Genomic DNA, 144,179 nt, shown 5'->3' on the forward strand with positions numbered 1-144,179 from the left:
GACCACAATGGAAACAGGCCCTTATGTCTTTTTGTTTAGCACCATTGTATAATCGTAGCACTGTACTATTGTACTATCAAACTGTTGATAATGTATTCAATCAATCACAAAAGCTGACACCTAAGCAACTTGTAATGAAAGTTACATTTTCGACTGAATGATTCATTTTCAGCACCATGGCCAGCTCACGCTTTTGCTCCGTAGCAGACCAGTGACCAGCCAAATATCTTCAAACAATTTACCTGTTGACTTAAATGGTCGGAATGGTGTGTAGCAGTGGTTCTCAAAGTGGGGTCCGAGGACCCCCAGGGGTCTTTGAGGGGGTTCCAGGGGGTCCCCAGACAAATTAATAGTTAGGAATCAAATTGACCCTTATGTGTCCTCTGAGTGTACAAATGGAACCAAATGGACCCTATAGGTCCATTTGGTTCCATTTACACTCAGAGTTGTACACTCTCAGAGCTAAATTAACACTGATGATGATACTACAGTGTAGACTGGGGGTCCCCGAGATCAAAATGGTATCAAATGGGGGTCCATGGCCTAATGCAAATCAAACTTGGGGGGTCCTTGAAATTAAAATGGTTGAGTCCTGGCATAATCTTTTCAAATGGGGGTCCGTGGGCTAATGTGTGTCAATTTGGGATTCCTTGACAGGAAGAAGTTTGAGAACCACTGGTGTATTATAGTAGCCTACTGAATACAAACAAGAGTCCATCCCCCGGTCGTTTCCCTCGTTTCTCTCACTCTCCTCACGGAACCCTGTTGACTGAATTACCTCGGTGACGTCAGAGTCCACGTACATGGTGTAGGTGATGCCAGAGGCGGGGGTGATGATTCTCAATGAATGAGTGTCCCCTCCCCTCCCCTCCCCTCCCTCCCCATCACTAGTACTACGGGATGTCTATAAGAAGAACAGATTGCCGGGACAGCCCGCCGGATTTCACGGGGCAACCAAAGAGTCAAGAGGAATGAATGCATGGTCGCAGACGGCGGAAAAAATAAGAAGAGCTTTTTTTTTTAATGACCGTGATGACAATGATGTTTAGTTAGGGAACAGGACCAAGATGTGAACAATTCGGCTACCATTAACAACTACTTAAACCCCATATGGGTAACTGGAGTCCCCCACGGCTCTATACTAGTGTCTTTTCTGTTTTCTGTTATTGTGGGGAAAGCTTTCGCTGAAAACAGCCGATCGACAAGCTCACAACGCGTAGCGCTGCTACCCCTTGTGAGCTTGTCGATCTGCTATTTTCAGAGAAAGCTTTCCCCACAATACTGATGCTGGGGTTTAAGTGGTTAAAGTATGGTTCAGTGGGCAAACCGTAAAACCATACCGTATATATATATATTCCTATACATAGGTCTTGAGATGGAAGCATTATTTAGTTGAGATGGACCAGGTATGGACTGAGAGGTAAGTTTAAAAAAAAATTTATTTCTGCTTTATGGGGAGTTTCTATTTAAGTTAATAACTAAAGCAGGGCTGTTGCGGCTTCTTCTCATCCACGTGTATAACCATAAAAATCTAAAATATGACGAGCTGTTAAATCGGTGCGGATCGATTGTTTGTTTCTTGTATTAAATATACATTTATTTTGCGTGCCATTTCGTGAATGTACGGTAGCTTCCAGATGCTGGAAGTTACTGCAGTGTGAGTCACAGTGACAACAGTGGAAAGAGGAGAGTGTCTTATGGGTGTAGCTACGCTGACTGCATGTTAACCAGACTGCATCCATCCGCACACAGAGAGCACGACATATACTAGCCTACTACTTGACTTACAGGGACATAATGGCCAGTGTATGATATAGCCTAGGACAGTGGTTCTCAACCTTTTCAGGCCGTGACCCCCCAAAATAATCATATTTGGACTGGGACCCCCCACCCCGACAAGCAATTGGAATTGTAGGAGTTGAGGCATTACATTTCGTTTGACTCGGTTCCACAGATAAATATTAATATTAATAAAATAGCTGATCACCTCCCTTTGTGAGCTTGTAGATCAGCTATTTTCAAAATGTTTGTCTCTTTCTTATATTATTTGGCAATTTGGCCTAATGTTTGACCACTTTTTATAGTCTAGTTTGTTGATTACTTCTGATGCAGTAGTAGCCTATTTTTTTTCCTTTTCATTTCTCTCTCTGTTTATAGGTATTAAAAAGGTCTTATAAAAGTCCTTAAATTGTCACTGTCATCAATTCCTCTGGGGACCCCCCTAAAATCATGTGGGGACCCCCGAACCCACAGGTTGAGAACCACTGATATAGGCCTACCAATGCACTCACTGTCTTTGTTTGGGGGGGAGAATAGTCTGATCGAATCTACTTTTGAATAGGTAACACAAACCCTCTGTCATTTCATTTGCCGCCTCTTTATGGTAACCTAAAGTACATTTTAATCTATCAAAATGTCAACTGTCGGTTGTTAAAATTCCGTCAGGTCCTAGGCTACTATAACCTAGGCTACTATAACACTGTTTTATCAGTTTTTTTCATGTTGAAATGACGATCGTGACGCGTCCTATAGGGATGAAGTCAATTCTGCGTCATTCCTGCGCACATGCAGACGGCTTCCAATCAGCATCGGGGGGGGGGGGGGGGGGGGGGGGCTTTAAAGAGACACGCGTTCATAAACTGCATTGCGATGATAGTTTTGGTTGAGTAGAGAGCGGGAGAGTGGGTGGGAGGAACTCCTGGGGGTCTGAAGAAGACTCCCATAAGGTAACTCCTCGAGTGTGGTGGACCATGGACAGAATTACAATACCATGTGGTTCGATAAGCTCTTTCCTCTTGTGCAGGGGTCTTCAACAGGGGGTCCGTGACCCCTAGGGTCACCAAAATCTTTGTGATTTTTTTTTTAACCCTAGCAGCCCCTTTCTGAGGAGAACTTTAGCCAAAAATAGCAGATCATTGTGAGCTTGTAGATCGGCTATTTTTTTGGCAAAGAGGTATAGGTTTAGAGGGAACAAAAGAGCATGACCAAGACAAACAAATAAGTTTAATCTGAAACACAATTTTATGCAATATAGAGGGGGTCTTCATCTTTCTCTCAGCTAGCCTAGGGGGTCCTTGGCCTGAAAAACGTTGAAGACCCCTGCTCTTAGGTGACTCCTCGAGTGGACCATGAGCAGAATTACAATTAGTGTGGTTCGATAAGCTCTTCTCTCCAGTGCTTTGTGTCTTAAGCCCCACTGAGTGTAGGGTCTAGCTACCCATAGCCTCGTGTGTCTCAAGTGATTTGATCTCTACAGTTCAGATTGTCTCTTATGAAAGAGAAGAGCCAAACAGGAAGCATTTCTCTTCTTGAGCAGATCTCCTCCGAACGCAATCCACGTGCAAGGAAGCCTGTGACGCTGTCCGTGGTGCTGAACGTAGAATATAGGTTGAACACCAGATGAACCCCAGGCCTGCCCTGTTGGCTTCAGTTTAAAAACATGCCATTTTTTAAATTTGGTTTTTGACATATAGATAAATAGGCTGAGCCCAAAGAAAACCACAACAGCCTATATCCTTGATGATATTTATTTTTGTATTATCCGTTTAACCTTTTATCAGTGGCACTGTGGAAGAGCTGATTGATTGATTGATTGAACTTTATTAAAAGTTCGCAAAAAAAAGCACAGAAAGTAACAGTTCTATACAAGGTCTGCTAAAAGGATTAAAACCCAAGAAAGCACTATGGCTTGTTTCCATTGGGGTCCATGTGTATTCAATTCATCGAAACATTTAATGACAGACAAATATATAATGCTATGCAAAAACATCACATAAACGAGTAAAAACGAGTAGTAATCAGTAGCCTGTAATCAGCTCGTTTTCAAAGCCTAATAACAGGCTTCACTGAGGGTATAGAGTCACAATGGGTTTTGTGAAACCTATAGCCAACACGTGTGACTCTCAGAAATGGAGTGGAGCATTGTGGAGGTGTTTACGGTTTGCACACTCACAGCACTCGGCCAGCAGCACCGTCTCGTCTCGTTGGCCAGTGTTTTTCAGAACCATGGACAGTGACAAGAATCCCATATTGTTTCTGTCGCAAAAAGTAGGACCAAATGCAGGCCTCTAGTCCTGGCACATCGAACATTCTACAGTACTTCACTAGATGCGGATGATAAATCACCGAGCGTTTTAAACCACCCCTATATAAGGATCAGATCAAAGAGAACATTATCAGATATCCTGTGTGTTGACGTCAGTCCCAGGGTTACTCAACTGAACTCTCATAAGCCACCATGCAGCGTCTGGGCCGTGTCTGACTCAGAGATAATCTGCATGGCAATCGATTCTACAAACACAACAAGTGGGTCATGTTACCAGCAGTCTGACCACGTGGCCCAAGGGACGGCTACAACAGTGCTTGCTACTATAGTAATTACAGATGATCTGACCTGATGATTATGAATGTATTTAATGTAATTATATAATGCAGCTGGAGAGTAAGATAGCAAACTAGTAGGGTACACAATGAGTGTCAGGTCTTCTGCAATGAATGGGTGCACACACACACACACACACACACACACACACACACACACACACACACACACACACACACACAATCAGCACCACCTTCTTAAAGCTTGCACTCGCATGTTTTCTGTCTGCACATTCTAATAACATAATGACTTTATTTCTTATTTCTTATAGTGTTTTCTTGTCACTGTCAGTGCATCAATACCTTGGCTCTAGACTGCTTACTGCTGAAACTCCTCCAAAGTACAGTAACAGTCTACAGTCATGGCTACTGACGTCTGGCAACTCTCTACTTTCACTGAAATGCATTGTGATACCGCGGCTGAGAGCTAAAGATGAGTGGGAATACATTAAACGATGTATCCTTTAAAAAAAACTCTGACACTACTGAATGCTGTGTGAACTACATCATCATTCCAGTGCGAACGTCAGCAAGCTACCACAGCCAACCATATTTCTCCCAACTGTCTCCATGGTTACCGTGGCATTAGATTGTTACTGTAGCAACAGCACCACTGGTAACAGTCTACAGCCATGGTCGCTAGGGGACAAACACACATCTGAACCACATGGAACAGCTGACCTGAATGAATAGACAACATTGAATAGCTAAGTTAGTATTATACCTCCCAATTATTAGGAAATAGGTCTAATTAATACCAACTCGATTCATGAGACATTTTAAATGTATGTTTTTATTCATTAATTCAAAAGTGTATTCACTGAGTGAGCTGAGAATGCAATGGTGTTTTTATTTACATTATTTGTGAGTCATCATAAGAAATTCTGATATTGCCAGATACAGGCAATTAAATAATAACTGATGTAAACCTGACCATAGTCAGCAAAGTTGGCAATAAATAACACACAAATGAACAACACTGTCTCCATCTGTCTCCATCTCCAAGGGATGTGGCCTTGATGATGCAATGTTCAAGGCTAGCTCACGTAGCCTTCATTAAACACATACAGTACATTCGAGTGTGGAAGAATCCCCCATCTTAAGATCAAGCCGATGCAGTGAGTTAGAGAAGGTTATAACAACAGAGCCAGGAGCAGATTTCTGTTCATTCTCTGCGCTAATAGAGTCCCTGAAATGGGGACAAGCAGGTAATGAATAAGATGATCAGGTCCTCAAGCACAGTGGTTCTCAACCGGGGGGTCCCAAGATGACAGTGAAGTGTCAATTCAGGACTTTTAGTTTTTAGACTCTTTTAATACCTAAAAACATTAAAGAAAAAAGACCATTACTGGATCAAAAGTAATCAACAAACTATACTATAAAAACTGGTCAAACATTGGCTAAATTGTCAAATAATAAAGAAAGAGGCAACATTTTTGAAAATAGACGATCTACAAGCTCACAACGCCTTGTGTTGCGAGGTGTTGAGCTTGTAGCTTGTAGATCTGCTATTTTCACAATATTTATCTGTGGAACCGAGTCAAGCAAAAGGGAATGCCTTAACTCCTACAATTCCAAGTGCTTGTCAGGGTGGGGGATCCCCAGTTCAAATATAATTATTTTGGGGGGTCACAGCCTGAAAAGGTTGAGAACCACTGCTCTAGCCCACTGATTCCCAAACCATGGGTCGGGACCCATTTTTATGGGTCGCGACTCTCGCGAGTAAACATCCCTTTTTTCATTTCCTATAAGTTAACAACTTAAAAACAGCAGACAAGTGAGCTGGTAGATCGCCTATTTTCACTAGTTTGGGGGTCCCGGTGATACATCACATTTCTCTTTTGAGTCTCGAGCTAAAACGTTTGGGAACCACTGCTCTAGCCTGTATGAATCATCTCTAAGGCAAACAAAGTCTTTGAACAGCACTTGTCTCATTTCATTCCTTATTTTTGGATTTTTATCCCAAGGCAACCATACATATTCTTGATTTTAAGTTTATCCAAGAGAGGATTACAGAGAGGATATTCTTGGTCAAAGTTATGTTTCTCACAAAAAGATCATAATTGTTTAAATGTTTAAAAGCTTGTCTCGTTAAACAAGACAGCCAAAATATACATATTCATGATTATTTCATTTTGACAGCAGGAAAAAAAACAGTACAGTATACCTCCTTCATTATTGCTCCCTGTCACTAACATTATACCTCCTTCATTAGGGCTCCCTGTCAACTCGGATACGGTTTCTGCATAATCCAATTTTATCCATTGGCTTTTAATCAAAGTGAAACTGTCAGGGATTCACTTTAAAAACTGTTTAATTGGTCAGTGTGTATGTTCACACTGTGGAGCTCCATCAATGTCTTATTTCCCACCCATGCGTAACACACCCGCATGCGTGCGGGTGCTACATTGTTGTGACATCTCACTTGAGAGGAACATTCAAGAATAAATGAAGAAAAGCAGTGACTGAAAATCACACCGTATTGGAAAGAAGAATTGGAAGGTCACACAGCGAGAGAAAACCATTATGCGTGCAGGGTTAGAGACAGTGGATGTGAGTCAGACTGCGTGGTGACAGCATTGTGCTGGGGTGGCTCTTGGCTCAATGATCAAAGACAGGCTGACCTCCCACACAGAATTAGTCATCTCTTTACACCGGTTAAATTTATTAATTTGCGACCCTCTGACAACCTTCACTGCTATCTGACTGCCTGGTCTTCTTCTCTGTCACACAGACAGGAAAAAGTGGTTAAACCCTTTATCATTTAACCCAATGAACCCTACAGTCCCTATTCTGGGGGGCGAACATTCGGCAAAACAGCAGATCCACATGCACACAACGCATTGCGTTGCATTGTGAGCTTGTAGATTGACTATTCTTGGCAAAGGCATTTGGTGTGGAGGGAAAAATGATGGAAATATATAGGGTTTAAGTGATTATGTGTCTGGAGAGATATGGTGCATGAAAAGTAACAGTTAAAAATTGGGGTATTTGTATTTATTGGGGTACATTTGCACATAATGTGAAATTTGTTGAATGCATCTATCTCTCCAAATTATCTACTGGGAGTAATATAGACGCTATTAATCCAGGGACATAGAATGGGTGGGGGGTGAACCGAGGACCTTCCGGTTCCCAGACGGCCTCTCTACCCATTCAGCTTGACACAGGATTTTGTGTAGCACACCTAAACGCAATACAATACGAAGCAGTACAGCACAACAAAGCAAAACACAGCAACACACAAAGTGATCAAAGGCACGTTTTTTTTAGACTATGAAGTGATGCCTCGTAACACCACTCAGATTAAATAAGCTTTCTGTTTGTGATGCAATGTCTAGTCAACACCATATAACAACAGACACAGGGGGATGTCACTTGCACAGTCAAATGTCATAAATAAAACAAATGAAACAGTTTAGATCATTCATCTGAAATTAAAACAATACATGCACACACTTTGAACTTCATCATTGTAAAAGTAAATTACCAGCAAGTCTCTGCTGTTCCCTCAACAGTCTCTCACCCACTTACTTCTTGACTGGCACAGGCACAGGAAACATCACTCAAATCAATTGCTGCATTGCCATTGTGATAAGTTCTAATGTATAGTGCTGTAGTCCAGTTGAAGGAAGTAGATGAACAAACATAAGATGGGGGGGGGGAGAGAGAGAGAGAGAGAGAGAGAGAGAGAGAGAGAGAGAGAGAGAGAGAGAGAGACTAACAGCATGTAGAGACAACATCTGTAAACCCGTCTGACCTCCAAGCAGGAAGGCGCTGAACAGATAGAGGAAGAGAGGAGGTGTGTGTGTGTGTGTGTCACTACTGTGACTCAGCCTTTCCCATGTCAGACAAATAAACAACAGGAACATACATCACAGGGACAGACACGTTTTCTTCCCTCACAGGTACCAACAAAGGCACAGCTCTTCCCCAGTTGGGTAATCATTTCATATTCACCAAAACAGAGACTCAAAGCAAATGTTTAGGATGTTCAGTGGCGTGGTGAGTTTGCATTCTCTCTTATGACATTTGAGGCTACTGACTATTGTAATTTATGCAAACAAATGCTTTGCACCAATCACAATCGGCTTAGGTAAAGTGATGGCAAGCAGTAAGTATGATGAGGAGCAGTTGTGTTTTGCAATGTGTTTTTGACTGCCTCCTTTTCCCCTGAAAATAGCAGATCTACAAGCTCACAGCACATCACAAAGCGATGTGTTGTTAGCTTGTAGATCTGCTATTTTTGCAGAATGTTTGCCCCAGAATAGGGGTGCTAGGGTTCATGTGGATAATTATGCAATCATATCCGTTCCGTAAACTCAGGGAACTGGATTGCAGATGGTAGAGCATGATGGCAAATGCATTTGGAGAGAGGGGCTGGAGGTGGGATAGAGGGGATGCCAAGTGAAATTGAGGAGACTAGAGCACTCTTCCCGGGCAACATCTGGACACAATTACACTCGCCAGACTGGAGAGCACATTGGGTACTCACAAGGCAAGCAGCCAACTGCCACAAAAAGTGTGGATTCAACTGCATCACACAAGCAGCTGCATCGTCTCAGGTTATGTAAATAGTGCTACCTAGTGGCCAATTGAAGTATAGTATAGCCAATACATTAGTGTGCAGGAGTAAGACACGATGAGAGGGGGTTTGTGTGACTTTTTGCGCTTGTCTGATGCTGGCAGACCGGCAGAGCTTTCTGTCTGGTGCTTATTATAGACCAAATCATCATGACATCACAAACCACCCAAAAATTGTGGAGCAGTATTATTCATTAACCCCTGGTGTCTCACATTTTGTTTAATAATGCAATTTGAATGGGTCCACCATGGGGTGTCCTGGCCGACTTGGAAGGATTAACCTTATATCTGGAAGAAAATTATACGAATGATATTATTGAATATTTAGAAACATTTTGTTCTAAATAGCCACAGGTTGATAAACTAGACAAAGCTAATGTTCTGTAGACTTTATTTCATATTGTGTAAATATCCATAGATAGACAATCTGCCAAGAAATACCACTCTACATGTTTGTTTTCAATCATTCTGATCTGGTCTATAGTTAGTCTAATTTATGAGTCCAATGGAACAGCCACAATATGCTTCGAAAGGATTGATCCAAACATTTCTATGACAGTATTGCAGGTGTTCATCAAATCATAGAGCTGATGGTTGCAGTCGATCATCGATATGTAGATCTGCTATTTTCGGTGCATGACACTGGCACGAGCATCTAATAAATCAGGCTGTAGTGGTCAGTCAATCACAACTTTTACAAAGAGGTTGATTTATTCAATTGAGGGATAAAGTTAGGATAAACCCCCAAAAGTCCAAAACATGGACCATGCCTGTATCAAAACAACACTCTTTCACACACTGCAACTCAAGACTGCTGACAAATGAAAAAGTGATTAAAATAAATCTGATACTGTGAAAGAGGAACTCAATTATCTGACAAGTTATCCAGAATTTCTTCTGAAAGTGGCAAGAACATTGGATGAAATGAAAGTGGCTTAACATCTGGGGTGGGATACTGTCTACGGGACAGCTACGGTAATACTATTGTACATTTACTATTCTTTTAAATAAAAGTAAATACATAAATAAACTGCAAAAAGTGCTCCTCGGAGCACAGGTCTCCACCAGGTCAGGTACGTTATTGTGCAGCAATGTTCGGAATTCGCAAATCAGGATGGAATATGAAAATCGGACAGATCTGTCTTGATCACTTGACTATAGAGATAATGTGTACCGATTTGCGTGATGTTTGGACAAAATGTGTAGGAGTAATATATATATATATTTTGGCAAAAAACGGCCTCCTGGTGGCGCTGTAATAGGGCAATGTCAAAAGGGTGTAATTTGTTCCTCAACGTAGTGCAAAGTTTCAGCGCAATCGGGCGCTGCATTCATGATTTGCGGCATTTTGTTCAAAACAGGCCACTCCCGCAAGCTTTAGTTGTCCATCTTAGCCAATCAGGATGGAATATGAAAAATCAAACAGATCCGTCTTGATCACATGACTATAGAGATCCTATGTACCGATTTGCAAAATCTGAAAGAGTAATATTAAAAAAATAGTTTTACATAAGTCGGCCTACTGGTGGCGCTATAAACGGCAGATGTGAAAAATGAAGGGCAAAGGTTTTTCCTTGGCCTCTAGGGAGTGTGCATACAAAGTTTTACGCAGATCGATGCAGTTATAAGTAAAAATGTGAATCGGCCTGTTATAGCACCACTATGAGGCTGATTTGAAAAATGTCTTCCCCAGCCTAGTGGCAAAGTGTGTGCAAAATTTCATGGAAATTGCACACTGTGTTCATGATTTGAGACATTTTGTTCAAAACGGATCGGAGCACTGTAGGAGTACTGTCAAAAAAAATGTTTCGCAAAAAGCAGCCTCCTGGTGGCGCTATAACAGGCCGATCTGAAAAATTGTTGCTCTGGCATCCAGGGAGTGTGCGTGTACAGTTTTGATGCGATCGGCCCAACGGTGCGGGAGATTAGCTGCTCACAGACACATGGACACACTCACGGATGGACAGACAGACAGGGTGCAAAACATAGTCTCTGCCACGCCTTCGGCCACAATTAGACAACAATTAGTCTATTTCTCCCAGTTTTCTTTTAATCAGTCCTTATAGATAACTCACACACATAGGTTGGGTGGACATACAGTAATTAACATACTGTAGGTCCTATCATCGAAGAGTATGTCTTTGTAAATGAGCACTGTACTTTGAGAACATCATTGTACAATTACATAAGCAGGCTGAAATTTGAAGTTTCTCCTTAAATTATTAATTTGCCGTTGATCTATTTGGATTCACAAAACCTTAAAGCTCCTTTTCCAAAAGCTTTCTTCAGATCTTTAAGACTGAAAAGTTTGTGGGAACGGCAGACTTTTACTTCTAAAGCAACTTATCTTCTTCTCTCTCCAAATGCAGTTCACACAAAGTAGACAAAGCTCTGCTTGTTACTAATTTATTCTGAACCAGCCTGGCATCACTTAAAGCTGCTATCTACTGTAGCACCAAACTGTTAAGACAGCCAGCAGCAGGTCATGTGACTGAAAACACAAGCTGTATCACACTAGCTGCTGTTGCCAAGGAGATATGGAGCAGAGTAGATGGAGTATCTCAGTGGTTCGTAAATACAGCATCACAATCATTTTAACCACTTTATCCATTTATACGTTGGCTATAAAAAAAATAGCAGATATACAAGCTCACAGCGTGTCACTTTGTGGCACGCTGCGAGCTTGTACATCTATTTTTGAACATTTTTAATAAATCTTAAAAGTATTGGGAAATGTTGAATATAAAATGTATAAATATTATTTTTTTACACAAATATTCACTTCAGACTTTCCGATGCGGGTCCGCGAAAAAACCTAGAAAAGAAGGCCTCCCTGGCATGTTTCCTCCCCCAAACTCATAAGAGAGTAAGGGTACATTAGACAATGTACTGCATCACTCAAGAAGAGACAGGGCTTCCCAGGATCAACAGAAGCCATGGCACACTGCTGTCAATCTTTGGCTGCAGTAGCAGCCAGGTAGCAATAGAGTTTTTATTGACAGGCTCCTCCATCAATAAATAATGAAGATGGAGAGCAGTCGTGACTAACAGTGCACGCATCCAGGAACACATCCCCTCAGTCTAGTAAACTGCTCATCACTTCAGCAGCACCTGTTTATTTCATTTATTTTATTGTATCGAAATAGAAAGAGTAATACAGTACATCAACAACGAGCAAGATTCTGTAATCATTCTTAGGATACATTTATATTTTAAGAACATGGGAAATTATGCATTCGTGGCACTGATGAATGAGGAATTAAACATATTTAGGAAATTAATCGCTTATGAGATGCTTGCTTTGATCAGACAGAGAGACAGGCATTTAATGAATTGAAAATATACTGTAATTCCAGGCAGACCATAAGGCCAATACTCTGGGAGAGAAACCAAGCTACTGTAGGTAAAAGCCACGGCACAATTCTATTTTGGTGCAGCAAAAAAAAAAATGCTCACCAGTCCAAAAATATCTGGAAAGACATAAAAGACTTAGGTTCTCAAACCAAAGTAAAAGCTTGTAAAACTAAGGTATTGTGCTAGAATGAGATTGGACCCATGGAGTAAATTTTACACTCAATTGAATTAAGGACTAGGATTTTGCGGTGTAGTGCCGAGGCTACAGACAGACTAATTACTCCTATAGTATATTTATCAATCAAGCTTTGTCACACTCCACAAAAAGGGGAGCAATCAGAGGTGGGGAAATATAGTGTGACTCATGTCGGAATATCTCTGGACCAATCTCTTCCAGGGGACTTAATTGCAGAAAGGGTTCTCTCAAATAGTGCAATTAAACTAAAGTTCTATACCGCAAAACTAGGGAGTTGAACACTAAATTCAAAAGGCTTAATTGGGTCTGCCCTGATACATTGTCACATCAGCTACTGTATGTTCAGTCTGGTTTAGTGGTTAGTCAGCCAAGCTAATACATAATATGCAGGTAATCCAAAACATTATCCGTTATCTGTTGAATGCTCCCTCCAGAATCCATATAGAGGCCCATGATTCAGAGCGGTTGGCATGCTTCCAGTAGAGCAGCGTGTTGAACAAATCAAAATTAATCTTTTGTTCAGGGTTACAGGCAGGACTGGCCCATATAAGGATGGTACAAGGTACATCCCCAGTATGATGATAATAATGGTGTATGTATGCTCTTGTGCAGTGAATCGAGTGAAGAGCTCTTTCTTTTATACCGATGTATTATTATGTAATAGCTTCCCTTTAGCTATTATATTTTGTGCAAATGTTTTTAGAGGTCAGGTGAGAGTGCATCTCTGCCTTCTCAGGCACTAGCTGTTTTGGATACACAAACTCATATTTCCTATGCATCGCACACCACTCTTTCGTCACTATTATACTTACACATGCGCCTGCCCGCACACACACACTTTTTTGGATGGTGTGATTTAATCTATAAATGTCTAACTGTGTTGTTAATGTCATTTGCATGTTGTGTGGATAGTTCTTGTTCTTATTATTGTCTTCCATCCAAAATCACGTTGCACGCTTTTATGTATTATCTTCGGGGATGTACTATTTTTGCACAAGAACAAATCAATCAATCAATCCAAATAAATGTGCTATATTATTTTATTTAGCCCAGTGATACAAATAAAATACATACAATACATGTTTAATACCTATCTCTTAGTGGCATTAATTTGTGCATACACTAACATTCTTGTCAAAAGATGGTTGTGTCCTGGTTGTGTTTGAAATGTGGCATAAGGGGGTTCAACCTGAAGTGTCTGACAGCATACAGTATGGAGTTTATTCAGGGATTACATTTAATGCCACCCACATTCACAGACACGTCCCTTCATACGACCTGTTCAGGGTCATCTCGGCATCTAACTCTTGACAATATGCAAATCGAGCAGTAAGCCAGAGATATGAAAAGCCTAAACATGTCCCAGCTCTGAAAGAATTCCCCTATTAGTGCGATGGAAGATGGCAGTTCTTCTGCAGGGATATGACATGCTTGTGCGCACCCACACACACACACACAGACACAGGCATATACACTATATATATACAGTATGTGTGCGGATACACACACACACACAATTCTCACCCTCTCTCTTTTATCTGCTATGAGTTTAACATATATCCAGACACTGTAAAAATGAATAAGAACAATACGTTTGGTTTCGTATGCCATGCTACAAGGCTTTAATGACGGTAATCCATTTTGTATTGGAGGGGCTCCAGAGTGTCTCTGTCACTACCTGTGTTTCCTGGGGGGATGTGTGATAGCTACCTCCCTCCCTCAGGGCTGGCATTACTCCTGGTGGGTGCTGTCCATGAGAGGGACAGTGGAACAAGGCATCCGGGACAATGACAGTGGTGGTGCAAATATATACGCGCGCGCGCGCGCACACACACACACACACACACACACACACACACACACACACACACACACACACACACACACACACACACACACACACACACACACACACACACACACACACACACACACACACACACACACACACACACACACACACACACACACACACACACACACACACACACACACACACACACACACACACACACACACAATCATTTCCCTTGACAACCACAGGGGGCACACTGGTTCTGTTCACACTTCTTGGTGGAAGAGGCTGGCTCCGAGACATGCTTCTATAGGAAGACAGTGGGAAAGCTTTAGAATAATGCCAGTACCCACCCCATGCAGACGCATTTAACGTGTATGCTCACATTGACCATATTCACAGTTTGTTCTTAAGTCAAACTCGGGCGTGGCGGCGTCCCCCCCCCCCCCCAGTGAATATGATGCGAGAGCATGTGAATATGGTCAACTGTGAACAACTCCGAGTATTAATATGGCTGCAGTGACATGAACGAATTAAAGAAAAATCTTTTCATGACAAAAGAGCACACTGCATACTGCACTTCAAGGTCAAACTCACATTTCTACCAGTAAGAGAGCAGTCTATAATCCACTTCTGTTGTCACTATGCCACTGGGTGGCAGTGTGGTGATACTAAGCTCCAATGTAAACCACAGGGCACACATTGGCACTATGTGGATTCACCCCTTATCCTGCTATCGCTGCAACCTCTCCACCCCACCCTACTTGAACTGGCGTTCTTTTATCCCCTTACTCTCATCACCTGTGTCTGTCTGCGGGCAGGCCGAGCTGGTTGGTTGTCAGGGTGATTAGGTGCCCATGGCCCAAGGCTTTGATTGGAATAGAAGTCCATGGGATACACTTTCTGCCAGTCCACCTGCTGCAGAGCCACAGCCGCCTATGGAGAGAAGGATATAGGGAACAAGAAGAAAATGATTAACAAGAGGAGAGACAGAAAGATTTCCGATACATGCAGTACAGACGAGGTAGATACGTACAAGTCAAGTCACATTTAATTGTGTCGCACAGGATCCTTAATCACTGGTGCAGTCCCAAAGGACTTTTCAGGTCAACATTTAACAAACAAAACAACACCCCCTCTACTTGACCTGCAAGGGAAAACTCCCAAGAAAATTCCCTTCAGGGGAAAACAAGAGAAAGAAACCTAGAGAAGGGTCACAAAGAGCGGACACCCTTCCAGGGTGGACAGCCATGTGATAGGTGCTGAGTGGGTAGTAATATATCCATAATATCCAAATGCACAACAAACGAAACAACAAAACCATTACATGTCTATTACAGTAGAGCGTTAGCAACAGTAATAGTATACACAATGACAAACGTAGTTAAAAGTCAATGAGGAATATCAGAAAAGTTCCCAAGGCATAATAGTCAAACGACCATATACTTTGTTGTACAAAGCAAAAACTGCCGAGCTTGTATTGTAGATCTGCAATTTTCCCTATTTTTTTTTTTTTTTACAATGTTTCAGAATTAATGACATGCGCAAAATATGGACACCAGGTTCAAAGTGGTTAATAGTAGGAATACAAGCCCTGTTTACGGTACGTGTTTGACTGGCCCCAGTAGTACCGCACTGTGGAGAAGCCATGGGACAGACTCACACACCAGACAGGTGTCACAATTGAGTCTGCATAAATTTAGTCAGAGTTGTCACGGCTGTTGTCTCTGCAGTTACACTGCATGCCAAACCAGCTGCTGCAGGAGAATGGCAACTCTATGTGGAATAGAATTGTCTCTGAATGTTGATATATATTGAGTGAATAAATTAACTAATACATTCTATTCACATGCTTATCACGTCCTAATATAAAATGGCTCCTTATGGGATTATTGACCGATCTCAAAATGATTCATATGAAGTTAAGGGTGGTTAATGAATTTCATTCTCATAAAGCCATCTGTCCAAGAGCACTACAGCACTTGTTTTCGGCAAAGAGATTTTGTGCAAGGGGAAAATAAGGGGGGAAATAATAGACACCTGGGTGACCCAGATCAGCAAAGTATAGGGTTTAAAAATGGTTAGAAATCTGTTGTCAAGGTGTCAGGAACAATAGTTGGGGGTACTGCACTGGGACATAATAATACATTTTATTTATAACGCACTTTACATTCTCACAAATCTCAGAGTGCTACAACTAAAAGCAAGGCTGCACTGGGACATATGGGAATTACTACGCACTATGCAGATCAACAGAAGCAATTGAGGGTTACGTGCCTTGCTCAGGAGCGCCTTGACAGAAGCTGATGAGATGAAGCAGAATTGAGTTTTCCTCATTCAAGTTCCCTTTCCAGATTTCTCAGACAGAACATTACAACCTTGTAGTAGGCAAAAGCCTTCAGCCTCTTGCCATTCTCTATACTCCTGCCATTTCCAGAACCAGTAGTTTGCTAGCAACTGTGAGGACATTATGCAGGTGAGGCAGGGCTCTTCTAAAATCACATCCCCTAACCCCAACACAATATCTATTTTACAAACAGCACATAAATGGAAAAGTCTATTCTAAAACAAATAGCTATGTCAATATGCCGGCAGCTCTCACACCACAGGATTGGAAACAATGCTTTTTAAACTTTTGCTATATGTTTTGTTGCATACTATGCACTGATAATTATAATTCGTCTTTACAGTCGTGCAAATGTATCCTAATATAAATCGAAATCTTCGAAGCACATATAGCGTGCTGCTTAGCAGAAAATAAAATGTAAAGATATTTTTAAAGATATTTTTAAATATATTTTCGTGAACGGAAATGACGAACGGATGCCAGCTTCCTGTCTCGGATTTCGGGAGGTGTAGTTCCAGACTCTATAGCATTTCGGAGATTGTGGAATAGTTGTCTGGCTACGCGAGACTAAGTCTACTTCAATGTATCAGTTTCCTCGCTCTGTTCCCCATTCTCCTGCTTCGCCTCTATCCTCTACCCGCTCCTCTCACCACCACTGCATCTCCCTTTGGAGGATAGCTTCTCCTACTAATCCTTACACTGACAGGAGAGCCAAGTGTGTCTTATTGACTATAAATATAACATGAGACACTGAAAATAAGCGCCTCCCCCCGCCCACAGCCACTCCTCACTTGCTCCACCCTAACCCCCCTCCCCCTATGTTCTTTTTCATTCCCAATTCTAAATGCCAGAGAGAAGAGCTGGGTGCAGTACGATACAGTTTTATTAGGGCAAATGACTGGATGAATTAGCTTACAAGTATGCACACACACGTACACATAAATGTAGGTGCAGATCATTAACATGCGCAGGTATTGCTGCCAAATAGCTGTCAGGGTGAGTGGCACACGCTCTGCTCCAAAGGGCCTCATGAGAACAAATTGCCGTTTTATGCATCCTCATTTCCACAGGGGAATTTCTGGCCTTTTTTCCCCCCTGTATCATTCATCAATACTATCACCATCAGTACAGTGCATGTAGCCCCATTTCATAAAGGTCCGTTAATAACAACTGTGATGGCCATGGACCAGGACTGGTTGATAGGTTTTGTGTTATCATTATTTGAAATGATTTCCCTCTGAAATGTTGTAGTACACACCAAGGCAATGGCTGTGATAAGATGTACAAAAGATCTGCAGCCCGAGCAACAAACATCAAGCAACCCAAACAGCAAGATAACATTTCAAGCCCCCTTGGGGCCACAGCACTGCATCTTTGAGGGTAATGATTGATTGAATTAATAGTTGATATCAAACAAAATGGCAGCCAAGTCACATAATAGCCCATTACTGCCAAACCTATCACAAAGCACGCATGTCTTCAGAGACTCGCCCACCCCATCTGCAGTGGCACATAAACAAACATTTTACTTTGAAATGGATCTCTATGCGCTGCTATCCCATCCATCTCTTTCACGTTTTGAAAATAAATAAATAAACTACATAAAACAACAACAACACCATGCAGCTGGGGAAGCAGTGCACCACTGCAGCCATTAGGGGGAGCTAGTCTCCTGTGCTGCTCTTCTGTGTGAACAGTCTTGAGTGAGTGAGTGAGTGAGTGAGTGAGTGAGTGAGTGAGTGAGTGATAGCCTATATAATAATATCACTGCGTAGATATTAGTCTGGAATCTCTGTGTGGAACCTGCATTTCCAGGGGGCAAATTAAAAACAAATGCCTCTGGTGATAAACCCGCCCTATATTTGCATACTGGGCCCTGATTGGTCCCTCACAACTTCGGAGGGAGAGAAATACAATCTCTATTGAGAGGGGCCAGACCTAATCTGCCAAGGGCCATTTCTTTTTGCAATGGCAGATTCGTCTGGAACCAGGCTAAGTCAGTGAGTGAGTGAACGAGTGAGTGAACGAATGAGTGAGTGAGTGAGTGAGTGAGACCACTGCAGGGTGGAGCCTGCCCTGCTCTGGCTGCAACACATGCAAGCCTGGACAGTGTTATTGCGAACGCAGCGGAAGGAGGCGCGCCGAAGGCACGCCTCCGCGCAAGTGGCTCTATCCATGGTGCTGAAACCTCTCCTCACCTCAGTGGCTCTATCCATGGTGCTGAAACCTCTCCTCACCTCAGTGGCTCTATCCATGGTGCTGAAACCTCTCCTCACCTCAGTGGCTCTATCCATGGTGCTGAAACCTCTCCTCACCTCAGTGGCTCTATCCATGGTGCTGAAACCTCTCCTCAGCTCTCTGCTCACCTCAGTGGCTACGCCAGTCTGAACACTAATTTAACTGTACCACCCACTTCTCTACAATTGCTCATTCCTTTCTATTCTTCTTATTGTTATTTTCAAGGTGTGTTCGCTTCCCGCGTCTTACTTGTATGTAAATATACAACACATCCGAACACGAGTACAGGTTCCACTATCTATATCACGTGGTCCCTATCGTAAGTTAGCTTAGCAGCTACTGCAACAGGACATCTATGAAGGGCTTTAAGGGTGGGAAGTCATGCATGTCTGTGTGTGCTTCTTCGTGTGTGTGCGTGTGTGTGTGTGTGTGTGTGTGTGTGTGTGTGTGTGTGTGTGTGTGTGTGTGTGTGTGTGTGTGTGTGTGTGTGTGTGTGCGTGTAAGTTTGTTCTCCTTTGATAGTGAGCGATAACAGTTCCTGCTGTGTATAGATAGCAGGTGTGTGTTTACCTCGTATGGAGACAGCAGGGGCTTGGAGAAGGCTGTGCCCCAATCGATAGACAGACGTGGGCAAGCGATCTGGACCCACCTGCAGGGAGGGAGGCAGAGAGAGAGAGAGGGAGAGAGAGAGAGGAGGAGGAGGAGGAGGAGGAAGGGGGGGCTTGTTGGTTTAGTGCTTCAACACAGATATCAAAGGGATCAAGAACTTTAATATATACAGTGTGTATGTATATATGTATACATATACACAGTTGCGAGTTAATGTGTGCCAAGAGAGACAGGAGAGCACAGAGGATGGTATTAGAGAGGCAGGACACATCTCAAGACTGCAGGCTGCATGTGGATACGTGCACCACCGGCTTGGTGCACGAAGCCTCTCTCCTCCAACTGATCTCTGGCATCTGTTGCAGAGTTCCGTCCTGATTTGCACAACTCAAAAACACAGTCACTCTTCTACGCTATCTGAATGTATATCTAGCAAAGCCAGGGAGGGATGCTGAGACTGGGGGGGGGGGGGGGGGGGATTGTGGGGGAAGGGGGGGATACCTAACAATAACAACGAAAAAGAGAAAAATAAAAAATGTGGCGAGGGGAGAGAGGAGGGAGAGGTTAGGTGAACATGAATAAAAAAGCCGCACCAGCCCGGTCTCCACGGAGCTAGCCTACATAGCTGGCAGACAGGGGGGGGGGGTTGGTGTTGGTGAGTATTAGATCGAGAAAGTCATAGAGATAAGGGAGGGAGGAAAAGAAAGTGAAAGCGATAAGGATATTATAGATGTAAGTAGATATGGTAGAAGAGAGATGGAGGTGAAATAAGAGAGACAGAGGGAGAGAAGGGGGATGGGGCAAAGGGGAGAGAGAGAGAAGGGGGGGGGGGCAGAGAGCCAGCGTAGACTGAGTAGATTGGCAGAGAGAGGTGTTTATCTGGGTGAGCATGTGAAAGGAGGAACGAGAGAGTGTGGTAAAAAATTAACAACATGAAGATGGAGACCAAAGAGAAAGACGCAAGCTAGGAATAGCTCTCAATGCTATCCAGTGCTACATCTCCACGGTATCTTTGTCCCTAATCCTAATGGTGGCGCTCCATTAGAAATATCGACATCCATGATTTGAGCTGCGGCACACTGTACATAAAAGGTCGGGACATAATGGCAAAGATGCTAAAGATGGTAAACGTCAATACGTACGTATTGTATATGTTTTATACATCTACCCAAGTTATGTTGGATTGCTGAGTAGATGAAGGGAAAGGCAGATGAAATAATATGGTAAAGGTTCTTTGGGGGGAAATAAATACAATCTGCAAGAATAAACACACGCACACACAAAGTTTTAAAGTATGTTTAGTTCTTCACTTATCGTTTTCTTTCTTTGAACTGGCCAATTGATTGTCTCGTCCGTCCTGTAGGTGGAATATATCTGACGTTACTATATTATGTTTGATATTAACTCTTTAATAAAAAGGTAATACCCCCTAACTTTATTTACTCAGGCTATGTTCGCTGAGCATGAATGCTCTTTTTCAACAGCGCCCTGGTTCACATTCATATAGCTGGCACACATTCATACCTGGGAAATGGCCAGTACAACAACAGTCTTTAACAGTTGGCCAGTGACCTGCTCCCCTGGAGAGATGGAAATTGTGTGCCTTGCTCAAGGGCACTTCATGGGTACAACTGAGGGAGGAGAGCGTGCTGCTCATTCACTTCCCTGTGCAGACAAACTGAGCTAGAAAAGTGGTAGAATTCAATAAGACAACCTTTAGGTATTTCAGCTTCTATTCACACTGGAGCCATTTTAAAAAACACAGCACACATACATTAGTATGGCTTTAGCCAATACACACAGGCTCAGAACACCCAAATTACAGGAAGCATATGTAGAGAGAGAACAAAATATACAGAGAGCGAGCTTGTGTGTGTGCACGCGCCTTAGCATAAGAGCATGTAGGATAGTACCTGGTTATTATGTACACCTGAGCTGAACGGAGCATTGGGAGTACTAGCAAAGGGAGCATGCCCCAAAATAACTAGCCAAGAACGCTCCAAAGAATCTGTGAGGCAAGCACTCAGTGAGGGTATGAGTGAGAGGGAGAGAGAGAGAGAGGAGCCATGAAGGAGGGAGGGCAAGAGCATTCTTCCCGAGGAGATCCCTGATTGGTGCACAGTGCCAGAAGGGACTTGGCTAATATTAGCGCAGTGGCTGGTCCAGCTCACTAAAATGCCTGGTGACACGGCAGGTAAGCCCGCAGCATGGGGTCCAAATTCAATTTCCAGCCAATATATGGCCTTGAGTCTACCAAAAGCTAGCTGTGGATGGGACAAACAAAGAGAGGGGGCAAGGGAGGGAGGGAGGGAGGGGGAGAGAGAGACTTTGGCCTCTAGTTTGAGGGTTGTAAACTGGCACATTCTGCCAACAACTACTCTGCATTGTCTTCTACTTCCATGCAGGTGCCAATGAAATGTCCAATCAGCTGTGACTGGTGTACTTTTGATGTGACAAGACAGAAACATATATTCAGACACACTTACAGACGCTCCTCAGAGCGCAGATCCCCACAAGGGTTGACTACCCAGGGCTCTGTTGTGACCTGCTTTAGTGTCATGAGACCGATTTGAAACATTTGGGGTAGCGGTTCTTCCTTGGCCTACTGGAGTGTGCGTGCAACATTTTACGCCAATCAGACATTGTCAGTTTGTGCAAAACGGCCCCCTCCCACAAACTTTGAAATCCAATCGTAGCCAATCGGAATGGAATCTGAAAGATCTGACAGATACATCTTGATCACATACAGAGATTGATACAATGTGGGTGAATTTTGGACAAAATCTGTAGGAGCAAAAAGTGTTTCTCAAAAAAGAACAAAAAGGCGGAAAATGGGCATGGCCTATATGGGGAGTTATGTCATGATCCAAGGAATCCTCCTAGGCCTGGGAGTGTGCGTGCAAAGTTTCTCGCCGATCGGTCCAGCAGTGCCCGAGATTAGCTGATGGCAGACGGACGGACAAACAGAGACAGACAGACAGACAGACGGGCCGACGGACCGACGGACGGACGGACGGACGGACGGGACGGAAAACATAATCCCTTGCCTTCGGCGGTTCGGCCTGGCGGGGATAACAAACCCTAAAAAGAGTGTTTGTGAGTATAAGCATATTGTTGGTGTTGGTGTTCTTCCCCCCCCAGTGGTGGTTGGTATTGCACTCATTGGCTTAAGTGTGTGAAGTTGTTGCTTATGTAGTGAATTCGGCTTATAATAAAGCCTGATGATCAATAAATGTTTAATGACTGACATTAACATCTGGTCAGAAGATAGACTCCACAAGAGACAGTCACTGGTGGTGCTCACTTTGTACAGTGAAATAAGATCTCACCCTTTGTGACCCCAGGGAGCCCTTCACAGCTCTGTGTGTCTAAAACAGCACACACTCCCACGTGCACTAACATGCACATACACACACACACCAGCACATCCGATGGATCCCAGCATACCACCAGATGCGTCCTTTGTCGGTAAGCGACATCTCAGCTTGATGGATGTGACAAAGAGAGACTCAAGTCTGACTGTTAGTCACAAGATAACCCAAAAACATCATGTGACTCAAACCACGCAATAACATGAACCTTTGCAAAACTGTCGACCTCGCAATAAAGCGAATTCCTCCATTCCCTGGACAATGAATCAAGGAGTGAAACATCACTCCCCTCTCCCTCTCTGTCTTATCTACCAGGTGGTTTAAACCTGTTATAATTGTGTGGTTGTGTTTTTAGCAAATTGTGTTATAATCAAATAACTATATTTCTATTTGATTGAAGTTTTACTTATTCTACAGTGGTTTATTACGCTGAATGTTTTGACATAAGACTTGGTAAATAAATAATTGTAGAATAATCAAAATGTGGTTATTGAGTGCATTTATAGATATTGAAAGTGTGTGGGCATCTTTAATAATTGATCTAATATAACTAAGGAAAGCTCAGCTTGTTCTTTCTCTCCCACTTTCTCTAACTTTCTTTCTCTCTCATTCTCTGTATCCTTTAAAGGATCCCTTTTGAAACAGTTAACACATGACGTAAAGTGTGCAGTGAGGTTAAAAACAGACCTACTGGGAATATGCAAATGAGGTCAGATATACACTCATTGCCCATCCAACTGCTAGTTCAGTTGTCGTTCGTCTACCCCCAGTCTATACTATCCTCCTGTCACACGTTTGAGTGTTTTAAATGTTTTAAGTGTTTTTAATTCATACAAGTATTGAAGTTTAACTTGAATCAAATGATTAGTAACTTTCTCTAACTAATCAACTTTTAACAGGCCAAATAATACCATAATGCTAAAGATCTAATAAGCTGGACTTTTAGTTTCATAAGCATTAATGCCTTATCACAGTAAACTGTGAGCCTCCCTGCAGCCGTTTCAAGTCAAGGCTGTAGGAACCGTTCATCAAAAAGTGACAATCTTCACTCCCGTAAAGATTAGCACACTCCTGGGAAAAAGTCATTCTGAACCAGGAAAACAGTGCATCGAGGATCAAAGTCGGGAGAGAGAGAGAGAGGAAAACAGAAATCTACCATTGGACATCCAGTCCCCACCACTGTCTCTCTTTCTCTCGCAAAGAAGACTGCGGCCTCTACATCTGGCCGCTGGAAAAGGAGTCAACAGACTTTGCTGAGCCTAGCCCTGGAAGAGGTTCGAAGACCATCATCAAACTACTACGGCTGATCAGATTGCCCAAACAAAGAGGTCTGTTTCATTGATTATGATGTCATGGCAACAGATGCAATTGCAATAACTTTTGTTTGATCAACTGATGCAAAGAACTTCTGGTTGAATCTGTTTTCTTCTATTTCTATCTATTTTCCTTCTTTTCACTCTCTCTTTCTTCACCACAAAGAGCTCAGAAAGTTATAAAGTGCCCAATATATTTACTCTCTTTTAAATGATTTAATCAACAATTCCAACAGAATTTACATCTTGTAACACGGCTGTGTTTCAACTGTTGTTTTATTAATTGCCACTATGCTGTGGACTGTGTCATACTGTCTCCACTGTGCAATTGAGTAATAAACTTGTTTGATTAGAAAAAGACTTTCTAATGTCATATTTATACGTTGGTGAATGATATATTGACCCTGCTTCAAAAAGAATTCAAATCCTTCAGAGTATATGAGACTGATCTGTATAATTATTAATTAATGAGGTAAACTGGTGATAAATCGTCATTACATTCATTTAATGGATATTTATCATAATAACAAAATTTATCATAGTACGTAGTCATTCACACTACACTTACAATAAATACAGCTGCACAAGGTGAGCTCCATCTCATGGATCCTTTTTTCTTTGACACTAGTTTGTACCCCCAGTGTCAGGTTTTCATCCATCCATCCATCCATCCATCCATCTTCAACCGCTTATCCGGAATCGGGTCGCGGGGGTAACAGCTCCAACAGAGATTTCCAGTCTTCCCTTTCCAGAGCAACATTAGCAACTTCCTCCAGGGGTATCCCGAGGCATTTCCAGGCCAGTGTGGAGATATAATCCCCCTAGCTGGTCCTTGGTCGCCACGGGGTCTCTTCCCAGTGGGACTTGCAGCGAGGATCTCCCTAGGGAGACGCTCGGGAGGCATCCGTACTAGATGCATAAACCACCTAAGCTGTCTCCTGTCCAAGTCAAGGAGCAACGGTTTTACTCAGAGTCTCCCACGGATGACTGAACTTCTCACCCTATCTCTAAGGGAGAGGCCGGCCACCCGTCTGAGAAAACTAATTTCGGCCACTTGTATCCGCGATCTTATTCTTGACCCACACGACCCACACTTCATGACCACATGACCGTGAGAGTAGGAACGAAGATTGCTCGGTATATCGAGAGCTTTGCCTTCTGCCTTCAGGTACAGCGACTGCAATGCCGCTCCTGCTGCCTTGATTCTCCGGCTGATCTCCTGCTCCGTCCTCCCCTCACTCATCAGCTTTTCAACCTGTTGTAATTATTTACAAAGTGCCCAACTCCATGTCTCTCTTCATCTACATGCTCTCCTTCAATTCTAACAAACAGTCAGAGGTTGTTTTTCCCCTGTTTGTTTTACTTTAGTTTTCTCACTGTTGTTTCCACCATTGTTCCTTCCTAATAGCTATCATACTGAGAAAGGAATTCCGGGGAATTCACATCTCCCCGCTTTTGGTGCCTTGTTTTGCTCACTAGTGCAGCAATGTTAAAGGCAGTGTAAGTGATATATATTATTCTAAATAAGTGTTAAATAGCTCTATATTCCAATAGCAAACGTTGCTATAGAGTATTTGTTCAGTTAACAGGTTGCCCCCTTCTCTCCAGCTCCAATAAACAGGAAAAGAAAACCCGGTTGCGATACATCTTTTACCCAATCAGGAGATTTCATACAGGCTACAGGAAGTGAAATTGGAAGTGATGAGAAAAAAGACACCATACAAAATTGGAACTGGAAACATCATCCAAGCATCAAACCATTGTTTACAACCACGCTGGAGGAGTCAAGTGGGTGTTGACACGTTTCAGAGATTGGTTCCATTTTTTTGGAGTGTCGACAAGCAGCACAGACCATCCAACAATGCGTGGAGCCACGCAGAAAGGCAACCTCTATTTATTTCAAACTTGTACTGCAGTGTATGCATGTTTGTTTTCACTTTGGCAATTGTAGAAACACAAGTACGTTGTTAAAAAACAAAATCGACAATGTGAGAAGGCGAACTTGTGTAATGTGCCTCAATGGCGCTTTCAGTGTGTAAGGGCCTTTACCGTATTGTCAAGTATAACATTTTTCTTCATAAAAGAAAAACAGATGTAGTCTTCAAAAAGTCATTTTCCAAAAACAGATCTTGGAAAGGGGAGTCATCTTCTAATCATCTTCTAATATTTGGGCCGATATGGTAGCTTGCCAGGAGCCTAGGGCTGGGCAAGACAAAGGTAAGACTTTGAGGCTTGTTTGCACAACATGAGCTTGAGCTCATGCCTCGCTACATTACCCTCTGTGGCCCATTACACACTGACACCGTTATTGGGACTTCCACCTGCATGACTGTGCTTCAATTACATTACACTCAGTCCTGACCCGAGGAAGGCAAAAACAATTAACCTTTCAACGTGTAGGGAAACACAAGGCAATCACCTCGAAAAACAGAAAACCTAATTTAATTAAGACAAAAATATATAAATCAAGTGGAGGTTTGGAAGGGGAAATTCACACAGTAAAAAAGTTCAAAAAGCATTGCGGGCTATTTGCGGTCTAGTTGAAGTAAGTGTACATTATCTGTGTGTGGTACGCAGATATCTCTACAGTGGTTTAAAACAAGCCTGGGGACAGCCTAATTACACACTTAAGAGCGTCTGCTAATGGTTTCTCTCTCTCTCTATCTCTGCGTGTGCGTGTGTGTGTGTGTGTGTGTGTGTGTGTGTGTGTGTGTGTGTGTGTGTGTGTGTGTGTGTGTGTGTGTGTGTGTGTGTGTGTGTGTGTATGACAGTAAAAGGTTGGGGGGTGGTCTCTGACTGTACAATGTGCTGCATAGGCTAGAGCTGGCAAACAGCTGTTCCTCTCTTGCTAGTTGTGGACAGTAACTTAGTTGAGTACTGTACTTAACTAAAGGTTTCCAGTATCTGTACTTTACTTGAGTATTTGCATTTTTGGATATATTTCTAGGTAGGGGAAAAGTACATTATGAATTAATCACTTAAGCCCCATTCCAAATATAGTGAAAATAGCATAGTCATGACTAAGTATATCTAATGAAGGACCAGGGTCTTGCCAGGTCATACCTGGCTGTCTGCCATCCTTGTACCTCCCCCTTTGACTAATTTTGACATAACAGAACCCTGCCAAACACAGACAAAGTCCTCATAATATAGAATCACAACAACCCCCACATTCCATGAGTCAGCGGGATGTATACCCTTTTGCAAATTAAAATCCACACCTACAGCTACAGCCTAAAACGTTCAATATGAAAATTGCTTAATCGGGCAAAAAGAACAATATATAACTGTGACTAAGCCGTGAAATCAGTCATATATGACGCCAATTGTCTATGACACATCTATGAAGTATGACTCTAGATTTGGACATGGTTTCAGCACGACCAGCATGACCAGTAATCGTGGATCTAGGGATCCACATGGGAACAGCGTGGTTCCATAGACCATATTCACACGGCGGCCATGTTGCCATTAAGTCAATGAAATGCCACCCCAGTTGCCACCCCAGTTGCCACAGCAACGCAATGTTAAATTCCAAAATGCCCGCCGTGTGAATATGGACTATAGTGGATCTTGGACTTCATGTGGCCAGCCTATAATGTCAGTCATCTACAGTACGACAGTCGTCTATGACGAAAGACTCCAAATTTGGGCAAGGTTTCAGCCCCTTGACTTCCATTTCTAAAATTAAAGTTAAATATTTCAAAAAGTATAAAACATATGTGGAAGAGGATTAGTGGAGGTACTTCTTTCAGAGAATGTATTATACAAATAAACGAGAGCTCTCGGCCCCATGTGAATACAGCCTCCCAATTGTCAAACATGTGTCTCCTTTATACAAAACAAGAAGAGAACTCAAATAGCTGGAGGTGTGTTTAGTGGTCATAGTCATACATGGCTCTATTTAGGAAAAGTTATTTTAACAGGCTACCAACAGGTGAGAACATGGGCTTGCCTACTACTGTGAGTTGTAAATAGACCTGCAGAGTGAGCAAATGTCCTTTTTGTAGAACGCATACGAGTTATAACTATTATCACAGGGAAAACAGTGTAGTATTCTCATAAATGCTATTACAACACTTACCCCCCCATCCCAAATCTGTACCGATCAGCGTGAAACTTTGCACGCACACAGTAGGCCAAGGAAGAGCTTCCACCCAATTTTTCAAATAGGCCTCGGGGTGGTGCTATAACAGGCTGCTTCATTTTTGGGCCTATATCTCTTGAACCGTAGGTCGGATATCAACATTTCTCCCCAGGATTCCTTGGATCATGACGCAATTCTCCATATAGGATATCTATTCTCGCCATTTTCCGTTTTCTGCAAAACACGTACCGTCTGCTGCTACTCCTACAGCTTTGGTCCAAAAGTCAAGCAAATTGGTACACAGTGGCCGTCGTTTATCAATGGAATGTAGAAACAAGCCCAGATCCGAGCCCAGCAATCATTTCAAGACAGTGCTCACGTGTGATTTAATGGTCATATCCTGCCAATCATACCATAATAATGGACAGGTGTGGCTATTCTGGGAAACATACCTATGAATAATGTGAGTCCATTGTTTTAAGTTCCCACATCACTTCAGCCGATATCTGCATGATGGTCAATGGACTGTTTGACCGTCGGATGAAGTTGTCTTGCCGTACTTGTAGAAGTGGCAGTGGCCCAATGTTATCTGGTCTAACGTATATGAGGCGTGAAATATGTGCAGACGTTGGCAGTCTGTTCAGCAGCCTTTTGGTTGTCTTTATGCTTTTTGCCTTAGGCATTGGCTGACCAGAGTTTCTTCCCCCATGTTGCCAATAACGCTTTGGTGCATAGCCTGCATCCAGCGTGGCTCCGGTCTGCCTCTCTCTTGAGCCAGTTATTATACTTGACATTTGTAAGTCCTACATTATTGAAAACACAATTCCCATGCATTTCTGCGGATAAACAAACTGCAAACTGGAATACTGCTGCAGCAACGTGTGTCACAGGATTTATACTCCATGTCATGTGGCAAAAAGAACAGATCTACAAGCTAACAACACATCATGGTCCAACGCATTGTTAGGTTGTAGGTCTGTTCATTTTGTCATGTGATGTCCGACATACTACACAGTATAAATTAGGCCACACTCAGCGCAGAACTGCATTTTATTAGCAACGCAAGTTACGTATTTTGTATAATGTTTTTTATGAACAATTGAACATAATCAATAGTCAAATAAAATGTGTGTGTATATTCAAACCTTTCCCAAAACATTCTGTTAATTCTAAAGCCTTTCCAGGCCCGGAAAACTATTCTTCAAGAGAACCCTGCTGTTTGGCCTACTGGCAGTGATTATAAGAAATTTGGCGATGATCGGTCCAGCAGTTTTCAAGATTAGCTCCACACGCATGCACACATGTACATACTCTTATAGACAACACAGCTAGCCTCCTGCAAATACACGCCTTAAAAGAAAAACATGTTCCGGGGCACCATGAGACAGCATTGGTGAAAATACTATTATACAGTATACATAATTTTCCTAATGAATTTATATAACTGCAGAATATTAAAAACACAGGGGCTAGTAAGTAACGCAGCTTCAGCTAATACCATTAATAACGTTTTTGCTTGCACATTGGCACACCTAAATCGAACATACTGTATAGACCAATTATTTGTTTACTAACATTGAGACTGGACGCACAGGTGATTGTTTCACGCAAATCAATTCCCAACATGTTGTTTTGGGGTGCGCTGGTTGCAGCACACAACCCCCTCTTGTGTGTTGGCTAGTGAGGCGCGTCTTAGCGAGACCTGACAGAATGGGTTTCATTGCGCGCATACTGGTTGCGCGCATACTGGTTCTTATCAGTGTGACGTCGTCTGTTAAGGGGTCTATATTATAAGTTCCACCTTATGCCTTCACCAAAAAAGTATTTATGCTGCTGGCTTAGCGGTATGCTTGATCTGCGGTGAGAAATGAGCAAACAACAAAAAAACATTTAACCTGGGATCCAGACTGCTTCGCTACGTTCGGCGGATTTTGTTTCTGACTCGCTATACGGTCTGGAAAGCCTCCCATCTCCGTGCACAAACGAGTGAAAAACACTCGCGGCTTCTGATTGGTCTGTGGGGGGGCGGCGGGACCAGTGTTGTCCAATGTAAAACTCAAGTCACTTCCTGACTTGCCTACGTCATTAAAATACGACTCAAATAGGAGGCTGGGCAGACTGATAAGCGAAGTGAGAAAAAAAATGTAATCACATCTCCAAACACCACTAGTGCTGCTCGTTTTGTGGAAACTCCAGGAGATAGTAAGGTGTGGAAAGCTGTACATGGACTGGGAATACATGTACATACAAAACGAATTATTAAATTACTACATATTAATGAATGCTCAAGTAGAGTAGTAGTAATGTTGATACAGTATGTAAAATTTTGACTTAACTCATTCAGTGCCTGACTTATTTCTGGCAGTTCAGAGTGCTAGAGCCAAAATTCATTGTAAAAAAAAAGTGCTTAGGAGCCGAGATACAGCCTTTTTCAGTAAGAAGTAAAACATGAAGTAAATGGAGCAGAACATTTTCAAATCATCATATCTTGGGTTATTTTATTTATTTACTTAGACGTCCAGTGGCACAGGGCTTATGATACAACGGACGTCTTAGACGTCCAGTGGCACTGAATGAGTTAATAGGCTGTACTTCACTTCACAAGGCTCAACTTTGTTAAATATTTTATTTATTTATTTCTCTTGATAGTAACGGTTGCCTACCTGAGTTATACCAAAAGAAAAGGAAAAACGGGTGAAGACAATGTTTTTATTTTTCACCAATGCTATGTCTCCTGTATTCTGATGCCCAAAAATGTTTTAAACTGAAAATTATTATTATTTTCTTCTCGCTTGATTAAGCAATTTCTGTACAAGTAACAAACAAGCTATGGAGTACCTTTATGCATCAGACTCGGATGAAGATGCAGTAACTTTTAAAGTGTTGACTTTGGTACCAAAAAAAAATAAGTTTGTTAGTCTTTTGTAATGGATTTTCCTACATCTGAGACGCACCAGATACTTTTTCCTCCCTGGCTGATGCTCTGTGATCTAGTAAATACATATAATAATACAGTATGTAATTATAATACATACATCTGAAGGGAGCCCCGCAAAAAACATTACATTTTCTACACTACCATGATCACTTTACTTTAACTCATTCACTGCCAGGCTTATTTCAGCTTGTTGATCCATATGCCAAAGGCATTATGGATCAAACGGAGAAAAAAAATTATCCGTTTATATTTTAACATTGAAGTGGATGGAGAATTAACTTTTTGAAAATCGTTTTCTCCTAGTTCCTTTGAGATTAAAAAGAAAAAAAAATAACCAAAAAAAAAAAAAAAAAATTAAAATTTTATTTTGAAAATATTTTATTTTTTTAGGAGACGTCAAAAGACGTCATTGGCACTAATGGCGCACTGAAAACGGCCGTCAAAAGACGTCATTGGCACTATATGAGTTAATAACTCACCAAAACAGCCCCCTCAAGTAACACTGCTTTAATCTAGCCCACTCTCCAAATCTGACAGACCTTCTGTCTGTCCTTCTCTCACCCACTGGTTCACTCACACATCGCACCACGCACTACCCCCACAGGGAGGGAGTGCAAGGACTTCATGTGCCTGTGCGTGTGTGTGAGAGAGAGAGAGAAAGTATACTTATGACAGCAAAATGTCCCTACAAGTATAGTAGAATTTGAGAAAGACATTGGGCCTCATTCACGAAACGTGCTTACGATCATAAATGGTTTCCATGGCCTGGGCCGTAGCGTGACGGTCCAGGCACCCTAGGCTGCAATGCCAGCCTGACAAGCGTGTCGCGGGTTCGACTCCCGATCCCGACGACCTTTTCTGCGTGTCACCCCCCCCCCCATCTCTCTCCCCATTTCCTGTCAGCCTACTTTCCCTATCCCTCTCTAAATAAAGGCATAAAAACCCCAAAACATCTTTAAAAATAAAAAATAAAAAAAGATTCCATGAGCATAGTCTGATTCACCATTCTCCGTCTTAGCTGAATTCATTCGTTAGGTACAGTACACACACACACACACACACACACACACACTCACATATCTGCTCTGAGACTTTCATATGTGCCAGAAAACATGCATCATGACAGCACTTATAATGCCTTATTCTTCATGCAAAATCAATTACAATATTGCCAAACCTCAAACAAAATGTTTGTGCCCAACATTTGTCATAACATATGAAAGGATCTATTGTTTGTTTTTCAAGTAAGGATTAACTGGGCTCATATACATTAGACCGGTGCCCATTGGGCGCCGGCCTACTTGGGAACGATGCAAGTTGGAAATGCATGCCCCAACCCGGTTATGCAATACCCATTGTACCGTTTGTCTGTGTCCCTTTATTGCCCATATATGGAGATCTCTCTGTCTGTCCATGTCCCTGTTTGCCTTTCTTCTGGCTGGCAGTCAGATACCTCGGATTGACTGAAGTATGAGGCTTCTGCAACGGACATTCACTTTAGAAACATTGGAAGTTTGCTTAAGATGCTAATAAAAGCTTCTGGCTAGAAAACAGCATTGGCTTGGCAAACAGTGTTTCAGCTTCCACAACTATAAACGTATGGGTAAAGTGAAGATCTACATGCCTCTCTGAGATAATGGAACTCAGTGTGTGATTGATTTGTGAGTAATGTAGAGGTAAAATCCATGGATTGAACGAGCTCATGTTCAGTAAATGTATCTTTTGGATAATAAAGAAAATAAAGAAAGGTCCATTATTATTGTATTTTGTAAAATAGTCCTATTGGGAGTAAAGTAATGACCAGTAAACATCCCTTCGCCACGCAACATCAGTGAAATCCAGTTTGTCATAAGCACCTTACAGTATTAGTATTGAATATTAGTATTGATTAGGCAAAGTTTTTTATTCCTGCTACTGTGGCAAGAATTATAGAATCTCATGAGACATGAATGCCAATTTTATTTATGAAGCTATTCTTTGGCAGCTCCCAGTTCTAAATGGTGTACTCGCTGACTCTCCAATTAAATGTGCAATGTTGCACAAAGAATTAGTTCCATGTGTTGTTGATTGCAGTGTTAAAGTTGTTGATCAAGATAGATACTCTGGTTTAGGTGTGGGCTGGATTAAAACACCAGGAGTAGGACATTTAGGACACTACGTCCTGAATGTGTGGGCATACTAAGTTGGGAGAAAAATGGGAGAATAATGATAGCTTGATGGACATGTGACAGACACAACAGAAGCTGCTTAACCATGCTGATTTGTGCATATACATATTTGGGCATGTTTGCATGCCCATATTTGCCGGTATTTCTGCGCTGACAATGTGTCACGATTGTCTAGTTCATATATAGGCATATCTGCGTGCCAGCCACAGAAAGACACCAACTGCCTGCCACAACTTGATCTTTATACAATAGTAGATGACCTTGACATTTAACCTTGAGTGCACATTGCTGAAACGGAAATCTGATTAATAATACAAAATCAATTCAAATCAGACCCAACATGAGGCAGTAAAGTGATGACAAGAAAATGTTAACAGACAGACAAAGAGCAGACATATTACCATTAATGACCCAACGCTGACAGGAGTTTAAAAATGTAATACGGTCCAATGTGGGGGACTACAACACTGACCAGTGCATTTTGTGTGTGTGTGTGTGTGTGTGTGTGTGTGTGTGTGTGTGTGTGTGTGTGTGTGTGTGTGTGTGTGTGTGTGTGTGTGTGTGTGTGTGTGTGTGTGTGTGTGTGTGTGTGTGTGTGTGTGTGTGTCTTTATACTTACGCATCCACATCGGTCATCAAGTCCAGCTTGCTGGGGAAGATTTCAGACAGCAGCACTCGCGTGAAGGACCTGCCTGATGACTCAAGCTTGGACTCTAAGTGCTGATAAGAGAAAACAAATAATGAACAAGTGAGACCAAGGGGCCAGCAGGGAGTCCATTCCCCCAGGCCTCAAACATTATTCTGCTTGGACGTGGAAGTGAAGGTGAAACTCAACAAACCTGTGTCGTATATCGCACATTTGCACACATACATATACAGTACATACATGTGTACACTTACACAAGCTTTCCAGTAGGGGGTCCTTAATTAGGTCATTCAATGCTCTCTGCTCTAGCATGGTTTAGTTAACAATCTCATTAACATGGCTAATTCCAGTAGCTTCCAAGAGACAGGGAATTTGCAAAAGGGGATAAGAATTGCTAGTCCATCACCCGTGCCTAATAAGGTCAATAGATCCAATCGCTGAGCCAATTCAAGGCTCAATTATGCTCCATGTTTTGCTGGCTCCGTCTTTGAGGTTGCGGGGAAGGTATGACTGAGGTGATACCTGGGATACAAGAGGAAACCACTGAGTCAGGGTATGTACTGTAGGTAGGTAGGTAGATAGGTATGTACTGTAGGTAGGTAGGTAGGTACTGTATGTAGGTAGGTAGGTAGGTAGGTAGGTACTGTAGGTAGGTAGGTAGGTAGGTAGGTAGGTACTGTATGTAGGTAGGTAGGTAGGTAGGTAGGTAGGTAGGTACTGTATGTAGATAGGTACTGTATGTAGGTAGGTAGGTAGACCTTTACTGATCTCCTTAGGGAAATTCAATAGCCTGAAATCAGACTGAAGTGTGTGGGTAGAGTCCATGGTCTGGACCCAGGCAAGATGAAAAACAGTATACAGTAGGTAGGGTACAGGTAAGAGTAGAGAGAGAGATAAGACTAAGAATACATTAAAAAATTTAAAAAAAATAGACTTAAGAGTTAATGACCCTAGCCATCTGCACTTGGTCTGATGGAAAGGGGGCAGAACAGTACATGATCACACACATCCACCCCTCTGGACTTCAACTTAAAACGCTCTATACTAGCGATACTGGGACTATCCTCGAAAGGCTCCTTTGGTGAGATAAAGGCGAGAGCCTTTGCTGATAGCCAGTGTACTCAGGGACATCAGGAGGACATTTCTACAACCATGCTCTTTGACAGAGATAGCGCTGTCCCCTCTGCTGGAGAGGTTATCTGTAAAACTCCACTCCTTAATCTGACCACGTCACCATGGGAAATCTGGTGGTACAATACGCTCAAACCTACCTCCTCCAACCCCTTCCCTCGAAATCGATTGGAATATTTTGGGTATTCCATCTCTGGATGATATTTTAACTTCCAGAACTAACTTCACATTCAAGTGTGTGTGTGTGTGTGTGTGTGTGTGTGTGTGTGTGTGTGTGTGTGTGTGTGTGTGTGTGTGTGTGTGTGTGTGTGTTATTTAATCTTTCAGGAAACCACAAGGGGTGGTAAACAAATTTTTCCCATAGAAAGGAGGTGGCATTCACTGCCAACATTTTTTATTTTTTCCCTTTTTCTCCTTCGTGCATTATAGTGTTTTATATTTGTTGATGACATGTATTTTTGTGTTATCTTTATGCTATGTTGATGAATTGAATACATAGACCACAATGGAAACAAGTCCCCTGGACTTTTTTGTGTTATCCTTTAAGCCTAAATGTCTGTTTGCATTTCTGTCAATAAAGTATTCAATCAATCAATAAAAAGAATTGCACGAGCATATATGTGTGTGTGTGTGTGTGTGTGTGTGTGTGTGTGTGTGTGTGTGTGTGTGTGTGTGTGTGTGTGTGTGTGTGTGTGTGAGAGAGAGAGAGAGAGAGAGAGACTGTGTGCATCTGTGTTTAACAGAAGGAGCACTGCCACAGTACAGGTTTGGAGATGGATACTGACAGCACCAAACCTGGTTATATTGTCTCTAAAGCTCACTCTTCTGTCAGGGCACGCTGAGGTGCCGCACAGATGTTGGTGAGTACCCCCTCCCCCAAGTAATTAAACAAAGGATGAGGCCAGCATGAGAAGAAGCTCCCAACTAAACTCAAAATGGAAAAAGGGCATGAGAGGAAAACACAAAGAGGGCAGATCAAATGGAGGAGAGAGAACAAAGAGAGGGCTAGAGGGGAGAGCATGTACTGTAGGAGCACAGCTGCAGGACAGGGCTCAGGTGGCTAACTAGAAAAATGATTCTTAGCCAATCGATCGAGACAGATGTGTGCATGGTGTGTGTACTAGCCCCTAGTTATGCAAAGTCTTGCAGTATGTGAGCACTGGACCACGCATGCATGCAGGAATACGTACGCATACACACTAGGGGTTATTTAAAGCATAAAAACACTGTTTTACCAAGTAACTGTTTAGCTGCAAGAAAAACTGCTTTCCCAGTATACTTTCAAAGAAAGGCAGGTTGGAATGAGTGAAGTTTGCTGAATACTGTATATGGGTGGAGGCCGGGCCATTTCACAATATGTATGCCAAACGACAACCATACTATTTAATTTATGTTTCCCTGTATCTATTTTAAAACTGTCAACAAATTAATCAATCATGATAGCCACATATTTTATCGCACACACACACACACACACACACACACACACACACACACACACACACACACACACACACATCTATACAGTAAATTCTCTCACAACCCACATCAAAAGGTAGACAGCTAGATCAAAGGTACAACGTTCTATCAATTTCTTGGCCTCAAGATTCAAATAGTGCAATCACAAGGTCACACAGCCGGGTAGATTGCTTGTCATATAAAAAGAACATTTCACCATACCCATACAGCTTGTCAGTGAAGCTGACAGGGAGAGACAAATATTACAAATGATTGCATAAGTGGCCTGAGGACATGTAGATGGTTTGAATGTGGATAGGCTTGTTGTCTGGTTTCCAGACATGCGTTTCATGCACATGTAAGCAAAAATAATAGTGAGTCATAATAGTGTGATCCATGGGTTATTTCTGTCTATTCTAAACGTGATCACTTCAATAAACAAAGACAGAAAATTAGGCTACTGTGTTCATTGTCACCGTGCAGTTGCATAGCCTACATTTACAATTTGTTTTGTTAGTGTCTGCCAATATTCAATTAGAATATTCTTCTACACTGTGGCAATGTAGGGGCTGAGCAATCTAGAAGAGGGTCTCTGTGTGTCTATAGCCCCGTTTTCACATAACCAAAGTGCTGGAAGTATAGAGGAAATTCTGAAATTAATGTGAAAACGGCCACTGAACTTGTGTGACAGACCGTCAGTCTGTCACTTTGGATAGAGCCAGCTGCCAGGCAGCATGCTTAGATTAATGTGGTGCTAATCTCTCAAGAACAGATTCTGCTCTGCGTTGGAATCTGTCGTGAAGGTTCGTCATAACGTGTACACACTGGGCTACAAGTGGGCGTGCCTTCAGATCAGGAAGCAGGCCGCGCTTTACCCAATCAAAAGTAGTGGGCGGGATTTACGTGTCCGCCGATCATTCCCCACTCGAAACCAACCGAAACTCATTTAACAATAGCGTCCGCGGAACAGACAAAACCACGAAAAGATATTCACATTTTAACTTGCTCTTTTATCATATAAACAAGTGGGCTTATAAACAAAACGATCCATGTTCTCTGGGAGAAGTGGTGTTAGTGTTCCGTGTAGACATATTGTTAGTGGGAATGAAAACATAGTCGCACCACCGGAAGTGAAAGGCTGAAGGCAGACCAAAACCCCGGTTTCCTTGCGCACGGGTGCTACGTCGTCATTGTCCCAGAGCCAAGTGAGATAGTACAAACAGCAGAGGGCGCTGTTTTTCCTTCTCATTTGGTTCTGGGTTCCCAGATTGATGTGGTGCTTAATAGCGAGAGGAGAGAGAGTGTGTGAAAAACTGCTTCAGAGCAATGTTGACAATGCTCTGAGAAAGGTGAAACTCACATTATGTGTTGCATGAAGAATATGGCTTGTAACTTGTCCTAAGAAGTAAGTTAAAGCTCTGTTTCGGGGTGCGGGGGTGAGAGAGAGAAAAGAGAAAGGCAGGCACACTGAATGAAATGAAGGAATGTGTGTTGCGTTGTGACCAGGGTTGCCATGTCTGCTTATTATAAGCGTCTTTGGGCTTGTTTTTCTGTAAAGTTGCTTGTAAATATTGGTAGTTCGGGTTACTTTTTATTTGTTGTGAGCTTGTAGATCAGCTATTTTCAAATAGCCGATAGGCTATTTGAAAATAGCCGATGCATATAGGTTTAAAGTGCTCATGTGGCCTATAATAATAATTTATTTTGGGCTTGTTTTCATAGACCTGGTTCCTTATTTCTCTCGCAAAAACTGGCTCTTGTATGATGAATTAATGTGGCCGTTAATGTTCAATGGATTAAAGTTACAATCTTGCGCGCTTACAGTCACCTCTCGCGCGAGTATAAAGTCCTACACTGTTAGAACATAAACAAATGAAAAGGGTGGCTTATCACGTAATACCAGAACTTTTGCTGCCAAGGAGGGCATGTGAAAACGGCCTCTCCCATTGCCACTCCAGCAAGTTATGCTAATCATTTTGCTGGAAGAATTCTGGCACTGTAGCGAAAACGTGGCTAATGTGTCTGCCCGTGGCTAATCTTGCAAACCAATGGACAGATCAGAGCTAAATGTGCACACTGCCTTCAGAAGGCCAAGGAAGTAATTCCATTCAAATTATTTTTCACGTTTTATGCACAACTTTCATTTTACTAGGGGCCCTCACACCTACGTTATGCCGATCTGACCAATATGTCTGAGTCATAGTGTCGGGGGTTTTGTCAGAGAACCCGTTGTACCCGTCTGTCTGTGTCCCTTTTGTGCCCATACATGGAGATCTCTGTATCTGTCTGTCTACATGTGTCCCTTTTATGCCCATCTATGGAGATCCCTGATGTCATTAGCATATGCCCATACCCTGTATATTGGCATGCCCATATATGGGCCTATTGGGTGGATCAGAGGTTCTGGAGAACTGGATAACCATATATGGCCATATATTATGGACATACTGTACCGGTCGGATCGACGGTTCTGGACAACTGCATATCCGAACAACTCGGCGGCGGGCAGCGCACTCCCTTGTGTCCTTGCCAATGTGCACACAGAGTTTGACGTTGGTCGGTCCCATATATGTACATGACCATGACCATATTATGTGCAATAGCTCCATGTATGCCTATATATGGGCATATCAGCTTTGTTTATGGTTATGTCTGAGTCATAGTGACATGCCTATATATGGGTGTATGGGGTTTGTTTAAGGTTATGTCTGGGTCAGAGTGACGTGGGCGTGGTCCTGCCTATATGGGAGTATGGGGTTTGTTTATGGCTATGTCTGAGTCAGAGTGACTTGGGCGTGGTCCTGCCTATATATGGGCGTATGGGGTTTGTTTATTGTTATGTCTGAGTCAGAGTGACGTCAGAGGTCCGCTGGCCAGCCGGCCGGGCCTCCCTTAAGCCAATATTAATATAGGATATTGTAAGTCAACTAAGGTCGGATTGGGCTGAAACTTTGCCCAAATATGGAGATGACGGACGTCATAGACTTTCTACGTGAAGTTCAGATCCACATGATGGAGGTCACACCGTAATTAGATCAGATCATTTAATCTCTCCTCACAATTTTCTTGTAACCTATGACTGTAAAGGTAATACCGATTAAGTAATGCTTAGGCAATCTTCCTTATAAAAACAAAATTCACTTTGTAGTTATAGCAGAGACTGACACATACTGTATGGGAGCACAAAGGCAATGAAAGTAGTGGGGGCACGTGTGCATGCACAACTGATCAGGTATGCGTGAAGTCATATTTTGCCTAGTCAGGCCTGTGACCTAAAATGAGTTTGATACCCCTTAGAGTACGATAGGCTCTTACCTCCAAGACTTTGGGGCTGCCCTGCCGGCCCAGCGTACCCATGATGAGGCCCCATTTCTGGGCTGAGCGTGCCTTGTCGATAGCCTGGAACCTCAAGGCCCGCATGGCCTCGTGATCATAATACTCCCTGGTGAACACCTTACTGTATGGGTCATATCTACGCACGCACACACACACACACACACACACACACACACACACACACACACAGATGTAATGTGCATAGTCAAAGATGTGAAAACAGTATTATTCACATTAGAATGCATTGTTAACAAAGATACCTTTATCTATCAATCTTGAGGACAGAATCACAAGAAAGGATGAGAAAATCCAATCATGAAAGTCCATCAAGTATGACAGCAGCTACTGTATCTCAGAGAAAATAGATGTATCTTTGACCATCTAATCTTATTTTCTTCACTACAAGAGGCTCACTTGAGATTAGCATCTTGTTTATGAGGGGCCTGTGATGATATGCATGGCAGTGTGCAGGTCTATTAAAAAAATTATAATAATCCTTTTGGGTACCAAAAAGTCTAAAGAAAAACTAATCCTCAACAAAAGAAAACTGTGCATTCATATATACTTCTAGAGACTTTTTCCTCAATAACTGTATTGACTTAAGTTTCCAATTCTGTGTGTAATTCTCATGAAATGCTAATTACATTATGTCTTGTCTGTCATTTCCTAATTCCGTGAGTCTGGAATGATCAAATTCAATTCTCACACTGCTGATAACTGTTAACTTGCACAGCTACTGACCCAAGACCACTGTAAAAAACTAAACACAAGAGATAATGTATTACATTTTAGAGCACAGAGACTGTTTCTCAACAGTGATCATTGTTGTTACATTTACCTGTAAGCAGGTATATCTGGGTTGGCAATCATGATTGACTCTAGGTGAAACCGTCCATCTCCCAGGTAACTGTAGAGAAACACAAATGAAATGCAAACGCCCACAGACGAATGAAGATAAGCAAGAGAAAAAAGTATGTGAGAGGGAGAGCAGCAACTTCCTCCAGGCAAACATACTTGCCGTGTAACCACAATAGCCATCAGTCTATATCCTCCTACACATCCTCCCTTCCCTTTTATCTCCATCCCTCTCCCTCTCTTAGCAGAAGAATAAAGGGGGGCCAGGTACAGGGTACTAAGGCAGAGGTTGAGACTCTGACCACTTTCTACTGTCCAGGAACATAACCCTAACGATCGCAGCATGCTGTTTACACAGGAGCCAAGCCCTTACAATTAACCCCAGGGGCTGGTACTTGGACCGCACTGGGGCTGGTGCGGGGGGGAAGAGTACACTAAACCGCAAGCATAGGGAGGCAAGTAATATAGGTCTGATTACACACAAAACAAAATGCATAGCCCTCCCAGGTATTGGCTGGGGAACATCTTGCTATTGGCTGTGTCAGAGCCAAAAGGGAGAGGACAGACAATTACACCCACTAATTGGCCAGTATTTAGCCAAGCCACTGAAGCAGGCTGTAGGTGGGATTTCATATGAGCTCCCAAGGAGACTCAGCTCACCTAAGTCACCCCTTTCAAGGGTGTTTGTGCAAGCATGCATGCATAACACTCTAGGTGTGTGTGTGTGTGTGTGTGGGGGTGTGGGCGTTTGTGTGGGTGTGTGTGTCTGTGCGTGCGTGCGTGCGTATGTTTGTATGCACGTCTGTGCAGTGCAGGATAATAACATTGAGCAGCGGTGCAAATTAAAGCTGAGCGAAGCCCCCTTTGTGCTGTCCCACTTTGCTTTGCAACATCCAAGGCCCTCACATAATCACATTCCCTACAATAATCCTTATGCTCGTCAGCTTCATCCTTCCTCTAGTGTACTGCAGCTTCTACAGGATGGTGCTCTCCCATCACAGTCTTTCGTATTTCATCCATATTCTATTATCCTTAGTAAAAGTGTTGAGTGCTTTAGCTATAATGGCAAACGCTATATGGGTCTGCGACTCTGCGTTATGCAACGCCCCAACCTTGTATTCTTCTCTTTATTGTTGCGGTACCAGAGAGGTTTCGTAGGAGCTGCAGTGGGTAGAAAAGAGTAGACCGAGCTTTTCTTAAAGCTGCTTTCACTTTGAGCCTTTTAGAGACACTTCTCTTCATTATACTAATGAGATAGATCAGCCCATTTCACAAAATATCAGAACATTAGAGGGGGCTCAAAGGCTAATATACCATTCCTCACCCCCCATAATGTCTTTGCTGCTCAAAGCCACCGCGAGTGAGTCATTATGACTTGTGCATATTACATTTTTGCAGCGTGGTGTTACCCTTAATTTAAGTTATGTAAGACAGCCCACTGTTAAATAAGAATTTAAAGTGCTATTAAAGACAGAGGGATATCTCGCAATAAAAGCTTTAACTACTGCAAGATAGAATTGAAATTTCATTCAAGTACAGTAAAACATCCCTGTATAGAACTCTTTACCACTGCTAATTTTGCACAGAAATAATGGTAAGCTCATGTCCAGGTGCTCAGGTTAATCACTTAAGCTCTATATTGTATATTCTGTTGAAGGACAAATAGCAAAAATAACTGATCTACAAGTTAGATGTCAGATCTAGCTTGTAGATCTGACATTTTCTTGATTCAAAGAAAAGGAAAAACTTTTGAAAGATTTCGAAAAATCCTCTAAAATAGGGACGCTAGGGTTAATGTGGTTAAGACTGGCTGTTTGGTAGAGGAACAGTTTTGCATTGTGTTCATACCAGGAGGCTTCACAGCAAGTTGTCCAGAAAGCGAAAAGATTGACGCTATTGCATTTCCTTGTATACTTTTTGAGCTGGCTCGTAAGGAAATACAAAACAAATTGGGGACGGGGTCTCAGGCAGAGTACTCAATTCTCTCCCCCTAATATAAACTCACACATCAGATTGGAAACACAACCCCACTGAACCTGCATTATGTACTGTATGACCGAGCTTTGTCATAGTATGTAGCCCTTCCAACCTCCCACGCTAGGGCTGGGGTACTAGGATGAGGGCAATAAGCACAGGAATAACTATACCTGGGATGTTATTTATACTCCTCTATACCCTGAAACAGAGCAGTTCCATGCTGACACTAACAGATGGAGACACTAAAGAGCAGCTCTAAATGTGTACACTTACATTTACTCAAGTCCTCTTCCCTGCCGACACAGTGAATACGCATTTGACATGAAGCTGTGCTTTCACAGATCAATATTGATGTGAAACATCACATTATGAAAATAGAATTACTGCAACATAACATGCCTACCGTGGGTGACATGATTATCGCACAATGTCATTACTGTGAATTTCATGTTGTGAGCAGGTGAATGTGTTGTGTGGATGGTTTGGAGCTGCTCAAATCAGTAGGGGCTGTCTATTTGAAAGGTGTGCACCATAAGAATGTATTTTTAGCAGTATAGTCTTCCTGAGCAGTATGTGTTTGTTTCTGGCTGGATATTATAGAGTGGAGAGACAGCCTCTGATCATGTTTGGTCCGTCACATTGAATATTTTTGGTGGCACATAGGGGACCAGGGCAGCGGGAAGGAAGGATGCATAATTACGGCACATGTCTTGTTGACTCAGACAGTGTCTATTGGTTGGGCAGCCAAGTGACGAGCTGGGGACAGGGATCAGGGTCGTGTCTGTGAGACATGGAGGAAAGAGGAAGCAACGTGTCTCACATAATGGCGTCGACATTGCGGTCCAAGCGAGGGGAGGTGCAGCCCAAGATCTCTCCTGGTGACAGAGGCCGACATTGGGGCACCAGCACTTCATACTCCGATTTCAGTGCTGTACTCACCGCCTGCATCAGGGAGAGAAATGACAGCAACAGAGAGTGACTGCAAAGGTGAGGAAGGCAGGAGTGAACATAAGATGGAGATGGGCTACACTCAGTACACTGTATGAATGGCTACAGGACAGACTGGGCTACAAGACAAAGAAACAAAGAGGGAGGGAACAATTTTCAAAGTACAAGCTATTTTATTGTAACATGCGCATATTGTACAGCTGGTAGCAACAATGCAGGCAGTAAAATTATTGTTCTCCGAGCTTCCTCAACAGTTTGAATAAAATGTACAAAGACAACAAGTTAGAACAGAAATATGAAAAAAGCAATATACACAAGACAAGCTGCAACAGAAATAGGTAGCCGATTACTCTGAAACAAAAACTGGAAATAATTCTTAAATTCAGTGCTAATGAAATAAAAAAATAATTGCGAACTGTGCCAGCAATTTATATAATAAATTATTTTAATGAGTGTCAACTGTTGCAAACACCTACACTACATCATTTTAAAACAAAGTGAGAGGAGATTGAGAGCAAAGGGCAATAATGACAGGGAGGATAGCAGTAGTAGTGTAGTTTTAGTTCCTAGCAGAAGTGGAGAGATAAATCGACCGCTTTAAAGTTCAAAGGTAATCCAGGAACATTGTGGGTGAGCCATGCTACGACCGACCTCCTGCCCATACTGAGCAACCTACACAAGCCTACACACCATGAGGCATGAGAGTGAGGGGGAGGCAGGCACAAACACTGTGTGCACAAACACTCATATATAGGCACCGATACATTACACACTTGAACACAGACACATATGCAACTAACTCTCCCATACAGAACATGACACACACGCAGGTGTAAAAATAAACTGGTTACATTAGTGAGGCTAGTGTTGTTGGTCCTACATGAGTGGATAAGGAACAGAGGGGCAGAAAGCAGGACGGATCTGTGGCGCCGGCAGGGTTACAGCGAGGGAAGCAGCCTGCATGCACCCGCCTGTATCGCTACTGCTTATGTAAAGAGCTGAGATGAGCACCACGTGAACCGAGAGGCTTCACCAGTTCACGCCTCCTTTCAAATCCAAAATAGCTGCATTTCCCGAGCCCACACTTGAACTGCACCTCAAAGAAGTGTGCGCTTGCTCATGAAGGAAGCAAAGACACCTGGGGAAGAGCATGTATGACAGAAAGAAAGTGACTATGCCTACCTTTGTATGTACGGCATATATGTGCAATGAAAATCTTTCCCTCTCTCTCTCTCACACTCACTCACTCACACACACATACACACAAACAAATAAACAACCTTCGTTCCTGTTCACCTGCAGTGCAGCCACAAACTGAATCGTGCTGACAAGCGCCAGAGAGCGTCCGGAGGGGAAGTTGAACTTGACCGTGTCCAGGAAGTGTGCATTGTCCATCTGGATATCCACAAACACGTAGAGCATCTTAATGCCTGCTGTGGCGTCTATGGGGACTGCATGGAGACAAAGACACGAGAGAGGAGACACATGAATAATTCACACTGTTATGTCAGGTAGGCCTCTGGCACATACCAAAATATATGCACTATTTATGGCACCTCCAGCCTGTCACTTACACACGTGGCATGTATTCTATGTTACATTTAGGTCCATACCAGTGCAGTAGTAAGACATGATCTGGTATGCAGTAGGCACCCATGCCGCCACCCTCATTCCATTTAAGTCTCCCCCACACATGGAAACTAATGTAAAGGCATACAATTATTTAGGGAAGGAGACGGACACATACGATTACTATTAATGTCATAAAGTTCACAGCCCATTTACTATACACTTGGGCATTGTAGATGTACAGTAGCCACAAGTGGGAGAGAATCCAAGATTGGGAAAGGGCACAGATTGGGGGTGGGGGGGTGGGCGCATTATCAGTACCGTTGATCACCATAATTATGGCTCCTCTTGTGTTACATTCAATTTACAGCTCATAAGCGAGAGACATTTTGTGCTAGGATTAAACAAATGGCCCATTATCATGTAAATGTTTTTGAACAAGCATAGCCCACTTGAACGCCCAGATCAATGGGAGAGAGAGATAACGGGAGAAAGGCATGATGACTGGGTGGGAAATGGTGTTGGAGGTTGTGTGAGTGTGTGTGTGTGTGTGTGTGTGCGCGCGTGACCGCGTGTGTTACTTTATGTGTGAGGTGGAACGGGGAAGTGAGAATGAGAGTAGCAAGGGGTGATGTAGAGGAAAGAGAGGAGCACTGGAAGATATTTCCCACTGTTGGTCCAAAAGCTCTAATACATTTCATTGGTTAAATATTTATATAACCCAGAGACAGACTTAACCACTTTCAACCTGGTGTCAATGTTTTGGGCATGCTATTATAGGCATACATACATTTATTTTCATCGCATCATTACACTTTGTGAGCTTGTAGTTCGGCTATTTTCACACGACACGTATGACAGTGCGACACCGTCATACGAAATATAGAGATACATGTTTTCTGCCCGTCAACAACGATATCCACCTGAACAGAGGATCTGCAGGAGATGGACTAGAGGGAGAGGGAGAGAGGGAGAGAGAGAGAGAGAGAGGGAGAGGGAGAGAGGGAGAGAGGGAGAGAGGGAGAGAGGGAGAGAGAGAGAGAGAGAGAGAGAGAGAAATGGAAAAGACCTATAAATGTAGGCCCGAAAATACTTTGGAATTCAATTTTGAAGGGGTTGGGAGGTGGAGGCGGCTAGATAATGTAACTGTATATATTCAGAAAGGTTGGGAATGGGACCGAAGAACCGAAAAAGAGAAAGGGGCAGAGGCGGGGTCGGATTGTCAATTAGCCGCTACCAGAGTGATGAATGGATTAGGATCTGAGCAGAGATGGGAGAGGAACAGAGAGGGATGGATAAAAAGGACGGTTGCTGCATGGAGAGAGGGAGAGGAGTTAAATATAAAGTAACACAGCGGGGGGGGGGGGGGGGGGGGGGGTATGGATGTTTAGTAAAAAGTCCAGACTGAGACAAATCTGCGTTGCTGTCTGTGGATTTGTTTACAGCGCTCCCCCCAAAAAAACATAAAGGGCAAAGTAAAGTGGCATTGATCTGCCCTGTCATCACATTAGTATGGCAGCCTGAGAGCACTTAGTCACTGCAATTAGAGAGACAGTCAATGAGACAGACAGGACTTGCACGCTCCGTCAGTGTTTTTATTTGTCTCATTTCCAAGCTAACTCCGTTTCTCCATATGGGTCATACATCAACTCACTCAGCACCGCTCATTAACACAGACACACAGAGTGAATAGACATTCATGGATAGTAGGTGCAGCCGAGGAAGGTCTGGATGTTGCATTGTATTTTAAAGTTTCTACATCACCTCACTCATGCACACTTACCTCTGACTCTCTGTGGCAACTCATATTAAAATTAAAACCTGGGACTTGGTTAGCCTTGTATCGGTACTTCCGAACAACAATATCTGTGCAGAGCAGATAATGGTCACTCAGAAGTAGTGCTGCACGATTCTTGCTCAAATGTGAATCACGATTTTCCTCCATAAGAATTGAGATCACGATTCTCACACGATTCTCACACAATTATCTTGTAAGTATAAAAATATTAAGCAAAAAAAAAATCGTTATAATTTAAAATCGAGATTGCATAGGTGTCTGAATCGAGATCACAATCTTTTTTCGATTACTTGTGCAGCACTACTCAGAAGTACCTATATGGGGATACTACAATGGCATAGCACCGGCTGTTAAGTCATTGAGTGCCATTGACGTGTTTCACGTGTTTTACCGCAATGGCGCAACGTGCCAATGACGCGTTTGACATGTTTTTTTTTTTTTTTCTAAATTTTTATCCCACGATTTTGTAACCCTATTTTTTACACCCAGTCTATGTAATCCTGGGCACTACCTTCCCTCTGCCAACCTAGGGAGGCCAGGGCCGAGCTCATGCCTCCTTCAATGCATGAGAGCCAACTGACCTTCTTGTCACCTGACAGGGGAGAGTTTCCCTGGTTGGACGTAGCGCGTGGAAGGAACACGTTATTCCAACCAGTTCCCTTCCCCTCCATCAGGCGCCCCGGCTGGCCAGGGGGAGGCAGTATAGTGACCAGGATTACTGCATGTTTTTGTGAGGGTACCTACCCTAGGAGACAAGGGGAGGAGAGAACACACCCCCAGCGCCCACAACGTTCCCTGCGGGAATCGAACCCAGGACCTTCTAGCTGTGAGGCGACAGCACTACCGACTGTGTTTGACGTGTTTTTGAAAAAAAAGAATCAGAACCCAAGATATCATAATTTGAAGATTTGCTGCTCCATTCACTTCTTGTTTAACTTATTACTGAAAAAGGCTGTATCTCGGCTCCTGAGCACTTTTTTTTGTACGTATTTTTCAATGTTATTTTCAAAAGGCAGACAATTAATGTCAACAAGGTCCAATGACCTCGTTGACATTTGTGAAACCACACAGTGCAACCCTCAGTGATTAGCACCCATCAGGGGATCGATTATACTGGAGATAAATATTCTGTGACTACTTGAAAAAGGTATAAGAAAATAAAAAAATTGCTGGCACAGTTCACAATTTTTTTATTTATTTCATTAGCACTGAATTTAAGAAATATATTAAATATTTAATATCATATTGTTTATGTCCCTCAAACGTTTTTTAAAAGGTTTGAGCCTAAATCAAGCCTCAGATATACTCATTCCAACTAACTTCTCTCTGGCTTATAAAGCACTTTCACCTGCAATACCACATTGTCCTGTTTGGCACGTGGCGCTATTGAGCCAGTTTGTATGCATGTTATCTCCTGGTTCTGTGTGGAAAAAGTTAAAAAAAAGAAGGAAAAAAAATCTGTTTGGCCTGTTTTGAGACCAATTTACAGAAAACCCCAGATATGCTGTGAAAGCCTGAGTGTTCAAACAGGGGTATTCTTTGGGATAGAAGAGAGGTAGGTAGTCGATCTTTAGCAACCTCTGCTGGTCACTACCATCATTGCAGGTCTTTAGCTGAGTCCTGCATTACCCAGAATTTCACCGGAAGGGGGAAGCGTTTCAAAAAGCGTTCTTATTGTTGTTTTATAGTATCTGCGGATCGTTTCTCTTAGCCAGTGGAGCTTTAGTTACCGTGAGCTGTGTTTTATTTTGCTGACGTTTTTCCATCTTCAAATCCTATAAAGCCATAAAAACAGCGTGATATTCCTTTTTGTTACTAGTGCGGTAGTTCCGGGCCAAACAGGAAACCGGTGCAAAGAATCACACTGTGACGTGTTGTAGATTCGCTCTTTTTGATAGGTTGTGTGATACTGTCATGCGATGAAGTATAAAATAGGGCATTAATTCATGAAACGTAAAATGATGAAATATGGTAGAGATGCGTGGTTTCTGCCCGACAGTGACGATGTTCTGCTTCTTCAGCAGGTGGGTATTCAGGTTTTTATTTTGTGTTGTTTCTGTCCGAATTCTGGTACTGGCACTATTCCTCTACTGCTCCTGTCTGCTGGTAGATTGTAGAGAAATGTAAAACAAAAATGTGGATATTAAATCTATATCTAATCTAATATCTAATATCTATCTAATCTTTAAATCTAATAGAAGAGACAGTATAGGTTTCATTCCCTCGTACATTCAACAATATGAAAAACATTAGATTATATGTTGGTGTTGGCCAAACTGTACAAAGGGAAAGGTGAAAATGAAAGATGATAGATATAAAAGCCAACTATAGAGAGGGGACGGAAGAAACATAAAAGCATAGAGTCTATCTCTCTCTCTCTCTCTGTGTCGAATGACACGGAGTTCCTTTAATCTCCTGCAGGTGTCTGACATATAGCATTCACCATGATGCTCCACACATCTGAAGTGGGGCTGCCTCATGTCAGTCAGCCTTTACCCAGTACAGCACAGTCAGAAGTGATGGAGGGAATACTAAACATTAATTGATATGATGCGACGACGTGTTAGCTTGTAAGCAGTAAATTATGCATAAAAGCACAGATTTGCACTGGGCAAAGTGCTCAATCTATTCTCTACTGATATGATGTGCATGTTGAGCTGCGCTACAGTTTCTCAGGCCTTCTCCACCCTCACTTAACTCAACGTAAAAGGCCCATGCCTCTGTGATGTTGTGAGGAGAAATGTGAGGCGTTACACTGATCAAGGTTCAGTGTAGAAGAACATGCTTTTCTTAAGGATGGTATTGATCTCATTGTACAAGACTTTTGTCTACTTCCCCTGAGTATACAAGCAAATGTGTAGTATGTTTGTGAGTTAGCAACAACGCATATGTCACACAAGTACAACCCCCCGCAAACACACACACACACACACACAGATTTGTACACACATGCACAAGCACAAAGACATGTGTACTACATGTGTAGCTCTGTGTCTACGTGTGCGTACCGCACACGTAGACACAGAGCTGTCCAATGTATTAATATTCTGTAGGCCATTTCTGGTATTTGGGAGAAGTGGGGCTGTTTTGGCAGCGATATTTCAGAACTATTGATTTAACATTTTCTCCCATGTTCAGGAACGGGCAGACAGCGGGCGTGAGGGTGAAAGGTCCTCAAGATCTGCTTGGGGTTTTTCAAAGGACAGCCCTAATGCATGCACCCTATTGATCGTCCCAGGTGACATGCTGCCCAGGCACCAAAAGCCAGACAGGAGTTCTTCACTAAAACTTGCTAAGCTGTAGTTCATCCATTGTTCCATCTGTGTCTAAGCTTTGCTTTCCTTTGCACACACACCTATCTATGGGCTCCAGTCCTTCATCTATATATACAATTGGGATGCAGGCGCATGCGTGAGGTAATAGGTAACAGGGTAAAAAAAAAAACTGCGCATGCGTATGCGTGGACTCGCACTTTCCCTGTGCCACCGTCTCTCACCGGTGTCGTCTTTCACCGGTGTTGCCAGATTGTGCGCGAGCAACAAGCAACCAGCTTCATGAAAAAACATGAACACAAGGTCCCACGAAGTGCGCCCTACACCCACCTGCACTTCCACAACCAACGCCAACACACTACCACCAAAGTTGCCCCTAAACCGCTTACAATCGAAGAACATGGCAACACAAACTTGCCACATTCCATTCCCTACGTCCCCTTCACCAGACACACAGCTCCCTGCAGACATCACAGACACGCTAAACTGGACAGCACAATCACCGTCATTTCTCTAATAAATCGCCCTGTCATTCCTATTGTCACGACTTTTAGGTCACTGCAGCCTGCTACTAATGTAACAAATGTTTATGTCCACTATTGTGAAAGCGTTCGTTGTATTTGAATGATTAGTGGCCAGGGGTGCTTAACATGAGCCGTTAGCATGCGGCTAATGCTAACGCACTTTCACCGTAGCATGTAGCTAACGTGGTTGTCGTGGCTGACGCAGCTGTGAAATCACGTTGTCAACAATGACAGTTAGTGTGGTGAATGTTACTATTCCTGCTCAGTTAGACCATTGTAGATGGTGCGCCCACATAAGCCCAAAATCGCTTATATGACAAACAGACCTGCGAACCCTCATCGTACACACACACCGCTGTTGTCGTTGTTCAACCTGTATGAACGTTAGTCTGGTAAATGTCATCAATGCTACCTAATTACCCCGTTAAAGCAGGGGTCTTCAACAGGGGTCCGGGACCCCTAGGGGGTCCTCAGAGTTGCTACAGGGGGTCCGCCAAATCTCTTTAGGATCATTGTTTTTTACATTAAAAACTTGAACCCTAGCATCCCTATTCTAAGGACAACTTTAGCCGAAAATAGCCAATCTACATGCTTAACATTTTTATTGCAATAAACTGTTAGATATCATAATATAATATAGGATGAACTACAGCTGTACTAGCAAGTTTTAGTGAAGAACTCCTGTCTGGCTTTTGGTGCCTGGGCAGCATGTCACCTGGGACGATCAATAGGTGGTATAGTTGTTAATCTGCATGCATGTGCAAATACACATGCAAGTTAAACACAGGTAGAGGGGAGAAACAAAGTGAGAGCCTTCAGGTGAGCAATTGAGGGGGATGGAGAAGAGGAAATAAGAGAAACGTATAGAGAAAGTGACTCACTCAGACAGCTATGGCCATAGTGCACCATGAAATCAGCTCCCAGGGCACGGGCAGTGAAGTCGTCCACACAGCAGGCCCCATACGTCACATCCCCCATCACAATAGTGTCTGCTTCTGTGAATCTAGGAAGGACACACACACAAACACACACAGGTACACTAATCAGTGCAGTCGCAACCCGTACGCACCTCTCCCCCAATCGTTACCACAGCGATCAATACACACAGCATAGCGAGCTGTGTTGGGGCGATTATGATAGAGCTGAATGCGATCAATCTACCCCCCACTCATCGGAGACAGAGCACACTACACAGTGCCTGCTGGGATGGCACTCAATGACTGACACAAACGCTTCACAGCCAACGACTAGCCAATGGGACCTTGAACGGTTCCAAAGCTGACTGCGAGTTCAAGTCCACCCTAACGGGAGTCAACGGGTCTGAAATCAATAGCGGGAATGGAGGTAGACTACACAAGCAGGAGAAAGAGCCAGGGCTGGTACTGTAGATATAGAAGCAGATTTGATGATAGGGGTCTGTGTCAGCCAATCCCTGGCTTGGATTTGAAAGCACATCTGGCTGTGTGAAGAGGATGACTGGTCTCAGCAACAGATGATGAGAACGGATTGAACAGACTGTGGGGGCCTTGCTCTCTACCAAACAAAACAAAAAGTTGAAAAACAACAAAAAAAACAGGCAAGTATGGATTTAGATCTGATGGAAAGAACAGTCAATGTAGCTGTCCAAAAGGGAGGAGAAAGAAAAAATGGAGATATGTCTTTTATCGTTTCAAGAAGAAACTTAAATTTAAGGTGAAATCCACAAAGGCTAAGTTAAATGTTAGGACACAAAGCAACTGGGGATGGGATGGCACAGAGACACTGCAGGGTAGGGAGGCTGGGTATTAAATGGTGTTTTTTTTGCCTGGTGTTTGTGGCTCTGTGTTGACAGATTTAGGCTAGATAGGTAGTGTTGAAAGTATAGTGAGAGGGGGGCTTGGGGAGAACACAAGTAGCAGTACAGAGACTGCGGCAGAACTGCGGCTATATAAACCAAAAAAAGACTCATTATTATCTCTTCTGTTGCCCAGTCTCTGAACTCAAATCCACCAGCTGTCTGTCTGTCCGTTTCTTCTCAACACTCTGTTTGGGAGCCTGCAGGACTTTTCTTTTTTATATGAAGTATTGAGATGTTGAAGAGGATGACTAAAACTATATAGAACCAGGGATATAAAACATATTTATATATATATAAACATATGGTCAATTTTGCGTTCATACGGTCGACGCACCATCTGGCCAGCAACTCAGTGCACACGCTATTGTGTGAATGTTTTTAAGCTCATCCACCTGCATCCTGTGGTTTTCTCGTTGTCTTTCTCTTTGGCTGTTTTCCTCCAATGGCTGCTGCTCTCAGTGTGAAGGACAGCTTGGGCCAGCTGAGCCCAGGAAAACATAGCGGGCAGATAGAGCAACTCATCTCGTAAATAAATATTTGCTTTAGAAGATTTCATTTGCTTATCCTCCTCTCTCGTCAAGGTCTTGATTTTGTTCGTGGGTGTGTGCGTGTGTGTGTGTGCGTGTGTGTCCGTGCGTGTTGCAGTGCCCCTGCTGCTCATTATGCAAATGCGATCGAGAGCAGCACGGTGATAATGGGTTACTGAGAATCATGTAATCCCTCCGTGTAGAGATCTGTGAACTTAGCGCTCCAGTTGGCTCGCTTGCCAGTTTAACTTCCGTCCTAGAATTTGACAGTCTACCCACTTTGTTTGGAGACACATAAATGTGTGCATCCTCCAAAAAGCTGAAGGTTACCCCACTCGTTACTCATTGATATTTGCCTGATGAAGACCTACAGTATAAGGTTGAAATATTTTTCTATCCCACGATTTTTGTAACCCATTTTTTCACCCAGTGCCAATTGCCTAAGCTTGTAATCCTGGGCACTACTCTCCCTCTGCCAGACTGGGGAGAGCCCTGAACTGAGCTCATGCTTCCTTTGATGCATGAGGAGTGAGCAGGCCGCTACTCATCACCTGACAGGGGGGAGTTTCCCCGGTAGAACGTAGCGTGTGGAAGGAACACGTTATTCCCACCAGTTCATTTCCCCATCAGGTGCCCCGGCTGACCAGGGGGAGGCAGTATAGAGATTATATTACTGTCCTAGGGGACACGGGGAGAACATGCAAACTCCACACAGAGTAGGCCCTTTCACCATCCCCACCTAGGGTGTGGGCACTGATGACGCGGAGGAGAGATCACACCCCCAGCGCCCACAGCGTCCCCGGCGGGAATCGAACCCAGGACCTTCTAGCTGTGAGGCGACAGTGCTACCGACTGTGCCACTGTGCCCCCGAAATGTTGCACCATTAAAGAGAATAAAATAATGTTGGGAGCTTTAAACCAGTTTGCGGATGTTTTTACCTTCTTCTCCTTGATATTTGCCTTGATGTCCAGCACATGGCCTAAATACAGGTACAAGATGTGCACACAATCTCCTCTGTGATGTACACCACTCGTTACACCAGAACACGGAGGAGACCCACAGCATATCACGCAGCTCCACCATCATCATCTACAATCCAAACTACAGCATAGCCGAACCGTTGGATCGAATCTAACCGCCTCGCAGTCAGAAATACCATTATCACACTCATCTCATTGAAAATGCACATGTCATTATTCCAGTGAGTGTATACTGAAGAAAGATACTGGCAATAAATTAGACATATAGGACGCCCCAATGAGACGTGTTCTCCAGAGTAATTACTGGTCAAAGAACAGTACCAGGGGGGGGGGGGGGGGGGGGGGGGGGGGGTAGCGCCAGGGTAAAGTTCCTGCTCACCACCACCATGGAGACTGGGGTTCAAACAATACCCTACGGTGCCACTGGCTTGGTTGAGCACTCCAATATACACATTTGGCATGCATAGAAAGAGAGGTAAGGCAGAGACAGAGGTAGAAACTAAAATCAGAGAGCCACACATCCCTCTCTTGCGCCCTCTTTCCACTTTCAACCCTAACCCCTCCTCTCACCATTTATTCTAATGAATATAAGTCACATCTCCATTTCGCCATCTCCTCTTTTCCATTGCCTTCCCTCCTTTTTCCATTCCCTGCCTGCCCTCCTTTTTCCATTCCCTTCCTCTATCATTCTCTCATTCCCTCCTTGATAGGCCGCAATCCATTTCCACTTTCCTCAGGGTATGTCAGCTGTGATTTTGCCCCACAACCCCCCGCCCCCCATTCTCAGGCTCTAGAGCTCAACCATTTTAACTGAAATGTCATTAAGATGTAATTAAGATGTTGGAGAAGTCTGTGAACTCAATAAAAGTCCTTGTTAATTAGGGAGCCTCTTTAGCACATAGCTCAGTATGTGTGATGTACTGCTCACTGACTGCTTGTCAAAACAACCATCGCGGAGTGCAAATGCAAGTCTATGAGCAACAGTAGGTGCGAAGGGAACAGGCTAACAGTCAATGAATGCATCACTGCATATTAGCAAAGACGGTATTGATGTGCTGGATTCGTAGAGAATGGCAGAGCGGCCATGAGAGCCGATCTATCCTGTCCAGCTGTCCGCGGGAGATGAAATCCTCGTCTCACAATGACAGGAATGTCATCTCCACAGTTAAGTGCCACACCAGACACATGGCACGACCAACGTCCACTGTCCCCGAAACACTAAACACAAAGCCATCATGACAATGAACAGGCTGCATTTTAACCAGCGATGCGCTGCCTCCGTGTGTTCGATAATCAGGTGCCTCTGCGTATGTGTGTCTGTGTACATGTATCCTGTCATGTTTTACATCTGGGTTTGATGCTTTTACTTTTTGAAAAATACAGTCATGCCCCCAAGACATCTAACAGTCACATCATTCCATTGCAATGCCTGAAATGCAAGTCATGTGTAATGTAAATAAAGTGAGTAAGACAAGCACAGATGCGGATGAAATATAAAAGCCAACTGTATCTCTCTCACACACACACTCACTCTCTGCCTCTCTCTGCTGTCCAGAGGAAAAGCACAATTACTATCCAAACCGATGACAATAATTGTTTTGGTATTGCTTGTGATTATGAAAAGGCATTGTGCCGGGGGGGGTGGAGCAGAGATGTAATATTGGATTGTGATTACAAAAAGATTTGCATTACTTAAAACAAATTCTCTTTTACTTTGGACTGAAAATATTATGTTACGTTGTAAACTTTACTGGCACACTGTGCTTGTAAATTGCTTTTTCCAGTTTAAGTTTTAAGGTTTTGAAAAGGGACACTGCATGTTAATAAACAAGAGAACAAGATGGACCATATAAATGTGGCAGATTTATCCATACAAGCTCTTTAATAATTTCATCTGTAGTCTCTGGAAAGATTGAAGGTTTAACAACCATAAAAGAACATACAGTACATAACACAAATGCACCGAAAAATGGGCAAAACGATGCAAACATTGCCAAGATGCATTATGAGCAGCATGAGAATAATCCAGTATTCCAGCACAGGAAAGCTCACACAGCAGGAAACATAAAGCATAGCACAGGCATCTACAGTATATGACAGTAACATAAAGCAAGACAAAACATCACAATGAACACATCATAATTATGACATTGTAACATTATTTCTCAGTGCAATAAATAGGCTAACGTTCTCGTTCTTGAGAGCCATCTTCAGAGCACGGTTCATTTGTTTCATGAATCATGAATATTTTTTTTCATTTAAGCAGGGTAGATTATCTCTTTGAGTTGGTTTGCGTTTCACTTTCTTCATTAAGTTGTGTATGGTTGTTTGAAGTCCAGCCATCATGAAAGAATTACAGTTACCATCCATAATGTCCATTCCAATTCAATTCTTTAGTTGGCTTTAGGGAATTATACTGGTCTAGATTTTTTTTAACCTAAATCCCTTTTAACACATTGAGTGACAAAAACGGTCCGGACCGTTTTTGAGAATCCAAACGAGATGTGCCAAAAGAAAGAAAAAAAATGTTTTACAATTATTATTATTTTTTTCCTTCACAGCACCAGGAGATATCATTTTTCGAAGATTTAGACTTTAATCCACTTCCTGGTTAACTTATGACTTCAAAAGCCTGTATCTCGGCTCCTTTTTTTTTTTACTATGTATTTTTGACTATTTTTGACTATTTTCAACTGGCTGCAACTATGGAACGGATTACCGAATGTTTAAAAAAAAAATCCCCGGATTGTACGAGACCTCTATGTGTGTAATGAGGGGATCACCGTGAGGACGGTGATCACTGAAAATATTTTGTGACTACTTGAAAAAGGTTAAAAAATGGTTAAAAATCCAGGCACTGACTGTACCCTGTTTTAAAAAAAAACTGGCACTCAATGTGTTAATGATCATTCTCTCAATCATATTGTGGTCAGACAGCCCTGTAATATTGGTGAAAGCGAAATCAATACGTGTTTTTGAGGAACTAGTCATCCCGGTTGAAATTTCAACAACTTTTCAAAACTGTTTATAACACATTTTAGCCTTTTCCTTTATCGTTCCAGTTTACATTATTATTATTTATTTTTTTTCCTAAATTCTTATCCCACGATTTTGTAACCCAATTTTTTACACCCAGTGCCAATTGTCTATGTAATCCTGGGCACTACTGTACCTTCCCTCGGCCAACCTAGGGAGGCTAGGGCCGAGCTCATGCCTCCTTCAATGCATAAGAGCCAACTGACCTTCTTGTCAACTGACAGGGGGGAGTTTCCCTGGTTGGACGTAGTGCGTGGAAGGAAAACGTTATTCCAACCAGTTCCTTTCCCCTCCATCAGGCGCCCCGGCTGGCCAGGTTGAGGCAGTATAGTGACTAGGATTACTGCATGTTTTTGTGACGGTACCTACCCTAGGGAAAACGGGGAGAACATGCAAACTCCACACAGAGAAAGAAATCTCCTGAAAAATCCCATCATTGTTGGTATCATACTCTTTGAGAAGGGTAATTAGTGTGGTTGCCCGAAAGGGCAACACACTATAGTACTTGGGCGACTTTCTTATCTACCTTTCTAGAGCAACCCAAATTTTTATGAACTACTCCTCCCATAGTTTTCGCGGCACACACTCGAGCCATCTGTCAAATAATAATAATAATAATAATAAAACATTTCCCCCATTGACTTGGCCTACAAACGAAAAACTAATTACACCAGTCGGCCTCATGGTGGCGCTATAACAGCCCACTTTACGTTTCGGCTCTTGAACCGTAGGTCGTAGAATCAAAATGTATTTTTCCCTGGATTCCTTGGGTCATGACGCAACTCCCCATAATACGTCTGTATAGATTTTCTGCCATTTCTAATTTTCTTCAAAACACACTTTTTGCTCCTCCTCCAACAGATTTGATCCAAATCCCCCAAAAATCGGTACACATGATTTCTGGACCTATGCGATAAACATAATTACCCATTTTGATAGTCCTTACCGTTCGTCCGTAATAGGCTTCCAAAGTTTTTTTCTCAACTTTGTCACTTGAGTTTTTGCTAACAACCTAAACATAAACAGCAACATGTTTTGGCTACTTGGTCTAAAATATATTTTGTCTGACTGTTGGAATGATTGTTTCACCTCAATTAACTGCCAGAGGTATTTTCAAATTATTTTAGCCAGTGCCAGAGATTCTTAATTGAAAAAAAAAAAGTACTCAGGAGCCGAGATACAGAATTTTTAAGTTTTAAGTTAACAAGGAAGTGGATAGGAGTCTAGATCAAAAATCATATCTCCTTGGTCTTTGGGTCAAATTGGAAAAAAAATTAAGTAAAAAAAAAAAAAATCACGTAGATCTACGCGACTGGCACGTGGCGGCTTTAAATAGGTTCGCGTAGATCTACGTGATTGGCAGTGAATCAGTTAAAGCTCTCAGAAAGCATGGCCTTCTGGCTGGCTTCTGGCCTTAATTTCATTCTAGTGGTTGGAAACTAGTGACAAAAGACAGAGATTTTAAAACCACAGACAGAAGAAAAAGGAGTTCAAGCCACTTGAAACAAAACATTTTACCACAAATTAGCCCTCAAAGAAACCTAATAAGCATACACTGCTTGATCTATGTGTGCTAAGCTTTTACACAGCCCCTTTGCTGTCACGGTGATTTATGTACAGCAAAAATATTACAATCTCCCAGCTGTGTGCCACGACACAGCCCTGAGACAAGCCTGGGGGCCGAGACACTGCCTACACGCGAGTGCGCCCGTGTGCGTGTAGCTGAACACCACAGAAGAGAGGGGAGAGGACCACAAAAATGATAAAAGAAAATGTCCCAGACCATGAAATGCCGATACTATTGTTATTGAGAAATTTCCACTGGAAACTTAATTTCTACTGGAAACTTAATTTCCACTGGAAACTTAATTTCCACTGGAAACTTAATTTCCACTGGAAACTTGTTAGAATTTTGTTAATTCCATTTGCAAATGGTTACGAATGGAATTAGCTAGCTAGCAACTGTTTTTTTTGTTTTGTTTATTGGCTAGCTCCTATTCCCTTTGTTTACCATTAGAACTTCCCCACAGGGATTAAAAACGGTTACATTGCTACAAAATGCTGACAATCTCCCAATGGACATTTTTCAGTAACCGTAGTGCTGATTTAAAAACGATGTTCAACTATTTGCTATACAATACGTGTCAGAAACTGGTGAGAAAATACTGAAAGGATGTGACAGATGTGTTCAGAGATTCAAGTGTGCCACATAAGAACATCTACAATGCGACTATTCACAAGAATCTGTGTCCTTTGGGACTACACACAGAGAAATACAGTACACAGATTAAAGTATGGAGACCTGTCTCGTGCATCCTCCTGCGGATCATCCTCACTATACACAACACTAAAGAAGGCTTGATGCCGAAACACATACGTTGTTTGGTCTACAGTGTACCATGCCAACTTATAAATGAAAGTGCCTTAAGGACAGTTCTGTGAGTGCTGGTATTCTCTATTATTGTTAAGTAACTCTTCTAGACCGCGCACCCGGCAAGAAAACTCTGTAAAATATTGAAACAAGTTGGAGACGCGCTCGCACACTTTGTGTAAAAATCGTCCTCACTGACGGCCATGGCTGGAGGTGAGCACACGTTGAGCAAAACGAAACTCATTAAAAACGATACAGTGCACATCACAAGTTATAGATACAGCAAGTATCTGTAGCTACAATATAATTTCAGTTGACAATCATACTCTACATTATTTCAGTACTGCACATAATTTGATCAATACTTTGTTCACTCAGTTATCATTTAATGCCTTGATGTAATTTATTCAATGATTGTTTTATCTTTTATCTGATCAGTCATTCATCATAGGGCATTTTTTTCTCTCCTTGGTTTGTTTTATGGTAAAAGGAGGATTATAACTGTCAGTTTAAGCTGAAATAAGGTTTTGAAATAAGTAACTTGACCTTCTGTACTTTATTTTGAGTATATACAGTATATATATACTGTATGCAAAACAGAGCAATTGCCTGGATTGATAATAACAGTCATTATTTTGGTGAACTACTCTATAAACATTCTGAGCTAGGTATAAATTCCAAAAGGTTATTCAAGATATTGTTCAAAAACACTGTATGTTCTCTGTTTGTGAGCGGGTATTTACAGGTTAAAGACATTTGACAACTAGCACCCGATTGGCTAGTCCCATCCCATAGAATTGTGGTCACGTATCCCATAGCCTGGGGGGACGGTGGGTCTGAGGACAGAAATAACACAGTTGTCTTTGACCAAAGTGCAAAATATTCGGCAATTGAGTTCCTTGGGGTTAGTTGCGCACAGACAGATAACACACACAGGGGTTAAAAGAGTCCTTAGCCTGCAAAGCGGAGATAAATACTGAAGTATGAGGGGAGTTCAATGTTGACCAGACATAGCGGTATATTGTTCTGTCTTATACATAGCCTGCACACTCTATGTTAATGTACAGCAGGTTATCCAGCCATTCCACAGTCGCCACCAGCAGTCAGCACTAATAATAGCAGGGGTAGCAGAGTGGTCTCACAGGAGAGAGAGGGTGACGGGGAAGGTCAGCGAGGGTATAGACAACGGAGAGGCAATAATACACCTCCATGTGTGACACAGGTACATTGCAGACAGACGGCTCCACTCAGCACACATGGCATGTTTGCCTATTTTCTAGGAACATCAACACACACAGAAGCACCAACATGTGTGTGCCATACTCTCACGAAGCCTTTCCTTGTACATACAAAGATGTGAGCAACGTGTGGGTAAAATATTTCCTGATTCCACCTGATTTTGGCTAATTTCATTACATCTCAGACACGAGCAACACCCCCCCTTCCCCCCACCCTCCAACGCTCAATCTCAGCTGCACATCGGAACAGGTCTGTGTGTGAGAGAGAGAGAGAGACAGAGAGAAAGAGAGAGAGAGAGAGCGAGAGAGCGAGAGAGAGAGAACATATTGGCATAGGGAAAGACTCCTCTCCCTAGGTAGGAGAGTAATTCAGGAGAGACCAACCCTCATTATTTTCTTTTTACAAAGAATCAAGTTAGTGGAAGCAAGGGACAGAAATTGTGGTAGAGGAGTAAAATGAAAGTCTCAGAGAAGTGTTGGTTTCAGGAAGGGGAAAAAGCAAAGTGACAGAGGAGGATGTCGGGGGATAAGAGATGGGAGTGGGTTAAAGAGAGAGAGAAAGAAAGAGAGAGAGAGGGAGATGTGAGGACGGGGGTTAAGTATGTGAGGCCGATGATCGCCTTTGCTGCAGGGTTTCGTAATATTAATAAATCGAATAAATAATCTGCTTTGCATCACACAAAACATGCAAACCATCCTGACAAATTACAACCTTCCAAAAAGAAATTTGGCAAATGTCACTGTACAGGTGGATTAAATGCCCTTTACTCTACAGTACTTCTCTCTTTCTGTCCATCCATAACATGTCTCTCCCCCGCCCCCTCTCTTTCTCTCTCTCTCTCTCTCTCTCTCTCTCACTTCCCATGGAGTTCTCCCATTTTGTTTTTATGGGATCTCCCCCCCACAGAGAGAGTGTGAGTATTGCATAGACTAAGTGCAGCCACTAAATATCCCAGGAGTAGGAAGCAGGGCAAAGAGAGACACTGAGGCATGGAGGATGGGACGATGCTCGCACAGATGTTTACAGTAAGGTAAGCATGGTCCTTGAACCGCCCTGCAACAGAAGATCATTTACTGCTATTTCTGTGAGTGTATCTCATCCATTTGTGTGCAATCAAAAGCCCCGCGCACAGGGTCACTATGAAGAGGACCTGCAGCTTCATCAAGAACTGCACAGAGGAGGAACCCATGAAAGTGCCACGATCCAATTTACTACAGTACACTGTAGTAAATTTAGAGAGAACTAGAAAATATTCCTTTAACACATCGACCGCCAGAGGTTAATCTCATAATGTACTCACCAGTGCCAAGGTGTTATTGTTGTTTTTTTGTTTTTTTCATGTCGCCATAGATCTTGTTAAAATCCTTAAGATTGAGCCGTACACGGTCTGTTTACTTCGGCGACATCTCACTGTATCTCCCAGTGAAAACCACGTGTCAAACGGGGCATCCATGTTGTAGTTAGAGCGGATTACGTTAAACAGTGATATGCGAGGAGAAAAAACTACAGGAAGAGAATTGAGTTTCAGTTTCGTCTGTAGAACGAGGGCGGACGTGATCGTCAAAACCGGATCCCAAATAATAATAAGTGCACCCGGAAATTTTTAGCGCGAAAAGACCGTGGACCTTAGGGCTACGGTCTCGGCGCTTAACAGTTGGATTTAACGGACCGTAGGACTACGTTCTTGGCGGTTAATGTGTTAAAGTCCATTTTGTTTTTTTTGTACACTCAGAGTTACAAATAGATACATTACAGTAATAGTTATTACAAGTTAACTCTCACATTTAACTCTGGAGGGTAGAAACTAAAAGCTGGTCCTATAAAGATCATAATGTCCTGTCTGAAACCGTGGTTATCAGATCTGTAAGAGCATAAAGAGATGAATGAATGATAATGGGAGGTATTAAAAGCTACTGTGCCGTTAACTCAGGAACAGAGCGAAACACCAAAGCTTTCTCAGAACAGGTGAAGCTGGAGCCTCTGGCTCAAAATGCTCATTCAAAACATTCAATTTCCGCTTAGCCTTCTGAAAATGTATTACTCCAACAGGGCATATCAAATGCCCATTTATGAATAGCATTTTCATAGGGCACTTTAAAATCCATCAGTTAACAGTCACAAATGAGCCAGAAAGGTAGATGTAAAACTAAGAACAGAGGGACCATTTGGCCACAATCTAACGTGCATTCAAACGCTCAAATTGGGAGAAGATTATATATTTTACAAAATAACAGAACATTACTGCCTTCCCTAGTATATAATTCCCCAGATAGAAGAAGGTAGTCACAATTTTGAGATGAAAATTATTACAAAGAGCTTTTACTGTGGGGATTGATGAAGTTAAAGGTCTGACAAATGCCCCCCCATCGCCACTAAAGTGTCCTTACATCATCTGTCACTTTATCCCCTGAAGTCATTTGATGGTCCCTCGCCCCCTCTGTTCATTTTCACAACCAGTCTCAGCTCCTCTAGTCTGTACATCACACCAGCTCTCCTTTCAACCATTCGCACGTTCGAATATTTCCCTCAGCTCAAGACGGCTCTCAAGAGCTTTGGGCATTTCTTCTGCTCACCTCATAAACATGATATTATCCCCTCATGGCAACTCTTTACTTTCTCCATTTCAGGAGTACAAGTAAGATGCGTTGACCTTTTTCCATTGAGAAGCCCAGGTACAATGAGACGCCAAGTGAAAGCCTTTTTCAGGGTATATCTACTGTGTTCTGGTTTTACATCCTCAATGTTGCTTCAGAAGGGGAGCATCGAACACTCTGCACCAATATTGCAGTATGCCAATGTTTATGTAAAACAGGATTGCAATTAATGTTTTCACACTCAATACTTTTCTATTATTCACAATTTGCAGTTCCCGACTCATTCTATTCACTTCCAGAAGAATATCAATGTCAGTGCAATTACTGGGAGAGGACATTTTAAAAGCCCCGAGCTCATTTCCATGAACATGAGCGTATGTCCATATTCTTCCCATACATTTTTCCCTCGTGTGCATAATATTATGCATGTCTCTACGAGTGCAATTATGTGGCTGGGAATGCGCCATCCGAAACGAGCGTGATTATGGCTGGTCTGAGTGGTGTTGGGTAGGAAGAGAGAAAGGTGAGAAAGAAAGTGGTAACCTTGAGCGCTGTGCATCGGTTTCTGTAGCAAACATACCCAAGAATAAGGGGAATATGTTTATGTGATTATTTCATACGAGTATTGAGTCAGACATTACACTGGTGGCCCTTCCGCTGGGCCGCCCACTTGCCGTAAAGTAGAATTACAGACTAGTCAGTTCCCCGCTGTGGTTTCTTCACCAACTAGTCCGATTTCATTTGGGAGTTAAAGGGTAGACCTTTGGACTCCTAAACCAGATCAGACCGTCTGACTGATTCATTCACTCTTGTCCGAGATATGAAGAGTCAAGGAGGATATAACCTTTTTTTCTTATATCTCAGAAGAGCCTGAATTGCATTTACGCGACAGCTCGGGCAATTTTCAAGGTGTTCCCCGCCAACCCAGTATACTACACACAGTATCACCACCAATTACTTTTCCCACTCTGTCCAGGTGGAGAAATTTGATATAGATTTAGCAAATACAGAGGTATGTCGGTCTCTTGGTGGTCCTCCAGGGAGACAGGTGTGGCTGATTCACATTACACTCTTCAACACCACTGCCTCTACATCAGTGGGAAAAAGCACTGGTGTCGCTCCACCACAGAGACATGGAGCAGTCCCTATACGCTACCTGGGGCAGTCATAGTAAGAGCCTGAATGTTCATTCCCGAGCACTCGCCCCGCACGTTGTGACTATGAAGTATACTTCATATGAAAGCTGTGGGTTGTGAGCGAGGCAGTGATATGGAACAATGGGAGGTCTGGCTGGGTAGTGACAGGTTTCTGAAGAGGTTGTGGGTGACTGTTGATGATGAGAGGCTCTTATGAGTTCAACATGGACTTTGGCTGGGCAGCGAGGGGTATTGCCTGGAAGGAAAGCTCATTAGTCAGAACATGCTCTGTGAGTGGAGCGGCGGGCCCCGGTTCTATCCAAGCCCAGTGTGAGGTCCTTATCAAAAGGAGCCAGAGACAGACGGTGGTATTATATGCACATAAACACACACACACACGCATGCACACACAGCTTGTTACCTACAGCTCAGTTGTGCTGTGGGTGTGAAGAGAAAAGAGGAGGTGAGGAGAGGGCAAGGAGGTGCTATACAGGCTCCATCCTAATTGTAGCACTGACATTTACCCTGGGAGGCCGTGGGCCATGGCTGCAGCCACCACAGAATTGATTCCACCTGCTTGGAATTGAACGAGCCCATTCTGATGAGTGGACGGATGCTGGGTAGTGGAGGAGTCTGGGTAAAGTGCATGGTCTTCAAACTAAAAACCTTTCTAGTTTCTATTCATGTTGTGTGATGGTATGATTATATTACTATATTACTCATTACTCTTTTCAAAAGTAATATAATTTTAAATATTACTCCCTGCCAAGAGTAACTAGTTACACTACTCGTAAATCAGTGATCACAGTACATCTTCACCCGCAATTCCACCAATGCTTGTGAAAATAAATAAATAAATCACGTGATCCCAACAAACAAAAAGCTAGGCACCTTTCATGTTAAAGGATTCACAAAGTCATTTTTTATTGGCTTTCTGTTGTTTTTCTACTGTTTTTCAAAAACAAACTTATAAGTACAGATACAAAATAAGTATTCTGTATATTAAACTTCAATATATGAAAATATCTTTGAACTACAATGAACAAGCAAACAAGTAAATAAAAAATACACATAAACTGAAATCTTATTTTACCACTTAAGAATTGCCTATATCTACAAGCTCATAGCTTGGAGCCTGTAGAGTTTTTGAAAACATTTGAAGAATTTAGCTTATGCCCAAAATAGGAATGTCAGGTTGACCAAAGTGTTTAAAAATTGGGGACACATCGGCTGCATAATTGGCCATACCGATGTCATCAAAATAGTCAAATTATGGCCAATATATCAGCCAGGCCGAAATATTGGTCGGGCTATATACCCATGATTATGAAGCTGTGAAAGGCCAACGTCTCCAAGTACAGCCGCACAGTTTTAATGCCAGGAACACAGTGGCAGAGGACATAAAATGCTTGCGCAGTGGCCAGGATTGGGCCATGAATGAATGGGGTGATGGTGATGGACCTACACACCCCTTCTCTCTGGGAACTTCACTATCTCTGTCCTTCCTTTGTGGAAAAAGCAGCAACGGCAGTAAATGTTAAAGGTAGTTCATAAAAGTACCATTCAAAGTTAGATGGAGACAGCTGGCACACTATCAAAGCCAATAAAACATATGGTGGGATGACAACACACGCATCATCACCTGCCTGCCCAAGTTACCCGTTCTTTCTGATGTGAAAGCTTTCTTTCCTTCTGTTTACTTGAGTTCACGTCCCTTTGAGTTCCCCGCATATCATCAACAGCGGGTGTGTGAAGGAGTGAATCACAGAGAAAGAGGGCACTGGCACTGCAAAGAACACTGCTAACCCTGCCTGCAGGGTGAGGAAACTGATTACATATACTCAGTGGTATAAAGTAACTAAGTGCATTTACTCAAGTACTGTACTTAAGTAAATATTTGAGGTATTTTGACTTTACTGGAGTATTTCCAATTTTCAGTACTTTTACTTCTACTCCACTACATCTCAGAGACAAATATTGTACTTTTTACCCACTACAATTATTTGAAAACTTTAGTTACTAGTTACTTTTTAGATTTGGATTATTATTACAAAACATACATTACCCACTTACACTTCAACCCTACATTTTGGCCAACGCATTGTGATTGTGTGTGTGTGTGTGTGTGTGTGTGTGTGTGTGTGTGTGTGTGTGTGTGTGTGTGTGTGTGTGTGTGTGTGTGTGCGTGCGTGCGTGCGTGCGTGCGTGCGTGCGTGCGTGCGTGCGTGCGTGCGTGCGTGCGTGCGTGCGTGCGTGCGTGCGTGCGTGCGTGCGTGCGTGTGTGCGTTCGTGTGGTTGTGTCAGGCATGTATTTTGGCCATGCATGTATTAACTGCAAGCAGGGCTATAATGTCGAGAAGCCTGCCATCGTTAGGACTTAGTATGCCATCCCACCCAAGCTCCTTACTGAGTGGACAGCTTAGCCCTTTGATCCGCATTTTGATATGGATCCAAGCCCCGTCTCCTGAGTGATAATTGGTGGTGGGAGTGGTAGTAGCTGGCACAGCCCCACAACCCCTCTGGTCATTCTGGATTTAAGCAGGGTGACATAAGGTCACCTGCATGCAGCCCTGAGACCCTGATACCAGACATGGCATCATCGCACTTGGATGCTATATTGATCATTCTCATCACCAAATGCGTAGTCTGCGTGCTTACTGTCATATCTCACGTGAGTAGCTAGTACTGTACTCAACCAATCTGCCAAAAATGAGAACGGTACATACCGCAAACTGTACAGGAAAATAGGGCATGTGAGAACTCCTCTCCTACTGCCTATGCCGGCAACTTATGTTAATTTGTTTCCCGAAAATGTAACGGTATCCATATCTGAACATGGCTTATGAGACCAATGCTTTTTATTCATTCAAAAGCTGCTTTAGTTCTTTCAACAATAAACTGCTCTGAAATATGCATATAAATATGCGTATACAGGATCTGTTATTATCTGCATAAATGCCTTTCTTTGCCTCACTTCTGTGATAATGTTTAGACAGAATCAATCTTTATTGTCACATCACATTACAAGTAAGGTGGGTGAAATTCTTAATTGTGCAGGTTCATCATTGCAGTTTAAAACTGCAAATACTAAAACGTACACAGCTGCAGCCTTGCTTCGGCGCCGCCTTAAGTTTCCCTCCTTGCTCGAAGTGCGAGTTGGGCGGGGGGGGGGGGGGAGGAGGAGGTTGGATGGGCAAAAAAACACTACTTCCATGCCATGCCTCCAGAGGGAGACAGTGCATGGGCGGAGGGAAAAAAAGGAGCCCCGGGGGGTCTTTCTTTATCAACAATATATATGATCTAAAGATCTTGATCATTGCTAAGCAGTATGATTCAGAATCTAGTTGAAAAAAATATATACGATTCCAATCTGATATTTTTGTGGGCAGTAGCCTTAATTGTAGGAGGTGAACAGAAAGGCATTTTCTGTTTATAAAAAGATCTAGGTATACTTAAACAGATAACAATGTAGCCATCAACTGAACTGCATACATAAATTATATTAAATAAATAGCTGGTCATAACTGACAGGTTACAACTTATTGTATTTATTATATCCACCAGGCCGGAATGGCCGGGTTCTATAATCATACAATTTTAAGCTAATAGCCAAAACGTTTTAGTATAAACTGTAATTAGTAATGAACCCGTCCTACAATATAACCAGTAGACATTTTGTTTTCTCCAAGAATATTACGAGTTGGGTTGTTGGACACAGAACCTAGAGTTCAACAATAAGTTGCTTTGAATTTAAATGTAATGCACTTTACATTACAGTACATTAATTACTATTTAATAAGAAGTGCTGTGTGTACTTGGGTAAAATAACACGTATATGTTAATACAATATTAATAGTTATTATTCAATTCAATCCTTTATCGTATCAGGAAATATACAAATTAATATATCGGATCGGATCGGGTGCATTGAATCAGTGCATCTGTAGTTTGCAAAGTTGTAATTGCGCATTGTGTGTAGAGCCCGACCGATGCCAGATTTTTGGGTCCGATGCCGATACCGATTTTGAGAGTCCTGGACCACCGATTGACGATGTTTTTGACCGATATTTTGTAATGAAATAAAATAATAAAAAATAAATGTCAAAAGCGTATAAACTTCAAAACTTAGTTTTTTCATTAAAGTTAAGAATACAAGATTGATAACATTTAAATAAAATCCAATCACATTAATACAAATAAACATAAATACAATTATATGAAAACTTTAGTTACTAGTCACTTTGTAGATTTGAATTATTATTACTAAACGTACATTAACCACAAGTCTTCAGCCCTTCAGGCTATTTGCAGTGGTGGAAAGTAACTAAGTACATTTACTTAAGTACTGTACTTAGTACAATTTTGAGGAATTTGATCTTCACTTGAGTATTTCCAATTTCCAATACTTTTACTTCTACTCAACTACATCTCAGATGGAAATATTATACTTTTACTCCACTACAATTATTTGAAAACTTTAGTTACTAGTTACTTTGAATATTTTGATTATTATTACAAAACATACATTAACCACTTCAGCCCATTTGAAAATAGCCGATCTACAAGCTCACAATTGTGAGCTTGTAGATCTGCTATTTTCAAAAGATTTGTATACATTTGAGAACTTGAAATTGGACATTCTTCATAATGAGTACTTTTACTTTTGGTACCTTATGTACATTTTGATGCCAATACTTTTGTACTTTACTCAAGTACATTTTGAATTCCAGACTTTTACTCATAACAGAGTATTTCTATATTGCAGTATTGATACTTTAACTTTTTCCACCACTGGCTATTTGAAAATAGCAGATCTACAAGCTCACAACATGTTGCTATGCGGTGCGTTGTGAGCTTGTAGATCTGATATTTTCAAAATGTTTCATTCATAATGATAAGGGGTGTAGTGCAATTCTAAAAATAGGATTTGGGTTTTGGTCAATTGATTTACTTTGTTTTCATATTACATTGACACAACGCTATCACCGCATCCTGCAACAGACGAGGCCAGGCAGAGCCCGTCCATCGATTGGTTGTGAAATCGCCCTGGCAACCAACAACAACCAATAACACCCACAACTGTCCCTTCGGACTATGGGATCTATTATAAACTACAGGCTCCTGGAGATGGGGTCCTAAAACTTGAGTGTCGAGTAACTCAGGCTTTGAGCACAACCAAACTGTATTTTCGTAATGAAAAAAGTCTCGCTAAGAGCTAAATGAACGGCCCACGGTAAGGGTAATGCTTTACAAAGTTGTCAGAGGAAGACAAATCTGCTATATATATATACCTAACCGTTGCATGATCCATAAATTAACGAGCCTTGCGTCGAGTCATTCATATCATTTATTAATTAATTGAGCTCATAGGTCTCTCTGGAAGGCATTGTAGTGGTAGATAACTTTAATCTCACTCAGTATTATTGAGAGATTGTTGAGGAAAACTAGCAATCTTTGTGGATTTCACATAAATAAATATAAACACCTTTACCACAGCTGCGCAGCAATTGCAGAATCAGTGAAAATATTAATGACAAAAACATCGGAACATCGGGGGAAATAATGACCGATATTGACATCGGGGTCCAAAATGACCAATACATCGGGCTCACCGATGTATCGGTCGGGCTCTAAATGTGTGTGTGTGTGCGAGAGAGAGAAAGAGATCTGAAATGCTTGAATGAAATGGCAGCATGGCAGTCAAGCCAAATTTTGCCCCTTTCCGTGCCTTTGTGATGTCAACGGGACACACCAGGGGGGAAAAAGGCATACTTAACTATTTTTAGCGACTTTTCCCACATTTAAACGACCCAATACATGCTCATATTGGTGTAAAGAGGGTAATAGTGAGAGAAGAGAGACAGAATGAAGAGGTGTGAAGACAGTGAGAAAAGCAATTAGCTGCCAGTAATTGCTCTCATTAGAAAAGATTGGGCGGATTTAGCTAACTCCAGGACCAATGGTCTCTGAACTGCACTGCTTAATGTCGATGGTGGGGAGGTTAAAGCCATGGTAGCAAGTGGCAGCCCTCAGACTGATAGCAGTGGTGTTACTGATAAGACTGGGGCCTATCAACAGGCATTTGTCTCATTCCCACATCCCACACTTTTAACTGCTTGCTGTGGGTTGTGTGAGTATGACAAATGCCCCTTTCACACAGACGTTAATGCTCTGTGTGAAAACCACAGGTTTATTCACTGCAGGTCACAATAGAGCCCACCGATATATTGGTCTAACCGATACATCAGGGCATCCCGCCAGAATTCTGTTAGTGCAAATGAATTACTAAACAAACGTGTGAAAATACCAGAATGCACAAAGTGGCTTATACGCCTTCCGAATGTAAAAGCCTCCGACTTTGGAACCGACATGGATATTATCTCTATTTATACAATTGGCTTGTGGTTCGACACTTCCTGTTTATCCGTATTCTTTGTCGAGATTCGTTCTAGTAGACCAATTTCCTACACTTTTTGCCGAAAAATCAATCATGCCTGTAGCCATTGCATAGTCTACTTTTAATTGTTCAGCATACATTTGTATTTGTTTTCTGGCCCATATTTGAAGCACTAAATGACCACGCAATATTTCTACATCCTTACGCAACATCTTAAACCGGAAACGGTATAACACGCACAGCGCATGTGTGCGTGCAGACACACGCTGGACGCACTGACTACATGATTACGGCAGCAGCAATTCAACACACCAAGTAGCAGGACGACACTTTAGCTTTAGCTGCACACACACACACACACACACACACCCACCAGAGGGGGGGGATGGTAGCTACTGAGACTTTTTTTGGAAGTGGAGACGTTAAATGGTTGTAGCCTAAATCAGTTCAAACTCACAGCAGCAGATGCGGGGAATGTCCGGTAGATGTTTGTTTTAGGGGGAGAAAAAAAAACGTGAGTCCCTCTTGCTGAGCATAGAAAACAGTTGGACGAAGGGATCAGGCATCCTTATAAAGAAGTAGCCAACTATTATAACACGCCCGGGACAGGACGCAGGCATTCTAATGAATAAAAGAGTCACATCTCCGCCCGGACAGCACATCACTTGCGATTCCCTTCCCCCCACTGTTTTCTCTTTATATGTCCTCCCCGTTGTGCTGTGTGTGTGTGTGTGCGCGTCCATCTGCGTGCCATGTTGTGCCAAATATGCATAGTGTAGCGTTTGTCATTTTATATGTAGCTATGTGCAACATTAATGCATGCAGAGGTAAACCACACCTGAAAAGACTTGAGGTAGCCGCTTCATTAGTGAGCTTATTTCAAGCGCTCGTGTCTTCATATACAGTAGATACCCTAGCATGTTGAGAACAGGAATAGCATGGACAAACCAACGTGATCCAAGTTTCCTGTGAATAATCAAATATCCGGCCTGCCCAAAACTCTTATGGAAACCTCTACCACTCACTATTCCTCACTCTCTCCATCTGGTAATCCGGTTAGCATTGACCTGACACCTATGAAAGGAATCCACTCTGGATGTTGAATGATATGGCCATTTTCTTTGAGAAAACACTTAGCACTCACTGTTCCTGGGAGAGAGGGGCCAACTGAAGGTTGAAATGAGACGATGGAAACAACAACAGAGAAGAAAAATGGAAACGGAGGGCAAATATTTGTCTTGGTCATCAAGAGACCCACACACAAGAATACCTTTTGTGGCCGAATGCATCATTCTACTGATCGATCCCTGATGCACAAATTCTGGTCGCCACAGTATAGACCGAAACTGTATACAAGACAAATGATTAGGCAGCATAATATGTGCGTAAGTGTGCGTGCGTGCGTGCGTGCGTTTTAGTGCCTATGCAGACTGAAACAAGATGTAATTAAGAAGAAGAATGTCTCTGCCCTCCTCCAACTGTGAGTGAGTGAAGCAGTGATATCTGGTCGGTCCTCATGCAGTGCAATCATGTCTAATATTCTGTGCAGTCCCTGATAGGGGTGAGGGCGGGGAATTATGATAACACTCTGGCTCTTCTAATGAGTACCGAGTGGCCATGCCAGTTCAAGTTCACATGGTGGCGACTTGAGTTCAGCAAGGACGACTGCTGCTGCTACTCACTCACAAACTCCAGCAAACTTTAAACAAACAGACTGAACCATATTTCTCTATTTCTTCATCTTGACTGCTGAGGAACAGTGCTATACTTACCTCTCAATGATGTCAGCAATGACACAGGCAAACATCTGCAGGCCCTCCGGAAGCTGCAAAGCCACTGGAGAGTAGAAGCCAGTCAGGGAGACAGGTAGAAGTAGAGAACGGATAAAAGGTTACACACTTGAGCTGTGAGTGACAGCAACATGTTATTTAATACATCCTAGACAGCAGAGCTATACACAGTTTCTGCCATTAGCTCAGAGTGTTTCACTGACAGCCCAGAGTGATATTTCAGGGCAATTTCCCCCTCTGCCACTGCATTACTGCTGGGTTATCTTTCTGACTGATAGGACTGTAGGAAATATGACCTAAAACAATCAGCTCAATTGTGTTATTACACCTCTTGTCTTCTACAGATCCATTAAAGTCACCCTTTATTTCACCTGTCTCTCTCCATGAATGCCACTGGCTTTACGAGTCACACTATTATGGCTTCCTGTTGTGCAATGCATTTTTGTCTCTCAACTCTCAACTTTGTCTCTCGTGCAGCATTAAGATGATGTGGATAAATGTATCAAATCACTATGAAATGGGAATCAAGCATCCATGTTAAGAGGGTGTTTCTGTTAGAACGTATCGAAGTGTGACACCGACTGGAGTGAACAAATGTAAACAACCTTGTGAATAAACTGGCTCATTTGTCAAATAAAAATGACTTGTTGGTATGAGAAACTACCCCTCAACTGTATTCCTCAATTAACCTAGGACTAATTGCTTAAAAGCTGCAGGTGATAGAATAATTAAGGGGGAAGAAATTCTGTTTTTGAGAACACTTTTTTTTTTTTACATATATCCCATGAATATAACAGATTACTTGAAATCCATGGGGTCCTATATAGAGGCTTGGTTACACCACATCAAACTACTGTCTCATCACAGCTTGATCGGATATCCTGAGCTGTTGTCTTGGAAACAGAGCAATGTCGTTATGTTGGTACGGTGATACAACATATTGTGCTAAAGGAAAGCACTCGCCAATAATATTGTGCTAAAGCAGGGGTCTTCAACGTTTTTCAGCCCAAGGACCCCTTAGCTGAGAGAGGGATGAAGCAGGGACCCCCTACTACTTATTGTATAGAATTGTATTGCAGATTAAACTGGTTCATATTGATTTCATAGATTATAGGCTTCATGGACTTGTTTGATAGCACTATCATCAGTGTATGTTAATGTGTATTTTCAGACATTTAACCACTTAAACCATCAATACTTAGTAAACCTGAACTTTCACTCTGTACTTAGTCTGCTTTTTTCCCTCCTCTACACCAAACCTCTTTGCCTAAAATAGCAGATCTACAAGCTCACAACGCCTTGAGCTTGTATATCTGCTATTTTTGGCTAAAGTTCAAGGGATGCTAGGGTTCAAGTAATACAAAAAAAAAAGTTATCATAATCACAAAGATTTGGTGGCCCCCCTGCAATATCTCTGAGGACCCCCTAGGGGTCCCGGACCGCCTGTTGAAGACCCCTGTGCTAAAGGAAAGCACTCGCCATGAATATTGTGCAAAAGGAACGTAATCGTCATGGATGAAAATGTACTCTTATGCATTCCTTTATTCTTAGAAAAGGGATTATAAACATTATAGTACTGATGTACTGTATGGTCCAAGTCTCTCATCAACAGTCCATTGTTTTTACAAATCCTCTTTGATTCTATGCCATTAATGCCATAATTGAAGGAATAATTTGTTTGTTTCATTCAACAGGAGCCCACACAAGCATGCAATACAGTAAACGGTCAGCATTCAGGCTTCACCACACAATGAAGTCCATGGAGCTGAGCCCGGTATCTGAGGACAGGGGCTTTGTTTCAATCACCCATGACCATTCAATGCTTCAATGGACACTTAACAATTCAGGGACATTAGATGCAGCACACAAACAACACCGCCACACAGCCATAATTGATAGAATTTCCAAACTCCAATGCCAGGCAGCATTAAACAATAAAGGCTGGGGCAAACTAAACAGCCAAGGCGAGAGGGGAGGAGGCATGGACGTGAGACGGAGTGATGGATGGAGTAGCGAGGAGAGGAGAAGAGAAGAGAGAGCATGTCTTTCTGATGAAAGGTTAAGGGATCACAAAGGGCCCATGTAGACAGACAGAGACAGATCATTACCTGGGAAAGGGCGAGTTTATTAACGGAGAAAGGTTTCGGAGCACGCCACAACCACAGCTGACAGCAGCAAAGAGCTTTTGCCGTCTGTTCTCCACAGCTAAAGGTGAGTCAAATGCTGAGGGGACTTTGTATTAGGGATGAGTTCAGATTTTCGAATATTCAAATGGTTGTACCAGTCTCCAAATCTGATTTTTATATTTCACATTCAATTTAATCTATTTAATCTATTTACATATATATCAATATTTAAAGATTATGTAAGGGATGATTGTCGCCGTGACGGTAGTTGTTGAGAAATAACACCCGACTCTCCGGCTTGGCCAGATGATTAAACACTGAGGCTAAGCCGAGGTGTTTAATCATCCTAAAGGACTACCGGTGCGGCGACAATTATCCCGCTTATTACACGGCTACTTACTAAATAAATTAAAATATTGACCCAAAAGTAACAACAAAACTAAGTATTTCCTTGCTTACGGTAATGACAGTATTCCTAAAGTGTTGCGCTGGGCGTCTGCCCAGTGCAACACAGTCGCCTTGGAAAACAAGGAAGTGTTGATCAAATAGAATAGTTTTGGTTATTGAATCGTCTATTTCTCGCTTCAAATGTTTTCAGAAACATTCTTGAGAGCAATGTTTAGTTGTAAATGAAATGTGTTTGTTTACATAGCTGTCATGTTGGATACAGCATAAAATTCAAGCAACACAGATTGATAAGAAAGAGCAGGTGCTCTGAGGCTTTCATTAGACAGCAGTCTGTTATTGAGCCCATCCCGCTGAATTCAGCGATTGACCAATCAGAATCAAGCATTCAACCAAGCCGTGTAATAAATGTATATATTTAATGAATGGTTTAGTAACATCTGATCTAACAGATGCACATGTTTATGTTGCTGAAAACCAGTTGATAGACCAATGCAATGCTGTTATTTTCATTTATAGTATGGTCTGTCAGCTGGGCCGATTAACATTAGTGAGGATTATCTTAACTTAAACTACCTATTTATGTGCAATATCCTTTGATTTCAATGTTCCAGTCTATTAAAAAGAGTAACTGAATTTCATGGATTTTATAAAACACATACACACACGCGCATGGACACACACACACGCACGGACACACACACACACACACACACGCACGCACGCACGGACACACACACACACACACAGAGTCATAGATAGTTGAGCCATGAAAAGTATTACAATCATTTGTTTAACACACACACACACACACACACACACACACACACACACACACACACACACACAGATAGTTGAGCCATGCCATGAAAAGTATTACAATCATTTGTTTAATTTGTCTGGGAGGACATATTAACCAATATTTGTTATAAAAGCTAAATTACATAGGTAGAAGTTTGGGTTGCGTAGAGTCACCATAAGCTGGGCTCACACACTACAAGATAATCGGGGACATTTTCTGTTGGAAACGCCCCTCCCGACAATCGCTGGCGCGTTTGAGATTATCTGCCCAGATGATTCTGTAGTGTGAGCGGTTCATACAGTAGATCAAATCTTAAACCTCCCGATCTGCTCACAGATACATCGTATATATATATAGTTTATCCCACGATTTTGTAACCCATTTTTTCACCCAGTGCCAATTGCCTATGTAATCCTGGGCGCTACTCTCCCTCTGCCAGCCTGGGGAGAGCCCCGAACTGAGCTCATGCCTCCTTCAATGCATGAGGAGCTAGCAAGCCGCTTCTTATCACCTGACGGGGGGGGGAGTTTCCCCGGTTGGACGTAGTGCGTGGAAGGAACACGTTATTCCAACCAGTTCCTTTTCCCTCCATCAGGCGCCCCCGCTGACCAGGGGGAGGCAGTATAGAGACCAGGATTACTGCATGTTTTTGTGAGGGTACCTACCCTAGGGGACACGGGGAGAACATGCAAACGCCACACAGAAAGGCCCTTTCGCCAACCCCACCTAGGGTGTGGGCACTGATGACGCAGAGGAGAGGACACGCCCCCAGCGCCCCCGCCGGGAATTGAACCCAGGACCTTCTAGCTGTGAGGCGACAGCGCTACCGACTGTGCCACCGTGCCCCGGTAAATTCATTATTGTTGAAATCGATTAGTTAAGTTTCTCTACACAGTCCTGTCTGAAATAAAGCATAAAAACGAGAAAAAAAAAACATCTTCCCAAGTTCCCCACACACACTGACCTCCACTGGCTGGTCTGCAGACTGGTTGATCCTAGAGATGGTATTTAAAACCACATGCCTCCTCCATTAATGCCGGAGGAATGAGCAATCTGAATAGGCTTGTCAGGAAAGCTGGCTCAATCGTTGGGGCTACCCTGGATGGGGTGGGGGAGCTGATAAAGGTGTATATAGCGAGGAAGCTGGGCGTTATCATGGACAACCACTCACTCACCCTCCACAGCGAGATTGTGGGGCAATTGAGCAGGAGGGGAAATGGTAGATTCATCTATCCCTAGAGGAAATACAACAGACTTGTGCTGGACTGTCGGTAGCCATGAAGATTTATGAGGCACACGATGGTCTCTCTGCTCGTTCAACAGTCTAATTAGCTCTGAAGTAACAATAGTTCATTACAGTAAGGACACTATATGACAGGGCCAAATTCGGCCCGTGGGAGTTTTCTTGTAGCCTGGTAAACCCCCCTCCCACCGGAAATCTAATTTGCATTTGATTTCAGGAAGGAGTCTGGGATTGCTCAGGGAGTAAAGCTGCCCGGTCGGCTGCGTGTTAGAACCAATCAGCGGCTGCTAGAGGCGGGATCATCCAATCACCTGCCAAGTAGCTTGAAAAAAAGAAAACGCTGTCTGTCATCGAGTCTCAGATGGAAGTAGCCTGTGAAACAAAATGTGTGTCGCAAGCTTCTTCCATTTGACGGAGTGAGGTTAGTTTTCTTGTGGCCCTGGAACACATTCCATATTAAAAAATAATAATAATCTTGGATGGTTGTACAGGATGACCATTTTGAATGTTTTTCATAACCGTTAACCAAAACTCGTTAACTCTTTGCCTGGATTCTGCTAAGGCTCAGCCTACCATCGACGAGAAAGACGAGATATTGTGTTTTCAGTGGTTTTCCACCAGATGACGACAGACTCTGAATTGACGTCATTAAAAAAAATTAAAGCTCATTTACTTCCCGTTTATTTTCTATGGGGAAATCGCTATATCTCCTTTCCTCTTGCTTTACGGCAAAAACAAGCTGCATTCAAACGGCCACAGCTGTGCAATGGATTATCCCATGTGCAGGGGTTGACACTAACGCCTCCCCGACTGCCCGGGGCAGGTAAATAAAACTTGCAGGCAGGTGGAGTTAGCTTTCAGCCAATACCAGCGCATCTGTGCAGATCAGACGGTAGGCTAAACAACCCGACGTTACCTCACCGCTCTGACGGACAAGAAATAAATATAATCCTTTAAAAACAGCCATGTTCTGTTCCTTTTTTAAACAACAATCCAAAGAGGAAGGTTTCAGCAGCTAGAATCATGACAGTTTGACATTGTTTGAGCAGTTTTTGGTGCGCAAAACTAGTCGCAAGCTCCCTCGTTAAGTTAATTGTGTGCACCCGCTGTGCTGCTGTGCTTGGTGCGCAGATCCCCGCCAGGCCAGGTTGTCTACCCAGGCCTGTGAAATTCATAGGCAGACAATTGGAATGAAATCTGCTAAAACTGACTGATATACTGATACAGAACCATATATAGGCTATATAACGTAGCTGTCGGGTGGAAACCTTGTATGTCCTTAAAAAAAGAACAAAAATTAAAATAGTGAAAATAGCTGATCTACAAGTTCACAATGCATTGTATCTCGACACGTTGGGAGCTTGTAGATCTGCTATTTTACTCTTATAGTGCTACACTCTTGAATGATTTAGTAGGGCATTTATGAACAAACATATTTTCCCATTACAAAACCATTGAAATATGGAACTACAAGGTTTTTGCCCGACAACGACAAACAGAGCACTGTTGGCCTATAATGTGCCGTTTTCACTGTTGCTACACTTAAAAACATAAAATAACAAGTGTTAACCCATAGTTATATTCATAGCTATTTAGATATTTGGCATCAATATTGAGGTATGAAACTTTTTATCGTGCAGCCCCATAATTCACAAGTAGAAAGTAAAAAATGTGTTGAATTGAACGGTAATTCTAATTTTACCATCATTTTATAAAGGACGATTTACTTTTCGGGCAAGTGGGCAAGACCTGTGGGCAAGTAGAACATGACCTGCACTTGCCCGACGGGCAAGTGCAGGTCATGCCTCTGAGACCTTAGTGTCAACCCCTGCCATGTGGGGGGGAAAAAATCCCTCAACTACGACAACCGTGTGCGTGTAATGAGGCGATCTCCGTAAGGACGGAGGTCACAGAGAATATTCCATGATTGTTCAAAGGTACAGTAAAATCGCTCTTTTTCGCTGGCAGCAGTGCAGCAGTGGCACACTTTTACAGTATCACTCTGGCAGTCAAAGGGTTAATGGTTAATAATGAAGGGGCCGTTGTGTGCTATAGTACAGCATGGTGTCCATTGTTATGTGCTATAGATTTGGATTTGAGAAAATAGGAAGTAGGCATTTCAATTTCAGGTGGCGTGTTAAAGGACCACTTTTCATATAATTGGTCCTCACTATGCTTATTGTAAGATTGGACCATTTCTTTCTACTTTCGTCTTAGAATGAGAGCTGTGGGCAGTTCAGAAAGAGAGCGAGAGAGAGAGAGAGAGGGTGATTGGAGTCCACTCAAAACTCAAAAATTGGTAGCTACAAATTGAGGGAGAAGTCATGTAATGGACGAACTGCACTCAAATCTCTTGCTGTACTCTTCCCTGTTGATGTGCCACTGAAAATGTAGGAATGTAGCTTTTGTCAAGCTACCCAACTACATGGTGAAAAAAGTAGCTGAACTACTTGAAAGCTACATAATTCTGAAAGTATCTAGCCACAAGCTACTTGGAAATGTAGGCTAGACACACTGATGGGTGAGATCATTCACCTGAAATAACGGTACCAGTCTCTTTATTGCTTTAACATTTTCAAAAAGTTACAATCAATTAATTATAAAGCGAGGAGAGTTTTGTTTCTTTGAACTATGAAAACCATTTTTTTTTATTTAGATTATTGTACCTTTTTTTTTATACTTAACTACATTTCAACACCAGATACTTTTTTCAAAGTACATTTAGTGTGAGCTAATTTAACACTTTGACCCAAGTGATTTTCTTAACCCATTTAGACCTGAGGCCGATTCTAAAAACGCCTTCTAAACCTAAGTTTTCTGAAAAACTTGTTTTTTTTTTGCAATATGGAAAAAACGAAAATATCTCAATAAAGAATATATTTCATAGAATAACCGAATATCATTTTTAAAATGGTTATAGGGGCAGTATATATATTTATATAGCCCTATTTGCTCCAAGCTGTTTTTTTAATAAAATATAGACCACACCTATGCATAATGTAACGGGTAGCGCAGGTGTTTAGTGGGTAAGGGAGGTGTCCCAGAATAGCAACTTTCGCGGGGGAACGCCCCTTGTCTAGTCCTAAATCCGATATTAGTGGCTTTAGCAACTTGAACCTGGAATAGGGCCCCTTAGTGTCCATAGTGGTCAGCAGGAACTTCACCTGCGTCACCTGAGGGTCTGTATTTAAAGAGTTTTTAATCAATTAAATGCTGTCCCTTTTTCTAAGAATGTCAAGACCAGGTCTCTTCAGTACATCTTAATTGGATGTAATGCATGTTTAGCTTGTTAGGTGGACTGTCAATCAGAATACTCAAGCACAGTGTGAGATATGTGCTTCATTTCTGGATGGCATTGCACTCCAGTCCAGTAATGAGCTTTCATAGATAGAAAGCAATTACAGTGAGTTTTCGCTGTCCAATTTTACAGTTTCAGAATCAGAATTACTGTCATTGCCAGGTATGTTAGCTCATACAAGGAATTTTGCCATTTTCTCCACAAAAAGATAACCATAAAGATGCTACAAACTACTGTATATATAATATGCAATATACAGTACAGTTTGTGTCATGCTGAGGCGAGGCAGTGTACATGTGTATTTGTATTGTGATTCACCTTTAAAGAAACTTGGAAACTAGCAACAAATACAGACAGTATATAATATATCCACATGTTCTCTCTCTCACGCGCACGCACGCACGCACACGCACACACACACACACACACACACACACACACACACACACACACACACACACACACACACACTATTGGCCCATGATCACCTTGAATGTCAGCCTGGCAGTCGGTGTACTGACTGCTGTCATGTTTTGTACGAAGAAACATCCTGTAGAGACAGAGGTGAAAAGGGGCTGCCTGAGATTGCTTGCTGGAGAGCCTTTCAGGACTTGAGCACGGGAGAAGTAAAACCTAGCTATTGGGGGAGGTTTAAGGAGACTGTCTCAAGCTGTCTCTGATATGAGAAAAGGTGAGTTTAAGACTCAAAGCAACCAGCACTTACAAAATATTCCGGACCCCCCAATCAATGTAAAGCTCTTTGGATAAAAGCGCTATACAAATGCACCATTTACCCTACTCTACTCCGTTTAGTGTGGAGGGAACATCTAAGGCTCAGAAGGAGCAGTGTCTGACACTCTTACTGTCATCACTAAAAAACACTAAAAAGTGATTGACAATCACTACAAAGTGATTGATAGAAAAAGGTCCAATTCACATTGCAAATAGCTTGTGGCTTTGTGCAATAACAAAAACAACCTCTATCAAACTAGTGACAAGCATACAATTGTAAAGCCTGAACTGCTCAAACATTTATGCAAATGATTTGTTTGTTTGCACAAATATAACTGTGACTGTGCAGCACTTTCCTCCTAAAACCCCATCCACCTTCCTGAACAGTTGAAAGGTAGCTTTACCATGGGGCACGGAAGCTAAATGGAAGGAATTTGGAGATGTCTAGAAAGGAAATAGTAGCTGTGCTATAACCTTTTGATTATTTACAGTGCAGTCATTGGAAGACCTTCAGAAACACAAACAGTTCCCTTGAAGCGTGTCAAAGCCTCTCCAGGGAAACACTTTCATGGTTCCTAGAGGTACCCACACAGCAAAATACTGAGTGTTCATTTTACTCTGAAAGTAGACTTTCACAGTTAAATTAAGACTCAAGATTTTGTTCACTGTCCACCTATGCTTTTTTTAATTAAATTTTTGTATGTGGAGTCCAGTAACTGCGTTCAAAATGCTACAAATCTGTTAAAAGAAAGCAACCATTGAAAATGGTAATAATGAGGTGAGATACAAATATAAAAGTAAGGTCAATTTGAGCATGATTTCAAGTAGTGGGCAGCTGCCAGGCCCTTTTTTGTCTGTTAAAAATAGAGAAACTCACTCACTGCCAAAAAAAGCATAAAGTATTTTAGGCAGCCAACTGAGCCACCTCCTCCCCACCAGAGTTTCGGTATTTTAAGTTATACTTATTCACAAATAGTTCCACTAAAAGGTGCAGTAAGTGATTTTCTTTTGTCAAAGTAAGTGTTAAATAACTATATTCTGATAGTAATCATTGCTATAGCATGTTTGTTTAGTAAGAGGGGTCTCCCGTCTTCACAGCTCTTTAGCAAACAGAAAATTCATTTTCAGTTCGGGATTCCAATTTTATCCGATCAGGAGAGATAACTCGTACAGGATACAGGATAAACAAGTCAAATTGGAAGTGATGACCTAAAGAAATGACCAGACAAAATTAGAACTGGAACACAAGCTATCAGCTTGAAGCTGACAAATGGGTACTCTCTCCTGATTGGATGAAATTTAAAACCCACATGACATTTTCAAGAGCTGGAGAAATGGTGAAACCCCTGTTACTGAACAAACACTCTATAGCAAAGATTACTATCACAATATAGAGCTTTAACTTGAACATACAAACGTTTTCATATCACTTACCCTACCTTTAATACAAGTATGCATATGAACTTATGAAGGTGCACACAACCTTAACCAAAAACATTATGTACTGTATCAAAACAACCCAAAATATTGTTGTTAACGTAGCCACTTACAACAAAATCTAGACTACTACTGTACCACTGCTGAGATTCTAAGAGTTCAAAGCCTGACAAAGGAACAGATGGACACAAAGGATGGAAAGAGAAGAGGACAGGCAGCAGCACACTCTCCGAGTCTCAAGAGAGATTACGTGGTTTAATGAAAACATCACAGCAAAAAAACAAAGTCAGACAGGCTGTCGTAAACCTAACACCACCCATGGGGACGTGAACATGGACAACAACAACAAAAAGAAAGAAAGAAAAAATAAAGAAGAAGAAGATTCAATTGTCCAGGCATGCCACCTGCAAACTCCCCCACAGCATGAGACTCTATGCATTTCATTGGACATTAGCATTAGTAGTCACTCAGGAACAATTTTGCCTTTCCTCAGCCTGGAGGGAGCCCTTGAAACACTAGTCATGCTCAGCTTCACAGGACATAGCCAAAAAGGAATTATGCACTGACCAATTATTAGTCTTCAAAGAAAATTGCATAAATCCTCATGTGTGAAGCAGGGTCTTTAATTGTGTGCAGTAGGCTAAGATTCCGAAAATGGTTCAAGGAATATTTAAACTTGCTGTTATTTGTGTGGCTGGCTTGGTGTACTAATCATGCTGTTATTGTCTATTAGAGATCCTAAGGGTTTTGATTAAACTGATATTTATGGACATGATAGTGTTTCTGATGGTAAATAGGCTACTGTTTTAGTCTCAATAACATAGCATCTTATGAATATCACTAACAGACATTCCGTTATCTTTCTTAACCAGAAACTTGATGGGAAAGGTTTCTACCCATTCCCTTGGCTGGAAGTGCACTTCTGTAAAATGAATATGTCTGTACACAGTAAATACAGAGTGTTACTTTTAGAGTGTAAACATTTACCCGTAAGGGAGTGTTACTATAATACTCCAGAATTTGCTGTGTAATAAAGATCTGTTCACTACCCCTTTTAGTGTAATGTAATGGTCAGGTCACACTCTGTAGAACATGGTCGCCCTGAGGGAGGGGGGAGCTGTTGAAACTCGGTACCTAGTCTTGTTTTTGGCCATTTAATCAATACTGGCATTTACGTTTTCACTTAAAAACTGAGAAAAATCCACTGTCATCAACACTGAGCAGCAGCACTGGATTCTACTGTATAGTTTTCAGATATTGTATTGATCCCTGTAGGGAAATTCTCTTTTCGGTGTTCACTCCCTCTATGTAGGTCCAAGCAGAGGGTCATTCACAGAACCCCCCTTGGAGCTTGTTAGGGATTCAGTGGTTGTGCAGAAACACTTCATCAGTGCAGAGTACAACTTACTTTAGGGCCTTTCAGTTGGAGAGAAAATGTGCTCCTCACTAGGGATGGGACAATACGAAAATTACATGATACGATTATTGTGGCAAAAATAATTGCGATTACGATATTATTGCGATAATCAAAATATGCTTAAAAGTTAAAATGGCACTTTTGTTAACCACACCCTGCATCCCTATTCTGGGGGTAACGTTCGCCAAAAATGTATCTACAATCTGAACCTTCAATCTAGTTTTGGCGAATCGATTTGTGTAGAGTGAAATAAGAGCGTAACAAATGCGCTCTTTACAGGGGGTATAGAGGGTTTTAAGTGGTACTGAATTTGCAGCTCAACAAAAGCTAATGTATGACGGAGGACAATTTCACGATAAATTAAAATCTCCACGATACAATTATTGTGAGTGTTTTTTAACACGATAAACGATAATAATTATTATCGTCCCATCCCTAATCCTCACTGTACCACCACAAATCTTGTGTTTTTCATATATAAAATTATATAAATATAATTTATAATAATTAATTAATATTAATAAGCAATATTTATATATTTGCTGCACCTCAACTAATGGTTTAATGAATGATATTTTTTACAGCTAATTAATTCTACTGTGTATAGTTTCTCCTCAGTGTGGCTCTTTGGTATCCAAGTTTATTTTGTTCAAGATCTTATTCATATTTCAAATATTAGGCTTAATTCAGTTTTGTGGCCTTCGCCTCTATCTTATTAAAAACAGCTATTGTGATTACGCTAATAAACGCCATGGCGTAAGGTCTTAACTTGCGCTGTGGGGGTCCAGCGCAATGGTCCAATCTACTAAATGCTAAAATGCCCCTAACGTCAGGCGCAACACCTAGCGCTGAGGGCCCTGGAATATTCATGGGTGTTCATGGGAGCGTTAGTTACATAAAACCAATCACAGTGTGTGGTGATACCAAGAACTAGGTAGCGCCTGGCGTGAGGCGCATACCTTAGTGGTGGAAATCAGAAGAGTTGACTTTTCATACTTTTACTGAGGCCCCGTTTAGACGACAACGGCCTCTAGAGAAAACGGCTAAATAAAGTATCAGATGTGCCTTCTGTTTAGACGGCAACAGCGTTATCGGGGGTTGAAAACGCACGCACACACACACACACACACACACACACACACACACACACACACACACACACACACACACACACACACACACACACACACACACACACACACACACACACACACACACACACACACACACACACACACACACACACACACACACCTCTTTCTCTCTCTCTGTCCGCCGACCCCCGCGAGTCCCTGGACCCCCGCGATGCATTCGCTGGGGGTCAGAGAGAGAGAGAGAGGTAGAGAGAGAGGTTGAGGTAGAGAGAGAGAGGAGAGAGAGAGAAAGAAAGAAAGAGAGATAGAGAGAGAGCTGTGATAGGAAGTAGAACGGAGGTGGTTCTACACATGTGTGACTGGTCTATCTGGCAGTGCGTCACACCGCCACCTAGCCACCTGGCATGCACACTACAGCGTTCATTCACTGTTGCGTCTCTGTGTAAACGCAGAATAAAAAGTGAGAACACAACGCCACGTTGCCGTTTTCTGTTCTGATCACCGACTCCTCATGCCCAAGAGACATCTGTGATATATTATCTTGACATACAGTATCAGTTTAATATAGGGATACAAATTATCGATTCATTCATTAATTGATAACCGTATCGATCGATTAATCGATTAATTGAAAAGCAGCGTTTTTTAGGATCAAAAGGAAAATTCATGTCGGAAAACCGAAAATGAGTGCAGAAACATAATTGCCTTGATGTATATAACAGACACACACACCTCCCCTCTGCAGTGCTCTGTGGAGTCTGACTCATTTCTCTCCAAAAGCCCTTGAATATGATTAAGGATTACTGTGATTATGGTAAGCTCATATTTGATATCACACACACCTTACCTGTAACTTACACTAGCCCCCCCCCAAAGAATTAAAGTTTTCCAAACAAATAATATTTATTTATTTGTATTAATTGAAAATAGATAAGTTTAATCGACTAAATTCTTAACAGCATGTGCATGAGACGTTAAGTCTGTACCATGCGCAGAGCGCACCATAAGGAATGCCAGAAGGACGGACTGACAAAATTCTTACTGTACATGACGAGAGGCAGGGAAGCTGTTTGAACACATTAATAAATAAAATAAAAACAGGCGCAATTCCTGTGCGTCTTGGGGACGATATCATAGCACTGGCGCTAATATTAGTTTTGTGCTGGCACAATGGCCACGGAAGATAAGGCCCACTGTCTAAAAATGAAATGACTAACATTGTCAATACCTTTTGACCAGTGCAGAATATGATCGGAAAATTACCAAAGTCTGGCAAACTACTAAAATAATTTGTATTCATTGTTGAAAACCGTGATCCAAGAGGCACAATTAGACGTGCTGCCTCCAGCTGCTAAATGAAACTGTCCAACTTTCATTCCAAGGAATTGGCTGAACAACAGAGCCAATCAATCTAACCACTTTATCAATCTGCCAAATGAAATGTGTATTGGGGGGGAGTGTCCTCACCTCTCTTAGCGTTGGCTTGTCTGACCCTCCACACCGTCTTGTGGATCTCAAAGTTATAATTTGCAGGCAAGGCTCGGATGGCATCCTGTAATTCTGGGTCTTGCAGAATCTCATCTGGAATTTGATTGGCGATCCGTCGTGGTCCTCTCACTAAAATAAAAGTAACTTGCTTTAGCTGCATTGCCCTCTTAAACCCTATTTCAAAGATAGCTGATCTACAAGTTCACAATGTGTCACATTGCAAAGTGTAGTGACACATTGCAAGCTTAGCTTGTAGATCCGCTATTTTTGAAAAAAAGAAAAGAAACAAAGACAGACACTTAATGACATAACAGGTAAATGTGCATTTTAATTGTATTTTCTGTTTTGAGGCTGTAAAGGTTTGTTTACATTGGCAATGTTTGTAAACACTGAGCTAAAACAGAGTTGTATAGAGCACAGAAGTCTGACGTAATTTACTCATCCTACCTCATTCCCCCATTCAGAAGTCCCATAGACTTGTTTAATATCGCGTCAAATAAGAACTGTGTTCCAAAAATAAACAAATGACCCCGGCGGTTTGACTCATATGGATATGAAGCATCAACTGACGGTGAGAAAACGCTAATGTTACTGCGGCCAAATTAGTTACATTTTCGCCAGAAATAGACTTTATCAAATATGAGTGACTGACTATCATAAACGATACAACGACACCTCCCTGACAATATCGGCGGGACAGTTTGTTTATTTTTGGACAACAATTCTTATATGAGACGATTCTAAGATCTCCATAGAGAAATTACTTCCGCAACCCAGAGGATGAACGAGTGACGTCAGGACTTCAGTACTCTATTCCAGAAAGCAGGATTAGCGAGTTTACCGAGGAACTGAGGACTAGTCAGTCCTTAATGATCTATTCCAAAAATAGGAATCACAAAAGCTCCGTCATGTCCTGAAACAAACCTGCTAAAAGTCGGCTTACCTTGATCAACACTTTGACCTCACAGTGGTGTTTGGTCATAGTATATTAAAGGAAGCAGTAAAACTTCTTGCACTTTTGTGTGAACGTTCTTGGAGAACCCAGTGGAATGCTAAAACTATTCACTAGGCTTGACAATGCAAACACGTCATGATTAGATATTCTAGCCAAGAGGAGTACAACCTTGAGCACTATGGTTTTTCAAGGCAATCTGTCATTTATCTCAATAATCTTTAAAACATACACTGTAGTGTCACTCATGGTAGTTTTGTGCTCACTCCAGTACAACCCCTCTGTATTATATATGCAAACAAACAAAAAATAATAATATGCACATCCAATACTTATTTTGCAAGTGTATCTGAAAGAAACTGAATAATATCAAAAAGATATCTGTACTGCAGCTGCAGTACAGACATTTTATTTAATATACTGTATATAACATTTCGTTCCTTCATCAAAGTATGAATTATTTCTTGAGAATGACCATGAGACCCATATAAGTAGGCAACCTCCCTCGCTCAGGACAAAGGACAAGCCATGTTCTCAACAATTAAAATGTACAAATGTATAAAACAATATTTACATAAATTATGTATATTTATTGACATTTACATCATTAACAATTGCTCAAGGTTTGGGCTAATAAATATTACTTTAAAGGAGAATTCCGGACTTTTTTTACCTTTATATGATATTATATTATATCCTAGGACGAGTGGTACAGTAGAAAAAATGCATAACTCCAGCCCGAGCGGACGGTCGCTAAATCGTATTTTAATTGCTCGACGTTCATAATGACAGAAAACTCTCCACAGTGGAGACAAAAACACTGTGGCGAGGTTTCTGTGATTATGAACGCCAGATATAAAAAAAACTAGGGACTCGGGATGAGTAATTTTTCTACTGTACCACTTGTCCTAGCATATAATAATATCATAAAAAATGAATTCTCCTTTAACAACAACATATCAAAGCATCAGCCAGATGCAAATTTATTGTAAAATATATCTATATTTATCCAAAATGTTACATCTTTACAAAACTATACTTCATTTCAGTGCATCTGATGATTATTTGCAAGAGTGGCACTGCACTAGCCTGCTGCAACCCTCCTGATTTCGTGTATAAAGGGGCGTGTGTATAGAGCCGGCGAGAGACGGCGCCTGATCCCATTGGTTCACCGATCTGTCCGTCAACCCCCGCCCCGTTAACACAACATTACGAGCGACACCCACTGCACTCTGGTTGGTTGGGAAATGAAACACTTCCTCATACCCAGTACAGGCTATAGTTGGGCCAGGCTTTTATTTTTTAGCAAAACTAAGCAATAAAAGCCTGGAGATCGAGGCTAGCACTGCACTGACGTACTAGTCTATACTGTTTGTTGTTGAATTAAAAGTAAGTCGAGATAAGACAGGGTGTGCTCTTTAATTAATTGATGTAAGTTCCTCAGATAATTCCATTACTGTGTCATGGTAATTTGTAACACGTTTAGAAATATGGGAATAATGAGATAAACCTATTGTAGATAATATATCTGGACCCCCCCCCCCACCCCCACCTCACTCAAGTTCCTCAGATAATTCCATTACTGTGTCATGGTAATTTCAAAAACTTTTAGAAATATAGGAATAATGAGATAAACCTATTGTAGATAATATATCTGGATCCCCCCCACCAAGTCATGTCCTTTCCCTTTATTGCAGATGAGGTAAGTCTATTGGTATTTTAAATTAATAGTTAAGGGTTCTTAACTGGCCACTGTAAAAAGTCCCCCCCCCCCCCCAACTGTTTACTGTACATATTGTTATGTTTTATTACTACTCGTCTATATGATGTTTTTGCATAGTATTGTATATTTGTCTGTCATTAAATGTTTCGATGAATTGAATACACATGGACCCCAATGGAAACCTAATCCTTAATCCTTTTAGCAGACCTTGTATTGAACAATTCTTTCTGTGCTTTTTTGCAAATTGTTAATAAAGTATTCAATCAATCAAAATCAAAGTGCAATGCCGTTGAATTTTCTCGTTTCCATCGAGTGTAATACAAATTGTAAGCTTGTAGATCTGCTATTTTCAAAGCATTTTTATTAATTTGGAATCTTGTGAAATGGGACATTCTGCATGAGTGCTTTTACTTTCAGTACTTGAGTATATTTTAATGTGGATACTTTTTTACTTTTACTCAAATACGTTTTGAGTACCGGCCTTTTATTTGTAACAGAGTATTTCTACAGTGTGCTATTGGTACCTTTACTTAAGTACAAAATGTGAGTACTTCTTCCACCACTATTTATTTCCAGTGACTATTTGGGGAAAGTGCCAAAGACTGTCATAGATATGCAAATGTCAGACTTGATCAAATAAATCTATGACAGCCTGTCTACGGCTACTAAATTATATATGCTGGTGCAACACCTACAGTATATGGACAATTAGGCACACCAGTGCATCCAACTAAAAGGTAGTCTGAAGTCCAGCATCTATTCTAGACATATAGGCTAATGTAGTGGTGTAAAGTAACTAAGTACAATTACTCAAGTACTGTACTTAAGTACACTTTAGAGGATTTTTTTACTTTACTGGAGTCTTTCCCATTTTCTGTACTTTTACTTCTACTCCACTACATCTCAGAGGCAAATATTGTACATTTTACTTCACTACAATTCTTTGACAACTTTAGTTACTAGTTACTTTGTAGATTCTGATTATTATTACAAACATACATTACCCACTTCAACCCTGTACACATTTTGGCCGATCTACAAGCTCACAATGAGCAACGTTTTTATACAATGTAATGTATACATTTGAAAACATTCTACATAAGGAATACTTTCTACTTTTGGTACTTTAAGTACATTTTAATACCATTACTTTTGTACTTTTACTCAAGTAAATTTAGAATTCCACGATTCCCATATTCCGGAGTATTTCTATTCATTCTATATTGCATTATTGATACTTTCACTTAAGTAAAAAAAATTGAATAATTTTCCCACCACTGCATACTATATACCACCTATAGCTGTAGAATACAACTCTCGTAGACGTATTTATGATTCTGACGTTTTCGATCTACGAGAGTTGTAGGGTTCACGCCCCATGGGAGACAGGGACTTTCTGCACTATGCCCCGTAGACACTCCAAACATGTACAAATTGAAAATAAAGGTGCTTACCCCCAAGCCCCAAATGTTAACTGTCTCTACGCGGTAGTAGTTTAATGTAATAATCCATATCTTTCAATAAAGAAGTGTTTTAATGCCGTCTGTGGCCGATTCTGTCGGAAGTTCCCAATGGGCGGTAGTGACGGGTAGTGACGGGGCGCATCTGGTGAAACCCGGAATTACACTAAATGTAAACAAGAAGTAAACGAGGGTGAAAAAATGGCGTTCGGCATTAAAACACTTATTTATTGAAAGATATGGATTATTACATTAAACTACTACCACGTAGAGACAGTTAACATTTGGGGCTTGGGGGTAAGCACCTTTATTTTCAATTTGTACATGTTTGGAGTGTCTACGGGGCATAGTGCAGAAAGTCCCTGTCTCCATGGGGCGTGAACCCTACAACTCTCGTAGATTGAAAACGTCAGAATCATAAATACGTCTACGAGGGTTGTATTCTACAGCTACATCAGAATCATAAATACGTCTACGAGAGTTGTATTCTATAGCTATACCACCTATGCGCTGTACATCAAATAGCAAAAATAGCTGTAATTCGCCTATTTTCGCGAATGAGATGCCCAGAATCGGAGTTATAACACACAAAGTTGGCTATGGATCATCACACACAGCTTGGCTCTCCTCCTATTATTATTATCATTATTATTATTATTTTATTATTGCGTTCTGTTCTTTTCACTGAATAGAGTTGTTCTGAATTCTGAACAGACACGGTTTACTGGTTTGCTAATGATTTATCAAATGATGCAAAATGTCATCATGTAACTGCATCCGCGCCGTTGGTCGTTCAGAGAAGCGTTTAGTATAGTTGTTGTTTTGACAATAACCTCGTCACAAGGTGTAGCACATCCTCGCGTGGAGAGATACAATAGATCATGATATGTCTGATGTTAAATAGACATTGTGCATCTGTACCTGTGGTCTTCTTAGTAGCAGCAACCTGCGTGTCGCTCAGGGGCGCTGCCATGTTTTCCATGATGTTTTCCCACTAAAGCGTGAGCTCAGAAAGGCATGGCCAATCGAAAGCAGAGGACACTGACAGGCAGGCAGCGGAGGTAGTAGAGTACCGATAGAACTAGCCCTGAAACATGACTGTCATACCATGACAGTCATGGTGCCGAGTCCCCCTGGTCTAAAGTTGTGTTCGATTTTTTCACATTGCCATCTCTCACATAAACATAAACGTTCAGATTTCAAATATAAAGTGCTTACCACCGAGCCACGGATGTTACAAGGCGATGCGGACCACGATAAGTACCCGTATCTCCCGTATTGTTCAATAAAAAGCATTTGAATCCCATCGCCGGCCATTTTCTTTTTTCTTTTTTTTTTGTTTTGTAATGTATCAGAGTGCAATACACCTCCCAACCATTAGTGTCGCATGGTTGAAAGTATCGGAGACAATTTGGAGAAAATGGCCGGCGATGGGATTCAAATGCTTTTTATTGAACAATACGGGAGATACGGGTACTCATCGCGGTCCGCATCGCCTTGTAACATCCGTGGCTCGGTGGTAAGCACTTTATATTTGAAATCTGAACGTTTATGTTTATGTGAGAGATGGCAATGTGAAAAAATCGAACACAACTTTAGACCAGGGGGACTCGGCACCATGACGCTTGTATACAAGCGTCATGTGAACCATGGCTACGATAGAACCGAACATAGCTGAGCCAGTGTTGCCATGTCTGCTATTTATAAGCGACTTAGGGCTTGTTTCTTGTAAATATTGGTTAGTTGTAGGTTGCGGTTTTTTGGGCTTGTTTCTAAAGTGTATAGTTGCTTTTTTGTGTGTTTTTATTATGGTTGAAACCAGTGGTTCTCAAATCTTTCATGTCAAGGACCCCCAAATTAATATGTATTTGTCCGCGGAACCCCCCATCTGAAAATATTTCGTTCCAGGGACCACTATACAATATTTGTGTTGGTAGAATCATGTTTAAAAAATATTCTACATTTTGCACTTTTTTAAAAGATTTTGCAAATCTACAACCTCGCGTTATATGATCGCAACGTGTTGTGAGCTTGTAGATCTGCTATTTTCAAATAACTGATGTCTGTAGGTTTAAAGTGTGACCCAGACTGGGTCACACTTGTAAATGAAAACGAGCCCAAAAGAAGCGACTGATTTGATTGATTGAATACTTTATTTAGCAGTTTTCAAAAAAGCACAGAAAGTACAGTTCAATACAAGGTCTGCAAAAAAAGGATTAAAACCCAAGAAAGCACTATGACTTGTTTCCATTGGGGTCCATGTATATTAAATTCATCAAAACATATAGTGACAGATATACAATACTACCTAGGGTCTATGCAAAAACATCATCGAGAAGTAACAAGAAATACAAATATGTACAGTAAACAGTTCAGGGGGCCAGTTCCGAATTGCAGCCACCTGTAAACAGTGGTGTGTTCTATGGTTATTAGACTGTAGGCCTATACGCTTTTTCCCAAAATAATCTGGACTGTATACGTATACGGCGTATACAGCGTATAGAGCACCGAAGTCTGACGTCACTGCCACTAGAGGGCGCTGTTTCACGGGTTCGTGGCTTTATTTTTTGTGTTGAAATCCCCATTTGGGAATCTTAGATCATGTCATGTAAGAACTGTGTTCCAAACATAAACACACCACCCCGGCGTTTTTGTCAGGGGGGTGGCTCTGCATCGTTTATAATATTCATTCATATTTGATACAGCCTGTTTCTGGCGAAAATGGAATTAATTCTGCCTTAAAAGTCTTAAGAAATACTACTTCCGGGTCTGATATCACTGTCCCTACAGCAGCCGCGTTCATGGGAAATGTAGTCTTTGGGTTGTTTGACTCGTTTCTAGTGTTTATATTGTGTTACTCTTTGGGTAAATGTGTACATTTACACCTTCAGTCGATGCTTCATATCCATATGAGTCAAATCGCTGGGGTGGTGTGTTTATTTTTGGAACACAGTTCTTATATGAAGCGATCTAAGATTCCCCAATGAGGATATCAACACAAAAAGTAAAGCCACGAACCTGCGGAAAAGCGCCCTCTACTGGCAGTGACGTCAGGACTTCGGTGCTCTATAACGGTAGAACACACCACTGCCTGTAAGCTCTTTTTATAGCGGTTTTGACTGGCTTTTTTTGGTCTGGCTGCTTGTTTTTCTCGCTGAAAAACTGAGCTGTAGAACCGAACACTGAGCTGAGCTGTAGAACCGAAAATAGCCGACAAATGAGGGGTAGGCTACTTGGTCTGGTGGGCTATTTTCGACACGTTAGTCGACACGGTCGTATGACGAAGTATAAATCGGGCTTTAGTGGTTTAGTAGCTTTAGTGGCACACTGACTGTTGTGCCACGAGTCCCATGGCCCACGAGACAAGTCCAGGACGACGTGCCTTATTGGGATAGCTTCAAAAAGTTATACATTTTTGTGCGTAATCAGCCTACTCATTTCTCAGCAACCCTGGGCTACTTTTACTCCACTACAATTATTTGAAAACTTTAGTTACAAGTTACTTTGTAGATTTTGATTATTATTACAAAGCGTACATTAACTACTTCAGAATAGCAAAATAGCAGATCTACAAGCTCACGATGCGAGCATTGTGAGCTTGTAGATCTGCTATTTTCAAAATATTTTATATACTTTTGAAAACTTGAAATGGGACATTCTGCTTTCTGTATAATGAGTACTATTTTTTGGTAGCCTACTTTTACTCAAGTACATTTTGAATTCCGGACTTTTACTTGTAACAGAGTATTTCTATATTGCATTTGCAGTATTTTATATATAAAGGTTTTAGTACTTTTTCCACCACTGACTAAAATCATACCTCTGTAGCCTGCAAACTGTTAATAAGGTATCGAATCGATCAATCAATCAAATGGTGTAACCACGTTCTCTTTCTATTATGATTATACCCCAACTTTTCTTTTTTTTATGTAGGCCTAATTATAGGTTAAATTTGAAAAGTATGATTATATTTATTTTATTTCAAAATGTTGAGAAAATATCCATTCTAGAAGCTCACAAACTACTAGAGTGTCTTTTACAATTCAGACTAAAAACAAATGAAGTGTGTGGTTTCTGGGAAAACTTTTAATTAACTGTTATTGCTATTATTCCCTTTTAGTAGTAATAATAATACCTTCCTCTTATTCCTTTTCATTATTGTTTTATCGTAATGTCTACTATGTTTTAACATATTCTTGATGGTTTTAGCCCATACTTGCTGTCTAACATGTTCTCATCTTATATTTTGTCATGTTTGATCTTTAGTTTTGACTTTGAAACCCACTCTGCAGTCTAAACCAGACATATGAAATCTATTAAGTGCAGCATCCATTGCCAGAGCACTTTGCTTTACACATAACGTGTATTGTGAGAGAGAGAGAGAGAGAGAGAGAGAGAGAGAGAAAGAGAGAGAGAGAGAGAGAGAGAGAGAGAGAGAGAGAGAGAGAGAGAGAGAGAGAGAGAGAGGGGACCATGTTTCAGGACCATGGACAGTTCTCCTGTGTGTGTGTGTGTGTGTGTGTGTGTGTGTGTGTGTGTGTGTGTGTGTGTGTGTGTGTGTGTGTGTGTGTGTGTGTGTGTGTGTGTGTGTGTGTGTGTGTGTGTGTGTGTGTGTGCTTGCGTGTATGCGTGCAGTTTGCACAGACAAACAGAGAGATTGGAAAGAATCAAAAAAAAAAAGCGAATTGGAATGCTATATTTGGCCCTAAACAGAGAATATACACAGTGACAGAAAACCTGAGCACTGTGACTGATCCAAAACCAAAGACACAGACTCAGTGTCAGTGAGTATAATGCCTCGGCATGGAGAGAGGCCGCCACAAAAAGACAGACTATGCACCCACTGCACACAGAATGACGTGCACCTTTTTAACTACCTGCCAACAACTGTACCAAGACATCAGATACACATACTTCCACTGGTGGAAAAAGTACTCACATTTTTATTTAAGTAAAAGTATCAATACTGCAATATAGAAATGATCTGTTACAAGTAAAAGTCCGGAATTGAAAGTGTAGGCTACTTGAGTACAAGTAGGCCTACAAAAGTATTGGCATCAAAATGTACTTAAAAAGTAGGGCCTACCAAAAGTAAAAGTACTCATTATACCAAATGTCCCATTTCACAAGTTTTCATATGTATAAAAATATTTTGAAGATGTTCATGCTCACAATGCGTTGTATTGTGAGCTTGTAGATCAGCAAAAAAAATGAATAGAGCTGAAGTGGTTTATGTATGTTTTGTAATAATAATAAAGATTTACAAAGAAGTGACAAAAGTTTTCAAATAATTGTAGTGGAGTAAAATACAATATTTGTCTCTGAGATGTAGTGGAGTAGAAGTAAATGTAGAAATTTGTAAATACTCCAGTAAAGTAAAAGTACCCCAACATTTTACTCAAGTACAATACTTGAGTAAATGTACTTAGTAACTTTCCACCACTGCATACTTTCCACAGATTACAAACATCCCAAAAAGTTTGAAAACATGACATAGCTGCAGAATTTGTGAGCTGTTGGCAGGAAAAGAACACCCAATGGATACAACTCTATACCTTAAAGACTTTCAATCAAATTGGTGGAAAGTAACTAAGTACATTTACTCAAGTAGTGTACTTAAGTAAACATTTGAGGTATTTTTGGGCGGTGAAACCGCCCCTATATGTGAGGTTTGGACATCGACATTCGCTGCACTGTGATTGGCCACCATTGTACCCCCCCCCCCACCCATTGCAACCCTGCGCTGTGATTGGCCACCATTGTACCCCCCTAACCATGCACCGTGATTGGCCAATCACAGTCTATTCAGGACTGTGATTGGCTAGTGAAACATGACACATGTGCGTAGCCCTATAAATAGGACTATGCACTTAAAAAAAACACATTTATGTTTTTTTTTAAGTTAGGGGTGTACAATGGTTGGTCCACAATATTACTTTTCTTCCATCACTTCTTCCATCACTGTGATGACCACTGTGACCACACCGCCCACTTCACACTGGGTGTGATTTTTTGGGCGGTGAAACCGCCCCTATAAGTGAGGTTTGGATATTTGTACAACAAATCCTGCGCTGTGATTGGCCAAAAATGTACCCCGCCTAACCCTGCACCGTGATTGGCCAATCACAGTCTATTCAGGACTGTGATTGGCCAGTGTCACATGACACATGTGCATAGCCCTATATAAGAAACCATAACTTTAAAAAAAACATAAATTTGTTTATTTAAGTTATGGTTTCTTCCATCATAAAGAGTGTTTCAATAAATGTATTTAATTTTTGTACATGATTGGTTGACTACATTCAGTATTGTGATTAGCTAGCAAGACACCGCCCACTTCACACAGGGTGTGATTTTTACTTTACTGGAGAATTTCCAATTTTCTATAATTTCACTTCTACACCATTACATCTCAAAGGCAAATTTTGTACTTTTACTCAATTAAAATTATTTGAAAACGTAGTTACTTTGTTCTTGTAACAGACTATCTACAATATACTTTTACTTAAAGGTAGGGTAAGGGCGCCCTCCCACCGCACTTTTATTTTACCTCTGGGGCAGAATCTGCCAATGCTTTGTCAATGTAAATGCGTGGATTCACACAAGAGCGGATCTTTTCGCTTGTCGCGCAGACCTTGCGTTTATCAGCTCTACATGACTTGTCCATTTGAAGCATAAAACTGCTGGAGGCAGGAGCTGATTTTCCCCCTCTGTCCAATCGGGTGAGTTGAAAGCGGAGCGTCCCAAGACTCAGGAAGCACCATGGTGCTCAAGGCAGAAGGCGGTGCAGGCTACGGGGAGGGTCCTGAAAGTGAGTGACAGGCGCGTCACTCCCGTTGCAAAAAACTGTGGCCGGGCACAACCTGCATTTAACGCTAGCCGACCATGTTTTGGTGGGAGCGCGCCCTTAGTGATATTTTTTTGTATTTTTTTGTTTTTGTTAAAAAGTTTAAAGTAGCCTATTATGTTATGATAGTAATCATTGCTACAGAGCATTTGTTGGGTCACAGGGGTCTCTCCTGCTTTTTAGTAAACACAATATAGTACATTTCCAGGTAGGTGACACAATTTAAGCCAATCAGGAGAGAGCACTGAAAATGCATTTTCTGTTTAAAAAATCACACCCTGTGTGAAGTGGGCGGTGTCTTGCTAGCTAATCATAATACTGAATGGAGTCAACCAATCATGTACAAAAGATAAATACATTTATTGAAACACTCTTTATGATGGACGAAACCATAACTTGAAAAAAACTAATTTATGTTTTTTTTCAAGTTATGGTTTCTTATATAGGGCTATGCACATGTGTCATGTGACACTGGCCAATCACAGTCCTGAATAGATTGTGATTGGCCAATCACGGTGCAGGATAATTGTACAAATTTCCAAACCTCACTTATAGGGGCGGTTTCACAGCGCAGGATATTTGTACATTTTTCCAAATCTCACTTATAGGGGCGGTTTCACCGCCCAAAAAGAGCTGGAGAGACATGGGAGACTCATTTTATGGACAGGACACTATAGTAACGAGCACTATCAGAACATAGACCCATTTTGCAATTATTTGAATAATTGCAAATCACTTACCAAATAAATCACTTTAAGTAAAATATGTGAGTCAGCTCCGTGCTGATCTCAGTAAATGGTAAATGGTGCATTTATAGCGCTTGATTGTGCCATTCACCCATTGTGCCACTTCACATTGATTGTGCCATTCACCTCTCATTGTGCCATTCACCGATGGCGGAGGAAAGCATGCAAGGCACCAACCTGCTCATCGGGAGCAATTAGGGGTTCAGCGTCTTGCTCAAGGACACTTCGACACTAACTCTGAGGGAGGAAGCGCCCCAGCCCGGGATCGAACTGGGAACCTTACGGTTTACAGTTCACTCTACCCGGCCACTCTATCGCTGAGCCACTGGCACCCCATGTTAAAATCCAGAACTGCATGCCGTGTGGTAATAGCAGCAACGAGCAGCTTTGCTCTGAATCTAAAGTGCGAGATTTTATAGGTAGGCCTACAGGTCTCTCTGAGCCCCCCGGCCCCTGCACAACCATTAGGCTACGTCTTCGTTTACACAACACAAAAAAAAGAAAAAACGGATACAGTTCTGTGTGTTTATTTCCCTGTGCCTGTAGTAGGTCTACCGCCCTCCCCTGAATCTTCCTCATGCGTGACAGAGAACGTCCGTCTCAAACTGAAGCAACTGTCCCATGAATGCAAGGTTGGGAGAGATGACCTGGCGACGCCGCTTCACAAAGTCAAAAGCCTCGTCCAGGCCTCGTCCAGGCCAGGCAGTATATATCCGACCTACAACCGTGCAGAGAAGATACCCTTCAGTATACATTTGTGGGAAAACAAATATTGTCTATTTTTGGGCGGTGAAACCGCCCCTATATGTGAGGTTAAATTAACTTTTATATGGAGCAAATGCACATTTAGCACAGTTATTTTTTTTAACCAATATTTGATTGCAATGTTGCACATGTCTATCTTAGTGGGCTATATAGGCTATATCTTTAATTGTACGTTGATTTTTGTTTTATTTCACATTTATGTTCACCATTCCCTTTGAATTGAATTGAATCAAATTAATTGAGAGAGAGAGGGGGAGAGAGAGAGAGAGAGAGAGAGAGAGAGAGAGAGAGAGAGAGAGAGAGAGAGAGAGAGAGAGAGAGAGAGACACACACAGATGTGTTCAGTGTAGCCTCTCTTCTCTTCTTCTGGCGACCAAATCTGTCGCATACCTGTCAAAGTGTGTCTCTGACATAATGTTCAAATACAAATCATACCGTCTATAGGCCTAATTGACGGTGAATATAAACGACACTTTAGATGAATTAACCATTGTGAAAACATAAGAGTGACGGCTGACGGGAATGGGAAGAAGAGAGAGAGAGAGAGAGAGAGAGAGAGAGAGAGAGAGAGAGAGAGAGAGAGAGAGAGAGAGAGAGAGAGAGAGAGAGAGAGAGAGAGAGAGAGAATGGACAGTGAGACTTTCAACACACCCAGCCTATGATGAAGCAGCTGGCTTCCCCTTTGAAGAAACAGAAACAGAAACGGTAACCGGAAGACTCGCCCCAAAACACGCTCACCCCCATTTTTTTTTGTGGACCAGCGGTTATTGTATTCTTGTATTTGTTTTACTGAGGATATAAGGCTAGAAATACGTTTAAGGTTATTATAGGCATAGTTTTACTGAGGTTACGTTTAATAAGCCAATACGGTTAGGTTTAGGCATAGTATTACTGAGTTTACGTTTAGGAATAAGGTAAAGGCATAGTTTTACTGAGGTTACGTTTAGGAATAAGGTTAGGTTTTAGGCATAGTTTTACTGGGGTTACGTTTGGGAATAATAAGGTTAGGGTTAGTCATAGGGCGCGTTCGAAAATTACGCACCGGAGCACACTCGCCTATTAGTTTGTATTGGCCAGTGCGCTCAGTGCTGTATTTTCGAACGCACCCATAGTTTACTGAGGTTACGTTTAGGAATAAGGTTAGGTTTTTTTAGGCATAGTTTACTGAGGTGAGGTTACGTTTAGGAATACCAGGTGGGCTGAGGTGGCGACCGTTCCGGGATCGCCGGATTGCTCCGGGGTGACTGTGTTTTGGGGCAAGCGTTTTGGTATTCGCAGAGACAGCCCATACTTTCTCTCCTCCGCTCCGAGCGCATGCATGGCGAAAGTCTACACCCGCTATCAACGCACGCAGAGGTGGAAACCGAACCGATCTTACAAGGTCAGAGAACATGTAAACTGAATTATACTGTTGGAGAGGAGTGCTTGAAAGGGATTCTAGTGGAGCGAGACGAGCATCAAAGTCTGTATTATTAAGGAGGATTTGAGGATTCCGCGTTTATAATCCCACATCAGAGGCGGAATGTTGAATCCAAATAACTTATGTTAATTAGAGATCTGAACGAGTGTGATGATATGATTGAACCGCTCTGACCCCGTCGAGCTTCGTCTCCTGCGTGAAGAAATCTAGATCGTCCCCGTTGAGACCGAAAAGCTCTGTTTTGGAGGCTGCGTTTGTGTTTATGTCTGCATATCAAAGGCAGATGTAGACTATAGCCCACAATGTGCACACTGATCGATGCATCCCGGAGTTATAAACAGGCTATCTTTATTTCGGGGAAAGCTGGACGATGTCAAAGCATCTTTTCGCAATGCGTATCGTCTAATTTGTTAGACCCCATAGTAGGGTCTACCAGATTTTTTAGAGCAGGAGACTAATGTCTGTTGACAATGTTTTTCTAGGACCCATGGACCGGTAGACTAGACTGTAGCCTATATTACACTGCAACTCAACATTGCGGAGAGGACCGCAAGGAAGGCCAAATGAGTGAAAATTGACATTATTACGAAGACCTGCTGAAGCCAACTTCAAAAACAAACTACAGTGAACAACTTAAAGTCTGGAATATATGAGATTTGATGATTCCCAGAGGACCCAAGACGAAAAACTAAAGCCTGCAAAATGTTCAAAAGGGGTAAGTCTATGCATTTTTTTTTACTGGCTTTTAGTCACCAACCCTTTTCATATGTCCATTATTTATTCGGCATTTGAGCCACGGATTCATCACCATTTGATGATAGACAGTCACACCCGAATATTCTTTTATCGTTGGATACGATTTTGTCCACAATTCCATCCATGCTGTATTGATGTTGGTAGGTACCATCGGAGAGACAACAGGCAAACGTTGATCTTAATTAAGTAATGCAGATGTTTAACAATCATTTAAGTCTTGAGAGCTTAAAATGAAACCAAATGGACACGCGTAAGGGTCCATTTGGTTTCATTTTACACTCTCAAGAATTAAAGAACTATAAGGGTCCATTTGGTTACCAACTCTTCCATCATTTAGCTGGGGACCACCTGGAATCCTCTCAAGGACCACTGGTGGTCCCCGGACCACTGGTTTGGACGAATCCTCGAGCTGCTCAAAGCCTACCAAATCTAATGTAGCCTATTTAGCATGCTGGCTTCTTATGAAATATGTTTTTTACACTTTACATGTACAATGCACCAAGTTTCCCGTAGATATAGGCTATATTCTTCTTTTCTTGTTGTTTTTCTCCACACAACAATGCGCCATTTGAAGCGCGTCTTACATTTGCTCGCAGAACGCGCCTGTTTGGAGGGGATGAAATATTAATCTATGCAAAGAGACTGAGAGACTGTCGACTATTTCATATTAACGGCTTTATGCCGCACTGCAGTTTATTGTGAGTTGTGCCGGGGTCACAAGTCTATCTGTTAAATCAGTGGTTCTCAACCTTTTCAGGCCGTGACCCCCCAAAATAATCATATTTGAACTGGAGACGGTGCCTCCCACCCTGACGAGCAGTTCCACAGATAAATATTATGAAAATAGCAGATCTACAAGCTCACAATTGTGAGCTTGTAGATCGGCTATTTTCACAATTTTCCCCTCACATTATTTGACAATTTGGCCAATGTTTGACCAGTTTTTATAGTATAGTTTGTTGATTACTTTTTATGCATCAATGGTATTTTGTTATTTTCTTTCTTTCTTCTTTTAGGTATTAAAAAGGTCTTAAAAGTCCTTAAATTGTCACTTCACTGTCATCTAGGGACCCCCCAAATCATGTGGGGACCCCCCTGGGGGTCCGACCCACAGGTTGAGAACTATGCCTTTTGTGTTAAATATTAAGCACAAATCACTGCAGCCTACTTTGTCAGTATACTGTAGGTATAGGCATTTGGCTGCATGCTACAACAGGCTGTGTTGGACAAAGCGCAGGAGCAGTTCACAACGTTATATTTAGGGTGGCTTTTAACTTCCACTGAAAGACCTTTAACAACTCACCAGGCTATTTGACAAGGTTGAGTTTATTTTTGAACGATCTAAACCTGTTACCTGAGTGACCTCTTTTATCACTATGCAATCAATTCCTGACAAGTGAAATAAAGGGTGAAACACCAGGATTCAGACATGTTAATTATAGATTATTTGACCAAAATATCGCCTATTGAGTTGCACATGTCTGACCCCCTGGCTCACACATGAATAGGCAGGATATTCATGTCACTAAAACATTTGTTTATGTGTGTGAGAGAGAGAGAGAGAGAGAGAGAGAGAGAGAGAGAGAGAGAGAGAGAGAGAGAGAGAGAGAGAGAGAGAGGGAGGGACACAGATAGTCCTTTACCACAGTGCAGAGAAAATGTCATAGAATAATTTCCTTTATTGCAATTCCAGCAGTCTCACAGTGAAATACACGATATAGATTTGAACCCATAGTGACTTTGAGAGGATTGCCTGGGCCCTATGTAGCAAGAAGGTGCTGTGTGTGTCTGGACATAGTGGAGAAGATAGTGCATCTTATCTTGTTTTGGCAGTTTAATGTGTGGAGGCAGTTTAATGTGTGAATGAATGTTTAGTCTGTTATGTCAAGCTAATGGACGTACAGTATAGGCAATTGATAATGCAGCTTTTCCATTACCGGTTCCAGAATAGGAGCATTTCATATTGCATGCAAGCACTTTCCTTTGATGTCCAAGGTTAAAGTTTTACCTTTAATGGCTATCCGGAATGAGAGAGGGTGACGATAAAGAATTATGTACTCCAAATCTGTCATGTCCTTGTTGTATTCCGCATTTCAGTCAGCTGTCTATGCAAAGCACAGCCACAGACAGAAAATCACTCAATTCAATACAAATGACTTCAAAGCACAGACATCACTGCCAAAAGTGCTCAGTATGCCAGCATGTCTATGCCTAGAATAGTAGGTTGGCGATGCGTCACTTTTGGCAGGAACACTGCTATAGTCCTCTGGTGGATCAGGAATTTTACACCTGAAACAACACATCCACGAGGGTCTGAATGACGCATCCGGCCCGACATTTGGCGTGACACATCTACCGCTCACGTGCACACAGAGGACTGAGCATCTTCTTCACTGACACACACTGTCCGCAGCACTCAGGTCAAATTCCTGTTGTGCTTAATTACCATGTTAATGTAGCGGGCTTTAAAATGGCATTTTTGGTTCGCACAAAGCCAGCGGAATGCTGATGTTCTATTCATCTGTGTGTCGTGACTCGTGAGTTTGAGGAGCTTTGTGGTCGTAAGCTTTAGCATTGCCTGGATGTACAGTAACACACTAGATGTGGAGAACATTAGCAACAACACGGATTGAATTGCACTGCCTCCTCTTTTGTCCTCCTATCTTTGTATGAACAGTAGAGACAAACGCTGTTTGGATTCCTGTATCCGATTTCTGTTGCTGCGTGTGTGTGTGTGTGTGTGTGTGTGTGTGTGTGTGTGTGTGTGTGTGTGTGTGTGTGTGTGTGTGTGTGTGTGTGTGTGTGTGTGTGTGTGTGTGTGTGTGTGTGTGTGTGCATGCACGTGTGTGCGTATGCTGTGTATATGTGTGTATGCATGACTGTGTATGACTATCTGTTTCTCTGTTACTCTCTCTCTCTCTGACTCTCATGTCCAGCCAGCCACAGAGCTGGCTGGGTGATGTGTCTGAACTGCTCTGAGATGGAAAGAAAAGGAGACATCAAGATGTCCACTAAATATGTACCATGCCGTGATTTACTATAATTGCTGGTGTATGACAGTCATTGGATGCAAAGTTATGTTATTGCTTTTTTACATCTCTTTGCTTGTAATTTTAAATTAACATGCAACTAATAATCTATTATATACTAATTAAGTGAATACTATTCATGAATGCATTCAGGCACATGTAGGCACACTTGAATGTGGCCGTTTGAGTACATGTATGCATGTAAGCACAAGCTAGCACACACATACATGCACAAGCGTGCAGCAGTGCACCCGCACACACACGCACGCACGCACGCACGCACGCACGCACGCACGCACGCACGCACGCACGCACGCACGCACGCACGCACGCACGCACGCACGCACACACACACACACACACACACACACACACACACACACACACACACACACACACACAGGGATGTTTGTGATGTTAGATGAGACTAATATGAAAAAATCCAATTGCATGAGCATCATTCACCATGATGAAAGTTTTTGCAATGACATTTAGCTTTGACACATAACGGGATTGTAAGAACATAGTAGATCTTGCAAGCTTTTGTAATGATGCAGTGACAGATCCACTGTCGTGGACTGTCATCAACTTTGGTCTAGACATACCATCACAAAATTGTCTAAACAAAGCCACAGTGTATTTGGTTTTATACATAGTGGCTGTCGGGACAGGTAGAAACCTTGCAGGCTATTGTCCAAAACATTACTTTTCTTGTTAATTCTTTCATTGGTTAAAATATTTATAAAACCCACAGACAGACTTAACCACAAGCTGGCATGCCTATTATGGGCATGTAATTGTAGGCACCGATGTGGTGCATTATGAGCTTGTAGATCGGCTGTTTTTCCCACTTTTGTGCGACACTGTCTTACAACATATTATAGAATAGGGCGTAAGTGGTTAAAGGATGACCAATACCATTAATTTATGGGGAGGAAAAAACTAAAAAGATGAAATATGGAGATACAAGGTTTCTACCAGTTGAACATGTTCAAAGTTAATTGTTTTGAACAGTAAAGTATTTTAGCATTCGGTAGTCATACTTTGAGAATCAGAGCTAATTACAAGTGTGGCCCAGAGTATTTTGCTCATTAACTTTCATTGTTTTCCCAATAGAAGCAGACAGGGGGAGGTTTTGTTTCTTCTTTTTTTTTTGGATACCTATCGCATCCCGCGGGGGAACTTCAGTTTTCAGCTTCACCCAGCTGAGTGCTGCCCACAGAGGATCGCAGAGGGGGGAGCAGTTAGGGGTTAAGTGTCTTTCTCAGGGACACTTCGACACATTGGTGAGAGCTGGAATCGTACCTAGGACCTCTGGGACCTCCGGAGTCCTATACGCGGACTCACTAACCATTCAGCAGTATATAGGCCTGAGAACAAGGAGGACTTGCCATTAATGACTTCAGTGAAAAACACAACACTGGGAAAGCATGTGTCCTTTGCTCTAAAGCTGCACACCTGTTCGGGCCTTCTCTTGGGGGACGGTGGAAGTGCACTCAAGGGACCTCCTCAGACCACACAGCTTCATGTTTGCTCTCCGCAATGTACAATATGCAAAGGATCACTGATAAAATCAGTGTAAAGATCTCAAGGCATCAAGTGGCCTCTTTTGTTCCCCCTCCCCGTCAGAGAGATGTTTGTACTCTAGAGAGATAATGTGATTCTCCAACATCTAGTGCTGCGGTGATAACTAAAACATAGGTATGAGTCAGGGGGGTAAAATTAGTATCTATCATTGTCACCAAAGGACAAGCAGCCATCTGTCCTGAGCATAAAATATAGACAGCACAGCAAAATCCTCAGTGTTAATGTAACTAAAATAAAAAAATGGACAACTTTCAGGTGTTTTACTTCCTCAGGGTTAAATGGACATTGAGGATTTTACTGTGCAGTGGTGATGAGCCTCATTCAAGTGATATGATATTGCCCCCTGAATTAGCAGCGAAACAATAGCAGCGAACAGCCATCTGTCATCGTGACGCGTTGAAAACTTCATGCCGTCAGCCAAGGCTCAGTGAGTAGCCAAGGGAGTCATATTTAAACAGAGCAGATTTCCTTATATTATCATCTTCCTAATCCGATCATGGCATCGTGCTTTTCTGTGATATCGCGGCATGTCAAATCTGTATGGCTGTAGAAGTCACTTTTACTTGTATTTGTGTGAAGGGTGGGTGTCTGAGGCTTTAGAGGGGAGCAGGGTTGAAGTGATGTGATAAGATAATACATTGTGGCAACAATGTAAAGCTTGAACTGATCCTGTAATTCTTTCTAAACTCCCTGAAAAGTAGAGAGCAAATCCGTGTCAAGAGAACACAACTATTTCTGCTCGACATTCGCTTACAAGATTTTCCACTCATTCCACTTCAAGGGATAGAATCAACAAATCAAAAGGTCAATCAAATAAGGATACACAGAAGAGTATAAATACACGAACCCCCCCCCCCCACACACACACTGCTAGTGGTATAACCTCAAATTGTTTCACCAACTTTTGAACAAAGTGATTGGCCTATTTGTAGTCTGCGGAGCTTGCCTATAAAACTGAGCATCATGGGTAATTGAAAGAACATTACCACTTATTGGATAGCTCAGTCACATTTATTAGACTGCTATGCAATACACCTCTGGCTCATTCAGTGCATGCCAAGCAGCTCATTTAGTCGAAGGAGATTGTTTGAATCCGAAAGCCATTTATTTAGTGGCTAATTCTTGACGGTGTTACCATGGAAGCCTTTGGCACTTGTCCACAACATGACACTTAACTAAAGATGACAAACATTTAACAAGGAAGGGTCTTCAGAGAGAGCGACTCTGTCTGATGTCACTTTTTTGCCATGAACTGTTGTTTTTTTCGGGTGCCATTTTCATAATTCCTGTTAACCCTTTTCTCATAACGATTTTTTTAAGGGTCGGCCATAGCTAAGTGGTAGAGTCTGGTAATCAGATGGTCACGTGTCGAAGTGAGTTAAGTGATCAAGACACTTGTCCTCTAACAGCTCCCCACTGAGCATTCATCATGACCATCTGAGCGGCCATCAGCAGGGTGAAGCTGACACTGAATTTCCCCTGCGTGATTAATGTATTCCCTTCCCACTAAATATGGCATGTGGGCTCTGGGTTCAGAACTGGATATTGTTCTCCTATGCGGCCAACAACCTTCTTGTTAATGTGGTCTATAGCCATGGAAATGGCTCTCTAGACCGTACATTCACAGTACATGCTAATTGGGAAGGGCATTCAGAGAGGCAAAAATCAAGCAAACATGGCTGGAGCACAGCTCTTTCCAGTTTGCCTGTTTGCCCTTTAAAAAACGACTGGAATCTTCTGCATACATTGTCTCCTCCCCTTTGTTATGGAAATGAAATGGAAGGATGGTCATTAGCAGATAATAATGAGGTGAAAGGGACAAACAATCTAAGCCCTGTTGGTTTAACTAATATTAATAATTAATTTCTGATTAAGTGGCTAATTGGGGTTTAAAGGTCAATGTCAATGGGAATGCCATTGATCTTAGGAGACAGGTGGGAGGCAGAGGGAGACTGTTGACGACAGTAATCCCAGGTGCTCTCCTGTTACTTTGACAGCTCTCCCCCGTCCTGAGTTGTCCTCCCAAGGCGGCGTTCCCTTTGTGTGCTGAGGACAGCGATTCAGGCACACCAGCACCTGTGCATTATCTGCCCTTCTGGCATTGAGAATTAGTGGTGTTTCTTAAGATTGAGTGGCACATCACGACAATATGGAGCTGAGGTTGAGAAGGGAGGTGGAAGGGAACGATTGTTCACCTTGAAATGTATTCCCTCACCATTTTGTTTTATAGTCACAATTGTACATGAACACAGGCAAGTGCGTGCATGCCTCAATTCAATTCAATTCAGTGCATGCCCCTCTCTCTCTCTCTCTCTCTCTCTCTCTCTCTCTCTCTCTCTCTCTCTCTCTCTCTCTCTCTGTCTCTCACACGCACGCACACACAACATCTCCTGTGTGACATTAACACTGAACTGATTGTGACTCCGAGCATCAATTCATCTTGTTTATTATTATGCCTTAGATTAATCTCACTCTCCATCCACGTCACATTCAGAACTAATTTATTCTGAGATGTCTGACATGAAGACAATGGACAAGTTGGTCTCTAGTGTGTACATGATCAGCGGTGGACAGTAATGAATGTACATTTACTGGAGTACTGTGCTTAAGTACATTTTTTGTTGTATCTGTACTTCACTCGAGTAATTGTATTTTTGGATACTTTCACTCTTTCACTCCACTGCTAGGAAGGGAAAAAGTGCATTATGAATGACCACTTAAAGAAGCTTCCAAATGCACGTCTCTGCTCAGAAGCAGGGCGGAATTAAAAATATTAATGTGATAATGGTGTGAGGAAAGAACAATAATCATCCTCCTGTTACGTTACACTCTCTCCCCATTTGCCTACCTCTCCATCCCTGGTCCTAATGAGACAGCCTGCTGTGACAGTCATGAGCTGAGCACTTGTACGACGTGCTGTTCTGGGGAGTGTTATCTGTGTGCTTACCTCTGCGTGGCTCTTGGGGGCGTCGGCTCTTAGGGTGACAGTAGGGATTCATCTTCAGTCTTGGGTGGCAACCTTTGAAGATAAATGCTGTTATGCTGTGCACACGCACACGCACACCACAAGCATGCATGCATGCACGCACGCACGCACGCACGCACGCACGCACGCACGCACGCAGTGGTGTAAAGTAACTAAGTACATTTACTCAAGTTCTGTAGTTAAGTACAATTTTGAGGTACTTTTACTTTACTGGAGTATTTCCAATTCTCTGTACTTTTACTTCTACTCCACTACATCTCAGAGGCAAATATTGTACTTTTACTCCACTACATTTATTTGAAAACTTTAGTTACTAGTTACTTTTCAGATATAAATTATGATATAATGAAACATCCATTAACCACTTTAACCCTATTTTATACCCAGGCTATTTGAAAATAGCCGATCTACAAGCTCACAACGCGTCGCATCGCGACGCGTTGTGAGCTTGTAGATCTGCTATTTTCAAATATTTAGTAGTTTTACTTTTGGTACTTTAAGTACATTTTGATGCCAATACTTTTGTACTTTTACTCTAGTAAATTTTGAATTCTGGACTTTTACTTGTAACAGAGTATTTTTATATTGCAGTATTGGTACTTTTACTTAAGTAAAGAATTTGAGTACTTTTTCCACCACTGCACGCACGCACGCACGCACGCACGCACGCGCACGCACACACACACACACACACACACACACACACACACACACACACACACACACACACACACACACACACACACACACACACACACACACACACACACACACACACAGTGTGGGCTATGGTACCACTGCAGCACCATTTACAACAACAACTCACTCACTCCCACTGTGCCCCCCCACCCCCCCCCCAACTGGGCAGACTGGCAACAAGATGACATTGAATGATTAATTGTCAGGTACAGGTGTAACTCCTGTTGAGCTTGTGTCCAGTTTATTAAGATGCCTACTGAACTAAACAAGATATACTGTGGGACTTGTATCATTCATACCTCTGCACAGAATCAATGTTATTCTCAAGAGTGGGTTAGAAAGTGCCAAGAACACCATGTCCAGGAGGTTTTAATATTTCTAGGGAGAAATCTTCTGATACTCATGTTGCCTGATGTCTTGTACAATGGCTATAGGTGGACAACAGGATTTACATTGACTTCGAAATGAAGTAGGATAATAATTATCTTAAAAGCAGGATAGGGGCACATATGGAACTGCAGAACATGGATCGAGGTCTACAGTATGCTACACTCGCTAGGGCATTAACAGAATAGTCGAATATTCGAATATTCGACTATCAAACCGACTATTCGACTATCAAACCACTATTCGATTATCCTATTAAAATAGATTATTCTATTTTTTTTAGATATATATTTTTTTAGTGGCTTTTCTACAGCAGACACGCAGCTCTGAGCTCTGGTGTGACGTCAACTCGCATTCCTTGAGTCGAGTCATCAATGCCATTAAAAAAAAAAGAAAAAAAAAGAAAACTTAATTTTTTTTAATTTATTATTATTATTTTTTTAATCAAATCGATTAATCGAATATTCGAATACTTATAGGTCGAATAATTCGAATGCTAAAAAATCACTATTCGTGAATGCCCTAACACTCGCACATCTTGTTGTATTTAAACACTTCCACATTTGTCTTACAGTAGCTCTGTGTCGGAGCGGAATCATATCTTGACCATATTAATCATGCAATGGGGGTTATAATGATTTGGAATTAGCCATTATCCACTACACATTTTCCCATAGCTGCCAGAGTCTAAAACGACTTGCAGTGTTAGCTACCTTCTGCCAATTGAAATCTATTTCTGGCACAGAAAAACACTTTCTCTCAACCTCTCTCTTGCATTCCGAATGAGAATGAAGTCCTTGACATTTTGTCCATGTTTTTCACTCCCTAACAAGTGTTACACTTCGGTGTTGGACCTCACTAATAGAAGCCATCCTAGGCGGCTGATTAAGCCTGTGGTATCATACACAGTGAGTGTCGACATTACAAATAGAGGGGCCAGGTTTTGTTTCGTGTGCTAGAGAGATAAAGGCTGTGAATTATTCCAGTACGTGTTAACAACTTAAGCCTTCTATGACAAATTTCGAAATAGCTACAAGTTCATAACGCCTCGCTATGTGACACATTCACATTGAGAGCTTGCAGATCTGCTATTTTCACTCTCTCTTTTTTTCTGTCTTTCTTTTTTATCTTTCTCTTTTGAAAGTTTTCACCTATAATGACATGCCGGAAATAGAGACGCTATGTTGAAAGTGGTTAAAGAATAGGAACTAGGAAGCCCTGGCTATAGACCGGGCTGGGATGTAGAGCTGGGTTTGGAACACACGATACAACACACTGCAGGATGATGTCGGATAGGAATGCTTATTTTTATGGTGCATTACCTCCCCGGCTTAACTGGTGCAATAGTGGCTGGCTCTTTCCTGGGCAAAAAGGTGTGGCTGGGGGAGTACCTTCTTGGAGGAGGCAGAGAGATGAGTAGTAAGGAACACTGAGAGGCTGGTAGCCAGTTGTTTAATATTCCAAACACCGCTGTTCTGCAGGGCTCCAGTTGTGCATTCCAATGAAGTGTTTTCCATTGCGCGCCTCACTCTTGTAAAACATCCAGGTGTCGATCTGTGTAAGATGAAACAACCTTGGAAAGATAACATAGCAGTTTTCCTTATCTACCCCTCTGGAGTTTTTCTTAAAAAGTATTGTACAAGGCCACCGCTTGGGAGAAATATGTATTGAATGAATGGACAGACATCACATAACATTTTCTGAAAAGCAGGGTAAAAAAAGCACGGCGTGAGGCAGTTTGAATAAAACGTCCTCAGATGTTATTCTCGTGGCAACGTGGGAGCTGGCTACGGTCGAGATTGTAATGGGGAGCAAAAGGGGAAAGCTCAGAGGTTCCTTTATTCCTAAGAGGGGCTTCGTTACATCTTCTGTGGTAGCTGGGGGACCTTGAAGTGGGGGCCCTGCAGCCCACCTCAGCTCCAGTCAGAGAGGGGAAATAAAATCCAGGTTGATATAATTTCTGCCATGTAGATGCTGTCCTCAGTAGTGCTGCGCAATCAGGTTCAATTTCGAGGCAAAGCACCTAACTCCAAAGTGTTAATAGCACCTTTCTCCAAGGTTCAGTGTCTTGCTCAAGGGCACTTTGACACTAACTCAGGGGGAGCTGGGGATGGGTCCCGGAACCTTCCGATTACCAAGCTGCCGCTCTTACCTCCTGAGCCACTGCTGCACCACACTGCTGTCCCCCAAACTATATGCAATCTTGAAAGTTGGCAATTAACCCATTAAGTCCGGTGAAAGCATATGTGTCATTTTAGATTTCTTTAGTGATTCAAAAAATTGCAGATATACAAGCTTACAGCACAGCACCGAGTGCCGCGCTATGAGCTTGTAGCCTTGTACTGTAGATCAGCTATTATTTTGAAATTTTGTATATATGCAAATCTTTGAATATATAGATTTCTTTAAAGCGTAACTCAATTTTTTTCATTCGGGGCATTCTACAATTGTCTTCTAAATCCTTGCAGCTTTTTTTTTAAACGTATGGTGCTGTATATCAGTAGTGCTCAAACTTTTTCATGTCAAGGATCCTCCAAAATTATATGTATTTGGCCGCGGAACCCCATCTGAAAATATTTCGTATTTTTGTTTTCCACCTAAAATCATCATTACAATTATGATCACAATATTAATCAAGTTAATATTTAGCCATAATCATGCAGCCCTACAGTAGTTCACAGTCGAGGCCTCAATCACACACTGTTCCTATGGGAGAGTGACAAACATAGTAATAGTAATTACTAATAGTAATAGTAATTATTATTATTATTATTATTGACAGAGTACATGTCTATGGCTCTGCCCCAACATCGCCTCCTGTTCATTCAATGTCTAAGCCATGTCTGTACCAATGACAGCTCCAACTCTTACTGAAACAAGTCTCTCTTGGCCCAATGTGGGGGCCAAAACATACCGCACACATTGCCATCCGCAATCAGACTACCTAGCCCTGATGCCACAGGCCCTGCTTGACATTAAAGTGTTGTTTGTAAATTGAACCTAATCTGGGAGGTAAATACAGTACATATCATCCTTTGTTGGTTTGACAGAGGAACAATAAACAGAACATGCTGGCAAGAATGTACTTGTTATATCGCTGAGCTGGGGTTACACAAGATTTATGAACTGCCACAGCGGTTGCAGGGGGATTGATAGCGTTTGGTGCAAAACTCTTCTGGCGGGGATATTAACTCGGCGCATTTGTCCCTGTCTTTGCAAGCACAGCCTTGTCAATTATTTAAAAGAGCAAAACAACCGCCCAGAAAAGACAGCGCTTGGTGTTGGGGAGCTCATTTACACGTCTATATCCCCAGAAGTGTGCTCATGCGTTTAGGCCATAATAAGAGCTGGGGTGTTTCATTTCTATGTGTCTGTGTGCTAATTCACTCTACTGCCAGTGTGAGACCCTCTTTGTGTTTTCTCAGAGGTTGGGCAAGTACAAGGGAATTACACAGCAGGCATCAAAAAAGGGTAACTAAATGGAATTATTACGGAACATTTTGTTGTTTTGGTTATTCATTTCATGTCATAACTGCAGGAAGGAAAATACTTCACTTGACGGCACATGTAAGAGACAGAGAAAGTCAAAGAGGGAAGAGAGAGAGAGAGAGAGAGAGAGAGAGAGAGAGAGAGAGAGAGAGAGAGAGAGAGAGAGAGAGAGAGAGAGAGAGAGAGAGAGAGAGATGCAAGGCCAGGCATTACCCTGTGTCAGGGCTCTAATGGAAGAAGCAGGTTCTCTGTGTCACGCCTGCTCTCTCAACTGATAGATGGGGAGGTTAATAGTCACCGTGAATTAGTCTGCACGCCATAGCACATCCCCTGGAGCCACTTTCTAGACGCACTCCTCACACGGCAATGGGGATATCAGTCAGTCAACCCAGTCCCAGACACCATAAACTTGTCGCACTATCGCAAAGGTCACATACTTGAGCCCCGAAAACGGCCAATACATCTAGTGACAGCAATGGGTCCTGGTGTAGTGGACTTGAGCACGTGCTCTGCACGCTCATTGTAATCATGTATACTGGAGAGAAAAGAGCATTAGCATGAAATGTAAATCTAACATGAACATGTTGTCATTATGGTAACAGGCTGAGATCTGATGGCATCAATGCCCTTTAACGATGAATGGGTGTGTTGTTGACATAATTGCGGTGGCTGCACACAGTAATCAGATTGTATTTAGTCTCCTCACATCACATGTGTGTGTCTCTAGTTCCATGCACCCTGCAGAATACAAAACGCTGTCTTTAAAATGTCGTAAAACCAAGGTGTACTGTAGATCACAAATTGTGTTGTAGGAGACTATTACATAGTGGGTGCTGCACAACAGCAGTCAATAGAAAGATAATAGACTCAGTGACATTGAATGTGTTTATGTGCACATTAATATGTTAATCCTACCCCCATTAATGCAGTACAGGTTATCGAAATTATTACATGAACACCATTTCCTTTTAATTAAGAGGGATGGTTGTTTTTGTTTGAATACATAGCCATAAACAGCACTTTTGAGTAAAACATGTAAACCCAGGGCACTTCAGTAATTGCACTAATGCTATTGCTACATGTTAACCCACATCCACGATGTTAAATGTTTCAGTCAAGTTATTACCATAACCTGATTATTCCCAGTAATCAGGGAATTAATGTGCAATTGTGCATGTAAACGCACTCTGTATGTCAATGTTAGGGGAAAAAGTGAATGCAAAAAGTTTAACCACTTAAACCCTATATATTTGACCGGAGTCCCCCAAGGGTCTTAGGCTTCCTCCTTTTTTCCACCTACACTAAAATGTAAGAAAGAAAAGAAAATCTAACAAAACCTGCATGGTTCTCAATTATTTGATTAACCTACATGAGCAAGATTAAGTAGGTTAGAGGTCTTACATGTTGTTTTTTATATATTTTCAGTTCATTTCCCAGCCCTGAGCCTCAGATAGATAGATCAGCAGAACAATGGCAACAAAACCATTCTGCTTTTTCAATATGTAGGCTACAGGTTTATAGACACACATGCAGAATGACTCACTTGTGTTTGTGCACAGGCACGCACGCACGCACGCACGCACTCACGCACGCACGCACGCACGCACGCACGCACGCACGCACGCACGCACGCACGCACGCACGCACGCACGCACGCACGCACGCACGCACGCACGCACACACACACACACACACACACACACACACACACACACACACACACTCTAGCATGTCATTACCCTTTAAATAAATACATTAACCCTATATAACACCAAATGACAATATGGGACATAGGATTGATTTTTCATTGTCGGGAAGGGGGAACAAAGAGGAATGAGGAAAGACAATGGAAATTAATTGATGTCTCTGTCTGCTTTCATAGGAAGACCTCCATCTAAGATGTATTAGTATTAATATAGTGTTCGGGTATTTGTTTTATTAAAGCTGCAATCCGTAACTTTCAAACTCTGGTCTCCTGTGTGAGAGACCACCGCTTGGTCAGGGGAGATGTAATCTCTCAAGAACAGATTCAGACTTCAGAGCTACGCTACTACACATAATGTGATTACAGAATGTATGAAAATATAAATAAAATTCAAGTGCTAAAAAAAAAAGAGCTACGCTACTGAATCCGTCGAGAGCTCCGTTCAGAGCGTGTGCACGTTAGCTTACAAGTGGGCGTGCCTTCAGATCAGGAAGCAGGCCGCGCTTTACCCAATCAAATGTAGGGGGCGGGATTTACTGTCTATGCGCTCCCTTCCCACTAAACCAAACCGAAACTCATTTAACAATAGCGTCCTTGGAGCAGACAAAACCACGGAAAGATATTCACATTTTAACTTGCTCTTTCATCATAGAAACAAGTGGGCTTATATAACCAAAACGATCCATGTTCTCTGGGAGAAGTGGTGTTAGTGTTCAGTGTAGAAATATTGTTAGTGGGAATGAAAACATAAGCGCACCACCGGAAGTGGAGCGCTGAGGGCAGACCAAAACCCCGGTTTCCTTGCGCACGGGTGCTCCATTGAGCCAAGTGAAAGAGTAAAAAACAGCAGAGGGCGCTGTTTTTCCTTTTTATTTGGCGATGGGTTCCCAGATTGGGGGAGATGTGGCGCTTATGAGCTTCAGACAGCAGTACATGGGAACAATATTCGAGGAGAAGAGCAGAAGAGTAAATGATCTGGCCCCCCCCCCCTCCCCCCATAAGAGAGAGAGAGAGCACTTCAGCACGCTGTGTTTGTCCTACCCTGTTGTTTTATGATCGACACAATCCCATTCACCTCAAGTCTGCAAGCTCCGCTGCTTGATGTTGCACAGAGGAGCAGCCGTTGTTCCCTCAGTTCAAGCTGTCATGGGCCCTCACAGCAGGCCACACTTTACTAACACTGCTGTTTGTTTGTGACTGCCGAGTGCACACATTTACCCAGGTTCTCGTCTCTGTGCCTAGCAGAGGAGCAGCTCGACTTATGAAATCATAAGATGATGACACAATTATCCTGCTGATTGGAATGGCTGATGGTGTTGTGTGGGAGCACCTGGGGCGTGCCCCCGGTGCTCCCACACTCTCTCTCTCTCTCTCTCTCACACACACACACACACACACACACACACACACACACACACACACACACAAACACACGTTGTGTGTGTGTGCGCCCGCGCGCGCGTGTGTGTGTGTGTGTTAATGATGGGTCGTTCATGATCAAATCATTCAAAATAAATAGTTCATTACCATGTACGTGAACGAACTCGTTCACTTCCTGAAACTGTTATGTTCACGCTATCGTTCATGCCCCCCATCCCCTCCCCCCGTACACAGGACGGAAGGGCGGGCTGCACGCGTGACGTAATAACAACGCTCCCGCGATAGTGTTTTTCACTAGAAAATAGCGCTACTGAACGAGAACGTAAACGAATCATTTGAACGAATCATTGCCGTGAACGTAATCGTTCGTTCACTGAAATTAACGTTTTTTCCCCACTAGTGTGTGTTTGTGCTTGTGTGTACAGCACTATGACTCCCACTTACCAGGTGCTAAATAAATACTTATGGAGAGACAAAAGACCCATCTCTCTCTTTCTCTCTCAGCAGTATTTCTTATACATGGCCCATGGGATGAAGCTAACATGCTTACAAATGTGTTTGGTGTAAAAAGCTACTTTGAATTCACGTACTGCAATGCAACAGTGCAATCCCGTTTGACTTTGCACTGTTGAAGTCTCTGTTTTGTTTTCCAGGAGCTGTTTTCTGCCCTCATAACCAAACTCACCTTTTAAGATGAATGTCTCTCAACCGTGTAAAGGCACAAGTCAATGTGAAACATCACTCTAGTTGATGTGACAACTCAACAGGCTGTGGCATTTTTATTTGGTTCTCTCTACGCTTGATTTTGTGGACTTCAGATTGCTGTGTTTTGATTTACAATGTTTTGCACACAACTCTCACAATGCAACACAAAGGTCGGCTTATCCTTCAAGTAGAAAGCATGCGCTGACTGAAGTAAGATGGCAGGTTAGTCTCCCTTAGCATGCCACCGTGTCATAAATGTTGTTTGTAGAAAAACCTCTGTCATGAATGATGAATAATTGATTACTGATTGATTCCAGTACCATTGTTCCTTGTAATTCTGCAAAGCTGAAATAAAATAGATTATGGTGTGTGATATGACTAATGTCATAAATGGAATGGCAGATGGCAGATGTCAAAATATGAAATAAAATAATATAGCAGAGGTCTGCTATATAAGAGATGGTCAATTCATTTCCAACTTATATTTATTGATGGACATGTTTTGGCACAAGCTGCGGTCAACACCATGCAGGTGCAGTAAGCCAAAATATCAAATGTCAAAATATGAAAAGTCACTTGGAGGCCCAGACAAAAGTAGTAAAGTAAGCCTGTAGTGATTGTGTAAGAAGTAAATGTTTACAATTTTATCTTACAAGAGGTTTGGGGATTGTCAGAGTACCTGTTGTACCCGTCTGTCTGTGTTCCTTTTTTGTGCCCATATATGGAGATCCATGATGTCATCAGTATATGCCCAATTGCCCTTATAATGGAATGTCCATATATGGGCATATTGGTTGGATCGGTGGTTCTGGACAACTGGATATCGGAACTACTCGACGGCGGGAACCCTTGAGTCTTGCTGCTGTGCGAGCTGAGTTTGAAGTCAGTTGCACATGACCATATATGGGCATAGCGGTCGGATCTGTGGCTCTGGACAACCGGATCTCTGTATCTGTCAGTCCCTTTTATGCCCATGGAGATCGATGATGTCATCAGTATATGTCCATATATGGGCATACCCCCTTTTGTGCCATATATGGAGCTGACAGATTTGTTTGCGCTTGATGCCATGACGACAAATTGAGGTTAGACAACACACTCCATATTTGGGCGTAGTTGCATTAGGAACTCCTTATATGGTTATGGCTGAGTCATAGTGACATGAGCGTGACGACGTGGTCCGCCGGCCTATCGGCAAGCCCACCAGCCGGCCAATCCTCCCTTGAGCCAATTTTGATATAAGATTATTCTATTGTGACGTTCCACTCACTAATTGATAACATAACGTGACCTGTGTGGGTGTCTATTTATGTGGGTGTGGTACACACATCTCGAGTTTGACCTGACGAAGAAGCCTTGGCTCGAAACGTCGTTGAATAGATTATACTGGAGCATATTAGTGTGCCGGTTCTATCCTTTATCCTTTATGATCATTTCTAACCCAGCACCTCAAAAAAGTGATGTGCATATTTCATTAGCGTTTGTAAAAGATAAAGGAGAGAAAGTAGAGTTATGGTGAAACCATCTATATATATATATATATATATATATATATATATATATATATATATATATATATATATATATATATATATATATATATATATATATATATATATATATTGTAAAAAAGGGATGGACATTGTGCATATTTCCGTATACCTGTGTGAAGATTGTAAGAATATTTTACCATACCTCGCTGCACAAATGAGGCTCTCATTTAGATGTGCATGCAACAAGTATGTAACATATGTCCTCTTCTCTGCTGTATCACAGCCATACTGTACCTTCCCCTATGGTCTGTAGTCATTTCTTTCATGCTGCGTGTAATCCAGCTCTTTGTCTCTTTTGTGGCTTATGATTAATAAGACATGTCAAGAGACTATGTTTATGTGTGTGTTTATGTAAAGAGAGACAGAGAGGAATCAAGACAGAATGCAACCATTCATGCAGTTCTCTGTGTGTGTGTGTGTGTGTGTGTGTGTGTGTGTGTGTGCGTGCGTGTGTGCGTGAGTGTTTTTTTTTTAACTTGAGTCAGATAAGAGAAAGCACTATTCCCTGGAGAGTGTGTCTGAACAAAAAGGTCATGACCTCCAAGCGCAGGTCCTGTGACCCAGCGGCATAGCATGCTTGGTCCCTGCAGTGCTGTAAACAATCACACTCCTAACTCATCTCAAGTCACCACTACAGACAACAACTTGAAAGAAGATAGGAGAATAAAAAATGGGATAATGCGTTCTGTCTGTCCCAGTCTGATCCCCCGCCTAATGCCCGGGCCAAAAACACTAGTGCTGCTTCATGCAAATGTAAATTCATGAGGGTAGACATGACCCATAAACAAACAGCTCGGGCACGAAGACAGTCACAGAAGGGTGTTCAAAGACAACATGATTCCCAGCGGACCATCATCATCAGCACAGAGATAAATCATTTGTTATTCAACTAAATATATACAGAGGTTGAGGAGGTGCCCAAATCTGCAGTACTGTTGTTACATTAAACATTTGTCAACAAGAAGAGGTGCTTTCAAGATATGATAATAGCGTAATTGTATGTACAATACAAGACCAATAGAGCGCTGGCCACAGTGTCAGTAAGAGACAGACAGTCAAAGGGAACACTGCCTGCAGAACATCGTGTACACAGACAGTCAGTATCTCACCGCAGCACTTTTTTGCTTTCAACTCTGGCTGAGTGTGTGCTGCCTCTGAATAAATAATTCATGTAAATGGGTATTGTTTGCAAGAGTCAGAAAATCACAAGGACTCTGACTAATTGGGAATTTGTTTTTTCACTCAATACTTTGTTGTCAGTGGTGAGAAATTAAGGAATAGTGGAACCATAGCGGAGATGTGGTTTGGGCCCAGGCCAAGGGGAAATAGGAAAAACACTAAATGGATTGATTCGCTGGAGACACAATTCATTTAGAATTAGAATGTAATCAATTAGAATTAGAATAGAACCAGCAGCACAGTTATTGAGACAAATCTCTGTACCATAACCCCGTAGCGGCCATTCACCTGATTCTATAGACAGGGAGGTTGTATAGATGGAGAGCTGTGCTGGATTCTTTCCCAGACCCTCTGTCATTTCTTCAGCTTCTTCCTCACTTGCTGCAGATTTTTCTCTCCTCTATTCATCCTGAATTATTAAAAAGTGTTGTGATTCCCAGTATGATTGTGAATCTAGGGCTGCAGTTCTCGACTGCGCAGTCACATTTTCTTGTTTTTTTCACACTCCTTGCAGCGTTCTCTTCCCATCTTTTCTCTTGCTTTCTCGCCTGGTATGGCAGCTGGTGCGTAATTCTGCCGCCCTTACCCCCAGAAAATCTCACCTTGAGGAGACGAGTGAGGGGGGGTTCAGATGATGAATAGTCAAAAAGTCGTGTCTGCCCTCGTCTACAGAGCAAGCATTATTCCTCTGAATCGGTATTCAGGTCAGCATGCTTTTCACAGAGGAGAAAAAAACAAAAACAAGGAAAGGATCTTTTATTTCCCATCATGCACCAGCAGCAGGACCCAAATTGGCACAGAGGGATGGGCCGTTTCTCTGGGGATAAAGATCCTGTCTCTCGTCTAACTCCCTTGGAGGGAAACCTGCCAGGGACAGCCGTTCGCCACAACACAAAGGCTTGCTGTCTCATCTCCTCTCAGGAAAAAAAGAGAATACAAGACCCCAAGGATCCACCACACGAGTCCCCCACAGCTGACCTGTCACCCCTGCCAAGGATCTCACATCTTCCTTTCCCTCATATTCCTTCAGATTCGCATGAGCCTCGAGCCTACGTGTGCCAGTGGTTCCCTGGTAGCCTACTGCAGAACTGGTACTGCAGTGGCTGCCCTGAGAAAAGGTTACGAAAACAGCTGCTGGCAGATGAAAAATTCATGTTACCATATATTTAAGGAGGCTCACCTCAGACTCTCTCTCTCTCCCTCTCCCTCTCCCTCTCTCTCTCTCTCTCTCTCTCTCTCTCTCTCTCTTTCTCTCTCTCTCTCTCTCTCTGGCTGATGCACAGATGACACACTGTTTTGCCTCTGATCTGTGGGTGAATGTTAAACACATGAACCCTGGCATACCTATTCTGGAGAGAACATTCGATGAAAATAACAGCTATAAACTCACAACTCAAGAGATTTGGTGAAGAGGCAAAAAAGGAGTAGACCAACTATAGAGCTCTTGGGGACTCCAGTCAAGCATAGGGTTTAAATGTTTTTTAATGCAGTGTCAAGCATAGGGTTTAAATGGTTTTTAATGCAGCATACAGTATGTTTTCTGAAGAAGGATCAAACTGCTGAGCCCCGAAGAAATAAAGTAATCTTTTTTCATAAATATAAATATGATGCAGCCCTGGCTGGAAGTACAGATATAGGCCCTGGGCAGAGAACATGAGCAGGATTATCTGAAATAGATCATTATTGAATTGCCATATTACACACAACGTAATTAGGAATTTGTTTAGAATTTTGGTGCCTTGGTCAAAGACAATGCCGGCTATTAAGGTCATTATGTCTAACCTTTTGGTCCCTCCACTCTCAATCTCTATAACTAATAGCTGTTCGGTATACAGTATACTGGGTATGCAGCCTGTAAATATTTCAATAACATTTTAATGTAGCACTTAAACCACTGGTTCATACAGTAAAGGCACTGTAAGAATATATGAACAATTTTACTCAATGCTGAACAAGACTTCATGTAAATATAAACAAGCATTTTATATGAGAAAGGGCCATCCACACCAAACACCAACTACAACTATATCTACATCCTTAAAGGGCAAGACCACTTTGGTAGAGGTTTGGGTTGTGTAGTTACCTTGCCATGATGTTACTCCAAAGCTGGACGAGAAATCAAAAATAATTGCTCCATTGATTAGAAATTGATGATTCAAAATATGCTCCTCATTGTACGGTGAAGCAGCTCTCAAAGAATGCAAACCAAGTTGATTCAGACAATATAGAACATCACCAAACCCAGTACTGTTTATTTTCTAAAATAAAAATGTGAACTTATTCCTAATAAAAATAGCAAAATCAACAGGAATTTAAATGTTTTATTAAAAAAAAAAACTGTACTGGGTTTTGTGATATTCGATATTGTCTGAATCAACTTGGTTTGCATTCCTTTACGTGCGAAAAGACTTTGAGAACTGTTTCACCGTACAATGTAAGTAAATGAGGAGCTAATTTTGAATTCTCAATTTCTAATCAATGGAGCAACTATTTTTTATTTCTTGTCCACCTTTGGAGTTACATGATCATGGCAAGGTAACTACACAACCCAAACCTCTACCAAAGTGGTCTTGCCCTTTAACACTCTCTTCATTATAGTTGTGGTGTGGACATCTACTTGAGTTGGAACGATGGTAATCAAGTCTTTATAAAACAAATTAATAATGAATAACTACGTAAAAGCCACATTCATAGTGTCAGAAGAACACGTTAACATGCAAGAGTGTATCATCTCTTATTGCATTGTAAACATGTACTTCATAGAAAGTGCTACACCATGATTTTTGTAGCTAGCAATGATGCAATGGTGATTGCTCAAAGAATTATTGACTTTGATGATGTTATATATTTCACATTAATGCAGCAAGGTGATGGATATAGAGTTAGAAGGCTAGGGGGTTATAAATAGTACTTTGAGGCAGTGTGTGGATGTACAGTATTGGGGCAGTGCAGCCCAGAGCGACACAAAGTGGAGTCCCTTCCTCCGATCAATGTATGGTAATGAGAGAGCGACAGAGGTCGTCCTCTAGGAGAGAGATTGGAAAATGAGCGCATGGCTACAGATCATTAAGGGGGCTACAGTTACAGTTGGAACTGGCAGCATAATGAATACGAATCCTTTTAAATAAGGACTGGAGGACCCTGAGTCCTGTCAGTAGCGAACATAGCCACCCTTACTAGTCTTCATTTTAATAGCTTATTCTTGGTAACAGGGTTTGATAACGCTAACGGACAATGTTTCAATGCTGCCTCAGCCATTAAACATGAGCTTGCGTTGCTCTGGGTGTAGCCCGTGGCGTATCGCTTCTCTCAATCCCAGTCAACAGGTTTCCTCAGACGTGGCTGTGCAATTTACTGCACGCAACCTACAACAACATTCAATATTATCTATCCATGGCTGTTGCCATCACTGCATTCATCTTAATGAAGACAGTTCGTGTTTACCCCTCCACTCCCCAGCAAGAGCAGAGAATCGTTGAGTTAAATCATCAGAGGTTGAGGTTCTGCCGCTATTAGATCAGATATACAGTGAGCTCCGCACGGCTCTAGCAGAGAGGCGGCCTATATTCTGGTTATAGAGCAGAGATGACTGAAATGCCTGGCCTGCGCGGTGGTCGATGCAGTGCAGGTAGTTACAGACGGACTAAAAAAGGCTGGTAAACAAGGCTACAGACAGACAGGTACATGCAGGTGGCACATGCCTGCTGTTACTGTATCATGGTAAACTCTTCAGTATTCATTTAAACACTTACAACCTGCCAAAATTTATGTGAATATAAAAAATAGAAATATCACAACGATGAGTTGTGAGCTTGTAGATCAGCTATTCTTTGCTATTTTCTTTGTCATACGATGAAGTAAATAGGGCGTAAGTGGTTGACTCTAATAATGTGTAAGGGTGTTAAATTAACACGGAGGATTTGACTGTGCATGTCAGATAATGTAATTACATATCTGTATCTAATTTGTCTCTTGTGCCGTCTGATCTCTGCCTTTTGGTCTCTCCATCTGTCTGTCTGTGTGTGCGTATATCCCTCTCTCTTTCCATTTATCATTCAAGGTCTATCGCTGGTATCTCACCAACTACCCCTGTGGGCTAGGGTTTTGCTTTCTTTTCTCTTACTCCCCCCCCCCTCTCTTCTCCCTCCATCTGTCTCTTCCGTGCCGTCCCATGCTGCAGAGACCTCACTCAACACACAAAACACTTGTTTTGACAGCTATTTTAACTGACTAGATGTCACAAGTGTGGAAGAAAGGGATCTGTGTGTGCGTGTGCGTGTGCGTTAGGGCATTCACCGAATAGTCGAATATTCGAATATCAAACCGACTATTCGACTATCAAACCACTATTTGATTATTCGAATAGATTTTTATTTTTTTAGTGGCTTTTCTACAACAGACACGCAGCTGTGAGCTCTGGTGTGACGTCAACTCGCATTCCTTGAGTCAAGTCATCAATGCCATTGAAAAAAAAAAATATATATATATATATATATATATTTTTTTTATAATTTTTTTTTTTATAATCAAATCGATTAATCGAATATTCGAATACTTATAGGTCGAATCATTTGAATGCTAAAAATCACTATTCGTGAATGCCCTAGTGCGTGCGCGTGTGCGCGTGTGCGTGCGCGTGCGTGTGTGCACGTGTCAGAGAGACCGTGTAAGAGAGGTAATTGTACAGCATGTACTCACTTGTCTCTGTACTTTATGTTTGCATATAGCTGGATCTCAAGCATAAACAGTATCTTGTTGAGAGGACATCTGTAAGCTTTGTCTTCATGCTGGGCAATGATTTGTTTTTGCTGTTTACTCCCATGCAAATGACAAAATAATTAAACAATACAATCAAAAAGCACTCCAACATGAGTGTTATAAACCCCTGCATGGCTTGATATGAGGATAATAGCCTTGAAAAACCCTCCCTCCATTGACGTCCCTATTTAATAGGAAAGACCGGCTGTTGAATACATAATTTCATTTATGTAGGATAACTGGCATGCAAACATGTCTGTGTGCTATTAAGCCCAATGTCAGATCTGCGGATCATAGACCACTTAGTTGGTGCTGGGAAAGAACAACAGATGACAGTAATGGAAAGCAGATATACCTGAACCTGTAGGGTTAATGGACTGTTATCTTCATCAAGCATGTACAGTAAGTATGGTAGTGGAGACAGTTTGGCCTCGTCATCAGTGATAGAGAGACTAAAAAGCTCTGGGTTACTGGCATTGCTGTGTGATGTACACAAACAGTCATGTTGGAGAGGGATGAAGTGATTGAGGTGGAGTCATTGGAGCATTTGGAACACAGTAATTCCTCATCAGTTGAACCTCTTACAGGTCCATTCGGTTACTCTCTCAGAGTTACAAAAGAAAAATTAACGCTAATGATACTGTGTAGAGCACAATACATGATTGCGGCTGTATCTATAACAGACCCTTAACCCCTGCACAAAGCACCGTAATGCATTCTACATTGTGCTCAGTTAGTTAATTCGTTATTTATTGAGTTATTTAGTTAGTTAGTTTTGTTTGTTTGTTTGACTGTAAGGTGCTGATGCTCAGTGCTCTCTGGCGGTTCATAATTTCTTCCTGGGCCCATGATAAACCTTCCCTCAAAGTATTGTGATGTTATCTTAAGGCCAATACATGCTTTCCGAAGAAAGGTTCAGACGTCGGAAGGAGCATGTACTGGGCTTTAAACTAACATCAGTTATGTGCATTTTTGTGACAGGCCACGCCCATGTCACACCCTCTTTAAGATAATCGGTGAGAAAAGTGAATCAGTTCTTCCTTGGCCTAGAACAGGGGTCTGCAACCTTTAAAGTCAAAAGAGACATTTTAGACCAAAACATAAATACAAAATCTGTCTGGAGCCACAAAACCTATTTTAGCCTAATAATGAAGGCAACACGGGCTATTAAGTGTATATTAGCCTATCAAATTACAAAATACAAATTTAAACATTTAAACGAGCATTAATTCATTTTGTTTTTGACAAAATATTATATTGCTCACAGCAGGATCAGCACTTTAGAGAGCATGGCGCACAACATGACTACTCTGCAGTGTGCTATTTGGTGTTTTAAGTTTAATTTACATTACAATATTACAATATTATAATAATATCACTTAATATAATATATTATATATATTATTATATAATATAATATTACTTTTTTTGTTGTTTGATAACTTCTCGCCGCAGATCAAACATACATGTAATCTAGCAGCATTGGCAGTGAAAGCAAACGACTTTGTCCATGAATCAGGGGTCATCAACATGCCGGCTTGTACAGCCGTAAATGTACAGTATACTAGTCCAGTAGACACGATGAGAACACATGCTGTGTTTTTTAAGAGGGAAGGCGTAGATGGAGCAATACAGTATAACCCTGTTTCAAAAATTGCTTTAAAAGTAAAGTTTATTATTATTATTTCCATGGCCATCTCTGTACTTATGTCTAATTTCTGCTTCACTTTCTTCTTCTTTCTAAATTGAACTGATGGCTTTGAACCTTTCAAAGCATTAAAGACAATCAGAGACAGCGAGAAGAATAGTCATATTGACCATCCACCGGTCATTATAATATCTATTAAAGCTTGAAAAACAGATTTTTCCAGGCCCAGTCATTAGACATGTTCTGTATCCACCACTGTTTGGTACCTGGTTTAACAAGGTTTGAATACCTGTCTGGCAGTGTCTTTATTAGAGTGTTAATGTCAAAGGACATTTCGGAAACCCAGCTCTTATCCTATTAAACTAAATTAAAATCAGGTCATTCATTGGCATGGAAGATTCTTTTTTGGAATGGCGTTTCTGGGTGTACTGGCACTCTATGCCAGTGGTTCTCAAAGTGGGGTCTGGGGACCCCCAGGGGTCCTTGAGGGGGTTCCAGGGGGTCCCCAGCAAAAAGGCTTAATAGCATAAAAATCAGTGTAACCACTTTAAACCTATTTTATACATCACCAGTATACAACAATGGACAGCAGGCATCTTGTCTTGATGAGAGTGCCTGTTGTGGAAATGAACAGTGTCGATAATCCAATATCTGGATGATGAGAGACTTGCAATTATATTGATTTGAGTAACGAGTTGTCTAATGATAGAAGAGTAAAATAAATATTTTTCATATTTTAAATGTATTGAAGTTACAATGAAAGTTGTGATGAATAGGCTACAAACTCAAATAAAGTATACACGTATTTTAAGTAATTGTATTTTGTTCCTTTACACCACTGCATTAATTAAATAAGAGTTCTATCAATTCTGAACCTGGAGACTGGCAAGTCAGCCACTGCTGGCTCTAGTAATATTTTTTTTAAATCAAAGATTTGCAGTGGACACGGACAAGTCTTGCGATGGACACGTTTGTCTGTGTACGGACACATTGATGACCCCTGCCATGAACTATTCAATTCTTTGTTTTTTTGCATTTGGTATCCTTAGCGTAGCAGGAAATCACACACTGGTTTGTTTATACAAGCCACCTGGCTGGTGCCGTGCTAATAAATGCATAAACTTCTTATTTAGTCTACACATTTTTACAATATTTGAGCACGTAAGAATCTATGTCTCATATAACAGCAACGATAAATTTTAATCTAAATGTAAAAAAATACCCAAAAAACATGTACATTTCCATATAATGTTTTATATAGCTACAGGGAGCCACAAGGGAGGGGCTAAAGAGCCTCATGTGGCTCCAGAGCCGCAGGTTGCAGACCCCCGGCCTAGAACCACGTTTTGGTCAAATCCATTCATAACTGCTCGAGCCAACAGACAGACAGGCACAGACAGACAGTTATAGAACAGTACTGTTTGTTGAAGGTAATAGGAAAGTGTGTGTGTGTGTGTGTGTGTGTGTGTGTGTGTGTGTGTGTGTGTGTGTGTGCGTGCGTGCGTGCGTGCGTGCGTGCGTGCGTGCGTGCGTGCGTGCGTGCGTGCGTGCGTGCGTGCGTGCGTGCGTGCGTGCGTGCGTGCGTGCGTGCGTGCGTGCGTGCGTCATGGAGGAGTCTGCACGATACCTGCCATTTTATTGCTCACAATCTTAATAAAGGTAGATGTGGGGAAGGTGTCCAATGATGTAATATCACACGCGGTTGCGTATGTGATATTACACATTTTGGATTCTGACAACATATTTTATTTTTAAGACGTGTGTCTTCACTCTAGGCCTAAAAAGAGAGGTGATGTAAGACAAGGTGATGCAGGGAGAAAGCATACATCTTCAACACAGGGAGAGCAAACTGGGCGTATAGGCCTACAACACAAAGGTAGCCCTATGTAGGGGCAGCAAGTTGATTAAATTGTGAAGCTCTACAAGCCAGGACTATCTTCATTGCCCTCCACATCGGCTCTGCCACGGTGAGCCGACATGGTGCAGAATGGCTCCTTTTGGGGATCATACTCCTTCAAAATGGTCAGTTACTGCTCTTTATTTTGTGCGTGAGCCCAGGCTTTGACAAGGCTAGTCACGATAACATGTTGACGGACTTCGACTTCGTCATCCAGCGCTGCCAGACAGTGGCGGCTGCTCGCCACGGCAATGGCAGGAGAATGAAAACATATACTTCCCTCATGACATTGCCAGGCTCTGGTGGTTTACCTGGCTGACCTGAATGAGGCACTCCTGCCATTGGACGTGAAGAAAGGAGCAGATGGCCTGTGCGGCGGCCAAGTCCATGTCTGACTGTCACACTGTGGAAGACAGCGTGTGGTGGTCACAAAGCGCTGTGGACAGCACCGGAAAGGACGGGTAGTGTCCAAGTCGGGTACACTCCAGCTCAAGGAGAAGGGTCAGGGAAGGCAAACACAAAATGTTGCAGTTATGAAATTCAACAGATGGAGGCAAAGGGACAATGAAGGCAAACATTTGAGAGACTTCATAGTCAGTTTACTTAATACTCGAAGTAAAATCGAGTATGAAGTCAAAGTAAATTAGCCACTGTAGGGGTGGGGTTTCCCAGAAGTAAAAGAAAAATGGATGCCTTGTGAATGGTCATGATGAAATACAAGTGCTCCAGAGGGCCTCCCCCTCAGTAGAAAGATAAATAGAATACTTTATTGGCAATTGTTTTACATTTTTTATTATTTTTATCCCACAATTTTTGTAATCCATTTTTTTTCCATCCAGTGCCAATTGCCTAAGCTGTAATCCTGGGCGCTACCTCTGCCAGCCTGGGGAGAGCCCCGAACTGAGCTCATGCTTCCTTCAATGCATGAGGAGTGAGCAGGCCACTACTTATCACCTGACGGGGGAGTTTGAGTTTCCCCGGTAGGACGTAGCGCGTGGAAGGAACACGTTATTACAACCAATTATTTTCCCCTCCATCAGGCGCCCTGGCTGACCAGGGGGAGGCAGCATAGAGACCAGGATTACTGCATGTTTTTTGGGAGGGTACCTACCTTACGAGACACGGGGAGAACATGCAAACTCCACACAGAAAGGCCCTTTCGCCAACCCCACCTAGGGTATGGGCACTGATGACGCAGAGGAGAGAACACGCCCCCAGCGTCCCCCGTGGGAATTGAACCCAGGACCTTCTAGCTGTGAGGCGACAGCGCTACCGACTGCGGCACTTATTTTTTAAACAACGATGTGGATTATACACAAAAAAGCCGGAGCTTGTTTCCAATGTGGTCAACATATGAGACAATACAACACCAATATGTGACTATACAAACACCACACTAAGAGAATTGGATTAGTCTGTCAGGCACGGTTTTATACTGGTTTTATTTCTATCTTACAGACAGAAGCTATTCAGTCAGTCTAGAGGATTTTGTCTCAGACAAACACAAGATCTTTTGCGGTATTCCACAGGGCTCTATTCTTGGCCCATTACTGTTTTCATTATATATCTTACCGCTGGGACAAATTATCAATGATCATGGAGTCAATACATTTTTTTATGCTGATGACACCCAGTTATATCTGTCTGTGGCTCTAGACGACCCCAGTGCTCTTGACCCTCTGAGGAACTGTCTGTCCAGCATCAAACGTTGGATGAGCGAAAATGTTCTCAACGAAGATAAGGCAGAAGTTCTTTTGGCTCCAGCGAGCAGAGAATGTTTGGGTAGCCTGGCTATACAAAACAATGCTACAGTAAAAGACCTACTGTAGGTGTTATTCTCGATTCTGAGTTAAATGTATTGCTTATATAAACAATGTTACTAAGGTTGCCTTCTTTCATCTCAGAAACATCGCTAGAATTAGAGCCTTTCTGTAAGTGGAGGATGCAAAAACGCGAATCCACGCTTTGGTCTTCTCACGCTACATTTTCTATTGGTTTTTAAACATATAGGCACATTAGGGCTGTATAGAATAAAGTGCACAATACAGTCTATGTAAGTATAAGGCATATAGGATGTCCATTGGGTATAGGTGTATGGGGAGATAATTTGTAAGTGATGCCTATCAGCTGGATAAGCTGTGTGCAGGCTGTGTACATATCAGACTGTGTGGCGGTGTGGTGCGTTATTGATACTGAGCGAGCGAAGAGCAAGGAGGAGGTGAAACGTGAAGCCACAGAGTGCTGCTGCTCTGCTTTCTAATCAGACATGTCTGTGTACTGCTAATACACATCACACAACAACACTCCCCACTCTTCCCCTCATCCGGCTCATCTTGATTCCCATACCAATTTACTCATGTGTTTCTTTGCGATGTGACTTGCACATGTGTTAGAGAGGTCTACTTAACCACTTAATATATATATATTTCACTTTCAAGCGATGTTTAGGGTCATTTTAACGTATACTCAGGCTTTTGTGTGCACCTCAGTCAGTTTTTAAGTTGCTTGGTTCAGTATTTCGAAATTTACTTATCAGACATGCCCCCTTCATGTACAAACCCATTGTAACTTCAAACTCCATTTTAACAATTTTTGGTGACTAGTGACTGATATTGTCCTTCTAATATGGAGGGGGCCGTGTTGTACAGCTCTATAGTCTCTCTTTGTGCAGTGCGTATAAGTGTACGTGTGCATATAAGTCTGTGTGCATCTGTGTTCTGTGTACCTTCGGCTGTCTCTGAGGGTGTGCAACTACTGTGTTGAAGAGGCAGAAAGCTGGATATACACATACAGTAGTAGCTACAGAGAGGACTCAAATAAACCTGTGTTAGCAGATTTGTTTTCAATTTAATGACTCCTGTGACTTGTGGCCATCTCTGTGGGATTTCAAAGTGTGCACAATGAAAAAAGCAAGTACAAATGAATAGTGACAGATGATGAGGTATGGATGGAAGAAAATAAATGGTTTCCACAAAGAAATTGTAGCTTTAGTATAGGAACCAAAATAATTCAAACCAAAATAATGAAAATATAATCTAAACTAATCGAATAAAAAAAAAAAATCTAAAGAACAGGGAAAACTGTTGTGCCCTTCTTTGTCCTTTGTTCAGGGTTGGTGTCTCAAAAACATAAAGAAAAACTGGTAATCTCTCGCTCGATGCAAAAATACAGAGACTTAAGAAAATAGTATTTCTTTTATTTTTATATGCTCATAAAGTGCTCTGTACTCATAGTGAGGGGTGAATACAAATTAGCAAACGTTTCGGTCCTGGGAATAAAGAAGGCGCTGAAGCAACTCGGATGATTGTAGCCTTTCGTCAGATCATTTTGACCTCGAAACGTTGTCGTTTTTATTTCTGTTCTCTGCACCCTGCTATTAAAATAAAAAGAATCATCCGAATTGGTGTAGAGCACAGAAAAAACTACAATGTTTTGATGTCAGACTACATCTTCGTCAGGTCAACATGACAAAACGTTGTTTCGAAGATCTAGTTAAAAAATGTGGATCACATGGCTTCCTTCAAAACCATCTTTCAGGAGATCACAAGGGGAGGTAAACTCACTTTTCCCATAAAAAGGAGATGGCATTCACTGCTGACATTTTTTCTTTTTTCCCTTTTCTACTTTGTAATATAGTGCATGTTGGTGTATGATGAATTGAATACATAGGACCACAATGGAAAGAAGTTCCCAGGACTTTTTTGTGTTATCTTTTAGCCCAAATGTCTGACTCTACCTCGTGCTGTTTACATTTCTGTCATTTCTGAGTTACAACCACATGTTATCACTCAAATTAAAACATAGAATGGTGAGCAGTTTTCTATAGCCATTAGGAACATGTTGGTTCTCAGCGCACACTTTCAAATTGGGGATATTTACATGCCTTATTTTTTAATTACTATATTTGTGTATGAAATCTTGTATTAAAAGGCAATTTAAGCATATGGAAGTTTTGAAGAAGTAAAATTCCATTCCAATCAATTCCCCATACTTGAATTATGCAGAAAAGTAGGTTCATAGGTCTCTACACAAAATAAGTGTAAAAAACGTTGTTCATATATTTGTTGTAACAATTTGCCCGTGACAATATAGGGGTCCACATATTCAACGCATGATAACTACCACTAAGCTTCCTCTCGTCTGCAAAGGTTATCATGCCAAACTGTGAACTAGAGATGTACAGCTTGTCAAAAAATGTAACCTAGATTTCTCCACCCATTTGATAATCATGGCTCAATTTTGGGTCTCTGGCTAATGGACTAATATGAGTGGATCACAGACAAACAAGTTGCTTTTATAGGGCTCTAGATCAGCTCAGGTGCTGAGGATCACTACTCAAGGTCATCACCATGGCAATGGTGGGGTGTGGACAATAACATTACAGAAAAAAAACTAAGGTTACACAGTATTACATTTGAAATCATGAAGTTCATTGTACAGACCATTTCACATTATAGACATGTTAGCATTTTTTGTAAAAACATTTTTGAAAGATTTTTTGAAAAACATTACATCATAGTACATAGGATATTCAATACAGGGTTCCTATAGGTAGTACTGGAGGGAGAGGTCTTCATTCATGCCACCCTGGTTAACAGACTGTAAATGGAAAATCCATCTGGATTCAGTATGAAGGAGTTTGGTGTCTAAATCACCACCTCTTCTGGAGTTCTTAACGTTCTATCACTATAAATGACAGATCTGCTATGGAGTGCCCGGCTTCCATAAAGTGGCAATAGGAGATTTAATGTCCTTGCGTCTGATGTAGGGTGACCATACGTCCTCTTTTACCCGGACATGTCCTCTTTTGAGGTGCTGTCCGGACTGTCCGGGGGGAGTTTATAAAATCCTTCAAATGTCCGGTGTTTTGGGATTATTTTTTTTTTTTACACTGAAAGCGCTAAATATGGTCCTTCCGTAACCCTGGTTCCGCAACACGGCTGCTGACAGGCTGCTGGAGGCACACGTGACTCACGTGTGCCTCCAGCAGCCTGTCAGCAGACGTGACCAAACACACACACTCACACACACACTCACTCACTCACTCACACAGACACACACGGAACAGTGTCGCGCTCAGCGCTGCCTATCATTGCTCCCCGAAAAAGTTACACAGACAGACAGAGGCGGAGAAAATGCCGAAACGCAAATGTAACTTCACGGATGAAATGCGCAAAAAGTACCCGTGTTTTCGTCTGGGTCGTGACAAATGCGAAGCAGAGTGTACTGTTTGCAAAGCAGGAACATATTAAATAACAGGCTACTTCTCTTTTTTCTTTTTGTTTAATTAACAGGTTTTGAGGCATTTTTTAAATTTTTCCATGATTATAGACATGATAGAGATGTTATTTTGAAGAATGGGGTACCTAAACATTAAATAACAGGCTACTTCTCTTTTTTCTTTTTGTTTAATTAACAGGTTTTGAGGCATTTTTTACATTTTTCCATGATTATAGACATGATAGAGATGTTATTTTGAAGAATGGGGTACCTAAACATTAAATAACAGGCTACTTCTCTTTTTTCTTTTTGTTTAATTAACAGGTTTTGAGGCATTTTTTACATTTTTACATGATTATAGACATGATAGAGATGTTATTTTGAAGAATGGGGTACCTAAACATTAAATAACAGGCTACTTCTCTTTTTTCTTTTTGTTTAATTAACAGGTTTTGAGGCATTTGTGGGCGGTGAAACCGCCCCTATAAGTGAGATTTGGAAAAATGTACATTTTCTTGGGCAGTGAAACCGGCCCTAAAAGTTTGTACAATTATCCTGCGCTGTGATTGGCCAATCACAATCTATTCAGGACTGTGATTGGCCAGTGTCACATGACACATGTGCATAGCCCTATATAAGCAACCATAACTTTACAAAAACCATAAATTTGTTTTTGTAAAGTTATGGTTTCGTCCATCATAAAGAGTGTTTCAATAAATGTATTTATCTTTTGTACATGATTGGTTGACTCCATTCAGTATTGTGATTAGCTAGCAAGACACCGCCCACTTCACACAGGGTGTGATTTTTTACATTTTTACATGATTATAGTCTAGACATGAGAGAGATGTTATTTTGAAGAATGGGGTACCGAAACATTAAATAACAGGATACTTCTCTATTTTCTTTTGTTTAATTAACAGGTTTTGAGGCATTTTTTACATTTTTACATTATAGACATGAGAGAGGTTACATTACATTACATTACATTACAGTCATTTAGCAGACGCTTTTATCCAAAGCGACTTACAATAAGTGTATTCAACATAGGTAGGGAACGAAAACTACTAATCACCAGAAGTCTTTAGTGCATTTTCTGCAAAAACAAGCAACCAAGAGTATACCTAGCGCTAAGGTAAAAGTGCAATATATCAGCTACCTATTTCCTTAAACAGATGAGACAAAATAGCTAAATCAAATGAGCATGAGCTAAAACAAATAAGTGTATCGACTAAACAAGATCCAATAGACAATCCAATAATCCAATAAACAATACAGCAATAGAAAACAAGCGTTTGTACAACTAGTTAACAACAAGTAGGTCAGGCAGAGAGGAAGGGTAGTGTTTCCTGAAGAGGTGGGTTTTCAGCCTGCGGCGAAATATGGGCAGTGACTCTGCTGTCCTAACATCAGTGGGAAGTTCATTCCACCACTGTGGGGCCAGAACAGAAAAGAGTCGTGACCGTGTGGATCGGCCAGAAGGACCCTTGAGTGACGAGGCAATCAGTCGCCCCGAGGTGGCAGACCGAAGTGGTCGGGCAGGGGTGTAGGCATCGACCATAGCCCGGAGGTAGGAAGGAGCTGTTCCTTTCACTGCCCTATAGGCTAGCACCAGGGTTTTGAACTGGATGCGAGCCGCTACGGGGAGCCAGTGTAGAGAGCGGAGAAGGATGGTTGTGTGGGAGAACTTGGGGCGGTTGAACACCAGACGAGCCGCAGCTTTCTGAACAAGCTCCAGAGGTCTGATGGCAGATGCCGGAGCACCAGCAAGGAGGGAGTTGCAGTAGTCCAGGCGGGAGATGACGAGAGCCTGGATGAGCACCTGGGCTGCCTTCTCCGTGAGGAAGGGGCGAATCCTCCTGATGTTGTAGAGCAGGAATCTGCAGGACCTCGTCACTGATGCGATGTTTGCCGAGAACGTCAGTTGATCGTCCAGGGTCACACCCAGATTCTTCGCAGTCCGAGTTGAGGTCACCACAGCATTATCAATGGTGATGGCCATGTCTCGGTGCGGACAGCCCTTCCCCGGGAGGAACATCAGCTCGGTCTTGTCCAGGTTGAGCTTCAGGTGGTTTGTCGACATCCACTCCGAGATGTCAGCCAGACAAGCAGCAATGCGTGCCTCCACCTGGGTATCAGAGGGGGGGAATGAGAGGATTAGCTGGGTGTCATCGGCATAGCAGTGGTAGGAAAAGCCATGAGAGTGGATGACAGCACCCAGAGATGTAGTGTAGAGAGAGAAAAGAAGAGGACCCAGAACCGAGCCTTGGGGAACCCCAGTTGTGAGCCTGTGTGGTTCTGACACAGACCCTCTCAGCATCACCTGATAGGAGCGACCCGTCAGGTAGGATGCAAACAGGGAGAGTGCAGAGCCCGAGACACCCATCCCCTCGAGGGTGGAGAGGAGGATCTGATGGTTCACCGTGTCGAACGCTGCAGACAGGTCCAGGAGTATCAGAACGGAGGAGAGAGAGTTCGCTCTAGCGGCATGGAGCGACTCCGTCACTGCCAGGAGGGCAGTCTCTGTCGAGTGACGGATATCGTTCACCTTCTTGTCAAAGAAGTTGGCGAAATCGTCGGGGAGGAGGGACGAGGAGGGAGGAGGGGGTGGTGGTTGCAGGAGAGAGGAGAAAGTTTCAAAGAGTTTTTTAGGGTTGGAAGCAGAAGCCTGAATTTTAGTGCAGAAAAAAGCAGCTTTAGCAGCTGATAGAGAGGAGGAAAAAGTAGAAATGAGAGATTGGAAGGTGAGAAGGTCCTCCCGGAGGTTGCCATTTCTCCATTTGCGCTCAGCCGCTCTCAGGCTCCGTCTCTCAGTCCGCACTGAGTCCGACAACCAGGGGGCAGGTGGAGTTTGGCGTGCAGGCCTGGTGGTGAGGGGACAGAGATGGTCGAGAGAAGAGGATAGAGTAGAGAAAAGAAGATCTGTGGCGGTATCAGGGGATAGAAGAGCAAAGGATTCAGGGGCAGGGAGAGCAGAGAGAACAGAAGAGGAAAGAACAGTGGAGGAAAGTGAGCGAAGATTGTGACGTGAGGCAATCATGTGGGTAGGGAGGGGCTGTGAGGGGGGAGAGGAAAGAGAGAGAGAGTAGGACATGAAGTAGTGATCAGAGAGTTTCTTACCCTTTTCACTGGAAAGAGGAGTGACAGACAGGTTAGCAATAGAGCAGCCTCTGGTGAAGATCAGGTCCAGTTGGTTGCCCGCCTCATGGGTAGGAGGAGATGGGGAAATAACTAGGTCAAAGGCTATTTGAAGAATGGCTCCCCCAAAATAATTAAATAACATAACCCTAACCCTAACCTTAAAACCGAAATAAAGTAAAAAAAAAACAGTTACAAAATCCACCCAAAATCCACCCATTTTTGCCCCAAAAAACGGCCAAAACCGCCCAGAACCGCCCCAAAAAACGGCCAGAACCGCCCCAAAAAACGGCCAGAACCGCCCCAAAAAACGGGCAGAACCGCCCCAAAAAATCGCACGCGCCGCATGCACGCGCGTGCATTCGTTAGGTGTCCTCTTTTTGGGAATTCAGAATATGGTCACCCTAGTCTGATGGCACTCATGTGTTCTATAATGCGTGTGCGGACTGGATGTTTTGCCTACATACTGGAGATTACATTTACAGGAAATCATGTCGACTACATTGGAAGAACTACAATTGACAAATTGTCTGATGGTGTATTGTTTGTTAGTGGCTGCACTTTTAGATGTGTTCATTTTCTTGGAGTATTTACAAGCTACACAGTGTAGACAGGGGTAGAAGCTGGTGACTCCATCAAGCTGTCTGCTTTCACTAGTCTCTGGTGATGCTTTGAAAAGAGGAGGGTCAGTGAACAGTTTGGCACCTTCAGGATCAGCTGACAAAACATGTTTCTATTCTCTATGATACTACATACGTACATCATTGCTCAATGGATTGTAGGTAGTCACTTTTGTTGGTAGGGGTCAGATTATTTAGGTAGGACACAAATCTATGTTCACGCTCTTCCTCAGTTCCCTGCCAGATATATATCTATATATATATATACATATATTTCAATAATATATCTTGAATTACAACATGTTGTGGGTAAATGGATTATTGTGCCACACTGAACTGTGTTCTAGAAAGCCCACAGCAATACCTGCATAATCTAAACTAAATACTGAGCCCATTGGTATCTATAATATCTATCTATAAATGTGCAAAATCTCTCTGTGTTTGTGTGTCTATCTTTCTTTCACGTATCTGGAGAACCGCCCAACCAATCTGCTTCAAACTTGGCGTTCGTATTGGCGAGGAACTGTGGGAGTCCGGTGGCCAGTATGAAGGCGGACGGATCGGCGGTTCTCCAGTAAATATTGATAAATCCGCGAATCCCCATATATGATCAAATACAGATATCTCCATATATATGAGCTAGACAAACAGGTACAGAGGGTACGGAGGGTGTTCTCTCTCACTCTGTGTTTGGAGAGGTGTTTGATATCTGTGACGATTCTTTGTGCATGTCAGAAACAATCTAGCCTATCATGGACTAAACAGGACATTAATCAGATGACATGTCGTATCGTTTAATTAGGCGACATTATGACAGGCACAGTGCAGTATAATGACCAACGGTTAGAATGTATGGGCCTAAAAGGGAGACAGACAGATGGGTATACAACAGGTACTCTGACAACGGGTACGCCGTATTGAATAGCCGGAGTGGCATCGTTCCCAACGAGCATCGGCCTAGTACAGCATAAAGACAAAAACTATTGACAATCAAGTTGTCCCGAAAATGTGTTCTGCATTTCAGCACATGAAGAGGACAATGGTGTGACACTAAGGTACTTTTCTGCACTTCAAATTGTCTCAGGCATGCACTTGTTATTGCTTGTGAAGACTTCACACTAGCAGTGTGTAATTTGCTTCCATTACCAAGGCAATTCTCATTATATCTTTCTTCAGTTGGGTTCTCTTACTCAATGAGCCCTCTGTGAGTTTTGTTTTCCCTCTTTAAACCTCTCTCCCTCTTTTTCTCTCTCTTGCTACCCTGTCTAACTAAACATATTCCTGAGAATTAAAAAATCAAGACAAGCCATATCACAAGGCTTTTGGTGTCATGGCCAACAGCCTAGGCATTTGCACAATAATTCAAAGCCAATTGGAATTCACCGGATCACACTGATTAGTTTGGAATGAAAACCAGGATTTCCTCCGTGGGGAAAGAAAAACGTGAATTTAATCTATATCCTGTGTTTCATGCTTACTGCGGTGCTGATATGACACCTGAAATTTTCTACGTGGATCAATAAAGGTATATGTATCTGTCTATGTCGTTCAGTTCAAACCTTTTAGCTATACAAGAACTGGAGGAGGCACAAAAAATCCCTGCCCACTCCTTTTTTTTTATGAAACTTGCTCATGCAGTGCATACTCCCCCAGAAGTATTGCCTCCTTTCTGGTTTGAACAGAGCATGCACATTAGTGTCTTTATGCGTACTAACTAAGTCACAAACTACCTCCATGTGCGAGCCCATGAGTCGAGCCCATTGGTCAAGCCATGAACTGCCTTAAGGGTGTGGGCCCCAGCTTGCAGTACCAGAGTCGGCCACTTGTTAACTTTTGCTTCAACCAGCCCTCTCGGTCCTAGGGGTTTGGTTCAAAAGCCACTTCGGTCTGGAGGGGTGTATTGAGAAGCATGGCATCTATAGTGCTAGTGGGCCTTCTAGACTCTTTGTATTGTTCATTCATTTAACCTCGATTATGTAGGCAGGTCAGTGAAGAATCCTTTTCAGTGGTGGCCTGACCAAAGTCAAAAGACAATTGGGGGTGGAAGGTGAGACCTTGATTAAAATAAAGAATACGCAACAGATTGCTAACACAATAGCAAAACACATAAATAACCACAGATAAAGTCAAGAAACGCGTGAGCTATCACAGCCAAAAGCATGGCTGTAGTTACAATACTTGTCTTCTATTAGCATTATCATCTTCTAGATCCTGCTATATTGATTTATCGATATATCGACCTTCAAAATAGCCGATCTACAGATCTACAGGCTATTAACATGTTCGCCCTCAGAGGAACGCTTGTGTAGAAGTGGTTAAATTTACCAAGTCATGTTCCTGACCATGATAGATGTCTTTCTATTTTGTTCAGTAATACCTAGAGGGTTGCTGTGCTATCACTTACAATCTCCAATAGACATCCATTTATTTCCCAGATACACAACACATCCCTCTATTGTTGATTGCCATTGTTCTCTTTACTGTCAGCTATTGTCCTCTCTCGCTCTCATTGTTAGTGCCGTGCTTCCAACATGTGGTAGACAGCGGAACCCAATGCCTTTGTCCATGCCCTCTCATGGCCTGTTCTCCATCAGTCACTTATTAAGTGCTGTTTTTTTTATGGAAATTAAAACCAATTAATTTCAAGTCGAGGAAAATACAGCTACTCTTGATCTGCATCTACGTGATTGGATTAGCATGCAACCCCTGCAGACCTGACCTCTAGACATCATCCATTCCTCTACTCTGCTCTCTCAAAGCCAAACTCCTTATTGTCATGCTGGCAAGGGGCCTGTAGATAAATATATGCCAAAATTGGAATAAATGTATAGACATATTATAAATTAATGTATGCACTGGCTCCATATAGGACAGAATAAATCAATTCTCTCTCTTCAGTGGTGATAACACACCGTCTGTGGCGATGCTTTAATTCTCACTCTTAATGGTTGTTATGGGTATTATGTAACTGAAATGTAGACACGCCGTATAGCTTTTAGGCTGAATATCAACGAAAGGCATTATAAGCCGCTGCTTTCAGTGATTCACTGTGTCCAGTGGGAATGCCTGAATTCTAAGCTCCATTGTGAACATTGTTAAACCCACACAGGTTGGTTAAAATAGGAATGCGGAGGGCAGACACCCTTTAGGGCTTGAGAGAGCAGTTTCAGCCCTTTGTGATGATGAGACCTGCAGAGTAAAGACCATGGATGGCAACAGGCATCCACGTCTGTGTCCCACTCTCTTTCTCCCTCTCTTCTCTCTCTCTCTCTCTCTCTCTCTCTCTCACACACACACATAGCCTGGTTCCAGACGAATCTGCCTTTGCAAAATCGCATCGCACTTTAGCCGTCGGCAGATTAGGTCTGGCCCCCCTCCATAGAGATTCCATTTCTCTCCCTTCGCAGTTGTGCGGAACCAACCAGGGCCCAGTATCCAAATGTGGGCGGGCTTATCACCTTATGTGGAGCAATGACGTACAAGGAAGCACTGCTCTGATTGGTTCGTGAACAAGGAAGCACTGCTCTGATTGGTTTAGGTCTAACCAATAGAGTCCGTTTGGATCTTTTTGTAACCGCCCCTTGGAAAAAAATCTATCGTTGATAGGGACCAGACTAATATCCACGCAGTGTGTCGTGTGATATTGTCTGGCCACGCGAGGCTAACACACACACACACACACAGACACACACAGACACACACACACACACACACACACACACACACACACACACACACACACACACACACACACACACACACACACACACACACACACACACACACACACACACACACACAGCCATAGCGTCATATTTGTACTGTATATAGGATACATTCATTGATTCCCTATAAGAGCAAAGGAGGAATGAGTGAGACAGAAAACAGCAGGACCGAAAGTAGCAGTAGTGATGCCACAGTGTCAAACAAAAGAGTTATGGAGTTATGGAGGCTGTGAAGGATGAAGGAGGAGTGATAGATAAAGTAAAGTGAGACTGCTGCCTATAGGGAATAAAGAGGAGAGAGAGAGAGAGAGAGGGAGGCTTGGGACCGTGTCCTACAGCCATTTGCAGTTGTGCACTGTCTGGCAGGCAGTCAGTCAGGACAGAGGCAGGCAAGCAAGAACCCAGAAGCGGAGGTATACTAGGTCAGTCCTCAAGGTCATCCCAGAACTCAAGCTGTCACGCACGCACGCACGCACGCACGCACGCACGCACGCACGCACGCACGCACGCACGCACGCACGCACGCACGCACACACACACACACACACACACACACACACACACACACACACACACACACACACACACACACACACAGACGGTTCACTTAGACGTATAACCAACCCACCGTAAGCCTGTAGACATGCTGTTGTTATTCTGATATTTTGTCAACAGAAAAAACACATTCACGAGTGGTGGAAGTCCATTTTCCAAATGGATACGTTTAAAATGTGCAAGCAAGCTTTCCTAAACTCCATCGTTGTTCTATTTCATGCCGTTTGAGTACTCGGGCCTACAGGTAATTGAAAATAGCCCGTTGTTTCACAATCTCTAATAACCATTCACAGCCATTACCCAGCCTATGAAAAATGATGGCTTCCAATTAAAGTTACTCACAACAAAGCCACCTGGCTGCAAGCTAAGATTACCATGTGGCGTAAAGGAAACGTGAAGGCAAACGATTGTAGTCTGACCTTGGAGACCTGGGCTCTGGGGCTGCAGCTCCCACTGAGCCTTAATTACAACCACACACAGCCATGTCAGATGCTAGATTAAACCACATTGACACACTTAATTGAATTAGGTATTTTACATGAAAATAAACCTGGTGGAAAGGCTGGCTGGCAGGAAGTAGTCGATGCTGTAAAATCACACAGGAGGTGTTGATTGACGGTCCTGATTGGATGCCTGCCCTGGGATTTGACTATACTTTGGTCAATTAACTGCCGATTTCAGGATGCTTCTAGGGTGATGCACAAGATAATCCAGCCATAATTGAGACAGTCTCTGGGCATCCAGGAGAGAGTTGGGCCAGGAATGATTGTATCATTTCCTCCCTCGCCCCTGTTGCAAAACAACAGCTGTGTGTGTGTGTGTGTGTGTGTGTGTGTGTGTGTGTGTGTGTGTGTGTGTGTGTGTGTGTGTGTGTGTGTGTGTGTGTGTGTGTGTGTGTGTGTGTGTGTGTGTGTGTGTGGCTGTACAATGTGCAGCCAGTTAGCAACGCTGTGGTCTTCATGAGGCAGAGAGGCACCATGAGGGATTGCGCTGAGCTCACCTCACACCACTAAGCTTCATGTACCGTCTTCCATTGCCTTTATTCTTTAGGCTTGTCCCTCATGCTAACCTGTCGATGGATGGCTTCCTCCATCCTCCCCCGTTTATCCCGCAGCAGGGACTGGGCTCCTTTATGTCACTGGAGGATCAGCCAAAGAAGTCCTGTGCTGAATAAAACAAGACAGAGCATGGCTTCATGCGACAGGGTACAAATTGGTTCACTGCCCTGCTTTTTGCTCTGTTGCAGGTACCATGATAAAATCATGTGTTGCACCTGGAGGTTACTGTGAGCTGTTATGAACCCAGGCGTTTGATTTCCCCGGGTGATATTTGTAGCTCATGTGGGATTTGGATTTCTTTCCCTGTTTCCTTTGTCTACTTTTAAATATTGAGAGCAGAACAGATAATATATTCCTTCTGTACAATGTGATCTTCTCCTCTGCTGTCACGCTTACATGCCCTGTCTTTTAATTGACCTTGAGAGGTCTCCGCACCTTGGATCTGTAGTGGAGCATGGCCGTGTTTTGTATGCAACACCAAACTGTTGAAGAATGAATAATTTAAAAAAGAAGAAGGAAAGCAGAGGTTTAAAGAGGTAGCAAATCTATAGAGACCATATCGCTCTATAGATAGAAATAACCTGTACTGGAGAATCTCATGTCCCTGCAGTGCTGTGACTCCTGTGAGAACCCAGGTTCTGAGCTTCAGCCTATTTGAACCACTTCAGCCCATTATGCTTTTGTCGTACGATGAATAGTGAAATACTGTGGCAACCTACAGTACGTTTTTCTGAAAATCTTGAATTTTGCCGAATAAAATACTACAACTAAGCTCGAGTAGAAAATGAAGTCGAGGCTAAAACAGAAATTAAAATCTAGATAAAAAAACTATAACCTGCAGCAAAGTAAGATGGACTGTCCCGTCTCCTTTGAAAAATTAGCTGTTAACTCAAGTACTACGGCTGAGGGAAAAAGATTTAATGAACAAGAGATGAGCCCAATTATCGCAAGATTTTCATTGGCCAAAACTAATACAGATCAACAGTCCACAAAATTATCAGCAGTGCACGGGCTAGCACACGCGCACACATACATAGGGCCTGCAGTAATTAATCTCCTTTTGGGTTACAAATGGTCGGCCTGCTCCTGCATTAAACCATTCAATCCGGGAACGCATACCGTGTCCTTTTAGATTTGTAGCTATAACCATTATTTTATACTTTGGGCAGATCTATAAGCTCATAGTGCGACACCGAGTGCCGTGCTACGAGCTTGTAGATCTGCTATTTCTTAGAAAAATCGTGAATATTTGTGCAAATCTTTGAATATCTATATTTTTTAAAGCGAACATTTTGAACTCACTTTGCTTCTGGGGATTCTACAAATGTCTCTAAATCCTAACAGTATAAAA

At 42.1% G+C, this 144,179-nt stretch overlaps 2 protein-coding genes across 2 annotated transcripts in view; one reads left to right on the forward strand and one right to left on the reverse strand.

The window, feature by feature from the left end:
* Nucleotides 1–13,488: 13,488 nt before the first annotated feature.
* dph1 (diphthamide biosynthesis 1) lies at nt 13,489–91,969 on the reverse strand. Its single transcript, XM_080429631.1, has 12 exons — nt 91,898–91,969; nt 86,821–86,970; nt 72,782–72,845; nt 51,773–51,894; nt 45,025–45,179; nt 43,601–43,722; nt 40,787–40,855; nt 39,928–40,084; nt 33,997–34,097; nt 19,465–19,543; nt 15,111–15,245; nt 13,489–14,616 (listed from the first exon to the last, which is right to left on the reverse strand). The coding sequence occupies exons 1-12, from the start codon at nt 91,956–91,958 to the stop codon at nt 14,536–14,538; spliced, it is 1,296 nt and encodes a 431-aa protein (XP_080285757.1). The 5' UTR covers nt 91,959–91,969; the 3' UTR covers nt 13,489–14,535.
* Nucleotides 91,970–101,358: 9,389 nt separating this feature from the next.
* The window catches only part of rtn4rl1b (reticulon 4 receptor-like 1b), a gene marked incomplete at its 3' end in the record, with an annotated part of 170,653 nt that continues 127,832 nt past the window's right edge, over nt 101,359–144,179 (forward strand). Inside the window, exon 1 of the mRNA XM_080429160.1 lies at nt 101,359–101,469. Within this exon, the coding sequence (XP_080285286.1) occupies nt 101,457–101,469 (13 nt within the window). The 5' untranslated portion in view covers nt 101,359–101,456. The remainder of the gene's footprint in view (nt 101,470–144,179) is intronic.

The sequence above is a fragment of the Gymnoscopelus braueri genome (genome assembly GCF_963280865.1).
Source record: "Gymnoscopelus braueri genome assembly, chromosome: 5".
Classification (NCBI taxonomy): domain Eukaryota; kingdom Metazoa; phylum Chordata; class Actinopteri; order Myctophiformes; family Myctophidae; genus Gymnoscopelus; species Gymnoscopelus braueri.

What these genes read in the sequence shown, in the direction of transcription:
- dph1 (XM_080429631.1), bottom strand. Translation starts at nt 91,958, where the DNA reads ATGGAAAACATGGCAGCGCCCCTGAGCGACACGCAGGTTGCTGCTACT. An exon ending in CGCAATGTCGACGCCATTAT is followed by an intron (nt 40,856 to 43,600) that starts GTGAGACACGTT and finishes GTTTCTCTACAG; the next exon opens with TTACCTGGGAGATGGACGGT. An exon ending in CCCTGCTGTCTCCATACGAG is followed by an intron (nt 15,246 to 19,464) that starts GTAAACACACAC and finishes TTCTCTCCATAG; the next exon opens with GCGGCTGTGGCTCTGCAGCA.